Below are 144,179 nucleotides of genomic sequence, written 5' to 3' on the forward strand. Positions count from 1 at the left end.
CCTGATGGTTGATTTTGAAGGGCTATTACAACGGAGAGCATTTTCCCCCTTTCTGAAATGAAGGAGCTGTCATCTGAGGACACTCAGATACACAGAGCTGGGAGGAAGCAGCTGTTGTCTGTCAGAGCCCAGTGCAGTCTCTGCACAATGGTTTAGCCAGACTCCAAGACACAGCTGCAGGTAAATGTCATCTGCTCCCCTCACCTTCACGTGTACAAGTGCTGCTACTCCTAGCCCTGAGCTTCATTTCACTAGTAACTTCAAAATACAAGTTAGTCCAAGAGAATAACTTTCATGATGACCCAAATACAAAATCAGAGTGATTTCCATAAATTACAGCACAGCATGATACTGCACAGCAAAGTCATTCTTCTGCAGAGATGCTGCATCTATGCATTCCCTCAGTTTACAGCCAAGGTTGAAGGCACCCAGCCCTCACACCCCCCTACTCCAAGAAGACAAGCAAGGCCAAATTCCTCATCTTATGATCACGCAACAGTGATCAAGTGACTAGGTGATCAGGCTGATCATAACCACTAACCTCCCCCCAAAAGTAAAGATCAAAATATCAAAGCTTCAGTCCTGGCTTCTGACTGAGGAAAAAGTTTCTCCTTTTTCCTGAGTGACATCTCCACCAAGAGATGTCTTTTCTAAGCAAGTGAATTATAGTAATTTGTTCTCAAGCTGCAGGTGTTTTTATAGCCTCCAAGTGCAAATATTAGCTTTATCTTAACCTGACTTTATCACTAAAGTTGAACAAGACATTTGATGTACTGTGCTATTTCCGTAACAGAATACCATGTGTGCATCTGTTTGAAAAGTTTATTTCTATCTTCATAAATACAGAATTTTCTAAACACTGTGCAAGGCACCAAAGATTAAGTAAAATCTTTTATTTTAGACTATTTTAATCTCTTTTGACTCAATGAAGTAAATAAGAATCTGAAACCACCTATTTGCCAATTACAAGCCAGCAGTTAAGGCAGGTACCATTGATACAGTGCATGAATTTTCTATTGCAGTTATTTAAACAAGCAGCGTTTTACTATAGAAGTGCATATACAAACTGAATTCCAAACACCAGCAACCCAAGATAGGCACCTAGTTATGAAATTTCCTTGTACGTGTAGTAGGATGCCAAAAGTTCTGCCATAAAGTGCAAAGACTATGGACAATAACACTTTCTTTTGAGCATTTTGATACCAGTAACATAATACAACGGCTAAACATTTATAAATGTGGTTTCCATTACAAAAACATGTTCCACATAAAAGCTCCATAATACAATCCAGAAACAGAACTTGTGCGTATACAGATTTAAGAAGTTGAAGCTGTACTGGCATACTTAGGTACCAGGTATACATTTGCTGACCTCTCCAGACACGCACCAAGTTTAGAACCAATTTACACGCACAGTCCAAATCATTCTGCTTTGAGCACCGTGATATCCAATGAGTTTTCCATCTGAGTGACGATGTGTGACATCTGCCCTGGTAATCTGCAACTGAGCATTGCCTGTAAAATGATCTGGTTCACAGCTCTCACCCAGCCCTCCCCAATAAACAGAACCTAAAATTAGTGTCTTCCCAACACAAGCACATGTCAGATGTGGACAAATACATTCATGGTCCCAAACTTAAAACAACTGGTAAGAATTTCACAGTGATCTGGTTACGGAAGCACAAAGACAAATGATTCCATTTAAGATGAAAATTACCTTAAAACTCAAATGAAGCTAATCTTTTATATGATGAGAAGCTAAAGGAACAAAGTATTAACCAATTAGAAAAGTGGCTCTTTCCCAACTAATAACAAAAACCCTACAGCAATAAACTTAGGGTCCTACTGCTGCTGCAGCCTTTGAGGTAGGTGGCGATGGCTTAAACCGAGGTAGGTAAAGTCCAAACTTGTTTTCAATCCCTGCAAAAGTGGCAACTGCCAATTTATAACCACCAACATGGTCAGGGTTAGGAGCAGGGAGCGTGATCCTAGATTTAGGAACTGTCTCTGATCCAGCTGGTTTTCTGCAAAATAATAAAAACAATACATTAATTTCCATAGAGTAAAATCAATATTCACAAAAATCTCCTCCATAAAGTAAATTTAATGAGACATCTGAGTGTACTTCCCTGTAAGTAACTAAATTAAATGCTGCAATGTAAGAAGAAATACCCGGTTTTAAAACCTTGCAGAACAGTTAGGAGCCTTCATGTTGATTGACAGTCAAATCCAGATAAAATTTGCAGTGCATTAATCAAAACTAGTGTGAGGTAGCAGGGGCTCATAAGTCTTTGCTACAGCACACAGCCAATCCAGGAACACAGCAGAGTTTAAGTAATTTTTGTGGTGGCTTTCAAACTGCTGTCCCCAAAGATCCATAGAGTCTGCAGCTGCTCTGGGATCAAGTTAAACAGCTACATGCACATCTACCTGTATTGTCAACAAAGGCAGGAGGCACAGCTGAAGATCCAAAAAATTGGTTTTGACCTTGGGGACAACTGGATACTTTTTTGAATGTCAAATGCCCTGTCTAATCAGGAACACCACCAAATAATGAAGACTAATGTAAAGTGTATCCTTACCTGGCAAGCATCACATTTCTCCTGCATTTACATCCCCAGCCCATTATTTAGCCTCCCACTGTCTCTGTTTACACTAACATAGGTCCCCTGCTTGAAACTGTGATATAAAATGTGGTAATATCTTGCTACAAAACAGGTACTGGAATAGCATCCCAACCTCCATCAGTGAAGTGAGTTTGAAATAATATTTACAAAGCCTTTACAAAATGTCCTAGCAAGCTCCTGGCTCTGATGTTGTGAGGAGAACCAAGACCCAACAGAAACAAGGGTAACTTCAGGATCCCTGGTATATTCAGACATCAAATACTTACACTCCTCCAAAGTCCACATAAAACCATCTCTGCAGTAGCTCGTAAGTCACCAGAGTTACACCAAACTGAGGAGAAGACCGAAATACACGAGCTTGAAAGAAAAGAAGAGAGTTCCTAAGTGACAAATGCCACAATTAGAAATCACTTGGCAATCAAAGCTCTTTTACACACCTCCTGCTCCTTTCCAGAGAGCCTTTGGACCTTCTTCCCGCAGGATCTTGACAAAACAGTCCACAACGCCACTGTAGGTGGTCTGTCCTGCTCGGGCTGCCACCTGTAGTCTTGTTTTGATCACATCTGCAGGGGTGACCAGAGAGGCTGCAGGCATACCTGCACAACACAAAAGTCATCAGGTGGGTACCACTGACTTGGCACATATACTACACACCTTGTTTATCCAGAAGGAAGGAGGTCTTTCCTCCTTACATCAGGAGAATCCAGCCACATTTGATTTAAGCAGAACAGCAACAAGAGGTTGCAGTTGTGGATGTAGCTTAACCCAGAGAGTGCTTCTCCCAGTGGAACAACTGTAACGTGCTTTCTGCCAAGGTGGAAGGCACAGATTAGAGTTTCCAGTGCTAATCAGAAACTTGCATAGTTAATAAGCACAAAGCTTTTGGAGGGAAGGTTGATATTTCCCTTTCCATTCCTCTCTGTGGTTCCTGGCATCCTGGTGTACACTGTGCTAGAATAGGCTGTACACAGACACAAACACAGACACACAAACACCCCTCACGCAGCAATGTCACTGAGAACCAGATAATGCCGTGCATGCTCAGCATTGCTTGAGAGCTGAGGCTTACAAAAAGGGTCATTCTTCTCATTAGGAATGGCAGACTGCTCAGCTGCAAAGCCACAGCTGACATCCTCAGAAGCACATGTGGAGGAAGATTTAAATTTACCCTGGCAGATAATCAACTGAAAGTAAAAAATACCAAATTACCAATGGGTGGTATTTCTAAAATCATTCCTATCCAAACTTGGGGCATGTTTAGAATTGGGGGAAAAAAAGCCAAAAAAAAGGCAAAGAAAAGCACCAAGACTGTATCCAGAAGACACTGTCTCTTATGGTTTTATTACTTTTCCATTCTGCATCTGTTCCAAACCAACTTGGTTAGATGTAGATGCATAAATCTCCTTTCCTTTTTTCTCCCAGCTTAATAATTCTGTAACAAATTTTGTCCAAACCAGCACTGTCTAGCCTCAAGCTCCAGAGTACTGTTCCTGCAGACTGCTCCAAGAGATCAAATCATGCGCATATCACCAAAAGATTTCCTCCTCTCCTTGAACCCCCAAAAAAACTCATGCACTGAGCGTGTACTCAGTGCAAGCATGGGCTGTCTGACAGGCAAGCACTAAAACCTGGCCAAGGTTTCTGAACTACAGAAACACTCTTTGCTTAGCCTTACCCACACCAGGGTATTGCTTGAGTCTTCAATTTGAAGCCAGACTTTTGCCCTTCAAAAGCCAACCAGTGTTTTCGAGAAAACCAAATAACCTACTTAGAAACAATTCTGCTTACTACACATTGACTTCCATCTCCTTATCACTCACTCCAAATTATTGAGCATATTTTGCACTTGAGATACTTAAAATCCTTTCTTTAGGAACTATGTGTATAGGACAAAAGCATTTACAGACAAATCGAAGTTACAGATTGCTGCCAAGAGAAGCTTACAATCAGAATGTGACAAATAGCCCAGCAGGAGCTGACACGAATAAAAAGGAGCTAGGGGAGGAGAAGGAACTTCATGAAGGCAATAAGCAAACAGAGCAAATTAAGGAGAGATCCTGCAGATGGTATTAGAATCATCTCAGAATATGCTATGGCACACAGGCTGAGATATCTGAAAACCAGAAGCAGATCAAGCTAGCTGACACATGTGCTGCCCATGACCCCAGCCACAGTGGAAATGAAGACAATGTAAGCAGTACAAGCAACACCCACTGGCAAAGGACACAGGTGCACATCTGAGTATGACTAGCTTGAGTATCCCAGCACCATGGGCTGTGTGTGGAAAGGGGGAGTTCCCCACATGCAGCCAGAGCTCATGCACACATCTGAAGTCTGACAACCAGGCGAGATCCCTGGCTGGAGAAGAGACATCAGCCCAGAGACCGAAGCCAGCTTTTCAGAAGTGGTGGGTGCTTTGTTCAGTGCTCCTCTTGACTTTCTTTTGGCAAAACAGTGGACACTCACCCCCATCATGCTTTACATGTACCCAATCAAGAAAATGTCTTGTTTTTGTAAACAGTATGATGAGTGTTGTATCTCTAACACTGCAGCTTGCTCATGAGAGTTAACCCAGGATGGGATTCACAGGAAGCACTGGATAAAATTCACATTATAGCTAGATTGGTGAGCCATATCAGCAACAATAAAGACTGCTTCTGTGCCTGAACTTCAAAGGGACGGTTATCTCAGTCTGCAATCACCTGACAATGGCTAGAAAGAGAAAAATAGGAAAATCTAAGAAATTACTTGGCTTAAAAATGCCATCTTATGTTTCAAGTCTGTAAATATGATCTAAAGTTCAAGAATTGTTTTGTTCCATTAGAATGGGTAAGAAATAAGCTGGCTGTAAAAGCTCCAGCTGGAGGGTTTGGAGCCTGGCTTTGGAATGGGGTGGGCGAGGGGAGAGGACAAGGGGATTTTAAGCAGCAGTCACTGGAACACAGCTGGCTTTGCTAGTGGCAGCTCAATTCATTTGGACTATGAGCTACTGAATGGAGATCAATATGCTTCAACATGACAAACCAACCAATTTTAGCTGCTCTCTAAGACCAGATACTGGCTATAAAAAAGCCTTGCTTTCAAAGAGACACAGCCCTGTGTATAATTTTGACCAAGAAGATTTCTCAGGAAGGAAAAAGCTTGCAATTAAATGAGAAATATTGCTAAACCACCATTCTGTACTGGATTCATGCCATTCCACCATTTTTCTCACCTGGCAGGTCACAGCAGTCTGCCAGAGGCCATGCTGGAGGAGGAACTTGGCTGCAGCTTGAAGACACCAAGCAGCCCCTGATAAGCATGGTGGAAATACCACCTGATTTGAGCCCTCCTGCTTGCTACACACTCCCCTAAAGGTCCTGTTTCCTAGAGGGGAAACTATGGACACTGCAGGAGCAGGACTCTCAAGCTGCCCCCTCCAGCAGACAGCTACCAAGTGGTGATCCCCTTTGGGTGCAGAAGCTGGGTGCTTGTGGAGGGACCAGCCATGCAGCAGATGCAAGGGTAAGTTGAGGCTTACAAAGCCTCTGTCTTCTCCCTTAGTCTCTGGCACACTCAAGCTAAACGCATCTGTGAGAAGTGAAGCATTTTTGGACTCTTCTGTCTGCTATGCAGCAGATTAAACCAACCAAGTGCTCAAGATCACCCTCTGAACCTCTGTCATATCTGGATATGTGAGGAATTATCAATCTGTGGCACTGCAGCAATGTTTTCAAGATCTTCTGCTTTGTTTAATATTTAAAAAATGATAAAGGTAAAATCATCAAGAAGCCAAGTAACTTCAATGGGATACTGAGGGTAGCAAATACTGTCATCATTTTGTCACCTGTTATAATCACTGTGTTTGGAGAGCTGTACCTCTAGTGTGGCTTCTGGACTACATATACCAAAATTCAGGATTCAATTGATCATAAAGAATTTTATTAATGCCATTGTTTTGTTTATAAATAATTTCAAAAAACCACTGTCAGTGAGACACAGCCAAAACCAGCACAGTAACTTCACAAGGAATGATGATGTATTATTTAAAAAAAAATCAGCAAAATACTTTCTTTTCCCTTTCTTTTGTTTCCTGAACATTGTGATTACACCAGGAACTTACAGTACCTTCAGCTCACTCTACAGCACAGTAACTTTGCTGTTTCCGCATCAGGCTGCAAAATACAGTATTGTTGCACACAGTCCTTTTGAGAATTTTTTTTTGTTGTTGTCACTGCCATAACTATTGTGCTGCCAGAGCAGTATAGAGCCATGAAAGAAGAAATCTAGGCACTTACCAGCTATTGATCCAGCCAAGAGCAGATTTCCAGGGCTAACCCTCCCATCTTCATTTGTAAATGAAGCTTTCAAATGAGCGTAACAGGGGAAGTAAATGGCAGAGAAGGGGATGTCACGCAAAAAACATGCCTTAGCACCCTGTTCGAGAAAGAGAACAAGTTTTGAGAATGAACAAATTTACCATTATGAGCCATATCAGAGAATATCAGAGAACAGAGCAACATTGTATTTTTTTATTTTGCTGCAAAGGGCTTATAGAAAAAGTAACTTCTCCCTTCAAAAATTTGAGAAATTAATGTATTTCACCCTGCTGAGCAGCATCTCTGTGTTGTTTCTTGGTTCAGTAATTTCTGTCATTGTATGTATCTTGTCTACTTGTTCTCCCTTACTCTGAGGTACTGTAGTTATGTGCTGGTAATGGAGAAAATGCCACGTTTGAGCAAACTTTGAAAACAACTTTGGAGAACTTGAAATAGTTGACCCTGTAGCCATGAACCTGTAGTGGGAGTTTAAGAAGTGTTTGAAACAGAGCCACAGGTCTGTCACCTCTCACTCCCACTTCAAATTAATACTCCAGGGAAAACAGTGCCCAGTCCATACCTCTATACAGGCACTATAATTGATAATGTGACATCATATTGAAGGAGTAGGGGCACAACAGCAAGTCTTTTGCAGAACAGTAACAGCATGATTTACTTGTGAATTTTAAAGTACATGTTATCTGGGATACAGTTTGTTTCAGTAACTTTCATCTCTTACTGTTAAATTTGCCTTGTTATAAATTTGTGGAAGTAGCCCAATCAGCCAATGAAGTTACCAGCAATACAGCTGGTTTCAAATTGAAGAGGGAAACAAACAGGAAAGGAATTTTTGGGATAGTTACAAGCAATCAAACGTTTTTCAAGCAGGGGGAAAAGCAAAAAGGCCACTAGGGAAGGTCAACCAAAATAAAATATCAATTAGTATCCATGCTCCAACAGCAAAAGGGATTGCAGTTTGCCTTTCCCGAGAAGGGAGATCCAGAAGACACCAGAGCCTGCCAGGACTAAGACCAGGAGAAAAGCACAAACGAGGTGGCCTGGGAAAATGGGTAAAATCTTTAAAACTTGAGAAAGAAATGGTTCATGGATGAGCCTAAGCCTCTTCTCTTTGAAGGAAGGGTGGAGACCTGGTGAAACTGCTTGAGGTTCATCCACAAACCCTCGAGGGGGTGCCCTTGTTACTGTACTTCTCTTGTTCACAGGTCTACCAGCACATGGCTCAATGCCAGACATTTCACAGGGGACATGTTAATATCCATATAATTTAATTAAATCTAATGATATGCCCGGACACATCTGTAAGCTTAGCTTTCACTATAATACCAGGTAAAATATAGTGCTTATCCGAGTTGGATGCTGGTTATCAAAGACAAAAGAGCTCCAAGGTGTCAGAAAAACCCTGAAGTTGCCTTCCCACCAGGCAAGGCAGGGGAGGGCAGCAGGATGTGTCACGAGATAACCAGGTCCTGCAAGTCTCTCAGGAGACTCTAATAAGTGCAGTTTGCAGTCAGAGAATGCCTCTGAGAAAATAAAGATTTATTTAAAAGAGCCATTAGATCTTGTAGTTAAGACTTTCTGTGTGTCACACACTCAGCTACTGAACACAGGAAGCACAGTAGGCTCTGCTCCAGCCCCCAGTGCTTCCCACCACTTTCTCAGCTTATTTCTTGACGTTTTTAGGCTGAGTACTGACTGCTTCCCCTGACATCCCCTTTGGAGGCTAATGACTTCTGCTGTTCAGACCCTCTGGCTTCTCACTCGGATGGATGTCTCATTTATGCTGCCCATCACTGATTTTTGTTATGCCTTTCTAGAGACATTAAGCAAAATGCTACATGGAACTCAAAAAGCGCTGGTGCTGCTCTGCCCCTCACGCTCTACCTTGAGGACACAGAGAAGGTGAATTTTTTGTATTCAACAGAGACAAGGATTCTGGACTCTCATGAGCAACAGAAGCCTGTTTAACAATTTACCCTTAATCTTCACATAGACAAGACTAGGGTTTTACCAACTTCTGCACGAAAAAACCCAACATTTTAAGGATCTGCACTGTATTTACTTCATAGAAAAATTATGAAACTCACTACTGAAACATTCTCAGACTGACATGGTTTCTTCAAAGATTTATTTTTAGAGCATGCTTTTCCTCAGAGCAAATCTCTTCGATGCCTTTGCCCTCAGGGCACATTACTTTTATTTTCTTTGCAGTGTTGTCATTAAACACTGCACACATTTTTTCCTCTGCATTTTTTGCATACCCTGAAATATCCTGATATAGTTAAAATAACTTACAGAAATCAATAAAGTCCAAATGCAAGCAACTCTCAGTTCAACCTGAGCTGCTAATATTCCTCCCCCTTCATTAAAAAGGCTCTTTTTCATGGGGCAGAAGTGGCATATTGTTAATATCATTAATAAATATACATTCAGCTATGCAGAGAGGGAGGGATGTCCATCAACTTAGTTGGCTCAGTGTAAATAAAACCTGGATCAAAACTTGGATCCACTTTAATAATGACCAAGCTTGGCTCTGGGCCAGCATTGCAACAGTCTAAAGTTTCCCCCCATCATTCCGTTGAAAGTCTGGGAAAGCATGTTTAAAAACAGGCCCCATTTAACTTCAAGTTAATCATCCGCAACCAGCCTAGGCCAATTAGGAGGCTTAGGGAGATTGGCCACAATATCTTGAAAAGCAAAAGAAACATCTATTTTACTTCTCGCACCTTTTTGATGTGGACAACGTGCTGAAAGCCAAAGGCAGTTTTAATCAATCCCCAGAAAGCACTAAGGAGCATCCACCCGAGTTTATTCTGGCAGCCAAGGTGCAGACCTGCCAGGCATGAAATTGCTGGGAGATCCTACACACCAGGACATGTGCCTTCCTGGCATAACAGCCAGTTGGCTCCCATCTTCAATCTCTTTAATAACCTTAAAGCTCTTAATCTCGGATAGTATCTCACTGAATAAACCAATGGAGGCAAAAAAACCCTGATTGTCAAAGATTTGGATAAATAAACCCAAGTCAGTGCTGGGGCAGGTTCTTTAGCATGCTAATTCCTGCTTATACCAGCTCTACCTGCAAATAAGGCTCTAAACAAACTATTTCTACTACAAGGGGAAGGTAATTATACTGACAAAGGCACCTCTGTGTTGGGTTGGGCAGAAGGAGCCGGCAGGTCTGGGAGACGCAGGCTTAGCCTAGTCTCCTGCAGTGAATGCACATTGTCTAGTGCAGGGGGAAAAATGCCAGACTGGGGGAACCTAGCAGCATTCAAGACAACAGTGGTGCACCTTGTCTGCGAGAGTTATTTAATGCTTCTGGCACCTGTACTTACAGCCACCCCCTCTTTTTCTCTTTTACAGGTTTAGAATTTATTTGGCATGTATAATTGTTATTTTGATCCTATAGCTACAAACAATAGGCAGCATGTCATTTCTTGATCATTTTGCATTCTTCTTGGGTTTTACTACAGAGTTAACCCTTTGGAATCGGAGCCCTAACAGCACCCAACAGGTTTTGTAACAGCCAGTCAAATATTACTGGTATTTGCTTTCAAGGGCTGCATTTTTCCCCCCCACTGTCAAATGGCATTGCCTTAAAAGGTACTATAGGTTTTTATTCACATATATTCACACCAACCAAAATATGAACTCATTTAAAACATCATGTAAGAGGAATAAAATGTTAATTTCAAATACTCTATCAGCAATTTCAATTCAGCTTGCAGGAAAAAAAATAGCTGTTTTAGATGGAAGGACATTTTTTTTGTTAATTTCAAAGGAAATTTCTGAAAAGCAGGTTCTCACATATGATTACAGTCACAAATAGGCATGGTGGATGCAAAATGTAACTCAAAACTTTTACTACTGTCTTTCATATGTTTATCATCCTGCTGTAAACCCTCAGCCTCATGTCACGAAATAGCTCAGCTGTTATCAAAGGAACCAGGTGAGAGCTTGGTACACATCCTGTCACTTGAGATTACACTTTCCAGGTCAACACACCAGAAACCTGTTTATGAAGCATCTGGGGGGAAGGGAGAGGAGGGGGAAAAGGAGACTTGGAAGTTTTCTGACTAGTTTTGGAAATGAAGACTGTGTTGAGCTAAATACCTTGTAGTGATCATAAAAATAAACATTACCACAACCAATATACCCTTTCCTTGAAGAATCATTTACCATTCTATTATTTACTGTCTTCCTGGGATACAGAATAATTGTTGTGCAAAATTATGAAGTGGTACTGTCTGTTATGCTGTAAAGCACTATGCAGAATGATTATATATAAAAGGAGTAACATTTTATTAAACATTTTGTGGCAGATATTATATGGATATGAGTTTCTGTGATATACAAAATAAGTAGGTATACTTACAGTGTTTATTTACATGGACACTTTAAAGATGTCTTTCAAAACCAATAGAATATAAATTCAACTGATTTTAACGGAATTTTATTCATATTAAGGTGAAAGACAGGCAGAAGACAGAAAATGTATAATCTAATCTTGGATGATTACTTCAATATTCAGTTGTGAGTAGGAATTAAATAAAATCTATTAAAAATATTGAAAAACAGAAAAGTATCCTTTCCGATTTCTGCCAACACAAATGACATTAGTTTAAGTGGTATTTTCCCTGACTGCAATATGTTGTCTCTCTATTTTTAAGCATAGCTGTCATCTACAGAGTATCTGAAGCTAAAGAATTTACTAGTCACAAGTTTCCATGCCCTAGTGCTTTCAATGTAACTATTACTGGGGGAAAGAACACAAATAGAGGAAATAAATTCCCTCTGCAAAAGTGCTGTTATGTGCCTCCCCAAAGCAGCATCTGGATTTTGAGAAGTACAATGTTTTAAAATACTTGTTTAAACAAGTAGTACAGAATTTTAGACAAAGACAGAAAAGAATATTTGCTTTCTAGATTTAAGATTTACTACAGGGGTTTAACCCAGCAGTCAGCTTAACAAGCTGTATGTGTCAAATCTTTTTATTGCTGGAATTAGCATGCATTTTATTTCTAAGCTGCATATCATTACAGAATGGCTAATATCTGACCACCCAGTGAAGGCACAGGGAGTCTAGGAGGAAGCACTGACTGTAAATTGATGCATTTATTATGATCCCAGACCTACTGTTCTTTAGTGAGGAAGGAAGAGAAGGGATATCAATTATCTGACCTGGACCTCTATGTGCTGTGATAGGAATTCTCCCCCAAATAAAAACTTTTAGAGTTACAAAGGTCCACCAAGGACAGTCTCCTCAAAGAACTGGGAAGGTTTATTCCCAATATTCCAACTGTGCAGAAGGTTGAGCAACCAAGTCAGATGACCAGCACAGATGAACTCATGTTGAGCTCAAATGCAGAAAATGAAAGGGAAGCAGAGGTGAGTATGGGCTACCCAGGATATACAGAACTACTGCTTGGGTGTGCAGAAATTGAGACTGAAAAGCCAAGGATCAGCTGGAGATGGACCTAGTAAGGGATGTGAAGGAGGAGTAAAAAGGGTTTCTGTAAGCACATCAGCAGCAAAAGGGCAAGTAAATAAATTGTGGGGCTGTTGCACAATGGAGGCAGGAAACCTACTGACAAAGTACATGGAAAAAGCAGAGAAATTACCCTTGTCTTGCTTTTTACCAGTAAAATCTGTCCCCAGGCCTCTCAGCTCCACAAGCTTACCAGAAAATCTGCATTACCTGCAGATAGGGCACTTGGAGCCATCTGCACATACACAATCCTGAGACCAGAACAGATACCTCCAGATAGCTGGCTGATGATGTGAGGTTGTTATCACCTTCAAAAGGTCAAGTCAGACAGGGGGTTCTGGTAAGTAGAACAGACAAATATCACACCCATCTTGAAGAGTAAGAAGGAAGATCTGGGAAACTACAAGATGTCTGGGCATACCTCTGTTCCTGGGAGATTTATGGAGCAAATGCCCCTGGAAGCCATTTCCAAGCAAATGAAGACCAAAAGAGATATTTGGAACAACTAATTTGAATTTACCAAATCACAGCTGACCAACCAGTTTGCCAGACCTGTGGGTAAGGGGACAGCAATGGATGTTGTATACCTTGACTAAAAGCCTGGCTTTTAAGATGGTCTGTCATCATATCCCATAGCTAAACCAGCGGAACATGAGCTGCACTCTCAGCGGATGATGCTGAATTGGGGAAATAGTGTGTTATAATGAGAGGGTGCTGTTCAGACATACCTTCATAGGATGGGGATACAGGCTGAAAGCATCTTTGGATAAAAAGTCTGGAGGATACTGTACCCAAGTTGTGTATGGGTCAGCAATACCTCTTTGCAGTGAAGTCAGACAGCCATACCCTAGGCTATAGTAGCAAGAGTGCAAGGGAAGTGATGATTGCCCTCCATTCAGCACTGCTGAGACCACATCCAGAGCCCTGTGTCCAGTTCTGGTCTCTCCCATACAAGAAAGATGTTTTCATGCTGGATTGAGTCCAGTGGAGGGCCATCAAGCCAGTTGTATAGTCCATGGCATATAAAAGAAGAACTTGGTGTGCTCAACTCCAAGAAGAGCAGGCTAGGGAGAGACCTTATTGCTCACTTAAAGCAGAGTGCAGGGAAAGAAAACTATTCTTGGAGGTGCACAGCTGAAGGATCAGAAGCTTGAACATGGCCAATTCAATTAGGCATAAGAAAAGAGGTGTGGGACTTTTTCTTTCCTATGTTTGCTTTTAAACCATGAAAGTGGTCAAATACCTGGTCAGGTTGCCCAGGTGACCTCCAGGACTGGCTCTCAACAAAAATTATTCTAACATAAAGTCTGCAAGTAGAGAAAGCACAGAGCAGAGATCTCAGCACAGTACTACTGTGAACTGTTTCTGTCGGTAGCACAATAAAGTGGCACATCAACATGCCAATGAATGGCCCAAAAGAATATTACTCTCACTTATACAGAAGGGCACCAAAACTATGCAATCCAGCTTCTTCTCAGTGATCCTCAAAGGATATTCATTTGGACTAGAATGCAGGGATAATTATGATCATAATCAATACAAGATTCACTCAGCTGGATGCAAAAAGCATTTACATAGCATTTCCTTTGTTAATTTGTTGACATGAGACATAAGGTTTATCTGTCTGTGCCTTGGTTTTCTCTGTTAATGCAAGGCAGGAGCATTGAAATTACCTATATCAGGGAGGTGTGGGCATTTTATTTTAAAATCCACGTGAAGTGCTTCATAGGTAGAAAATAATACAAAATATAAAAATTCAAATAACAAGCAGTACATCTTGTTAAGACATGCAGGAATTTGCCCCACGAAGCTAAGACTAACTCTTCACATCTTCCGGCTGCACTTATAATTAATACATTCTTCCTTGCTGACTACTATATGGGACTCTTACACATTTTCACCTGAATTTCAGCATAAACAACTCATGGGAACTAAGCAGAACATGCATATGTAGTGGTAAGAACAGCTTTCAGGGATGACTTTTCTCTGAATTAGGAAAGGAGAATTTTCACTGCAATCCTTGCCATGTGGTAAATAAAACTTAATATCAAAAAAGACATTCATTTATTTCAAATTAAAATTCCTGAAATTAAAAGTCTAAAATTCTGCTTTCAACACTTGCAGAAGACAGTCAATCAGTTAAAGTCATGGCTAAGATAGACAAGCGTTGAAACAGCTGGAATACTTACATGAAGGCCCATTAACCCTACAAAGAAACTTCAAGATTGCCAAATAAAACTAGATAGTTTTCTAGACTAGTTGTTTTCTAGAACAACTATCTATTCTTGTTCTTCCTCAGCAGTATCTATGGAGTCATAACAAGATCTACTAAAATAAGTACATTAAGGGCTTGACATACAAGTCTTGTGTCTTGAGACAGGAAAGATAAAGCTAAAGCAAAGACTTCAGATGCAAATTAAAGAGTTGTTAGAATAATCAACATGAGAAGTACTGAGACAGTCATAAAATCCTCATTCCTGTTTCATAGTTTAAAGCTAATTTGACTTGTTAAGAGTATGAACATTCCAAACATACCAAGATATTTCAGTTCTCATTAGTAGATTAATTATTATTTGATGTTCACTTGGTCATTATACTTAGTAAATTAATTTAGAAGCACCACCAAAGAAGACAGCACCTACCAAATCTAGTCTCATCTGAAATTCATTTAAAACCATTGATGACTCTGGGCAACATTTGCTGGGACTGGTGACTGATGCAATGAGTTATTAATATCTGCCAGGCCTCACAAACACTGCCTGCTCCAGCACAAGCATTCAGGAGAGGGCTGCTTTTGCCTCTAACACTGCAGTTCTACAAGCACCTCAAGGCAGTTTAAAACTATTCTGAGACAGACTGGCTCCCCATGCCACAGCCAAGCCTCCCTTCGACTGGGTACAACCATCCTGAGAAGCTACAGAGTGAGCTGGTCTGGGTTTAAAACAAACTAAGCCCTAAGGAGGAGGAAGCATTAATAACTTTCTTGTTCCAGATTATTATGTGAGTGTACCAATGCTCTGACTGGCACACAGAAAGAGGACAGACAGGACTGCCATTTTCTTTTGGTGCCAAATGTTTGGTAGAAAACAGTACAAACCTGCCCAATTACAGAGCTAGGTGTGACTGAGGGTGCCCTTGGACACAAGCCTTGTGACATGGTCTGTGCTTAGTGGCTGCCTGTCATTGCCAGGCTAAATTCTCTGGTTTTGTCAAATCAGGTGAGTTTTTGTAGGCAATGAATCCTAACGACATTCAAAAGGACATGAACACAGGAAGTGGGGTGGAGGGGTTGAGAGAGACAGAAACAGAGACAACAGGTGAGTAAAACAAGCCCAAACTTTCTGGGGCCTTTTTTTTTTTTTTTTTAATTTTTGGAGGTAAATGGACTCAGTAAATGAAGCACTGAAGCACTGAAACTGTGTCATGTGATTAATTTATTGTCTGTTTCAAAGCAACATAGTGCTGTAACTAGCTCCTGTTCAAGTGTAGTCCTGACCAATATCCAGTATTTACTCTAGCAGATAAAAATAATTAACGATACAACCCTAGACATTAAAGCCATTAAAAATGGAAAAATGTAGCAAATTCTGCTCAACCACTAAGAGCAGGTTATTCAGGGAGAAAAAAAATATCAAAAACTGCTATTTTAGTAAACTAGTTCATCACTGTTTTTCATTTTGTGTTTTCTTTTTGCTAGTCCAAGTAAAAGTCAGTAGCTGACCTCCATTCCTGCACAGCCTCAGGGAAGCAGACTCTTTACAAAATTCCTGTTTGCAATTGTAAATGTTAATCTGATCAACACGTAATGCCATTTACAATACAATACAATAGTTTATACAATAGCCTCAGCTTCAGTAAAACACCTAAAAAATTAGCAAGTCAATTTAAAGGGAAAAACAACTCCCCATTAAATCCTATTCAGAACTGCAACTTCTCTCCAGGCCAAAACATACAGACACGTTCTCGTGGGCAGGCTCCCTCTTTGTGATGTTAACAGAACAATTTAAAAAGACCAGATGATTTAAAAAGCAGATGGAATTTAAATACTGGGGAGAAGGGGGATGGGGATCATTTGGTGTCTTTTGAAGCATCTTCAATTTATGGCTGCACTGCTGTAAATAAGAAACAGAGGAATACTGCTTGCTTCACTGGAAATCCTGGGACATACTGGAAGATGGCAAGTTTTCTCCCGAGTTCTAGGCTGCAGAGTCTAAAGAAACACCACACGGTGCTCTAAAGTATACGGTATTCATTACAGCTTTTGTTTCAATACTTGAGTGTACTGGCTATCTCAAAGTACTTCGAAACCTTTCATATTCCCCCTCCCATCTAATATCTTTCATCTAAAAGTAGAAGACATCCTAAAAGTATGTTAATCCTTTAAATTATTTGTAGCATGTATCCTATTAGATCCAACATTCACAAGATGTTTTTATTCCTGCTGCCATCGTTAAATCTAACTTGACTTCTAGGTATTTATGTATCTATGTGAAGACAGTAATATAGCAAGCAGAACTGTAGTCTGTAGCATACGCTTACAAAGGCAGCTTTTCATGGTATTATTTGGGGAAATATTCTTCTCAAGAAGCAAAGGGAAGCTTGCTTTAGGAGTTTATTTTTATGCTGGGCTCCCACTGTCTATTTCTTCACTACTATTGTGCAGCAATTTATTCTCATCACCAAATGAATGATGACATCTGGGAAAGTTACTGAATCACACACAGAAGAGCAAAAGCAAAGTTCCAAAACTGTAAGCTCTATATCATGTAGCAGACGAAAATAAGCTTATTTTTACAGCAGGCAGAATATCAGGAATCACAAATTAATATTCAACGAACCTTAAATCTGCTGAAGTGAGAAAAGAAATCTCAGTAAGATTTACAAAAACTATACGCTCATTAAGATGAGACAGTTTCTTCCCTTGATCAAAAAATGAAAAATTAAGATATAATATCACACAATAATTTTTCTTTTAAAATTGTATCCACCTATGAAAGTTTGTGAGAACAATGAAATTATATGTTGATTTGAAAGATTTATAATAGGCTTATTTTTAACACTTTTTAAAAACATACCTTGTAGAGACCAAAGAAACCTAAGTCTCTTAATACACTGAGGGCACTAACTCGTGGGCCAGTAGTAATTTCTCCAGCCACCTGCAATCGAATCTTGACAATTTCCAGTGGATTGGTAAAGATTACTTGAGAACCTCCAGCCTGAAATTAAAAGCAGAAATCAATATATTAACCGGCTGCATTATTTGCAGTGTGGATCCTGTTACGTTCAAGATAAGACATTCTCAGTCTTGCTGCACTTGGTTAAGCCACTAGCAGTCAAGAGTTTTATATTAGTGCACCTCACAAGGTAAGAAACCTACTCCCCCACGAGATGAGTTGTCAGGAAAAACACAGGAAGCAGGTCAGCCACTGCAGTACATCAGCCACTGCAGTACATCAGACAGATGCTAGCTCAATTCTTTTTGCAGGAACACGTTCACAAACACCAAGTTATGCAATACTGACAAACCAAGAACACTATAACACAAGTAATAAAGTAAAAGGAAAAATTAGTAACTAGTAAAGCAGCTGTGATGTGCCGTATATAGAAAGTGAAAACATACTGTCAAAGAGTAGAAATCTGGCAGAAACTTTTTCCAATTTTGGCATGAGTTCATATAACAAAGAACACATGGATTCCAATAAACAGGATTGCAAGTATATTGTGCTTTTTAAAAAAAAAAACAACTCTGAACTACCAGTTTCAGTGCCGTGAAATGCTGTTTGATTCAAGAGTCTGAGCTCTACATCATTATTTAGGTACCAGGTATTAAAAAACAGAAGGTCTACAGACTGAAGGATTCTATTAATCAAGAACCACTAAATGTTTTCAATGTGTCAGTCTCCATTTGTTGGGAAGACACCACTCAATGGATTCTGAAAGTCTGCTTTAAAACACAACGATAAAGTTCATCTCATTCATTATATGTAACTTAGGGCATAGCCTTTCTGCTACACTGACAGATCCTGAGCTAAAAGTCTGCAACCAGAAATAAAGGTAATGTGAAGGTTACCTAAGTATATTAAAAAAATATTCACTCAAACTCCTTCTGGCTCTAATTCATCAGAATGTCATTCTAACTTCTGTTAAGTATGTAATTCTGTGGCGTGACAGCTACGCTCTTCTCTAGGTTCTGAAATCACATGAACTATGCAAAGGGCAACCCTCACCCTCCCTGCAACAAAACAACTATTTTATTCTAGAAGGTAATGACTAAAATAAAAGAAGCATTTAAAGCACTTGCATGTAGAGATGTCTAGTATGTAAACACCACGTGCACATATTTTTAAAATTATCCAAGTGTAAAAAGAATTAATTGTATCTCAGATTAACTATCATTCAAAATAAAAAATACACGCAGTAGAATGGTTCATATAATATGCCGAAGAAATGGCAAATCACACGAACAACTATTCTTGTCTACCACTTGGAGTGAGCATACACAATGTGGTTACAAATTAAAGTCTTTACATAACCCCCAAAATATCCCAAGTGTTTCCTATTTTGACCAGGAAAAGCCTACTCTTGTGTAACTCAACTGGTTTTGACTTTCAAATTGGCATAATTTAATTTAACTGCTTTTACCAAACCAGAATCCTGGTATATATAAAACTGCTATTCTTGTTGCCATCAAAAATTAGACTGATACATTATTTGGCACATATGCTGATTTAAGTATTGCACTTAAACTGAAACATGTTAAATAAGTAAGCATTCAAAACAAAAAATTCTTTATTTGTCTACGCATCTTGCAAAGTCTCAAAATAAATAAAAAGAATCCTGGAAAGGTTCTTTGAAGAATTGCATATTCCTATATAATAAAAATTTTGATGTAGGTATTACAACTATTAGGCATTTCCAACATCAACATATACATTTTCTTCTTAAAAATGGTAAAATCTGAATTGCAAGTGATAATGTTAATTTGCATGTTTGTTATACAACAGCCATTCTCTAAAACACATTATTTAAAAACTTGTATCAATTGATCTATTAGCAGAATTAAATTACATTCCCTCAGTATGATATTACTCCACTTCATTGTGCCATGACTCCATGAGAAATGTTCCTTTAATTTTCACTACAGGAAAACTGTATTAAATTTTAAAAGATTACAACAAAATTAAGTATTAGTACAAAATTAGTATTATTATTACTATTAGTGCACCAAAACATGGAACAATTTAAAAATCTATAAAAATGTTTATAAGTGAATGCAGTTATAAAGAAAGGAAGTAGAAAGATAGCTCCGATTTTAAAGGAGAATAAAGGCAAATTATTTCAATACAAACACGGGAAGTACTTCAGGTGCTAGCACATAGAAATGCCTGTGTCTGCATGTCCAACCTGGCTGTGTTGATACTTCCAGCATTAGACGTTGGCTGCTCTGGCTAAATCACACAGGACTTCCTCTGCTTCAGCTTGCTATTTAAAAACATGGATACTGTTATTTATCCACTTCATACAACAAAGCTTGCTACATTCAAAGTTTTAAAAACATTGAGACTTGCATGCACCAGATAGCATTAAAAGGACTATCAATTTAGCTGCCCATACAGCAGGTTTGAAGAGAGACATTGGTCATTTCCAGTGAAGTGTTTCCAGATGGTCCAGATACTAGCCCAGAGTTCCCTGAACAACCTCTGTCATGCTCTGAATTTGATCAAAGATATACTCCAAAAATCAAACGGTGAATAACTGAAAGCAATGAGCCAGACAGTACCTGACAGTGGTCTCAGTAAGAGGGCTTCTACCACCTGCCTGCCTTGTGATGCAGAGGAAGGCTGGTTTATCAGCCTGTGCAGAGGCAGTTCCAGTGGTAACAAGTACAGTCACCTGGTGGGGAGCTTTGATCATTCTGTTATTTGAGCATCTGTGCTGCTAACTGCAGCTCCTTGCTCTCAAAAAGGGGGGGAAGCAAACCAGAGATGGCTACTGTACTCTCTAATGAAATGATTTCTTGCTTATCTACTGCTGGTAACTCCTATTGTGTTATTCATCATCACAGTAATGCAAGCGTCTCATAAATATTGATTTATTTCCTCCCAGTGCTTCCGTGAGGAAAGTATAATGAATCTGGTTTTACAAGAAGGGGTTTTGAGGCAGGCAGTTTAATTGTATGACCAGTGTGTGCATTCCCCCCTCCTCCAAACATTCACAACTTGTAAGAGTCCCCAGATATCCTCATCTCCAAATAAGTAGCTTGAATCACAATAGCATGGCTTCTGTCTTCTTTCTCAATTTTTGCATAGTGAATGCAATGAAAGAAATCTCATCAATCTGATTTTTTTTTTCTATTCTTTTCAAGGTACTGGTATAAACTGGTATGGGGGAAGAAAAACCAAACAAACCAGACAAAACATCCTCAGCACATTGTGTCACCCTGTTCATTCATTTTGTTTGGCCAAAAATTGAAGAATACTGCCTTCTGGTTTGCTAGCTTTTGCAGTCAAAAATGTATTTAATTATAAAATTTTGAAATAAGCTCCCAAAGGGAAGAATTTGAAAACTACTTTTTATTTTTTGTCCCGAATAAACACCATTTAAGCTCAGGTTGCTCAAGCTTAATGATTTCTCCACTAAGTGTCAGAAAAATCAAATACATCAACTGTTTAATACAGATGGTTCCCAGTAACACTAATTTTTCTGTACTGAAGTTACAAACTTGAATACCCTCAACTCTGAATTCCTTATCACATCTTCCAATCGTTTTTTAAACAAATTATCTGACTGTATAAGTAAATCGATTCCTTTTCAGTTATTATCATCTGATTAAAGTAAAAACTACAATTTTGAGTTATTTATAGGCACAGATAACCAGAGGTACTGCATAGATAATTATCTCAAAGGGCCCACAAAAGGCCCATATTATTCTGAAAGAATTTAACATTTGACCTAATCACCAGCACTTATGGTCTTGTTTGATTTAGAGCAAGAAAATAAAAGGGAAATATCACTGTCACCCAAGAACTATTCATACATGCCTAACTAGAAATCTGCCTGCCTTTAAATGTGCTTTAGCTAAGTCAGCTAGCTATGCACCCATACACGTGAATTTTTTAAAATAAGCTGTGTTTTTTTCCCATTTTTTGCAATTCTTCAACTCTGCAATTGGTATTATATCACCCAACACCTCTCGATGGCAGTATAGTCTTGCACAGTAATACAGCACTGTCTATCATATCTCCTGCTACATTCCTACTTTACTGAACAGAAGGAAGAAGTAATAGTTGAGGATTGGTTTGGTTTTTTGTCCATGAAAAAATAAAGCCCACACTGTAACTAAAACAAATCGGTTTAGTAACAACCACTTAACAATACTTCAGTTTAAGAAGTCAAAATGTTTTCTATTTCTTCATGTTCAAATCACTCTGCAATAAACTCACTGGAAAATAAACAGATTTTCACCCCCCTCATTACATTGAGAGAAGAAATTCCTGTTCTTTTAGATATAACTGCTTTTTGTGCCCTTATGAGATTAACTAAGAAATGAGCACACCAGACACAACTGTCCTCGGGCTTTCACATCTCCATTTGAAAGCTTTGGTGTGTGTTCTGAAGAGAATACAGCCTGCAATTAAAGAAGGAAATTCTCTGTTTCCCATTCCAGAATAAGTACTAGATTCTTTTCCTTTCAGTACTACTGACCACCAAATGTTCTTGTTCCTCTAATTAACCTTATTACCTATTTCAAACTGTAACCTCTTTCCCGTTCTCAGTAACAGCTTTTAGGGTCAGCCTAGATATTTCTTCTGCATCCCATCCACCTTATCAGATATTCCCTTTTATGGTTTCATGGATGAAGAAAGGATTAGTACTGCTATTAGTGTGTTAATGTTTTTCAACAATATCACCCAGGGATAGCAATTATAGCAATTAATGGCAATCATAAAAATACATCAGCAATATATTATACAATTACTAAAAATCAAGCTCTGCAAAAGAAATTGTCTACAATATCTTGGTTACTTGTTTAATCTACAAAAGACAAGCAGATGAAAATTCCAAGATTTTTAGTCAACTGTTTATCATGTTCAGTCCTACTGCATATCATACTTTGTCCCAATCCCTTACTCCTTGTCAGCTGCCAGATGCAGCTTGTTTCCCTGTACATTTCCTAGCATCCATTAATCCTAATTAGAGTCAAGGTTCCTAAAGTACAGACACTAAATAAAGATTGCTCTTTGTCATAAAAAAATTAAATTAAAAATGTACCAACTATTTCAAGAATGGTAGAATTACCATCCTCATTGTATAACAAAGGGCAACTAAGGCACAGAACTGTCCAATGATTTACCACAAAACCACATGCCAACTCACAACAGAACAAGGCTTAGAAGCCAGATTTAGAGTGCCACTGCAGTGCTTGGAAACACCTCTAAAAGGTATGGCAGGTATGTTTGGATGGCAGTGGGTCCCAAGAGCATTAGATGAATTATGCCAAACTGCTGCAGAGTGGATTTGCACTCCCCCTGTTACCAGAAAAGCTCCAAGGTAATTAACAGACAGCAGTCCAAAATGACTGTTTTTCTTACAGATCTCAAAGGTGACAACCTTAATTTCGTGGTACTGTATTCAAGAGCAATGTATACTGGGTTCTCAAAAGCTTGGTTCTATGCTACCTTTTCATTCCATAAAGCCAGGCCTCAAAAATCTAGACAAGCTATCTCATTCTATTTTGTGTTCTCTCCTCTGTGGTCCTATCTACACAGCATTCTGATAATGCTCTTTAGCAAAATGGGAGTTCATACAGTAAATGCCTTTCCTTCAGATCACGAGATTTTCTGAGCCCTCAATCATCTGCTTTTCACTACCTGATCAGCCTATCACAGAAACAGCTTTCATGCTGCTCAGGCAGAATTCTGTTTTTCTCTAGCTAATCTTTCTTGTCCTCTGAGGACAGCCTTCCCTTGTTCTGGCTAAGGTTTTACTTTGTGCAGCTCAAACAGTGAACGCTGCTAGAATCACAGTCTTGTTAATGTCCACATGTACATAAAATGTAAAGCAAGCACTGTCAAATCCTCACATAAAAGTGCTCATAAATAGAATTGCAATTAGTCTGAACAGAAGTACATTCCTGCTACTGCATTGGATTTCCAAGACTTAGATACAAGTTGTGAGGACCGTCCAACAACAGAATATTAAAGACCTGTCTAAACAGAAACAAACAGGAATACGGTTTGTTTATAAGCACTGACCAAGCCTGCAATGGGAAAAAATTAAAATTGTGGATATTTTTCACGTTATAGGTAATTCACTTCTCAGAAGCCTAGCCAAAAAATCAAAGTGGAGCCTACTTGATTGGCATTATAAAAGCAATTAACTTACAGACTTGTCAAATCTGTTAATGTTTGGCTCTGTCTGCTCTACTTGTCTATTTTGACTAGCTGTAGAATCATTTAATGATTTACAGACCTTTCAAGTCCTAAGGCATGGTAGCTGTATTAAAACTGTGACCCATTATTTCTTGGTCACATCATAAATATCTTCGTTTTTCTCGCAGAAAGCTAGATTTTAATTCCTGATTTCAGTTCGAGCCTTTGTTTTTGGATTTGGGTTTTTTTTTGAACCTTCAGTGGTAAACACTGTAATATTTTATTGCTAGTAAAAGAAGAAGTAAAAGGAGAAAGGGATGTTTAATAAAATATAATTGTCAAAACAAATGCATGTTTTAAATTGCAATGTGCATTCATGTAAAACTTTGCAGTCATTATTTTTAATATAACAAGAAAAAACAATAAGATTCAAATTGAATTAATATTAAGCAAGTTTGTTGGAAAAAATGGACATTTTTAGCATTCAGAATTGTTTGGTTGTGGAATCAGAAAACTATCAACTTAAATCTAGGCATCCCTCCTTGTTTTACAGTTTGAAAAATTTTCTCTCCTTCTTTTCTTTTCAGGGGGAAAGGAAATGAAAAGAAAGAGGAGAGGGAAAGCAAAATGGGAAAGTATCTCTAATTTGTTATGGAAAAATACTTTTTGGAAAAAAATTTAAATTAGATTAACTAATACAAAAGGAAAATTCAAAATGAAGTGAAATCAAGTTCTGCAAAATTAATTACTGATTTGGGAAAAGACCAGTTCAAGCAGGTATGACTGGGTGAAAATTTCAGCAAACCGTTATTTTCAAAACAGCCAAACCTGCAAGGAAATCTGGGGTGAGGTCAAAGAGAAGTAGGACCTTTACACCAGTAACTTTCCCACCCTTTGGTACAACCTCTTGGAAAAGGCTATCATGTTACTGTATGTTGCCTTCCCAAACCTCATCATAAAGCTTAAATCTAAAATTAGATTAAAATTTATCAGAGACAATTAAAATAAAGCAGTGTTGAAATACAGTGAGTTTGCAAATGTAAAGTAAAATTTAGGTCCAGATCTAGTTGGGGTTTTTTTACCAAAAATTTACAACTAGTTTAAATGATTTTCAGCATGCTTAAAATAACTACAATTACAGTGGTTCAGAGAACAATACTACACTTTAAAAATACCTGATTAATTACAGTATATTCAGTTACATTATATTCATTATGTTAAACAGAATTTAAATCTAATTAATTTATTGAACAACATCAATTTTATGCACAAAAAAAAAAGCTTTAAATTTAATCAAGGGAAAAAAAGCACATACTAGGAGATTCTGAAGTTTTCCTTAAAGCAGATGTGAAAGTTGGGCACACACAAGCAGGTAGCACACCCCTTGAAAGTAATGGAAACCCAACCACAGGGAGAACAGATTTCTGAGAATAAATCTGCTAAGTGTTCAAGAAACATATGCCATTTGCTGTCAAAGGTCATAAGAGTAATCATCAAGATGACCATCTTCATCTAACTATGTCAGTAAACTAGCCCAAAATTTTTCTATGTGACAGTAGTTGTTTGCTTTCTTTTTTTTTTCCCCAGATACACATGCAGGTATTTTCTTCCCCTGGCATATATACAGTGCTGTTTAATTTTACCCATAGCTCAGCTTCCCTTGTGTTAACATATTTAGGTTTCCTATTAATGAAAGCAAAAATGGCACCTTCAGTCTCCTTTACTCCACAATTTCCAAATGTCTGAATTTTTGCAAGCAAGAAATATAAATGTACGAAATGCAGTTTATACACTCTCTGTCTCTACTGCAATGCCACAAAGAAAATGTAGCTCAGATGTGGACTTATCTTTATTACTTTCTGAAACATAAAATAAATGTTTTAAGTAGGTTAATAGAACTATTTGCACTGGATCTGTTATTTGGCACAATTCACGTGGATTTCATATCACATTCCTTATAAAAATTAATTCTGGTCAGGATTTTGTACTCCATCTTAACCGTATCTAATTTTTATGTTCCACAGCAGAGTTGAGGCTGCCCAAGCAGGTCCAATACATTTTAACTTCATTATGATTCCTATAAATTTTCTCAAAATATGTCTAAAATTGCCTTGATAATTTAAACAAAAGCAGATCTGTATGGGATCTGTAATTCTACTGTGTTCGATTATTTAAGCTGGCTAATAGTGAGCACACACTGAGCAGCTGGGAAGGAAAAGACTGTGCTCAGAAGGAGGAGAGCAGAAGGAAAGGTTAATAAAGCAAAACGTAGTTCTCTTTTCTTGCTGAAAATTATGCCTCCTACTTACCAATATCATTGTATTAATATATGCAGACAAGGCAACATATATTATATAGCGATTTCTTTCCAGGCTGTAATCCTTTTTCTGTTTTTCTTAATATTCTTTTATGTTTTATATCGCTCTTTATTTTGCATATTTGTATCTCCTTCCCAGTTACACAAACTTCATTGAATGTTGAATTGCTTTATTTAAGGTATTAAGCAAAATGACTGTCACCTAAAAAGCTAGTATTAAAGGTAAAGTCTCAAAACCCCAAATACAGTATTTATGACACTTTTACAAAGAGAGTTTTCCATGTGTTAATATAACTCTAAAAAATAAGAATAATATATAATGCTATGTAAAAAATAAAATCAGTTTACTTTCAAGCGATGCTTGTAAGTGAATTAGGATTTTAAAAAGCAAGCAGCTAAACTTGAAATGACTTAAAATTATTTTTCATTTGAAATATAAAATCAAGTAAAAGACCACGAAATAAAGCTTCCAGAAATGTCAAGATTATTGCCACTGTAAAAAAATATTTCAAGTTGTACTTACAGCTTACACATCCTTTTATTAAGGAACACCGAAGGTAAGTTATAGCATTAGCAGAAATCAAACCTAGCATATCTGTGCCAATTTTAATTCAATAAGGTTAAGTCAGCTTTGTGGTTCAGATGCTCAGCAGATCTTAGCTCTACAGCATCATTACACCGTGCCTTGAAACTGAAGCTTTTTCCTGGCCCCATAATGAAAAGGGCTATATAGGATTTGCATGAGTGATGTGAGTCCGAAATGCACAGCAGAGATCAGAGTTCATGGTGGGTGTCAGGCATTGTGCAAATCTGAAAGCTACATGCATTTTTATGGGTAACAAATACTACAGTAATTAGGAAAATTTCTTACTAACAAAGGAGATGGAAATCTTGTGTTAGTAATTTACATAACAGCCTTCCATAAGTATAAAGGTTGTACTTTTAATTCTATTCTTCGGGGTCTCAAAAAAAAAATCTCAACCAACCTATCGCTTTCATCTTCACGTAATAAAAAGCTATGAAACAGGCTGTTAACTGAATTAAGTGTCACAAGGTCATGAAATAAAAGATCTATTTTCTTCTTTTCTTCTTTCTTTTTTTTTTTGAGAGAAAACAGTTTACAAAACAGAAAAAGACTTGTTCAATGAAACAATCAGCTTTAGTTACAAGTGCAAAAGTCAGCCATGTGTACTAATTCACAGTAATTATGATGCAAAGTGAACTCCTTGGAGACTTAAAAGTCAACGCCTGGCAATGGTTGGGCAAACAGCAGAGTGGAGCTACTCAGGTGATACTGACCCCTTCAAAGCCCTTTGTGTTACTGAACAACCCAAACTATCCAAGTATCTGCTTGTCCTCCCTTTCTGAGGTATTATTACTATACCATATTCACAGGGCTGCTATTTAAAACATTACAAACTAGCATGCATCCCAGCACTCAGCTCTTGCATAAGCAATGAATAAACTCAAAAGGAACAGAAGCACTGAAGAAGAAAAATTTAAATCTGTGTTTGTAAAACAATCCCAGCTGAGAATTATATGTGGAAAGCGGAAAGGTGATAGGGCAGGTGTCTTAGAAAATTCATCTTCGTTGACTTCCCCTTTTTAGACTTTCACACATCATGCCCTCCTGCCTTCTTGCCTCCCACATAAGTGACTACTGCATTGTGAAATGAGGTAAAAATCCAAGACTGACAATTTCTGAGCGTTCAACATTGGCCGTGCTGCTTCCACAGTGAAATCACAGGTTTCACGATGACTTAAACAGGGACAAAAAGTCTGCCCAATACAATGCTGAAAGCTAGAGGAAAAAGCATGTCTTTGACATCTCATATTTAACACTTATATTTACACCATGAGAGAAAAATTCACCCCAAAAAAACCTAGGCACCGCTGATAATGAGAGTCTCTGTTGCTAGTCTGAATTGGGTTTAAAATTACAAAAGAACCCAAAGACCACCTGCAGAAGAGACAAGTTGCAACCTATCTACCTGGCACCAAACTATGCCCTTAAGTGGAGCACTATAGTTAAAAGAAAACTCAGGGCATTCTGCCACTGCACGTCTACTGCTACAACTTCATGCAGCATCTCACTGTTAATATAAATTTAGGACAAGCCAACATTTACAGCACATTTAAAATATCAGAAACCACCTATCTCTTAAAGCAGATCCTTAGTTTACAATGAACTGCTGGCAAAAAGCTTGCAGCAGCATTCTCATGAATGACAGGTCTCTGTAAAGAGTGCTTTTTGTAATGCATTAAAAAATTCACAGCAGTCTGTAAAATAAAAACTCTAGATCAAATGACATTTTAAATGAAAATTTTGCTGAATTCTCTATGGCTGCTATGTTCATGAGATTTTTTATTAGTGTAAGGGGCAAATACTTTTTACTCTGCAAGCACTTTATTGCATTTTTCCTTCATTTACAGCATGCTTTTTATTTAGGGCTTTAGAGACCCACATTCTTCTCTCCCTCCCCTTCTTTTTTTCTTCCCTGAATGCTCCTAAAGTTACAGAACAAGGGGATCCTACCTGGCAGTCTACAACAGGTCAGTGATCAAACAGAAGGAGCAGTGAGACAGCAGCCAAATCCTGCCCCATCTCCTGAGAATTACAGAAAGCCAGGGCTTCTCAGCCTGCAATGCAACCGAGCCACTGCACCCTGAGGCTCAGATAATCGTGGTTCACTTTCTGCAAGCACACACAGCACAAATCTCCGCACCTACTGAGGTTAAGACGCAAGCATTTTTTTTAAGTTGTGCTCACTATAGTTTTCAACACAGGTAGAAGCTGCTTGAAAATGTGACCTCATCTGTCTTATGACAGCAGAAACAAAGATAGATTAAAAATACACCAACATTGCTCAGCCCCAGTGATCAAAGCTGTTTTAAATAAACAGTGCTCTTTATCTGTAAAACGCACAGGTCTTTGAACAACTATTCATTTTACCTAAAGTATTTACATTTGCTTGAACAAATCAATACACGAGATACAGTAAGCTGTAATATGAACAGACAGAACTAGACCAAATAGTGAAGTATTATCATTTACCCAGTAATATGCCAGTTGTTCATTAAGATACTACTTTGTGCAAGGAAAACACTCCTAAAATCTTAGTGGGTTTTAAATACAGCCTACATTCAGGAATGCATTATGCACTGAGTTAACATTACACAGCCTACGTCTCCTATGAACTCAGAGAAGCATGAGCAGTCTTTGCCATTTCAAAAAGCCAGTATCACTGCAAAAAGTGAAAATTAGTGGGTGCAATAGCACATCAGGAAAGAAGTGACGTGATAGAGTGGGTGCCACAAAGTAGTAACTAATTATTAACTTCTGGAAAGGTTAGCATGAATCCTCTTTAGGCCATAAGTTACAGCCAACATGAATAAAGACACATTCTTTATTAAGGAAACAAACTCTAAGCTGTGAGAATTACAGAGCACAGTTAAAAGGCACGATGCACAGAAACATTTACCCTTTCATCAAGAACGGCTGGCCTATCTAGGAAAGAACTGAGATGCTCTAGGAGAGTCTGCTCTTGAACCGGATCTGTGGTTAAACAGAAGCCTTAGTCCACACAAATTACTCTTATATGCACTTTCATGAATATCATATGAAGGAAATTAAGGATACTTACACAGCCACCAGCAAGAATTTCTGCAGCCAGTGGGACAGATCCATCTTTAGTCCTAAACTTATCTCTCACAAAATCATTAACCTTAAAAGACAAACATTTATGAAAGCTGATAAATTAAAAGGTCAGAGAAAACACTCATCAGCTGCAAATTCTGTGCAAATGAAAATGCAAATACATCCACTAAGCTACCAAACTACAGGATATCAAAGAAATCAGTCTTAGATTTTGTATTAAATATTCTAAAGCTATGTTCTTCATTCTAAGAAGAATTTTCTGCATAATTCAAATACACACTACTCAAAAAATAAATCATCACTAATAAGGTAATTTTAAAAATCAGAAAATTATAAAATACATTCGTATTTTAGAAGTGCTTACTATATTAAAAATTTAAATAAAGTGTCAAATTAATATCAGAATGTTCAGTACTAAGATTTAACACAATGACAATTCAATTAGTACATTACGTGCCTTTTTTTTTAATGCATACTACTAGCTTTGATGAATACTACCTTATCAGTGAATAAACAATATATCATGATTGGATTATAATAAGAAATTCTTAAGTGCCTTACAAACACTAAAGAAATAACAAAATTACAGAAGTAAAACATTTAGAAAAAAAATCACACAAACAAGTTCCTTTCTTATCAACAATTCACTACATACTCATATTATCTATCTCCTGCTTTACTAGAATCATGCATACAGGAACAATGGGGAGATACAAAAACAAAAGCCCTTCAATAAGTAAATATTCTGAATTGCTAAGAAGTGAAACCAAAGGTCTATACTACTTACAAACAAGCAGATGAGCTGAACAAGCTTGTTATAATTTTGGAGTGAGTCCAAAAATAAGTTTTCAGTAAGATTCTTAAAATGTACATGTACACCTCTGGATGAGACTCGTATGCCTCTTGTACTGTTCACAAGTCAGATATTAACAGTTGCTAATTGTAATTTGATGCATTTTACAATGTGCACATATGTGCAAAAAGTCCATTTGCAAACTTACAGTAAGTTTTATGGCCTTCTCTGGTGCTACTCCTAATAGCTGTGGCAACAGACCTGTAACATGGAAATAGAGAATTCAAGGCATTGAGTAACTTGGTATTAAACAAACAAATCAACAAATGTATGTAGAGACCAGCACCTAGAAACAGGCGATTTTTACAGCAATTTTGTGTTATTATATATAATGGGAGTACTTAAACATTCAATTTTGAGAACAAACTTTGTGCTACCACTTCAAGTGCTACCACTGTCTATACATATTTGTTTCTTTTTCTTTTTAATTCATACTAGCTTATTTTATGTTTAAACACTAATACAGATTTGCCAAATGTATCAGTATTGTACTAAACTGACTTTCATTTTCTGCATCTTCACACAGAAATCAAGACTTTCTAATTAATTTTGTGAAATACACAATGCATTCACTTCAAAAGTCAAAACTCCAGTACCTTTTTCTAGGAAAAACTATGGCATTAGATGGCAGGACCAAAGGGGATAGGAATCAAAATAATGGAAAACATTCAAACATGTATGACTGCATTTTTGAGCTCTTTGCCCAACTAAATCATCAGTTCTTAAAACAAAGGAAGTTATATTACTTTCTACCCAGGTATGGAATTTTCTATTTTATTTTGTTATAAGTGATGTGCTACAGAACTGGAAGTGTGAATTTCTGACTGTCACTTCACTTGTTTGAAGTGAATGGTCGATATTTTGTAAACATTTGAATGACACAGCCTAAAAATAGGCAAAGCTTACCAAAAAAGCCTGAAGCTAGAATGGTGTTGCAAGCATTCATCAGCATAATGAAATTAGGACAACATTCAAAAATGTTAGAAAATCACCCTAGCTAGAGCTCCTGGTGCAGAGCCCTTTGCTTTAGCAGTTCAGGCAGCACGTTTGGGTACTTTCTACAAAGCCTAACATTTTCACCTCTCCTTGGTTTTATTTTGTTGGAAAAAAAAAAACCAACCAAAAAACAATTACGTTTTACAAGTTAGCCTGCTGAAAAGCATTTTCTTAAAGAACTACATATCAGAATAATACAGAGAAAAATGCACATGCTCTGGTTTAGTATATTCTTTGAACCTGCTACCATCCATCAGCTTTGCTGGTTCCTACTGATGCTTTTAATAAGGAATTGACATTGAAGAAAAGTAGCATTTGGTTTGTGGTAGCAGGAGAAGCATATTTATATACTGATGTCTTTGTACAGCTGATGTACACATACATGTAACATTTACTCATGATAACTATGCTGCATCATGATCATATGCCTGAATATTCAAATTAAAAAATACAGTAGGACTAAGTTCATATTCTCAGTAGCTCAAAACCAAAGGAGATTCTGCAGAGTAAGTTAAATTTCAGAATCTGAGTTTCTTAAAAATGTTTTACTTGTACCAGTGACTTGAAACCAGACCTCAATGAAAAACCATTAAGCCATTCAGAATTATGGAATTAAATTTTACATTATCTGCAGCACTATGAGGGAAACACAATAATATAAAATGAACAGGATTTCTTTCATTACAAAATTATCTTTGCAATTGCTATAATATTTACAACATGCTATAGGACATGTGTGGCTTTATATAAACATTATAGCAAATGACTTTATATCTTCAGAGATTAAAAAGATGTTCCATATACTTTAAAAGCACATTACCTAATCTTAAGCCAAATCCAGTAGAATTAAGGTCTGATATAACAGATATAATTCCAAACACAAAGGTCATTAATTTTAAAATCACATAAGCATCTATTATTACATCCAAGCTACATATACCATGACTTTCAAGCTATATTTTATCAAATAAATCACAGAAAAGACACTCTAAAATATCAAGATATGAAAATTATAAAAGTACTCCAGTTGATAGCTGCATAAGCCTCCAGTCTTAGAAACAACATTAGCAGGACAAATCAGATCCATTTTCACTGAACTGATCTGAAGATGCCCTTTTAACTATTTTTCAGCTCCCAAAACTTTGTATTTGTAAAAACACTTGTGAAGTCATAAGAAAAAGAGGTTTATCTTGGCACAAGTTATTTTCCATCTGGTTCATTTCTTTTGTACTCAAATCTGAATGGGACTGTTACAACTCAAAGCTTTCCATAAAACTTCGAGGTCGAGAAGTAAGATTAAATAGAATAGGTAGCCATTAAAAAAAAAAAAAACAACAGCAGAAAAACCCAACTGAACAACCAAAACCTAGAACATATTTCTCTTTCCCTGCCTCTACTTCACACAATTTTATAGTATAAAGGTGCTTTGTAAGTTTAATTACAGATAATGCTGGATATATCTACTGCAAGATTGTAGACAGTATTCTGCAACAGGTAGCATGAATTTTAAGACTCAGTTTTATAGCCTTACAAGGTACCAGCAAGGCCTACTGTTTCCAGCATCTTAGGAAGGCAGAAGGACCCTTCATTTGATCTCATACCTATCTCTTAAGTGGTACCTGTGCATTCTATATGCTATGACCATCAAAATTAAATTTTACTTTCTTTATTGTTTTGATGGGAGCCCTGAAACACTGTCAAAAAATTTCTAAACATGATAAAGATGCTAAGTTTTGAAAGAAAGAAAGCACATCAAAGGCCCCATATGAAAATGTCATGTTTCTATTGGGGTTATCTTGACACAGGGGGAATTTCTCAGTGTTACTATGCATTAGCAGATCAGCAATATGACATACACAGACAGAGAACAGGCTTAGAAATGTCTGACAGTGCCTTAAAAATGCATGCCTTTTATAACATCAGAGCATAATATCTTTCACATAGGCAGCCTGCTAGTATAGTACATAGTAAACACATTATTCAATGCCTTTTTTATATCCAAGGCTCTTTAGCAGCAATTACAATGTACCACTTCATATTTGACACACTGTCATAGTGGGGCTCTCAGGGAAGGGAAGGTATGTGCAAGAGAGAGCATTAAAAGCTGCATTTGGTTTGTGACACCCTACAAGTTATTTTCTGAAAGCAATCTAAATACATTGTGAATACACACACAACAGCTCGTCCAGCCCAGCTGTACTGATGGCACTGAGAAACAAAAATCTTACTTGGCCAAAGTTTTTTAGATGTCTAACAGGGAAGCTTCAGTTTCATACTGTGCAACAGATGTGATTTTCCCTTCATATTAGGAAAAAACAGTGACTGAAAGTTTTGTTGCTCGGTCTACATAAAATACTTGAAACCATTAAGGCATCTTAAAGGAAGGCAGTGATGAAATACTGCCACATTTTTCCATTACAGGATTCATACAATAAACTAGACAATTAATCACCAGTTGCCACTCAAATATAGCTCCCTCAGACTGGAAATGGGGTATTTCCTGAAAATTTTGTGCTTTGACAGAACTTAGGGTACAATAGGCTTGTAGTTCCAGTCTATATAAATGGTATTCCATGCATAATTTGGAAGGAAAGCTTCTGCCACAGTCTAAATCATTAAAATCTAAATTAGATGGCATTTGGAGTCACTGCAGGGCTAGAAGCACCATCAACAGAAATAAAACTAACAAACAAGCTCCTGAACAGTTAACGATCACAGATGACAGTGTCTTCAGTAGCATTCCCTGTCTTTTCTGTCCTCTAGGCAAAGTGGCATTAACAGCATGGCTACCAAACATTTTCCTAAACTACATTTTATCTCTGGTACTTAAAACTCCCATGAAACTTCTATCAAGTATGGGTGAAATAATCTCTACTGGAGGCACTGCTTAAGTCTGTGAAGCATTCTGTGACTCATCAGGTGGACTTCTGATTAAAATTCTATTATGACATATAGGTGACCTCACCAGTTGGAAAAGACCTTGACAAATCACAGCTTTCAAAATTTTCTTAAATTTGCATGTATAAAAATACCTGTGAGTTTCTAAATATGCATTTCAGATATAAACGTAGACACAACAATAAATCACAGGTATATGAGATGAGCATTCTTTTCAGCCATGCTGAGAGACAGATGAAAAATTTATCTCAAATATAAAGTCTTTAAAAAATGCTAACAACACTGCATTCATACAGTGCATATTATAGAGACTCTACAGAGGTTTATATCATGTTTGTTTTTGTTTTTGGGTTTTTTTTAATCCAAGTGTCTTCTCAGTGGAAACATTGATTATACTTAGAACCAAACTGACATCAAACCAAATTTAGTGCTCTCTATATATCCACAAGATGGTGTAATTTATCCTTATCTGAGATAGTGGTTTAAAACATGGTTTCCAAGTTTTTCCAAGTGATACAAAAAAGAAAAATCAGTTTGCTTTGTTGGATGGAAATATGAGCCTTTTATTAAAAATATCATCTGAAATGGCTAAGTTCAGAGTGGGGCTTATAATTTCTGCTTTCTTTCTTGAAGTGCATCATGACAAAGAGACCACTGCTCTAAATGTTTCTAGCACAATTTTTGAAAAGCTTTTCCATCTATTCAGCTAAGGAGAAGTCTCCCAATGATTACTCCCTCTTTCAGTGGGGACAAAACCATCCACATTGACTTAACCCTGAACAAATCAGCTGAGGAAAGAATTGCAGTGACCAATAGGTAGCAAAAAGTAATGTACTCTATAGTGTGTCCTACCTAGTGTAGGATTCAGGACTAGAATAAGATGACTCTTGCTAAATGTTTACTGCATTACATTAGGTAATTACACTAATCTATAAAATGCTCCTTTCAAATCTTGTTCTCCAAAGCTTAACCAGAAACTTCCTTCTACTCTCAACCCCTTAACTTTCTTCAACATCTCCTTAGAAAGTAAGCAACAGTCCGAATTTACAGAACTGCACAGAGGGAGCTCCAGATTTTTAAGCAGTTTTCTCTATTTGCCTCTTAAAAAAGAGCTAAGTCAGGGTGCTCTTTAAGGAGAGAATTTGTAGAAGCATAGGTCTCAATTTGCCTCTAAAATGATGGTGTTCTACCATATAATCCAGAAATTAGATTATTGGCCTGGTCTTAGAAGTTCAGCTCCACCAAACTATCTGAGATTTCACTATTCAGTATTCCTTGGAAAACTGAAAAGTAGTAAAGATGATGGGGAACGGAAGGGCAAGATATACTGATGAAGTTTCCTAAGGTTCCCTAAACCTGACAATGAAAAAAATCATTCAAAATTCAGGACAAGCAAACAGAGTTAAGAACATGCATTTATGACATTTCTGAGTTTTTATCTCTTTTTTTTCTTCCCAGGTGAAAAAAATCACTGAAAAAAAATCAGAATTTCAATAAGACAGAAGGAGGTAATAGTAGAATTATGCATATTTGTTCTTTCAGAATGCTGGAATAAGTAGACAAAAATTTACAAGGAATACATTTGGTTCAGGTAATAACTGGGACTTTGGAAAGACTCTGCTATAAATCCTTACAAAATAGAGACCATGTCAGTACTCTTTATTAGATTATTATGTCTACTCCAAAAATGGCCTCAAACTCAGTCAGTAAATAAGAGAGCCTTCCCATCTCCAATTATGCTGAAATAATTACAGAGCCTGTATTTTGCAGAGGAACTACTTAGCCAACCCCCAGAAACCCAGGTCATATGCTATAGTGTGCACACCTATCACACCACCTAGTTTTGTTTCCCACATTGTTTTATGAACTGTTACTTTTTTTAAGGTGCACATAGCTTTGCCAGTTCATAACAATATGTTACTAAAATCCCCTGTTCTTCATTCCTTACTCAACTGCTTTTAACAATTAATTTCTTTCATTAAAATATTATCCTTTTTACAAGTGAAAAGAAGTTTCTAAGCAAGCTGGCTAAAAATGAAATTGGTAATGCAAGTTTCCAATTCACTCCTATGAATATGGCAGAAGGGGATAAAAGATGCCAGTAACTGTGATATCAGAAATATAATTTACTTTAACTTTGCAACAGAGAAGAACTGGAATCTTATGCTGAGGTTCCTGATTCTTTACGACTCCTTCTGAGTTACCTGAACTGAAACCAGTGATGCCACAACTGGGACAAGGATAGAACGAAAAAAAAACCACCATTTAACTTCAGGCACTTATTTAAGATACCTAAAGTGAGGATGATTTACATCCTGAACAGGGTCAAGAGATTTTGGGGTTTTCTCCGTTGCCTACAAAGGCAGGTTACAATGGGTAACTTTGTAACTTGGGTATTGGTTATATATATAAAGCTAAGTGGGCTGAAACCCAGTGAATCACTCCGGCTGACTCCACAGTGATAGCCTACGAAAAGGTATACATAAAACTTGATAAAGATGACTATTTCCAATGATCACTGAAGCAAATGCAACTGGTTCACAAGAGACCTTTTATTCTCAAAAGAAACACAACAAAAAGTACTCCAAATAACAAAAAAATACAGATGATCTAACCTCTTACCAAACAGGGCAAAATACTCTTGGCACTAAGCACTGCTAAGGAAGTAAGAACTTCACTAACAACGTATTTTTGCTGTAGGGAATTGCTAATATTCCCCTATGGCAGATGAGGAGGGAAAGGACAGAGAGGTCCTACAGAAATGTTCTCATTACAGTGAAGTTTTGATTATTGAGAAATTCGCAAATCCTTCCCCTGTAACAGTGAAGAAGTAAACCTGAAGTCTGAACTAAAAAGACTTAAAAATCCAGTCATACAAAACTCTTACTAGTATCTTATCATTAGTATATAACACCTTTCAAACTTACCTCGATAAAGCCCAAAGAAACCTTCATAACGTAACACTTTCTTGAAGCAATCAAAGCTGTTTTTATACATAAGTTCTCCCACAAAAGAACCTGTAGAACGCTGGTTTTGCATGCGAGTTTTCACTAAATCAATTGGGTAGACTGCAGTGGCTCCAACAGCTGCAAATAAAATTCAAGATATAAGAAAACATGATTTTGCATTTGCACTGACTGCAAATGTGATCTTTCACATTTACATCTAACATATGAGTTATATCTTTTTTCTTCATGATATATTCTGGATACATTAAACTACCTCCCACAGTTTTAACCAAATGCACTTTCCAGTCCTACCTCATTATTAATTTCATTTTCCTGAAATTTGTTTGGGGACAAATCAGATAGCAATAACACCTGGAAACTCCAACAGCTCAAAAATTCCCAAATCCTGGTAGACCAGATGATCCTTTCCCCTTCAATCTTACAGTCATTCCATCCCCCAGACACAGCTCCAAGGGAAAGAGTGAAAAGCCTCCCATACTTAAATGAGAGGCAGGAGGAGAAGGGCAAAAGAAAAGAAGAAAAAACCCAAACAGTGAAGATGAATATTCTTCTGCTCAGCCATGACTAACCTCCAGCAACCGAACCAAGGGCAAACCTATACGCTGATTCTGCAATCTGGATGAGAACAGGTCGAGACACATCGCCTGAAGCTTTCTGTCAAGGCAGGATTTAAAACAAAAGGAAAGACAAGAAAAATAATCAAAACATCTCATTTCCCAAGAGAACATTTCATGATCAGACAGATATAAGTATACGGATACCTGGAAAAAATTCCACAATACACTAGAGATTTTGTTCTCAATTATTCCTTCTTTTCCACTGATTTCTAAGTGTCATATAAGGCAGCCTATTCAGATTGGAATATCAAAGAAAATAGATACCATAACAAAATTATAGAACTCTAAAATCAATGGTCTAAATGTGGTCTAAATGAAGGCCTACATATTGCTTCTTAAGTCGTTCATTATCTACAGCTAAAAGCAACTCCAGCTTGGAATTTATTCCTACTGTTGCCAAAACCAGGTACATCTATTACTTCTCAGGCTACCAAAACAAGCATGCAAGCATTCACACAGATTAGCTAAAGAAAAATAAGGTTTCATAAAGCATTCTCACAATTTCATTTTGCTCACAGTCTATGAGTGCTAGATTCAACTAAATGAAAAATAAATTTCAGAAGTGTTCTGTATTTAAAATTGCTACCTAATGAAAGAAAATAATAAAGAAAACAAAAGTTCTACAGGGGTATTAAGTCTTTCACACTTACTAGCACTTTTTGCAATATGTTCTTTTTAGGATACTACAAGTAAAGCAACAAAATAAAAATATGGATAGATTTTCCTTTGTTTACTTTTTAGTTAATTTCAATATAGGTGGAGTTGACCAGAAAGTAATTGAAGGTATCAATGTAGGTGAAAATCTTTTCAGTCTCAGCATCAAGCAGCTGACATTAAAAAGGAATTGGGTGGGAAAAAAATGGAAAAGTGGGACACATAGACAGAAGAAATGGTAAGATTTAAGCAGGTTCATTTTCCTCGCCTCAGAAGTCCGTGAAGCATGGTAGCAGAGACAACGGCTCCAAAGCAAAAAGTGAGGAAGTTGCTATTTTCATCACTCATTTTGTCTACCTTTTACTGCCACCTATTGTAACTTACATTACTTGATACTCAGCCCAATGCAAATGCTTTTAACTCCTTTAGGAATCTTCTAGGAATAGATGGTGAGTTTTTGGGAGCCAACTCATTTGAATTCATCCCAGCATCATCACCATTTACTCATTGCTCAAACAAACAGAAAACCACCATCCCAGATACTGTCTTAGAGCGGTGGTGGGGGTGTTCACAAGTAGGGGAGGCAGGAGAAGAAAGAAGAGAAGGAAAAGAGACGCGTGTGTACACACACACACACACACAGAGGCCTGGCTTATGGCCTGGTAGTCCTAAAAATGTAGCCTGGATCAACTCATTGTGGTCAAACTGGCGTCTCTGCACAGACCCAGAGCAGGAAAAAAGAAAACCAACAAAAAACCCTTAGTCTCACAAGACACAAAGTTAAGACTGCCTTAAAATAGAGACAGAGAAAGAAAGAGAAGGGTTAGTTTCAAATTTATCTGTATTGAAACTTGTGTCAACGAAAATACAAAATATTATAAGATAATACGAAAACTAAAAGATCAACAAGTTTGATTTAAAGAACACTCCTATTTCCTTTGGCCTCAAAACCAAAAAAAAGTCTGTTTGTGGTTATACCACTGAAAGTAAATATCCTTTAGGTTTTGGACATGCCGAGAATATTATTACTTTTACTGAAACTGTGATGTTCGTCTATACATAAGTTCTCCTAATTTGATATTCAGCAGAGCATAAAGCAAAGCAGAGAACACTGTGAAGCCAGGAACATGCATATATGTTCAGAACAAGGGCTGCAATTTCATAGGCTAGATGCTGAATTTTATCATCCATATTTGAAGTAGGAAGTCTCTTTTCCTCAATAGAAAGAACACAGACCAATGGAATCACCAAACATAAACACCTTAATTAGGCATGCATCTAATATTTACTGAATGGCTGGGTGACACTCCTATACATTTTATCTTTCCAAAGTAAATTACGTTTGGCCTGCCAAAATGAAGCCCAAGAGAAAGGGGCACAAAGAAGAGATGGAGAGAACATGACACAGGTTAAAAAAAAATTCTAACAAGATGTTACTCCTCAGAGTTATTACAGAGCACAAGAGAAATGCAACTTAGATGACAACAAGAGGAAGAGGTTGGCTGTCTATTTACCTGGCACTGGAAACAAATAATAGCATCGTGTTGGCTTCTGTTCTTACCTGCCTCTGAGCCTCAGCCAGGTTGTAGGGCAAGGTCCCTTCCTCCAGAGGAGCAATTCTTTCAATATCAGCTAACGTCATGCGCCTGAGGAAAGCAATTCACATTAGTGTTTGCTCAGAGGTTGGTTTTCAGATCACTAAAAGTTACCTGCATGTGGCCACTACACTACACTCTCCTGTTCCCCAACACCACCTCCCACTCCTTCCAAGAAGAGAAAAGAGAGAGAAGAGAAGAGAAGAGAAGAGAAGAGAAGAGAAGAGAAGAGAAGAGAAGAGAAGAGAAGAGAAGAGAAGAGAAGAGAAGAGAAGAGAAGAGAAGAGAAGAGAAGAGAAGGATAGATAATGCTCTACTTACCCCCGTGGCTCATAAAGATCTGCTAACTGAAACAAGATGTCAACTTCCATGGGTGTAACCTGACCAAATTTCTGGGCTGCCAGAACAAACTCCTCTACAACAGAATAAAAACACAGAAAATTAAATGAAATCAAACGAGAAGAAATAATCCAGAGCATCCCAAAGTTGCATTATGTTTTAGAATAAAGTAGAAGACGCTGGCTGGGGAGGGTGAAGGGGAGTAAGTTACCCAACATAGAAATGTTCCTGTCACTATATAAATGTGTGCTTTAAACAGTCTGTCCTTCATGTAACTCTCTGGTATTAAAGCTTAGTGCTACCAGCAGGATTTAGGATATTTGACATACGGTATCAATCAGCTGCAGGTCAGAGGGAAAAATATAAAATAAAAAGCAAACAAAGAAAAACCCCCAAAACAGGAGTCATGAGATGTGGAACTTTTCATGCATAGTCCCAGGAGGCCACATTAATGAAACTCTGGTGTTGCACAGGGAATTCTCTATAAAAGTGGTTAGATATAGCAGATAACATCTTGTTCCAAGCTTGTAGATCAGCTTACTGTGCCGCCAATACAAGTTTATGGAATTCTTCAACTACCCTTGAAGGTCACTTTAATAGGCTGCCAATTTGGCAGGAGTCCTAGGAAGTTTTTTAAACTTTTAAATATCTTTACATACTTTCCTCACCCTGCCCCCACCGCCAGTTTACTAGGACCTTTTTCTGATTGAAACAAAATGAAAAAGCTGGAGGGTGGACTCCAACAGGACTGTACAAAACTGAGGGGCAAACCAAGGAATGGTAATGAGGCAGGCTTCCCCCACCCCAGCTCACTGATTTAAAAACATACAGATGAGATCCTTCCCTCCATCCAAATACCCAAGGAAACTTCCAGACTGCAAATATTTCTACCAACCCTTAGTGACTTCCACATCTTTTCTATTTCCAGCCAGAGTACTGTAGATCTTTCTAATGAGCTCCATGTTGTTAAGGAGAGAATTAAATCCATTAAAATAGGAAAAGCTGACCTGATGGGAAGTGGTACCTCCAGCAGCCTAGAGTACAGACAGTAAAAGAGGAAAAGAGAAAGGAGATTGTTACAAGACTAAAAAACCTTGAAATAAAAGTTTTCAAACAATATTCTTTTACAAGAGTGACAGCAGCACAGGATTGCTTTTTTAAAAAACCTGCAAAATAAAGAACTTTAAACTATGAAAGATTCTTATGTTACTGAAACTAATCATGACCAGAATGTAGAACTCTCCCCACCCTACAAACCTAAACAAATACATATGCAGGATTATAACAACATAACCAGTAGTAATTTTAAAAGTTCAAGTTTCAGTACTGCTTCAGTTGGAAATGTTTCATAAGTTGGCTTATTTCTAGTAATGAGGAAATCTACTTCTACATGTAAAGCATATTACTATATAGAACATTTCAACAAAACCAAAACATATTCTGAAAAAGGTCAACTGAAACCTTTAAATTCACAGGCATTTCAAGTCATGGAAAACCAGCAGTAAGCTCTCAGGCTTATATCAGCAGTCAAACATAATGGGAACAATAAGGTTCAAACAGTTACTCATTTTCAAATGAGAACTGTGCCTAAACCTTTGTTTTAAAGTGGTGTTGGGTCTGCACACAGAAAAAATTATAATTTAAATAGTGAATTGATCCAATAAGATCAATGATCAAGCAAATTTCTGAAAAAAATATGCATAAGCTTGCCAAAATTTAACTGACTTTGAGGGATAATCAAAAATCCTATCTGATGTTTTATGACAGAGCATATGACCCAGGAAGGCTGGTAACAAGATTGTGAGGGAACCATGGAAGAGAGTGCCAGGTCTCACTGTCAGTCCCTAAATCTTCTGGCTATGCTTTTTGCTGCATGCATCTTCTAATATTCTGGACAGAGTTTGCACTCCTCATAACTTCACACATCCCTCTGAAACTTTCCCTTGCAAGTCAAAGAAGAATAGACCTTTAAGCACATCTTCAAACCCGAATATGGCCAAGGTTTGGATTACTTGGAATATGCTGCTACAAGTTCCCAAAATTATAAACTGTGGTCTTTCTCCAGTGAAATTGCAGAATTGCAGTATTTAATTCAGTTTATGCACTCCAAACTGAGACAAAATATACAGTCAAATGTAACAACTATCAGTCAAGATACAGTGAATGTCCTTGGTTGATGTCCCAGTTCATACATTTTCCCATTGTTCATACACTGTACTTGGAAATTACACTCAGGAGCTTAGAATTTACGTTACAAAGCAAGTTCTTTGAGGATGATGTCTTAAGTTGGGTGTAATGGTGTTCAAAAATATTTCACACACTTTACCATGATGGAATGGCTGGAAAAAAGACAAACTCTACATTTGTAGGCCATTACTAAGGTCCATCTACATGCTTTGTCTTTTGTCTCTGGAAACCAAGAACATTGAGGATGTATATTCAGCAATCAGGGTTAATTTTCATATGTGTAGATAATAACTGCTGGACTTCAAAACATGCATCCTCAAGCTGGACTACACATCCTGTAGTGGTCAAGGTACACAAGAAAAGGAATCCCACATCTGTATCCTAGGTCTGCCAGCTGGGATACCAGAACTACTCACAGCTACTAGACATTCTTCTACAAATGGTGTCAGCATGTGTGGCCGGATAGTGACCATAATGTCCCTGAAGTCCATAGCTGTGACTCTTCCAGACTGAGCATTGTCTCTCTGTACAAAGGCTTGTTTTGCATGTTCTAATTGTATCTCCTGAAAACATATGGGGAAAAAAACCAGCAGTTAGGTTCAAAATAATCACCTTAACAGTTACATTTAATATAAGGAATGCAATCCTACAAGACTCTGATACCTAACAAAACACGACTACATGTAATCTAATTTTAACTGGCTGCTGTATGTACATTTTATGTAAATTTCAGCCTTTTCTATTGAGCCTTTCCTATGGCCTCTGTCACTGACCTCAGCACCCAGGACAACATCATGGTTTCTTTGCTGTCTGGAAATTATGTCATTCAACTCATTGAAATGAGAAATGGAGAACACATATCAACATACCAGTGCAAGTACTCTTCCACTCATGAACATTAAAGTTTTCCATGATGTGCATTATCCAGTTTATTGCATGTGTCACAGCAGGTCAAAATACTTTCTGTAAAAGCACTCACTATTCCCCAAACAAGGACACAATGAAATCAACAGAAATTTCCATGTAGACATCTACTAATCTGGAAAGGATTCCCTCAAAGAGTAGCCTCATTTAAAACAAAGTTATTTGTCTACAAAAGACAACAGCAGTTTAATTTAGAACTCCTTGTATCATGACTGATTAAAGATCAGTTCTCAGTATTTCAGTAGTAGTAACAGACATAAACATTATCTGATACAACTACCTGATAATCTCAATTTGTGATCTCAATGTACTACTGAGAGATAAGAGAAGTAAAAAGGTATATAATCTCTCAAGTTGTATCTTTTCCTACTGTGACCTTCACCATTTCTTCTTAAATTACTGTTAGGCTACTTTCTTTTTTTTTTCTTCATTTAAAAGGAACAATCGTGCACAGATTATAACTTGATATTGCATATGAATTTTTGTTCAGTTCTACAGGTTTGTAAAAGAAAGAAACACCTTTGGTGATGTAGTTAAAGTTCCCAACTATATTTTATAACTGAATAAAGGAACACAAATCATTGCCATACATTAACTTTCAAGGATTATAAAAACTTCTTCACTGGAAAAACAGTGCTTATTCTGAATACATATTCATAGTGAGTTATTAAGAAAATGGAGTCAGAGCAAAACTATGTCAGAAATACTGAGCAAGTCTTGCAGTAGATTGTGATACTATCCAACTATTTCCTTTTTATATTTGCAAATATGTGCCTTAAAATACATACTAATCTAAGACTTGAGCTAGTCAAGAATCACCATCATGAAGTATTCACAGTAAATATGATCTCCTGTAAGTTGATATTTGTGTCACAGCAGCATTTAAGGAAATAAAGAGTGAAGGGTGAAAGGCAAATTCAGAGTAGGATCAGACCTACTTCCAGAGGCCTGCAGATGCCATTCCTCCCTCCTTCTATTCACTAGTTCATGCTGCCACTCAAACGATGCTTGTCTTTTTATTTCAGCCTTCTGACTTCACTAATTTTAGTCCTAATTTCTAATTACAGCACTGTACCCTGTGTGATGAAAGCTTCCTAATACATTAGGCAGAGGGAGGAAAGGGGTAGGGGGAAAAGACTGATCAATGTTTCACTCCAGAATTAATCTGAAATTTCTTCTTTTGATGGGAAATGCTGGTGGGGGTTATAATTCGAAGTGGTACAATTTCAGTTCAGCCACATTTTCTTTACATTACAGACCCCTAAGCTGAAGAGTTACAATTCAGCAATAATACTCACTCTGGCTGGATGCAGCCATGCAAGTTCTTACTTCACTCCAATTGAGACTATAATTTCAACAGAAATTTGGAAGGAAGCAATTTTGGAACGTTTATGGTAAGATGAGCACAAAAACACAAAAAGACTTCGTCAGCTTGAGACAGGCAACTACCTGGGAGGCAGAGAGCTCTGCAGAGGTGTTAAGTATAATAAAGCTTGTATCCTAAATACATATCACCTAGCAGGTAGCAATGTATGAACAAATGAACAAAAATGTTTGTCATTAAATGGAAGTACCACCAGAAAAAAACCTGTATTTAGCAAAAGGATTACGTGGGAAACAGTGAATGTTGCTTTATTCTCCTTCTCTCATTCAATTTTTTTAACCATTGAAACTGCTGGCAGTGTTTAGTTGACAGAATCTAGCACTAAAATGCAGTAAAAAAAGGACACCACTTGTTCCTGTCTGTGTACACCCATCAGTGACCATTGGTGTGACCTTGGCTGACAGTGATGTCTTAGCCACAGAATAAAGCAGGGCTCGTGCTCCAAAGAGGTGCACCAAGGGCAGGTTTCTTGTCATCACCCAGGTAACTGCAAAAAGGCTGCTAATACTACAGCTGAGAACAAGCCAAAACACCCCATCCTCTCCTTGCTAACGTGATTCTTTCCAATTTCCTTGGTAAACTGGAGCCCACTGGAGATAATTATCCCACATGGTTAAACACAATGTCAAGGTCTTGGTGCTGCCATTTACCCATCTTCTTGTCAGCCAGAAAAGATCCATTTAACTGTAGACAGACAGCAAGACAAAACTGAATGGGATGATGTCAGTCTTCTGAAACTCCCTATTCACACCTCCTCCTTAGTTCAGAAACTAAGTTCCAGTTCAAATTCAAAATGGTTTACACGTACTGCACAGATATAAAGAAGACTGACCTCAGAAAGGTAGAGACTTTTTAGGCTATGGTTATTTTGAGCAGTGCTAAACATTTTCTAGTTACACCAAGAAGAAAGAAGCACAGGGATCTTCAGCCGCATGACATTTCCAAACCATGGCCATGGACGGCAGCAGTATGGCACACAACAACACAGAGACAATCACACGGTAAAAAACTCAGAACTAAACTCCAGACAGAACTATAAAGTCTGTCACAAACAAACCAGATATATGCCACTTTTCTAATCACTGCACAGTGCATGTTAATGCAATAAACTCCTTAGTGTTTACTTCAAAATAAAAGGCTATCCATTCCCTCAGCCTCCATGCCTGAAAGCTGACACAACTCACAGCATAACCATGTTTCTGACAACTCAAAGCATAACTATGTTTCAAAATGAGTTCAGTAGCTACTGGCAATTTAGCATGAAATTCTTTATGTTTGCAACATGTTGTGTATATGCAGCTAATATTAAAAAAACCCTTAAAAATAAACTGAAAAACTGAAATAAAGCAAAGCTGCAGTCTTCAGAGATGCTGTCTGACTTGCAATAATTTTGTTATTTTATTTGTATTAATAAATTTTATTTCAGTCCCATATTATTTTACCTAGACAGACTGAGGTTTAAAAAAATACAATACTCATTACTTTGCAATACAAATTACACATCCTTACATTCTCCAACTAGACTTTCTGTAAACTTAGATATACATAGAAAATATGCATCTTCCTTGATGCTGGAAGTCCAGAATTCCCTCAGGTAGCTTAAGACTTTTTGAAAAATTAATTCATAGATCATAGCACCAGAATTCTAATGAAATTATTTCCTATTTAGAGATTTTACCTCAGCTTTCACTTACAGTTCATTAAAAGCTTCTTTACCTTCCACTTAGATAGAAATTTATGTTTGCATTCCATCCCAATGGATCTACAAGTCATCAGATATAACACAGTCTTTGCCACTGGAGTAGATCCCAAGGTTCAATTATAAGAGAGTACTACTTCATCAACTAATATTCTGGGCACAAATAAATTCCCAGACAATGCAGAAATGGTTTTACCAGGCCTACATATAAGCATATGTTAAAATTTATTGTGTGGAATAGATTTTACATGCTGAGAAAGGGGCTGATGTTGCTCTTCATAAGGCAGACTTGCCACTTAAGTGATGATGGAACATGACCAAATCCAAACACATACATGGATATATACATAGATAGATGAGCTAATTTTAAGCGAGCAAATGAGGAGGGTAAAACAACACACCTTGAGCTCTAGGCTGATGCAAATACATTGTTAACTGTATTAGAGCCAAAGAGTTTGGAGGCTATACTTCCAGGCATCTCTGTTTTTGCAGACAGAAAAAGTGCTGGCAGGATATAAATATTCAGAATCTCATATAAACACTTCATATTTAAAGCCACAAGAGATCTATCTTGTGCATGGATAAAATATACTAATGTTATTTTCCAAGAACCTTGAGCTTTGCCAGAAGTGATGATTAGTCCAAATGCTGCAACAGATAATGATCATGGAACAAGTTTATGTGATATAATAGGACCCAATGTAAAGGAATTTGAATCTAGCTAGATTATTCCATTAAAAGTTGCAAATTGCATTGTACTTACAAAGCAGTACCTGAAGCACCTTAGACAACCATATGGTCCACGTTAAGTGCAATGTAAAGTGCATTCACACATCAGGAATGCAGAAAGGTAATTTGGTATCCACTGTGGTCTCCTGCTGTCTAAGGTCCAAGGTCTAGACATCAGACCAAAAAGACTGACTCATGCACAGGCAGAATGTCAGAAGGGAAGGCTGAGTACCAAAGGTTACAGAGCTTAAAGGAAGATTTCCATGCCTGTGAACAGTAACTCTCCACTTTGTGCTGAGAGCCATTTCTGTGCTCAAACTTCAGCATCTGTAATACAATGCTGCAAGGCAAGAATCAGCAGGGAAACTTATGTGATGCAAGGATTTACAGTTCTAGAAAGTGGGTAAACAGATGTACCCAATTACTGTGACTGACTGTGACTGACTGAGCATCCTAATAGATTGTACTGATAATAGGCAGTTTCAGCAGTCTTAGGACAATTAATTTATTTGAAAATCCTTGCTGCCTGCACCAATGCTGAAAGCATCTTTATTAGCAGCATTAGAACTTTTCCTGAGTGCATCTCACCTCTCCAGAGACAACTAGAACTGTCATCCTTATTCTCCTGGCTTATGCTCTTCCTCCCATGTTTCTGGCCTATATAGATCATCACCAAAAGGGATGGCTGGTTCATTAGGACCACTGACATTTTCCATCACAATCAATTATCCCCACAGTATCATCCCAACCGAGAAAAGTCCTCTGTCAGATAAGAGGAATATCTCTCCACAAGATGAGAAAGCCTAACAGTGAGGACTAATCTCCAAAGTTAGAAAACTCCCATCTCAGTGCTTGCTTTTCCTAATTCAAGTAAAAAACACAAAAGAACCCAAAGAAAGAACTCAAATATTCCAAATACCCAGTCTTAACACTACAAGCTTTTTTAGGTACATGACTCTAACCTCTCTTAGCCTCTCTCAACAACCCTCACACACATACACACCCTTTTTTTTCCTTTTTTTCTTTTTTTTTTTAACTGTGAGAAAGTATTTTTACTCTGAGTTTTTCTACAGGTTTTCCTCAGATCTCTAAGCAAATAGAGAGATGAGGCAAACAAGACTGGTACTTTGTTAAAACTGTGACTTTAAACCACCAATATCAGGATACATTTACTAGGCTTATTCTGTAGTTGGAAGGAGATACCAGAACACATTGCTAGAGGCATTTTTTCCTAATCAAGTAGCACATTTGCTTTTTCATTCAAAAGAGATTCTGATTCCTATTTCTGTCACAAAACTGGTTTATATCTTAGCTACTTTGGAGTTACAATAGTCAATAAAAAGCCTAAGGGAATATGATTTAATCATGTGATACCTGACGTCCTCTTCATACAAAGTTAATTAGCCTCTGTTCTACAAAGTCAATTTGAAACATTTGTCTCAATAGCATTATCTTAATTATTCCTCATCAAAATGATACCACCTCCTACTGTGAACTAACATACTTGTGTAAACAAGAAAAAAAGAAACCTTGCAGTCTTGAAGCAGGTTCCCATTTTAAAACTCTCTAGTGTAAATACTAATACAGGCATTAAGTATTCAGGAGGAATACAAATAAGAAACTCACGTGCTTCACCTTTTTTCCTACTGAAGACTATTTTTAACAGTACTGCTGAAATACAGCAGTATTTCATTTTATTATTTTATTAGCGTAATAGTTTACTTCCTGTAACAAAGTACCCAGAAGCATGAATAGCCAAGAACTCCTTGCAAAGAGTAGTATTTTATTCTTTATATGATACAAGCAAATTTTCCCTCTCTAAGACAAGCTTAATTCAAAAAAGATCAAAAGTGTGTGGAAATAGCTTGTAACAAATATTACTGGATATGAACTCTGAATTAAATATATGTTTGGTAAACATGCTGTTTACAGACAGAACTACTTCTTAATACAAGTCTGGCAAGTGGAGTCCAAAATGCTCAATACTGTAATTTAACATTCTTTGACTTGTATATTTAAAAATACAGGAGATTTTTCCGACATCGAAGTCTAGGTTTTTAATTTCACATCTAAGTCTACACAACCCTGTAGAAAAAAGTCACCTTCTGCAAACAGATGCAAAAGCAAAGGAAAAAAAAAAACAGCTAGCCTGAATCAGCAGTTTTGCCAATAGCACATCCTATTTATCAACATATTATACAACTCCAGCACTCTGAATGTAAAAGCCTACACTTGGTGTATATTTCAACTTTGCTACCAGCATGGTATATGGCAAGTTTGCAAATACTTTGATTCTTGCATCCTTCTTATTACTCTTGAGAAATCATACTGTATTAGACCCACCAGTAAAAACTGAGTGAACTCGGGGTATGTTAGGTGTCTTTTTCTATCCTTTCCAAAATGCAGCTGTACAAACTCTGAATTCCAGTTGAAAGGAATGTGCTGATGAATCGTGGTCTGGCCAAAAACTTGTTTAGCATCCTCTGGGAAGAAAAGAAAAATGTTCATTTAGTAATAAAATAAAATAACAATAGAGACAAACATATAAACAAATAGGATATTTTGTAACAGGAAAGCAATCCTGCTCATATAAATTAGTAACATATTGTACAGCAAACCTAATGTTTTTTGTTCACGCAAATCATCACCCTCACAAATAGTTTCTGAAAAATATTTTTGTGAAGTTTTATACCCACAGCATTTAATTAAAAGAAACTCAGATATTTCAAGTTTCAAATTCAAACAAGGAAAAATTAAAATTAAAAGACAATTTATAAAAAGATGACTAAAGCTAACTGATTTTCAGCATAATCTTTTCAAGCTGCTAACAATGAAAGTTTTGTGTCATTATAAGTCAGGCTTTTGAATTCTTCCCAGAGTTCTCCACATTCAAACAAATCAACTACAAAAACACCGTTATTTCAAGATCCTCTCTTCTGGAGTTACTTATAGAGCAGTGACAAGCAGGACAGGGGATGGGGGGAGACACGGCAGGCAGGAATAAAAACTTATCACCAGCACTATGCAGACTTTAAGCCTAAATCTCTTCGACAAGGAGGGGAGCAGCATGACAAGTAGGATCCCACCTAAATACAAGCTTCATATTTAGTAGTCGCAACTGGGCAACTATTTGCTACACACTTGGCAGACTGGTAATACACAGCAGTTTCCATGAAGAAGCAAATATTTGCTACACAATCAGCAGTAAGGACCACGTTTCTGCAACTAGACAGCATATACTGTAAGTAATGAAAACAGCAATGAGATCTGAGCAAGTACTTGTCTCAAAGGACAGAGCCCACTTCAATATGATAGTTTTGTCTCAGCCAAAAAAACAGGACAAAGATATCCTCTGAAGACAAGCTCAAGGCTAGAGGTTCCCAGCTGCTAGGTGCCTTCCTAATTGCTGTATGACTCTTCCAACAACTCAAGCCAAGAGCCAGCTCTTGTCTCCTGTGAGCTCCTGTGAGCATAAAGAGATGGTTCCCAGGAGTCACTCCCTACCCACAGGCTGGGCCAAGAGCTGGTCTGCTCCCTTCACGCCTTGTGGAAGAAAGACCAGGAGTCCAAACCACGAGCTCCTGTCTGTCTCTGTGAGCAGCAGAGCTGTTAGCCAGTTCCCAAGCACGGCTGGTGCCTGGGGTTGAGGAAATCAGCACAGCTTAGTGCTTGCCTGTGTTCAGAACAAGCTGGGAGTCACCCCACTGGAGCCAGCTTCTGCCTGCCAGGACTGGGAGCCGCCTTCCAGCTCATTCTAGTGCTTGTGGCAAAGGTGGGAGCTGACTCCTTGGGGTGATGAGGTCTTGTCTCTTCTGCATGTTGAGTTCCAGCTTCTGGTTCAGTCCATGCCAGGCAGGAACAGCAGCTCTGTTGATTCGGGGAAATCAAACCAGAGTGGAATTCCCTCTTTTAGGCAAGGAAGCAAGAAAAAATAAGAGGAAAGTGGCACAGCTGGTAGGAAGATGTCAGGAAGAGACAAAGTAAATGAAGAATAAAAACATAGAAAAAAACAGTCACAAAGAGATGAAAGTGGCAGGTGTTATGCTGCACCGATCCAAAAGCCCTGCAGATGGTATCACCCACAAGAATAGGTTGGTCTAAAGCAAGAAGGCTTCACAGAGAGAGCAAAAATGAAACTGGAGACCTCTTCCCATCTCACAACCCAGTCTGTAGTTTCAGCTTTAAAAACACAGCACCCACTGATCCCAGGAAATCAGTGGTGAAAGAGCAAGTTGGATTTAACTTGCAAACAGAAAGACTAACCCCAGTTAACCTCAAATTCATAAAATTCATTACTCCAAGTCCTAATGTCCTATGAGAATTTTCTCCAAGCAAAGTCAATGCCCCCAGGACAGCCCCATTGTTCATTCATGTCTTAAGCTTCATCACAGCCAGCTTGGATCTTGTCTGCCAGCATTCTCCAGGAGCAAAATACTGCTCTCAAGGCAGTGGGAGAGAAAGTCTGTTGGTTCAGGGTGAGGTTCTATCCCTCTACTTGAAGTCTTTCATTTAGGGTGCTTCCTACTGACACAGCTCAAGGCACCTTGCCACATGTCACTGGAGATCACATTTATAAAGCTCCTGCTTTCTGCCAGACTTTCTTCAAAGAAGGCAACCAGCATGAAAAAGACAGCCTGTCTTGCCTGCATACAAGAGGAAATAAAGGTTGTCTCTTTTTGGCAGTGACCACTGCTTTTCCAGAGAAATAAAGACATTCACAGAGAAATCAGATGTTCATCTGCCTCCTCTTTCCCTCTCACGCCACCTCCAGAATTTCCCCAGAGCAAGCCACTGATACTGTGTGGATGAAATTAGGAACTAATCATCATTTACTAAAAGCTATGTTTGTCTGGACTCCAGACTTGCCTTTGTCAGAGAAAAAAGGTGCATTCTTACCTGATGCAAGGTAAGAGATAGCAGAAACTTAGCTAGTATAAAATGGGTCTCAAATTTGTTTTGATGGGGCAAGGGTCCACACAATTCTTACTTTAAATTGTTAACATATGAAAGCTGCAGAGTTTCCTTTGAATATGTCCCTGTAAATTTATTTTAATTTATTATTATACATTAGCCATCTTGAAGGAACAACGTATCTTGCTCCCCCAGTTCTGTGTCCTGTAAACTCTCCTTGGCTGGAGCCCAAAATCAAAATTCCATCTCAAGAAAATGAAACATACAATCATAGAATGGTTTGGGTTGAAAGAGACCTTAAAGATCATCTAGCTTCAGCCGCCCTGCCATGGGCTGGGACACCCTTCACTAGGCCACGTTTCTCAAAGCCCCATCCAACCTGGCCCTTAACAATTCCAGGGATGGGGCATCCACAACTTCTCTAGGCAGCCTGTTACAATGTCTCACCACCCTCACAGTAAAGAATTTCTTCCATATATCTAACATAAAACCCACTCTCTTTCAGTTTATAACCATTCCCCCTTGTCCTATCTTGTAGGATCCATTTAGGTACTAGAAGGCTACAATTAGGTCACCCCAAAGTCTTCTCTTCTTCAGGCTGAACAGTCCCAATTCTCTCCAATTTTCATCAGAGGACAGGTGTCCTATCCCTTTAATCATGGATTTCCTCCTCTGGACTTGCTCCAACAGGTCCATGTCCTTCCTGTGCTAGAGACCCCAGGGCTGGATGCAGTGTTCCAGGTGAGGTCTCACCAGAACACAACAGAGGGGCAGAATCCCCTCCCTCACTCTGGTGGCCATGCTGCTTTTGATGCAGACCAGGACACATTTGGCTTTCTGGGCTGCAAGGGCACATTACCAAGACATGTCCAAATGTCAAGAAGTGAAAAGAATGGTAACTTCAGACTAAATACAATGTTTAATTATTGGCATTACAGAAGGCAAAGGAACGCATAGCAATGAAAGTGAAAACATCATCAAGTCAATCAGGAATATAATAAGGTCTCTATCCAGACCATTTGCATTCCCTTGTCTGTTTCAGAGATTAAAGGCCACAAGCATGTTTCAGAAGTTCATGTAAGTACAAGTATCGCTCTAAACAGCCCAAGTTAAAGATGTGCACTTAATTTTTCCTACGACCTGGAAAACACAGACTACCACATTAGTGTAGATACAGTAAGAGAATCCACACAACTTGAACTTTTCATAATCATACTGTGTATTGATGTCAATATGACTTGGCAGCTACTACCAGATGCTTTTCTGACAGAATGCATGTTGGATTATACAGTGCAGACAGCTGACTGGAAGATTGCCTACTATGCTTCTACTGATTCTTTGATGGCATGAGACTCTTTGCCACTGCCTTTTTACATATACCCCATATTTCCTTTTTTCAACCATTTATGGTGCACAAACTCCTATGCCCAGTGAAGAGTCTTCTTCCTCCTCCCTCGCTAGGTCTCATTACCCATCCATCTACCACGTCACTGACTCAAGTCTCATCTGTAGGCAGACTGCCCAGTTCAGACATTAAAAACCATTATACCATGAAAAATCTGAAGTTATTTAACCATAAAAAGGTATCCAATTATGTACCAGAACTCACCCAAGTTATTGTTCAGTTCTAAGAGTGTCATCTCCTAATCCTCTAAGTCCAATATTTAAAAAAAAAATGGACAATGAAAAAAAAGTAGTTTTGTATTAAATCTGTAGTTGGAAGTTCCACAGCTATCCACAAGTCACTTAACTAAACACAGCAAAACAGAGAAGCTGAGATGTGCTTCCATAGCCAGGAGTTATGATGTCTGTTTAGACTTTTTTTTTTAAGGAACCTGCTTCAGAGTTACAGAATAATTTGTAATGGAAAGGACATCTGGATTTCATGGAGTCCAGCTACCAGTCAAAGCAAGTCCAACCAGAAGAAGTTGCTCAGGGCCATGACCAGATGAGCTTTAAATACCCCTCCATGAATTTTTGACTCAGGACATCAGGATAAGGGAACATTGAAATCCCAGAGGGTCACAGGGTCAGTGGCACAGGGTCTAGCTGAAGGCCTGTCACTAGTGGTGCTCCCCAAAGTTCAATACTGGGCCCAGTATTGTTTAATCAGGAAGTTCCACCAGAACACGAGGAAGAACTTTACTGTGTGTGTGTCTGAGCATTGAAGCAGATTGCCCAGAGAGGATGTGGAGTCTCCCTCACAGGAGATACTCAAAAACCATCTGGACACAATCCTGTGCCGTGTGCTCTGGGATGACTCTGCTTGAGCAGGGAGGTTGGACCAGATGACCCACTATGGTCCTGCCCAACCTGACCCAATCTGTGAATCTGCCAATACATCCAACAACAGAGACTGCACAGCTTCTCTGGGCAATTGTGCTTTGATCCTAAATGTATTTAATCAAAATATCCGATAAATGGAAGCTTTAAAATCCAGTTCAGAACACTGTTTAATTACTTAAGTTTTAAAAAAGCAAAATGTTAATGATTCAATGTCAAGAGTCGTTGTGCTGTTACACAAAACCAATCTAAAGCTAGCAAAAGATACAACCATTTGTGTGTTTGCATTGTTTGAACCAAAGCTGTTAGAAAACAAAACAAACAACAGGCTGAAGATTTCAAACACTCATTTTCAGAAATCCATGCTGTCACTTTTATCAATCTTTTAAAAAATTCAACTTTGAAATTCAATTTTAAATAAATTGCAAGGTTCTAAAACAAATAATTGTTTGTCCCTCCATGGTCTCTAACTAAAAAATAGCTACCTTGCCATTCGTTTCTGATCACTGCATGAAAGAATTGTTTAATTTTCCCTCCAGGTGATCTGCCTGCTGATTTACAGTGGGGGTTTTTGTCCTTTAAGTCCTGGGGACCTTCTTCTCTGCAGTGTATCGATGTTTAAATGCTTATTGCACAAACAAGCATGCTGCATTCATATTTTCATTCCTGTGATTCCATTCCATTTTCATTCCTGTGACATTCCATTTCCTGAGATTAAGAAGTAAAACAGAAATAAAGCATGCTTTGGAATAACTACAGACACTCTTGACACAACAAGGACCACCAATATCCTCCAAATATAAGTCAATATTCTCTCAATGTAAGTCCAAAGTGAAATTTGGACTGATAAATTTTAGATTTTAAAAGGAAAACTCTGAAAGTCATTATTCCACTGTATTTTGTATCTAAGGAAAGTCACTTAACAAAACAAGCTACTAAAATCTTTACTGGGTATAGTTCCTAAGTACCTAACATATTAAATCTGAAATTCTTTTAAACTATTTATTTTGCAAGTATATTTTTCAAATGTATTTTGCAAATACATTTTTCAAACACTGTCATCATTAAGCCAGTAAAGTTAACGCAGTCTCAACAGAATCTCAAAAATTTCATGATCATCTGCAAAAATCCGCTGATCTTATAAAATAGTCACAACATTTTTGCAGAAAACCTGTCATCCTCAGCTCTATTTTATATAAAATCTATACATTTTGTATATCTTATTCCTGTACACAAATTATTTGACACAGTATAGAAAATGTGTACCAAAGCCCTGGGCTCTATTACTCTGATAATATTTGCAATAGCAACTGCTGTAAAGAACATGAACTACCTACCTCCTGCAAAGAAAAAAACAATTGTTTTGATAAGAGTAATTTCAATATAATGACTAGGAAACCACAGCAGCTTACCAACCACCTGACCTCAAGTTCAGAGGAGATGAGGACAGAATGATTTCCACAGGCTTTGGTTCTCACCGACCACTTGAAACAATTCCACATTTTCCATAAGCTTCATGATCCCGAGTATACCACCAGGTTCTGCAATTTCTTTCCCATGACAACTTCTTCCTCATGCACAAGCATGAAGGATATGGGTCCAGGCACAACACTGAAGGAGTAAGAGCTGGAAGAAGCCTCATCTCAGGTCTTAATCTCTCTTGATGAGTTTTGCTGTAGGGATGCCCATATCTCAGTGACCCCAACCCCTTGATTTAACTTCCCAGCCTTATCTTGGACCTGTCTCATCCCTATGGACATGTCTGGCTGACCTTGGTCACTGTCACCAGATCTGCTTTTCTATCCATGCTCAGGTAGCAGGGACTGCACCCCTTGTCAGTGAGAGCTGTGTCCAGGAACCAGCCTCCTGGCACCCTCATTCATAGCAGGGTTGTCAGTCTGGTGGAGCAGCCAGCTCCTGCTGCTCCTGGACATAGAAAAATCACAGAATAGTAGAATATCCTGAGTTGGATGGGACTCACAACAATCGCTGAAGTCCACCTCCCAGCCCTGCACAGAGCAACCCCAAGAGTCACACCATAAACCTGAGAGCATTGTTCAAATGCTTCTTGAACTCTGTCAGGCTTGGTGCTGTGACCACTTCCCTGGGGAGGCTGATCCAGTGCCCAATCACCCTCTGGGTGAGAATCTTTTTCTATTATCTAACTTAAATCTCTCTTTACACAGTTTCATGCCATTCTCTCAGGTCCTATGGTTCTCCAGCTCAGGGCACTGTGACTCCCTTAGCCCATCATCCATGTTGAAGAAAACAGCAACGAAAGTGTTAAACACCTCTGCCTTCTCTATTTCCTTGCTTGTGAGGTGATCATTCCCATCATGTAATGAGACAATGTTATTTCTGGAGTGTGTTTTGCTATTAGCATATTTTAAAAATATTTTTTTGTCATCCACATTTTTGGCGAGCTTCAACTCCAATTGAGATTGCACCACATGAATTTTCTCTGTAGAACAGACTGGACATACACCTTCTTTTTTTGCTTTAGCTCCAAAGTAGATCCTTGTTCTGCCAAGCCAGCCTTCTGCCAGGCTTGCTTTACTTACGACATTTTGGAAGAAAAATAAGCTTGTGTAAAAAGTGTATGCGTACAGAGACAAGTGCATACATATATATTTATATATATGTGGATGTATGTCAGAAATAATCAAGAAATACTTCTATATATTACCTTGTTTTACTGGAGTTATTGGGATTTATCCAAGATGTGGGTTGGCTTTTTTTTTGTTTGGTGGTTTGTTTTTGTTTCTTTTGGTGTTGGTTTCTATTTTGTTTTGTTTTGGTTTTGTTTGTTTTGTTTTCTTTTCTTAATTTTTTAATTTACTGTTGTGAACTTCAAATTCACAGTTTGAATTTATTTCCATCCTTGATAATGATGACTTTTATTCTGGAAAAAGTATGTCAACATCACATCAGTTCAGATAAGACATGGAATGACAGGTAGTCCAAGTACTTGGCTGGGTTTTCCATTTATCCCCATTTATGTAGAAGAGGAACAACACTCTGGAAGTACAAGCATTACAATCACCTTCTTCATCTCCCTGCTGCTTTGTTAAGGAAATAGTTGAAATACCTTTATGGTGGCCATGCACTAAACTGAGTAACACGTTGGAATAGTTTCATTACTAAGGACAGCAAAGGAAAGGTACTCACCCCTCCAACTTCCCTCAATAAAGCATTAAGAGCAGGAAGGGCTGTCACAGCCACCTTTTTCCACAGGTTAGAAGCCCTGAAATAATAAACTAATGCTGTATTTTCAATTCCTGTTAATTCCTCACAAAACATGGACACCCTTTTTTGCAATTGCAAATTAAAAAAAAAATTAAATTAGGTTACTTCTTTAAAATATTACGAAGAAAGTAGTGGAACACTCAATGTGAAGCTGGCAGAGTAGAAATGGAGCACATCAAATGAAGATAATGGGAGGGTATTACACAACTCAGAAGTGGGGGGGTGGTTTGAAAAAAGCAGCTCAGGTCAGTGCAATTCATCTGTGCTCTATCACGTGGTATCACTACCATTCTATGAAAGATTCATTCAAAAGAGTGCAAAACCCTGTCTTAGTGCACCTGATCCATTTAGACTAAGATCAGTTTCACCTGCACCTGAAAAATGTGGCTGCACATATATATTTGTATATAAACACCTGAAAACCTCCAGAATTCACTTATTTTGATAACTCTGTAAGTGGTAGTTTATTTTTTCATAGGACTAGTTCCTCCAAATCCAGAGAAAATTCCCAAAGACAAAATTTAACTCAAAAAATAAAAACGCAATTTCAACTAAATTAATTATGTTGAGGTAGTCCAACTGTGGACTAGTGCTGAATTTTGCTGCTTAACATAAGTCAGTGTTGCTTGTGTTTAACCAAAGCTGAATAACTAATTCAATACCCCATGTGGATAAATGAAATCATCATTTGGACTCATTTCTGTTATCACTATCATGGAGATGTAAAAACACAAGACTTTCAGAACCACAGAATCAACACTTTTTTTTTTACACTGGCAGAGGCTAATTTCACTGTAGTTGTCCAGCAATAAAAAATTTACTTCAGAATTCACATCTTTGTTTCCTACAGCAATTTAATATACCAACCAAAGTGATAAAAGCAAACTCGTGACTCAAAGAAATAACCCTGAACTTTACACTTTACTTTCCAGCATAGACTTGAGAGCTGTGTCTTTAACAGCTATTTTGCTTAGATAGATGATATACAAAAAAAAAAATCACTTTCTTGCAAAGCATTAACATACATTTTCCCTCACTTATATACTTCAATTTCAAATACACCACAAAATGTACTCCCACAACAGTACTGTATAAAACTATTTTAGTTCAATTAAAATGTCTAACTATCTACCCTCAAACCTATCTAAACTGTAATTTTCACTTTGAGCACTTCCAACATATTCTCGGTTTTGTTTTCTTTTATCAGCTTCTCAAATCAGGTCCTGAATTCCAAATGTTAGGAAAAAATAGTCATTAACTGCTAGGTAACAGCAGATTTTCCAATTTAGAAAACTAAATTACACACACCACAAAAATATGTGTATTTTGCTATCTGAAATTTCATATTAAAATCTGTAATAACAAAACATTTTTCTGCCTCTTAGAACCGGCTGAAGTTGCTACTTTCTAATCTGCAATTCCAGGCCAGTTTGAAAATGGCACGGGAAAAAACCTTAAGAAAAAACAAGTTTAAAGTGCCTGTTTTATATACTGCTCCTGACACAGTTTAAAATATATTCTGGTGTGGGAGCTTTTGGTGCCTCCCCAGGTGCTGCCTAGTAATCATGTTGGGCTTTTTTTTCCAACAGGATATACAGATGGTTGACCCTCAGCTTACCAGAGAGTTACTCCGTTAACCAAAGAGTGATCTCATACAGCTGAAACTGACTCTCAAATTGGTGTGTTCCCACCTTTTCCACAACTAATTTTTTTCTTTTTAAGTAGCATGAAGTAGCAGCAGAAAGTACAATATTTTAGCCATCTGAGCATGAAGTATTCTTGAACTATCCCACCAATTGGAAGTGCTCTCTGTTACCTCAATCTTTTAAAATTGGAGCCATTATAGTAAATTGTGCAAATCTACAGTTGGTCTTCGATAAAAAGAAGATTTTTAACCCACTGAACTGGAACATCTTCCAAGTAGTTCTTCAGATCTCTGACAAGATACCCTACAACATACATATGCCAATCTGATATTCCCATGTACCTACATTCAGCTGTTCAGAAAACACTCTTGTATCACTTAAGAAGCTCCAAAAATCAGGGTAGTTCTTTTTGTAATAAAAGCTGAGCATTAAAGAAGTGCAATAAAGGTCTACATATTATTAAAAAATGGATGCCCTCACAATGTTTTTTCACCTCCAGATAACATATCAACATCTGGACCCCATCAGTGAGAAGCAAAAGTTTATGATACTTGTTGAGCTGCTCTTAGAAAAGGCATTTGTTAACTCGGCACACCCTCAAGCATTAAAAAAGACAAAAAGACTGTACTGTGACAGTCCCAATGGAGTGCCAGCATCCTTAGAGGCAGCCAAAGCAGGGTAGAGAAGCAGGAGGCTGGAGTCTCCCACTAAAACTGGTCATTTCTGTTCAGATGTGAACCACAACCATTTTGTGGCTGAAAGAAGCAACACAGGTTATACAGCACCTGCTGTACACAGAGGTGAGATGAAGACCAGTATTGGTAAATACATGTCTATCAAATGTTCTAAGTAGACTTTAAAGAAGACAACAACCAAACAGAGCCCCCAAAATGCCTACAGCAAACCATAAAGTCCAGTACCAATCTTAAAAAATGTTCAGCATGCATTCTCTTTCAGGAGAGAGACACTAGCTACTGAGCATAATTCATTGCCCTAGCCAAACTTTTCAACAAGGACAGAGCAGTCTTATAGATTGATTTAACATTAATGAAAACATTATCACACAGAACATGCCTGTGCCTTCATGATTTTTCCCAATCAAGAAGATCCATGGTAAGCTTCAACTTCATAAACCTGCTGAAATTGTCTTTTTTATATTCTTACCTTCCCCCTTCTGGTTGGTTGTGCTCTTGTCACTTCTGAAAACTACTAATTCATTTTCTCATGATGTATCCATAGAGCATCCTGTTCATCTTGGCCCTAACTTTTGACTGAGATACTCGTGTACTTCTGTTACCTGTGCTACACACTGCAAATACCACACACAAAAAAAAAAAAAAAGCAAACAGGCTCTTTCCAAAAGTGCCATCGCCCTCAGCAAGTAAGACTCTGGATCTAAGCTTGTCTGCTTCTTCTGTCTCCACTGTATGTAAGGGGGAATAACATGAATTTACACACGGAATATTACATAATTTGCTTACTTAAAACGTTTTCAGAAATTTTCCAGAATGCAATGCCTTAAAAATATTTCCACTTGATCTGTGGCTATCCATAATTTCAGTTCACTGGCAACAGCCTTACATTTTTTTAATTACCTTTCCTGGCCTCATTAGAAGTTAGCAACAAACTGCCAGCACTCTAAGAACTCAAGTTAAAAAAGCACTAGGACCCCTGTGGGAATAAAAAATAAATTTATTCCTCTTGCCCTGAGTAATAACAATAATTAAAAAAAAACCCAAAAAACCTGATCACTTCCACCAAGGTATACAGCACAATCTGCTAAAAAAAAACAGAATATAATTTCTATTTTCTCCATACAAGGCAGCTGGGGGATGATGCATGTGACATGCATAGAGAGGCTGATGGAATGGAGTTTTCTTAGCCTGAAGATGGGAGATCTAAAGGAAGAGCTCATTGCTGTCTACAGCTACCCAACAGGTGAAGGGAAGACAGAGATGCACAGTGGAAGGACAAGAGGCAATGGATGCAAGCTGGAACATTGGCAATCCCAACCAGACCTCAGGAATTTAGTTCTCCACTATAATAATGATCAAACACTGGGAGATGCTTGCTCATAGAGGCTGCAGAGTCTTCAGCCTCAGAGATAATTTACAACATTGATTAGATACTTCTCCTCAAGCAACTGGTCTTGATGGTGGTGCTGCAAGGGTTTGAACCGTATGGCTGCCACATTCCAACCTGAATTGTTTGATGATTCTCTTACCATCCACCACAAAACAACAGAACAAAATCAACAACAAAGAATGAACTGAAACACTGAATTTCAGTTCTGGATGATTTAGAAAACCCAATTGCATTTTCTAGACCAAATGAAACCAAACAGTGTAATAGGACAAAGCTTCTCCTAATATTTAGAATGACAGATTCACTTTGTATCCAAACAGGCTATCTTTTACTTAAGATGCTTGCATCCAAGTCTGCCTGGTTACATAACATTTTAGTTAAAAGAAAAAACAAAACAAAAACTTGCCAAGCTGTATGTCCAGAAATGAAATTCTCAAAAAAAAAAAATCTGAGAAGATTTCAAAAAAGGTTTTGAAGAAAACAAATATACAAGTCTACTTTACATCCTCTTGTAATTAAAAATGGCAATTATTTGTGCAAAATCCAATATTGTACAAATAACAAAAAACATCAGAGACTAAACAGATTTTGCATCTGTAATGCTGCCACTGGATCCATCATATCTAGGCAGCTGTCATTTATAAATCAGCAAATGTTTCATTGTATAGGTGAAGCTGTCACACGTAAGCTAACACATCACTAGCTACAACTCATTTCAAAGCAATTTGTACCAGCAATGGAAATATCACTGAAAAATACTAAATACTGCAGTTTATCAAGAGATCAAATCTTACAGCTACAGCAATTTATTTTTTTGGTTCAGATTTAGCTTGTCATTGCTTTACATGGGATTCAGAGTACCAGGCTGGGCATCACCAAGCTAAGTGTTGTGCAAGAGATAAAAAGTTATAGATTCCATAAGAATCCTAAGTCATACCAGCAATTGCAGTTCAAAGCATAAAACAAGTAATCCTCTGTAACAAAAGCCAGAGCTATGTCACACAATCAGAAGCCAATTCTTTGGTCATGAAAGCAATTATGAAACTTCTGCAATCGTTTTTTGTGTATTAAAAAAATATCAGAGCATTATCACAGAGGAAAAAAATCTGAAGTTCATCACAATAGCTGTGGAGTTATTTAAATCTCTCTTAAGAGCAATGTCCTTTTAGAAAGTTTACAAACAAGTATTCAGGCAATTCAAGTATCAGGTATTAGCAAACAGGAGCACTTAGTAAGATGTATCCTTAATTAATATGTGTATCTAAGAAATGCACTGATATAATTAATAGCAAAAGCAGAGACCCACAACAGCTGCTGTCTGCATGCCAATAAGGTCTTATTTAGAGACAAAAGTAAACTACAATGCTTGAGTCTGCAGCTGCTTCACTTAACAAACAAAAATTTGGGGGTTGGGTTCCCAATTTCCTTCATGTTTTTGCTGGCTTTGTGGGGAGGTTGTTGTTTGTTTGCTTGTTTAAATTAAAGGGCTGATATTTTATAGCATACTCATATTTCTCAAAGCAGCACAACACAGCATCCATTTTGAAACAGCTTCAGATTGAATTAGAGAATTTCTAAAAAAGAAAACCAAAACCATAAAACCACACACTGTACCACAGCTCCATTTCATTCAGTACAAGAGGAGGAATTTCTGTCTGGTGGGTAATTCTACTTTAATATAAATCAGAATTAAAATCTTTAAAGCAGGTTCAATAATGGTTGGCAGCACAGACTCAGGCAACCACAGCTCTTACTGTGCCTTTCCTTACTGTCTTAGCAAAACCAACTTGGACAACACTTATTTTGCCCTTTTACTAGGGCTTGTGAGAAATGGTATCAGAAAAGGAAAGTTTCAGTTCCTGGGTATCACTGCTGTGTTATTCACAGCTCAAAACTGTTAGGCACCATAATTTATTTTACCCATCCAAAATTAAAGATGAAAGTTACAATGATTTCGTTTTTAAACACTTTTTTACCCAACCATCTCACCTTTTTTTAAATGCCATCTAGTAAAGAATTTCAAAGGGCTCTGCTTCTTTAATGAGGCATTAAAATACAGTCATACGACAAAAAAGCAACTCTACTAAGTCTCTTAAACCCCTGGACTTACATTATCAGCTTTTATGTGCCTGTCAACACTCAACAGTAAGAAGCAATGGTTTGCTCTTTGCCTCGAATTTAAAAGCCAGCTAAACTTCCTCTCACTTTCCTGCTGAGAGCTTTAACTCCTTACAAACTGTCAAAGCTTTGACACTTCAGCAGAAAGTAAATCTACAACATGATGCAATGGCCAGGTGTAGTCTCAATCAGCCACTAGCCACTAATTTACTAGTGGTCATTTAATTCACCTCAAAAAGCAATAAACTAGAAATACTTCCCACTCTCCCATGTACCCACACTGCTTGCACATCAGCCCTTTTAAATAGGTAATAGTTCTGTCAAAGAATCAGATACAGTTAACTTGCAAGTTGAAAGAAATGAAACATTTAATATTGTAGAGATGTCAACATACAGCTAAAATGCAAATACATTTCCAACCCAGAAGCTAAAGTAAGAGTGGAGCATTTTTCAAGAAAAGTAAATGCAAAGTGTTGAATCGGAACTTCTTTACCCAGAACATTTCTCTGTATATCCACAGTCTGGCTCTCAAATTCAGGTGTAAAAGTTAATTGGCATAAAGCTCATTATTAATTCATTTAACAAAGATCCCAAGTCAAGTGCACTTGTGAAAGAGTAAGATTTGGACAGATTTGCATGGTAGAAAACGTGAAATTTACTGCTAGGAACTATTCTACTTGGTATAAACTAAAATATTTAGATCATTATTTTAGTGTACAGAAAAACAATGACTGCACAGATAGGCCATGCAGTTTCTTTACAACAATAAAATGAGATACAGACTTAAAATGAGAGCCTTGAGATACTACATCTAACAGCAGTATACTGAAAAATGATCCTTTCCCTATTCTTCTGTTCCTTTCACACTGTGATTCCACAGTATACAAAACCTCTATTTAAATCTCCTAACCTTGATAAGGACTTGTTACCATTTTCATTCAAGTCAATGGAAAAAGATCTCATAATTAGCCTCAAAGCTGCATGACTGAGACACTGAGTGGCAAAGTTACAGGATAATACTTGAATAATGTATTTATGAAAAATATTAGGGTTTTTTTCATAATAGCAGGAAAATAAAACTCTTTTTTTCTCCTCATGATAGAAAATAAGGAACTAGCCTTGTCTAAAAGTGAACCATTTCTGCTGACAATGCACAACACTAAAGACAGCTCCTTCCATCCTCCCTAGTCCAGGCATTTGCTGGGATGGTAACCACAAGGTACTACACAGAAGTTGCAAATACATCTACAGTTTCAAAAGGGGAGATGAAGAAATTTTTAAAAAAGCTATCTGAGGTTCTGCCAATGTCGGCATGTCTCCTCTTTCAAATAACTTAAATACAGTCTGGCATGGGATTTTCTCTCATCACTAGAAGGACTTCAATGGACTTCAAATGCCAAACAAATCCTTTGACTCACTGTATCAAGCCCCAAGGGAAGCATTTGACAGCAGGAAAAATAGGAACAAGAATGCCAAGAGTTAAAAAGTTAAGTTGGACTGATTCAGCATTCAGATCAAACAAATACAGTTCTTCCTAGATTATTAACGAGTGCTCCAAGCAACCACGGGCTCTGACACAGACAAGAAACTGCACATCACAGGCATTCCAGGAACTCTGGTCTGCCTTCACTGGAACAAAACCCTAGTAAAATATGCGTTCCCTCCTGTTTTAAAAGCATAGCATCTCTCACTGCTTCTCTGTCTACATACATATAGAAAAATGTTAGGCACAAAATACTTCATTCATCAAGGTTATGATCTGCAGAATTTTTTCCTGAAAATCCTTTAGCATCTCTAGTAACTTATTGTAACTTATGTCTAGTAGGACACAAAAAGCACATCTTTCACTCCCTCAACACACTACCAAAATAATAAAAAAACAAAACAGACATAAAAACAGACAAGAAGTCTTCTCATGAACCGCAGCTTCAAATACAGATTTTTGGAGATGGTTGAAGGAATACAGTGATGCTTCAAACAATGGTTACAGAATCTTGTTAGTTTAAATGGAAAGAGAAGGGCTTTTTTAACTGAACATTAAGACATGCAGGAAAAACTAGTAAAACACAATGGATGTGTGAACCATATATATTATATATTACAGGAAGACAGAGTCAATGTCATCAAATTTTCCATTTACCTAGAATTGTTTAACAACCAAACAATAAAACTTGATATATAGGAATAACCGTGTTCAAATGTAGCAGATTAGAAACAGCAATTTTATCCAGTGTAGGTACTCAGCAAAAAAATTCACCATACTTTTTCAAGTGCAAGCTCAATATCAGAAATTACTCCAAACTGCTAAATCCTGAATCCTTCTCTCATACTGAACAGCCCTTATCATTAGGCAGGTGGGAGATAGTCCTGCAGGTATCAAAAGCTATCCCTAGGATACCTATAAATAAACAGTTCTCTTAATCAAGTATTAAACTGGCCTGAGTATATCACATTATCAGTGCAAACATCACACTTCCAAGGCACAGCTGAATTTTCAAGGGGAAGGGAATGGCAGAGGGCACGTAATAATGAATTCTTTATGTAAGATCTCACAGAATACAATTTTAAGCCTTAAAAGTCAGCCAGCTTGAAATATAGCCAATTTAAACAAAAAATAATTCCGGGTAATGATTTCAAACCCAATATTCACCCAGGTCTTCTGGCAACTTCCTGGCAGTTTTACAATAATTTCCTATAGTCACCTATCACTGCTGGTTTGGACCAGCACAACCACGTTGCGGAAGATAAAAAGAGAAGTGACCAGTCCTCCAGGAAAAACTATGATGATGATGATGACTTTGCCTTCATACTGTGCACACATAAAATATTTTAAAAGTGCAGAGATAAAGTTGCTTGGCATTAGTGTAGTTCCGCTACCAATCACTGTCTCCTACAATAACAGAAGGCAAAACAGAGTTTGGCATAGGTAGGGATTTTTATTAAGAATGCGCAAAGAATGTCTTACCAAAAGTAACTTCTCCTTTGCCAGTCTTGTCAAATAGCTGAAAGGCTACTATGAACAATGCATCTGGAGCACACAGGACTGATTCAAATGCCACAAACTCTTGAAAGGATATCAACCTAAGGGATGAAGGAAAAAACAACAGCTATGAAACCAACTTGCTTGCAGAAAACTGAAATACAATATAATATTGATTATACAAAAGAAATAAGACCATAACCAAATTCAAAATGTATTCAGTAGGGATCAAAATTTATCCTAAAATGCCCTATCCCAAATGCTGTCAGGAAGCCTTTATATCACTAAACAGAAATGTCTGTTGAACAAGGCATTATTCCTCTCGGCAAGTCACAACAGAACATAAAATAAGCAAACACACTCAGTATGGCTACTCACCTCAGCTTTAATGTCTAACTGAACTGCCCTCTGGGGGAGCCTACCTTCCTCCACTGGCAAGACAGAGCCAATAAAGACATTAGTAACTTCCCTCAAGACTCAGTACTTAGCACTTTTGGAAAGCAAATCCATTCAGGACCTACATGCTGCCACTCACTTCAGAAGGAACCGATCAGAATGTGTTATCCGTTTGCTAGCAACTTATTAGTCATCCATCACAGCCCTCCAGTCCTGCATGTTGAGTCACAAATTTCAATCAGTAGTCTGCATGTTCTTCCTCAGCCCAAGAGCAGTTTATTCAAATTCATCATTACAGCCAGATTCCTAATGTGCTAGCACAGTAGTAGGGCATAGATAAAAGCAGAATTGTCCTTCCAGGAGTTAGTTCATATGCAGAAATATATAATTAGATAATTTGGCATTGTTTCCAGCAGTAGGTTTGATACAGGAAAGACCTTGAACATTCTAATTTCTCTGCATCACACACAAGAGTTCAAAAGGAGATCAAACTCTTATTCCTAAAGAGGTGAAGGCTAACTGTTCTCCTGTTTGCTGCCTCTTTAACGTCTAGGCTGTAGAGTTTAAAATCATCTTCAAATATGTGGTGGTAGGGCCTGCTAGCAGTGGGATAGTTAAGATTGCTGTCTCTCAGGCTGTTTTATGGCAGTGTAGCAGGCACGTAGCTTTAATGGGTTCATGTGGCAGCAGCTGGAGAACAAGGATTATTTCTGAAAAGCACAAAATTCAGTGTATCCAATGTCAAGAAACACATATAAACCTAGGGGATTTTTAACAGAAACTAACTATATCCTTAAGACTTTGATCCAAAGTGACACTGCAGCCAGTTCAGTGAAAACTTCTACTCAATATGCAATAACAGTGAAGAATTAAGAGTTTGAGTAACCTGGAAAAGATAAATTTTCCATCAAGTAGTATAGTACTTGTATACTAGTATAGCATAGCATAGCATAGCATAGCATAGCATAGCATAGCATAGCATAGCATAGTACAGTATAGTATAGTATAATATCATACAGTAGTATGATGACCCATGACTATACAGCAATTTCCAGCCACCTGTTTTATGGGAATTCAGAGAATATGCTGAGTTGGAAGGGCCCATCAGGATCATGGAGTCCAACTTCTGACCCTGCACAGGACCATCCCCAAGAGTCACACCATGTATCTGAGAGGATTGTCCTTCCTGAACTAAGACAGGCTTGGTGCTGTGACCACTTTCTTGGGAAGCTTGTTCCAGCACCAAAACACTCTGAGTGAAAAACCTTTTCTTAATATCTAACCTAAACCTCCCTGAACTCAGTTTCATGCTGTTTGCTTGGATTCTGACACTGGTCACAAGAGTGAAGGGTTTAGTACTTAGCCCTCCTCTTCCCTCTGTGAGGAAGTTGAAACCACAGTGAGGTGTCTCTTGAGTCTCCTCTTCTCCAGGCTAAGCAGACCAAGTGACCTCAGCCACAGCTTCCCCTCAAGGCCTTTCACCATCTTTTGTTGCCCTCCTTTGGATGCTCTCTAACAGCTCAATGTCTTTTTTATATTGTGGCACTCCAAACTGCCACCAGCACTCAAGGTGAGAGCAGAGCAGAGCAGGACAATCCCCTCCCTTGCCCGGCTGGTGATGCTGTGCCTGATGCCCCCCAGGACACAGCTGGCCCTCCTGGCTGCCAGAGCACTGCTGACTCAAATTTAACTTTCTGTCAACCAGGACTCCCAGGTCCCTTTCCACAGTGCTGCTTTCCAGCCTCTCATTCCCCAGTCTGTCTGTACATCCAGGGTTGCCCCATCCCAGGTGCAGAGTCTGGCACTCTCCCTTGTTAATCTTCATACAGCTGGTGATTGCTCATCTCCCTAGTTTATTGAGGTGTCTCTGCTGACATCCTCTCTGCCCTTGAGGATGTCAGCAGTGAGCAAACTTACTTAGTATCCCTATGAGTCCTACATCAAGGTTGCTTATGAAGATGTTGAAGAGCACAAGGCCAAGGATGGAGCCCTGCAGAACCCCCCTAGTGACAGGCTGCCAGCCTGATGTCACCCCATTCACTGTAACACTTTGTTCCTGACCTGGAAGCCAGTCACTCACCCATCATGTAACAGGGCTATTCAGCTGCATACTGGACATTGTGTCCAGAAGGACACTATGAGAGACAGCATCATAAGCTTTGCTGAAGTCTAAAAAGATTAAATCTATTGGCTTTCCTAGATCAACACTTGAAGTGTACTTGCTGCACATCAGCAGCCAAACATCCACAGGGTAACAAGCCGACTTCCATGAGAAACATGCAAACATGAGAAGACGAATAAAAGAGGACTTTTTTTAAAAAAAGCACAGCACAGAGAAGGCCTAAAAGCTGTTCTACACTACCTCCCTCAAAATACGTGCAATAAATAATATTAAAAGAAATGTAGACTATGAAATGGTCTAACAAATAATTAACTCTGGGATCTTGCCACCATAAATTATAACATAGTGCAAGAAGTCAATAAAAAGAAACTTCCTCAGGTATTCTTGAGATTAAACTCACAATTAATGATGTCAGCAAACATATAAGAATGCCTTAAGCTTTACTGGCAAAGAAGTCTGTGCCTTGTTACATATGCACATGTTAGCACACGAGCAATCCATCAATCCTTTAAACTCCTTGGGAGCTCTCGGTACTCCCATTGTTACACAAACTACACAGATACTCAGTCTTTCAAAGGAAGAAAACTTCCATCCCTGCTAAGTCAAAAGAATTTTTTTCAAAAGTAACATTTCCTTCAATTTCAAACTAATATATTACAACCTACTTAGTTTTGTATTTACACATACTTACTGTTACAATGTGACTGTTACAATGTGACTTACTAGCTATAAAAGGCTATTGTTATTTATTATTATCAACTAGTACGTGACAGAACAGTAAACAGATCCAAAGCACTGAGTTCTGTCCCAAAGATGATAATACACACACAAAAAAGACAAGCAGGTGACTCTAGAATAGGATTGCTTTGAATTATAAATGTAAAATCTCTGCCAACACCATTTTGGTAAAGCTGCTTTTTATGTGAAACAACCTGCACATGTCCTTACCAACAGACCATAATACAGTGATGACAGCACAAAAAAAGAAATACATCACCTATCCCAGCAGAATCCCAGCACCATGTTAAGAACATATTCTATGTTACTAGGCCTGGGTTTGATTAAAACTACATATATCTTGTAAAACTGTTACAAGATTTTATACTGGTAGAAGCATTTTTTTCAGTACTTAGAAGCAGCAACCCCCTAGTAAGTCACAGATAAATGCTTAAAATAACCCTATATCCATTTTTAAAAACAATTATTCATAGAACTAGAAAGATTAAAAGTGTATGAATTGTGTGGTTCTAGCCAGACTGTTAAAGAAGAGACATTAATATCTGCTGTGCCAGCTGAATTCAAATTAACCCAATTTTTACATGTTAATTAAACCAGCTATTTTCTTCTTATTGTATTTTTGCTCCCTAAGTAGACTAGCCTGCTAGTGATTCCCAACAGATCTATTCTAACAACGACGTATTCATTTACTTCTATTATGACCATACAATACAGTAACTGAGCAGTAATTTTTCAGTCAATTACACGTGTGATTCTTAATGCTTAAAGAAGCTGAAAAAATGTGTACTACATAGCCATATGCTCACTTCTCTATACTGCACAAGGGTAGTTGCCTGGGTAACACGTTTTCTCTCCGGTTTAGCATCACCCTTTTGGGTTTAGCATAACCCTTCAGTGAATATCATTAGGTATCATTAAACAGCACATGTTAACATGGACTTCAATATACTACTTAAGAGTTATTTCATACACCTAAACAAGTAGTCATTTATGTTACAAAAGCAGAGAAAAACCTAGTGATTTTAACAGCACAAGGAGAGAAATCTGAAATGTTTACAAAATTTTATTTCAGTTTTGAAGATATTTCACCCAAATAAGTCAAAGTCTTCCTTCAGCTTCACATCCCCAGCTACCAGTGCCAATACCACACAATTTATTCAGGAAGGCTTAAATTTTGATATTTAAAAAGCATCCACATAAAAGAGCACTAGTCTAAACAGAACAACTGGGTATGGTGCAGCAAAAGCACTATTCAATACTCTCTCCTTTCTTCCACGCTCACACCCATGGTATCTGGACACCCCATTGACACGACACATTCCCACCAGGGAAAGTCTGCATGTAGCCACATAGAGAAAAAAAGCCATCACCTGCTGTAATAATACATACAAATGCAATGATGAAGAGGTTTTCTTCAGAAATCAATGCAGATGTTTTTACTGTATCAGCAATTTAAACATGGTAACATAATGGGACACAAATTGAAGCTACATCTATTATTTTACACTGCAAGCTAGGTAAACTAAGTATAGTGTAAATTGGTGCATTAGAGGATAAATTTATATTCAATAATAATGGAAAATGCTGGCATTTCCACGTGTTATTTTTGAATAATTTGTCCTTCCTAAAAATAAAGCATGAGGTATTTCTCAGTAAAGTGTTAGTTATTACAGTCCAAACAGAGACGTGCAGTAAATACGTATTTGTTAGGCAGATGTTTAAAACTACAACAAAAAATCTGAAATTACAGTAAGCAGGACAGAAAATGCCTGGCCTGTTGCTGATAGGCCTTTAGAAAGCTACTGTATTTTGGGGAAATTTCTGATCCAGCTGAGGCCAAATGAAACCTTTTCTTTTTCTGTTTTTTTTGTTTTTTAACTAATTTAGGAGTGAGAGGCTTAAGGCCAGGAATCAGGTTCTTCAATCTGTTTCATATGAACAACAACCATGCAATATAACACTTATTAAAATTATTATTATTTTTATTAAAATACTTCCTTTTCTTAGAGGAAACCTTAAAAACATGCCTCCATAAGAGAACAGCATGAAAGCCTCCTGTCAAATAAACCTCTGTCCTGGCTTAAGATGGAGGCAAAACTTGCTCCCATGGCAACGGAAATTCATTGAACAACAGAGTATGCCTTAAGAGGTCTCGTACCTTTGTCACAACAGTAGCTCATGTAGACCCTCAAATCCTTAATCTCTGGCAATGCAGGAATCGGGCTAGACTTACATGAGATTTTGTCTACAGTAACCTCTGTGAGATCATATGTAAGAGCTACGATTCTTTTCATGTCACACTGAGAACTTCTTCAGCTCTTGGGTAAGAAACTCTTTGCCTATCTATATGACCTGGTCATGAGTCAGAGGTTCTTGTGCTGCCTGCCTTTCACCTGTGTACTTACCCAGTTAAGTATTTCACACTGATTACACTTGGTACATATACCTAAGTTGTCACCAAAATCAGGAAGAATTAAAAAGCATTCTAAAGAGTGCTAGAACAATCCTGATGGAGGCTCAGACCCTTTTAGTGACAAGTGGTCATTCTCAACAGTCATGAACAGCAGCTGCTTCTTCCCTAAAGAGGGATCCAAGACAGTGAGTGGACAAATGCTTCTGGAAATAGCCTAGCAGCATTTTCAGAACTGCACTACTTTAAGTCACTAACACTGACAAAATTAACTGCTCTTGGAAGATACCTTCTATTTTATAACAGAAATAATGCTATATTACTAAACAGACTCTCATGACCTTAACTGTGTGTCTCTAATCACTGACAAGCCTATTAAAAATGAACACCAACAAAAGCTGGTTTGTGCTTCAAAACTGGGAGCACTGGACTGCCAAGTTGGCAGTATTCAATAGGAGAAGACCAATAGTCCTGTTGCTGTCTTTTGGAGATTTAATGACAGGAACCAAAATCCAGATGACCCCTGCCTCAGATGATTACTCTGCAAATTACTTTAAACACCACGAGAATAAGGTACAAACACTGAGCCACATGGCAAAAAATGCTACAATGCAATGTTAGAGAGATGGATGACAATCACTTTCCAAATTTTCTCCATTCTGTCACATATTAGCTAAACAGGAAGACAGCCTGAATACCAGAAGAGACTCTCCAAAGACACGTTACGAACTGTCAGTGCACAGTGTGCATTACAGAAACAATCCTTACCCACGGCAGAAAGCAGCAATTAGAAGCCTCGATACTACGCCGCAAAACTCTTACAAGATCACGCCAAGTTACGAAATCCCAACTTGTCAACAAGTTCACATAGGCTACAGTTTTATATTTTGTTCTTCCTGACACCAGCTTCTGTTTGTGAGGGAGATCCAAATCACAAGGTATGGATTATGTTCTCAATCTTCTTATTACAAAACGGATTTGAAGCCATGTAATTTGGAAAATGCTGTTTTTGCAGGCATCAAACCAAGGGAAGAAATCTGAGAAATGTTTAATGTTTTCAGACAAAAACTATCTGAAGCCATGGCTTTCTTGATGCCATCAATGTTACCAACATAACCTTTTGCAGAATTCTTTTACTGGGGCAGCAATCATCACATTAACTCACCTGCAAGGTTAAAGGTGCCCAGCTGCCCAAATACATGAGACTAGCTGAGCAGAAAAGAGAGCACAGAAAGGACTGCAAAATTTCTCAGTTATGCCTGCATCTGTTCCCTAGGAAGACTGCATTCTCTAGTCATGCTTTGTTTATCTCATATTTTACTCTCTGCAACCACTGATATGAGTCATGCCTGAAGTTTTCTGGTTTCCAAAAATGCCACAACTACACACTTTAAATCCATAGCTAATTATTCTCAAGTTTCGCTAAAGAAACTTTAAAGGGAGGGTTCAACAATTCGTATGGGTGAAGAGACAGCTTGCCTGGGCAAGTACCAAAAGCAAATGCTAGGATTTCATTAAAGCAGGGGGAAGGAAGATGGAAGGGTAGCTAATCTTGCCTATTGGCAAAGTCAGCCTTTCAAATGCAAACCATGTGCAACCAACTCCACTGCTGTCTTCCCAAGACTGCAGAGTGGCTCCCTAAATACCTTAGGTGCTCCTCCTCCCTCTTGAAGGAAAAACACAGCAGCAAAAACCTTTAACAGTGCCATGCCAAAACTAAGCAGGGGCACTTTTTTCTAGGATCTCTTCCTACACCATCTAAACTTATTTTGGATTTCTATTTGAATGTGTTTGTGACAGATACATAAAGTAAACAGAGACAGAAAGACTCAGAGAAGGAAAGAAAAGCAGGAGTTAGGGGAGCCAGCCAACAAACATGAAAGGTTCCATGAATTAAAAATACATAGTAGACAGAAAATTGTTTGCACCGCTAAATGGTAGGTGCAGTTGAAAACAATGTTTCTACTCTTTTCACTTAAAAGATACTGTATTCCTTTATGGATCTGCAGGGGAAAACAAAACAAAACAAAACAACCCCCCCACACTCCTCAAGGATCAGACTGTTTGAAAAAACGGTTTTATATCTTTTAAAGGAACAACAGGGAAAAAAAAAAATCAACTACAAATTCCCCCCACCCCCCAAACCAAAACCAAAACCACAAAAAAACACTTACCCGTCTTTTGTCTGATCCACCACACCTGCAAGGAGCTGTACAGTGTTTGCATTAGGCAAATCATCTCCAATTATCTTCAGGTACCGTGTGACAAAGTCATTAGGAGACATGAAGAATTCTCCATTCTTCTCCACACTTGCATACTGTTAAATGAACACAATATTTAGTGCCTCAACACATCCTTTTCCAGGCATCTATTACCACCACCCATAGCTTCCAATAACGAGCAGGCCTCTGTTACAGGGGATGACAGCTCTGCTCCAGTGAACCTACAGCCTAGACCCAAACAGGAAAGAGTAAGAAGGGAATACTCGAGCAGCTGAAGGCTCGGCTTCCCAGACAACCAATGGCAGACATATGATTTTTGGATTATAACGTCAACAACTTCTCCATAGTAGCCTAGAAATGCTCCATACCAAGTACGTTTCTGAAGTAGAAAAAGAAGCACAAGTACATTTGCAAGCATGTGGCATCTCAGGCCCACTGAAATTCTGACAGCAGTAGGGTACTGCAGTATATCTTATTTTTGTGAAACAAAATAGCTGTTCTACTTCGGGGTGAGAAGGCAGGGTTGGTGACACCCACAAAATGCCAGTGGAGCAAATGATGCCCCAGGAATGTCCACCTGGGGGTGCTGTTCTGAAGAACTCCACTGCATCGCCTCCAGCCACAGCTGGTCCTGAAGGAAGAGAGAACCTACAGATATTTCTCCTTGGCTGAAGTGCTGAAAGGAGGCAAAAGAACATCATTTGCAGAAAAAATGTAGCAGCAAAACACGAACTTTGACAGTTCAGCACACTGCAGAAATAAGAAAAGAGTTCTGACCCCTGCCATACATTATCCCTGCTTTGCATATAGTTACTAGCATACTACTCCAGAAAACAGCTATTGACAGACCCAACCATATTTGCTCCCAGGGGAAGCCTCCAGTAATATGTTATAAATAGAAGTAATATTAACGTTTTTGAAGATAATATCTAAATAAATAAAATTTGCTTTGTTAATACCTCTACCCTCATTGCTAGGCCATTCCTCAAATTTTAAAGTCCTCGTTTTCTGAAGAAGGTCAAATCTGAAATTCACCCTAAAGAATGTGTTTCAAGAAAAGTAAAAAGATAAGGACAATGATTAAGAGGAAAAGAAATCTCAGGCAAGATTTTCAGAACTATGTCAGCTTTAAGAGAATCCTGGTCTATCCTGGGATAACAAATGTGCACTGAGAACAGGAAAGAAATTGCTAGTTACTCTTCTAAAATTTTTTTAAGGCAAGGTAGGATGATAAACTATCACTGCAGCTCCCCAAAGAGCATTATCCATACTAAAGTAATAAATAAATTAGATGCCTATCGCTATTTTGTAGTGTACTTCAAACACACGTTTTCTTTCACATTACTATGGCTCTGCTAAGGGACAAAACCTGCCAGTTTTCATTTCATACTGGTGCCTGCAGCGTACTGTTATACCTGCTGTAGGCATATAACTCTCAGAGGGATGCCAAAGTGTTACAGTAAGTAGATTATTTTCTTCTAGTGCTATATAAATACCATTTTCAGGTACAACAGTATCTTCAAGAAACAAGGCTTCAGAGAAGCAAGCCCAACAAAACATAACTCGCTTTGGCATCTATATATTGGTTAGTGCTGTAAGATTCCTGTTTCAATAGACACTGCAACACACGCTTTCTACTTGCTACACTGCAAGGAATTTTGAATTGTATACTTTTATAAGAACTAACAGATCAATTGATTTCAATGTAATCATTTGCAGAAAGACAGAATCCTTCTGAATCCCAGTCTCAGAAACTTTTAACACAGCTGCTATTGAGAAACAAATCAAATAAGTCAGACAGCCTATGCTTCTATATTTCTTTTTTTTTCATCCAGGCTAACCCCCTGCTAGGGCACTCAATAACAGAAAACAGCACAAGGTTTCAGTGTCCCCCTGTTTCTTGTCATTGTGATTTAGTCAAGTGTATTTGAAATCCAATCACGTACTCTATACTACATATAGAAAATGACCTTGAAAAATGTCAGCCTGATCACTTTGACTAAAATCTAATCTCTTAGGGGTTATGTTAGAAGACTTAGAAGAAGTACTCTTGGAAATTATCATAACAAAAAGAAAAAAACATCAATTCTATTCGTTTTAGAGGAGTAACATTTAAAAATTGGTTCTTTACAATTTTATTTCCCCCACTTTGACAATTATACCCACAGAGAATTTGACATTATACAATAGTACTTAATGGCTTTTTGGTAACTTATTTACATACATTTTAGATAGTCAAGTAATAACAAGTTTAACCCCATTTTAAGTAAGATTTGCAAACATTCTATTGGGGATTTGACATACTAAATATGCTAAAAGTTGACTGCAATCCACTGCATTTAAACTGATAATTTCACATTTATTTCTACACCGTGGGTACCATTCCTAAATGGCAATCATATTCTTTAATTCTTAATTGAAGTAGGAAAGAATGGTTGTCAAATTATTTTGTAAGTGAACATTCCACAATCTGCAGAAGCAACTGTATTTGCTTCACCACTTAAAATAGTCTGGAGAAGCTTAATTAACACTCTGGGTATCACTCATCTGTAGACCACGAAACAACATAACACATTTACTCATCATTTTTCCTTCTTGGGAGTAAGCCACATGACAATTCAGCATTACACTGAACAAAACATTTAGCTCATATTTCATTACTTCACTTTACTGGGATCTCTTCTTTTTAATGGAAAGGAAAGCAAAAGAGGAAGAAGAAGAAATCAGAGGTGGCATTTAGTGTGCTAAACTACAACTCATTGAATCCACCAAATCAGAAGGTTGAGGGAGCTACAAGAGAGATGAATACCCACAGGCTGGTAGGAAAGAATTTTCACACTATTCTTAGCAAACCAACTAACCAACCTCCCCACTCTCCAACTGAGGATCACCTCATAGTTCAGAAGGAACCAGCCTTTTCTCTAGTGTGCTGATTTCCTTCCTCAATGCTACTACCTTCTCAGGTCAGTGGTCTACTCCCTGTCTGCCTTTTCTGCTGCTGTGCTCCTGCTCTCCAAGTATGCTCCTCTGTAAACCATATAACACCTTCTTTTGCAAGAGTCTTTTTGCTCTCCTGACAGATACAAGTTCCAGGACTTAAGAAGTTAAATCCTGATTTTCTCAACTGAAAATCTGATTTCAGAGCTATAAATACTGACATATAATAAAACTATAAATACAGGCAATATACATTGTGACACCTACACGTATTGTTAATAATAGCTCACAAGGGACAATGGAAAAAATACCAAGAACTACATGGAGAGTAGGGCATGATGCTGGAGAGCAAAGATGGAGGGAAGAAACTGGAAAGAAAGGTATGAGCTTTCTCTGCCCTTCAACACTTCCATGAAAAAAAATTCATATACAACAAGTCTCTAATAACACCATGGCATTTACCTCATACTTACTCTTCGGAATCATGTATTTTTTAACTTTGTTTTTGAATACAAAACTTATCCAGATATTGGACTAATAAATCTTAGCAAGGCTAGAAGTAGCTATTTAAATTTAGGAAGTGGGTCAAAGAAAGCCAATTTCACAAAGTCACAGAATAGTTTTGGGTTGGAAAGGACTTTAAAGATCATTTAGTTCCAACCTCTCTACCATAGGCACATACGTGTTTCCTTAGACCAAGTTACTCAAAGCCTCATCCAATTTGGCCTTGAACACTTCCAGGGATGGGGCATTCACAACTTCTCTGGGCAAGCGATTCTGGCATATACCAACCTCACAGTAAGAGTTTCTTCCTTACTTCCTTAACCTAAACCTACTCTCTTTCAGTTTAAAGTCATCCCCTCTTGTCCTATCACTACATGTTCTTGTAAAATGCCCTTGTACTTGTAAAATGTCCCTCTCCAGATTACTTTTAGGCTCCCTTGAGGTACTGAAAGGCTGCAGTAAAATTTCCCTGGAGCCATCTCTTCTCCAGGCTGAACAATCCCAATTCACAGTCTGTCTTCATAGCTAAGGTGCTCCAGCACTTTGATCATCTTTGTGACCCTCCTCTGGACTGGCTCCAACAAGTTCACATCCTTCTAATGTTGGGAGTCCCAGAGCTGGATGCAGCACTGCAGGTGGGGTCTTACAAGAATAGAGTAAGGCTGGAGTTTTCAGCAAAACACTAAAGCACACTTCTCTCAAGTATATAAGCAAGTATGAGAGCCATTTCTTTGCTTGCATGCTTTCCACAGCAGGCCAACAGAGAAGGAATTCCAGTTAAATAATAAATATGGCCAGCACTTCACAAGGTGATCTTCCCAACACTTCTACAAATAACAGAAGCAGAGATAACCTAAGGAAGGAAGGATGGCAAGGATGGAAGAAGAAAGTTTACCAAATCATCTAACAGCAAGATGTCTACACGAACATTTTACCACATGTAGGAACAATAGTGAAACTCCTACCACATTCTCTGAACAATGTGGGCTTTTTCTAAGATAGCAATTCTTCTTCTGAGTCAATACAATAATCACTCAGGAATACATCTGACTTTTTGGTGAGCATTGTTCAATTCTGATAATGGTATTTAAGTCTAACATGGTAATAATACGGTGAATGATTAGTGGTTGGAAAAAAACTATCAAGAGTTGTATGCTGTAATAATGGAGCAAAAGATATGAAAAATTTAAGCAGAGAGAGTAAAATATTTACTTTACACATACCTTCAAAAATATTGTTTTCAACTCAGCTGGATCAGCTCTTTTGGTTAGAGCCACCTACAAGTAAATACAATTACATTAATATGCATAACTTACACAAAAGGTGTCAAAGTGTCATTTAAAAACAAGAACATAAACAACAGAATGAGTGATGAAAATAAATGTTCACCTTAGATAAATTAGGTACTGCTTCAGTTGGCCATGCTCATTTTATCCATTTCACACTTACATGAGGTTATTTAACATTTTTGTTCCACTTCCCTTATGCAACTCTTAAACAAGCATAAATTAACAAGTCATAAAGACATTCAAGAATCAAATCTCTATAGCATACCTCTGCTGGGATTCAGCATTATGCCATTTCTACCATAGATTTTTACACTTCCAGCACCCTTCACATAAAGATTTCAGAGTACCATATGCAGTCCATAAGTGATAAATGGCAAGAATGAAATACTCAGACTCACAAACTTGTTCAAGAAAGCAGCCCTCTAAAAAACTGAATTTCAATTTAACTATTTGGTTTATTACTTACACCATTTTAAACTTACAGTGTAGATCTTTTTAATGAGATTAATTCAGAAAGCAGAGTATCTAGATTTTTCTGCAGATCAAATTAACAAGCTCAAACTAAAATTTTAGTTACTTTTATCATCACAAGCCCAAAGTAATTAATTTTTTTTCAAAACACTGAATTAAAAAAATATTCAACCCACTATGGAGTAAGTCCATCAATATTATCCTCGTTAATATACCATACAATCCCTTTGCTGTTTTTGGCAGTAAGTGGATGGGTCTCCTCAGTCTGTGCCTATTATAATTTCCCTATCCTTCTTCAGGATACTTTGATAAAATCTTGCTTGCTAACATAATAACCCTCATCTGACAAGTCAATTCAGAATATCAATCTATTCCAAATTGAAAACGCAAACCTCGATTTAAAAAAAAAAAGTAATGGGGAATAAACAGTCAAAGGACAAGACATATAATCTTACCTTCATTTAAGAATTAAACATCAGAAATGTTATCAATAAAACACTACTATACTTTCCTAACTCTTTATAACAATGGTAGAATGTAAAGGCAAATGTGACCCCAAGTGCATTTCTAGAAGTATACTGGCCTACTGCAGAAAATTGAAGGAGTCTGTGTAAATCTGTACAACAGCATTATATCCTCACATGTACACTTAACATGAATCTTCAGTAAGTTTGTCCTCACCCTAAATGGGTCATTTAAAAATTAAAAAAAAACAACAAAAAATTCCACAAAAACATGCAAAAACCAACCAACCAACAACAACAAAAAAAACCAACAAAAAAAACCCCAAACAAACAACAACCAAAAAAAACCCCAAAAAACCAAACCAAAACCCACTGTTTTAAGAAAAGTGTATGATTAAGATTTCTTATAAAATTCTCCACGTTTTTTTAAAAGGGAAAAACCACACCTAAGCTCAACTGACATGTCCACACCTGGAGTTCTGTGTCTGCACAGAAATCTGTGTGAAAGTAGTTGCAAAGAATCAAAGTGTAGTTATGAAGCTGAGAATATAAAAATGTGTTTTGTAAAATGCAAGCTGTCCTTAATATAATCACTGTGAGCAGAGATTTAATTTAACCTAATTTGTAAAAATCTGATAGTCTAGAGCAATTGGGAATTCCAGGAAAAAAAAACCAAAACAGTATTTCTATGCCACTTCAATCCAGAACATGCCAATACAGGCAAAGGAAAAACACTTCAAACACCTTTAGCCAGCAAACATAAATCAGTATCATACTTTATCTGTTTTAAAGTTTAAATTTTATACTGTCACAGAAAGCTATGCCTAAAGAAACCAAAGGAGAGGAAAAAAAAGGAAAAGATACATAAACTCACTTTCCTTTAGTTTCACTGATATCAATACTTTTGAGAAACAGAGAATGTGCTTGCAGGCCAGCTGCCATTTTTCAGCCTCCTTTTGATTATGAGGGAATTTGAGTGGTGGTTTTTTACTGTCAATTTCTTAAAACCATATACGGAAAGACAGAATGAATGCACAGAAGAACTGCAGACTGGCAGCCCAAGCAGTGCTGCATACCACAGCTTTTCTCCGTTTCCCAGTCTACTACCACATTCTTCCATTTTCCAGCAAATGGGAGAGGAAAGGCATGGTTAACACCATGTTAATTGGTGCATCCATGTGACATCTATTAGTGTGCATTCTGAAAGGTGTATCTGACCCCAATTGAAGAAAAGGGCCTCTATTACATTACATGAGAACTTTAGGAAGACTGGTGCTAATGCAGCCATACCAGCACCTAAAATAAGTATTTGATTCAGCTTTTCATCCACACCCAGCTCTGGGCAAGGCTGAAGCTGCAAACACAGCCATAAAAACTGATCTTGATGACAGGTATTACTAGAAGATTCCCACTCTAGAAAAGGTCAAAATATCACTTTCCAAAGCATTCTGTAAATTGTTATGTCAACAGTTGAAGGGCTAAGTAATCTGATGCCAACAAGACTACAAGCTGACAGGTAGCACGCTCGATGAAAAGTGACCCACAGACGAAAGCTGCTTCTCCTCCAGTCATCTCAGGTGATATTCACTGACTCTCACGTAACTGGGTTTAGGTGATGTGTTTTGTTACTAGAAAGACTTCTCCATTTTACTTCCATCTTTTCTCCATAAAGATAAAACCAGCTATGAGCTGGCAGGCCTAACTCATCTCTAGTGGCATGAGAAGGCACCGGATTAAGGCGATCTGAGGGAAATAATGTTGCTATTGCTCTTTACAAAGAAAAACTATGTAACAGACACACTTAAAATAAAACAAGTACTTCTATTAAGTAAGGTTCAGTGAAGAAAGCCCTCCAACAAACAACATTTACTATTAAAAAAACCCAGGAGACAACAGAGTACATCAACTGAAGTGCAGGACTATAATCAAGTTAGAACGCTCTACAGGAAAGACTGGGATAATGTATAGAAAATATCATCAGGGATTTTCATTCCTAAGGTAGACACCTGAAAGTCTGTAGCAACATACTACGTGTACATGAGTGGTATAATATATACGAAGAATGAGACAGAATCAGCATTATAAGAATTGCACTTAAAAATGCTGAGTCCTTCCCATTACCAATAATGTTCAACAAAGGGTGCACAGAGAAAGGGAAAGCTCTGTAACACAGACTGATCAGCATGCTGGAGCTCATCATATCTGTAGACTCCCTCGCACCTTAATTTCAGCCCATTTTCTCCAGCAGATCTCTTTTCTCCTCATTGACTTACACTCAATTTACAGAGACATGCATTTTCAGTCTCACTTCCATATTCAAAATTAAATGCAGTCTTTCAATTAAAATATAACTATACAACACAAGAAAACAGAATCCATTGAGAGTCAAAGAAGATTATATAACATTTCTAACCAAATCTATTAATATATTGGTCATATACAAGGTAGAAGAACAAGGTTGTGAAAGATTGCATGGTATCAAAAGACATAAAAAGACTAATAACAAAATGAGTGTGCTCTATCCAGTAAAGAACAACACGGGTGGGCAAGAAAGAAAAAGGAAAATCATAATTAATGTCAATATAGCATTAATCTAATGGCAAAAATATAGTATCTGATCTTCTCACCTTTACGGCAAAGATCACTTTAGTAGCCACAGTCTAAATAGAGTAGAAAGGTGATTATGATCCAGGAATACTTGGGGATTGCTACAATATTCCTGAAAGTTTATTGCAACAGCAGCAAGTCCTAACCAAAGATAAAGAGATAAACAGCTCATATTCTTTCTTTCACTTTGTTTAATCTCAATACACCTAAGATATGAAGAAAAAAGTTGACAGAGGTAAGGTTGCCCCCTACACCTCAATATCTTCAAAAACCTCGTGACACTGAGCAGGAAAGATGTTGGACAGCAGTCCTTCTCCAAGCAGGGAGCCAGAGCTGTGGCAGGGCTGACAGCAGTGAGCTCAGTCTGTTTAGTTCTAGAGAACATCATCTACAGACAAATACAGAGAAAAGATGTTTGATGAAAGGCTCAACAAGTGATCACAAGCTCTTGTAACTTGTGTTGAAATTAAGATTATTTTTCAGAAGTTCATCCATTCTTAAACACAACTAAAGAATGCAATGTATTTCATACCACTAGAAGACCTCAAATTAAAATTGAAACCTTATGTCTTGTAGGGATATTCTTTAGTTTCATCACAAGTTATTGAGTCCACCTGTAAGACTCAAACACATGTGGCCCAGTTTATGTAAGAGGTCAGATTAGATCATCGTAATGTTTCCTTCTGGCTAAAAGTATACATATACACTTCAAATGTGCAACTCCAAAGGAGATCAAACTGGGGTTTGACCTTACATTCTTGTTTAAATGATTGACTGGAATATCAGAAACCAGTTAAAGCACAGTTTCTGGCTAAATTTGAATTCAGACCCAAAACCCATTAATACTGTTAATGTTAGTAAGAATTATGCTAAAACAACACTCGAGTTTTTATTTTAATACAAATAACCTGTTCATGTAGATGAGAATCATTTTTCTTCCACATTTAGACTAATACTACCATAAACATATATAATCATTCTTCTAATCTAGCAACTCTCCTTGGTTGCTTTCCATCATCATACCCATATCATCAGCTACAAGTGTTCTGCATCAGCATCTGTGCAAGGCACTGTCTCCTCTTTCAGCTGCCCCAATAAGCATTTTCTGTTAGTCCAACATGCATATTTTTACCTCAGCAAAAGAACTGCCATTCTTTCTGCAGTAAAACAACTTGATTGTGATCTACAATGGAAAGTGAACTATGCAGTACTTGACATGACAAGGAAGATTTCAAGCAAGATGTGGACCAGCTCACCAAGCATAGAATCAGATAACTGCAAGGAGAGCTGGCACTGAATGCAGACCAAAAACCTTCTCAACAGATCTCTTTAACAGTAAACTAAGTACTTCTCCTAGGAAAATACAGTTCAGATGGCATTTGGCATATCTGTCCAAAGGCTTAGGGTAAGAAGAACTGCAAGAGAAGTTGATAACTACCAAGCAGGCAGGTACAGCCAGTCTGAGCACAGTAAGCCTTGAGACAAGAACCTTTCTTTCCTAAAAACAGTTCTGATCCTCACAGTCAAACATTTCAACTACACTTTGCAAAATTCTAACCCTACACTAAGCAGCAGTTACTGCATTCCTTTGTCTAATAACATCTAGTGAAGCTAAGATAAATGAATGTTATTAACAATACACAACAATCTTCTGTAGGATCTTTTCAGATGGTTCAGCATGAAGAGATACAGAATAAACACTATTGAAACTAGACAGCTGTGCTGAGTCTGCCCCACACAGCGGTGAAACAAAAGGAATTTGTTAGCTAACAAAGACAGCATATCTCAGGCAAAACTATTCACATCTATCTTCACTCCATCATAATTATAAATTTCTGGGCAATTCCCAGTCTTCTGCACTATGGAAGGTGGAAGCCTCACTTCCCCCAAGTGCATCAAAGCTAACAAACCTACTTTATTGTGCAATTACCTTCTAGCTTTGATCCTACTTTCAAAGTCATAGAACAAATGCAGATGGCTTGCTCATAAGATGGTTCTCACACAAGGAGATTCCCAATGAGCCACAGTATTTTTGCACACAAACTGATTGAGGACCAACACACAGTTACTAATGATATACATTAAGGAAAATCCTTGTCCAGTTCATCCAATACTTCCAAGTAGGTACAGAAACCAAGGCGATAACCAATATCTTAAGAAAAACTGCTACAAGAATTTCTAAGATTAGCTGATCGATGCTATGTAAAAATACATTTAGACTGTATACTTCTACAATTTTTATATTTAAATACCTAGAAAATAGTAGGACAATAGAACGACCCCAATACAAAGTAAAAATAGCTAGGCGTTGCCACTGCTCAGCAAAATCATTTAACTAAAGGAAAAAGCACCATACTGTGGCCAACACAAACCACTCTAAGCACTTATCAGAAAATCGAGTTAGGGACAAACTGTACTATTTGTAGTCAGTCTCCAGACTAGGACAAGGATACAATTGCTGTCATTCCTGCAACAAAAATCGATGTACTACACCACAGTAAGAAACTGAACCTGGAAACCAAAACTTTGATAAAAACAGAAATTTCTTTCACTTTTCATGTTACTATCAGAAAAAGCCCAGTTCTCCAACCACTCCACCTATCCATCATAAAGTACTACTGTACTGTGACTGTAACTTCTTCCTCAAAGTAACAAAGTAATATTCCCTATTGTCTCATAGCTCTTCTACAACATCTTTTTACTCAGATGATCTTCAGGACAGTGATCCAAAGATGCACAAGTGAGCTATGTTGTGATGGCCACTATGCAACGTTAACATGGTCCTGTGTATCTCAGCAAACCAAAGCTCAACACTCACTTGAAGAATGTAATAATTCTACATAAAATATACAATGGGTCCTTCAACAAAAAAGTTTATTTTCAAAGGACCTGCTGAGAATGGTCAAGTGACATTTTCATCTAGTCATGGGTATTTTTCAAAAATACCCACTCCCGTTCACCCTAGATGGAAGAGATTACAGACGTTAATGCTGCTACTTTGCCCTCTGCTTTGCTTCCTTACACCTTTCAGAAACAGAGGCATATCTAAGAATCATGAACCTGCTAAAACATATTTGGTGGCTCCCTCACCCCAGATTAGAGACTTTCACTTTTGATTTTCCCAGGGCATGTTTTATTACAACAACAATGCTACTTGTACAACCAAGTGCATTGACCATAAACTCAAGACATCCACTGCCTCATGTTCATTCTTCAAAAGCAGTCACCCCAGTTCCAGCAATTTGTCTTCTGGAGGCTTACATCTAGCAAAAAACATTAATCTCACCCAAAGAAGCAAAGGATAGGAAAATTCTCCAGTGTAACAACAGCAGGATTGAAAACAGTTTCTGAAGAAAGCAGACGTGAAGATACTGAATGATACTGTTATCATTCAAAAATTATAAGGGAGAATTGGCAGACTATTAGGGCAGAATGAATCTTACCTGGCACTTAATGTTATTAGCATAAAATATGTATTTTAACCAGGATAAAGCAACGGGTGGGTGACAAGACAAAAGGCCGTTTAACACCATGGTTCTCAGGAGGTGGCACCTTAAGCAAGCATCATCTCACAACCGTGCAGAGCAACAGTGACTTCGGAGATCCATCTCTGAATGCAACCTGCAAGTTAGTAACAAGCCTCTCCAAGGTACCCATGCTCATGGTGCTCAAGGATCCCAACAGGTCATAGCTTTAATGGAGACAATCACTCCTGCTTTCACCTGGCTTCAAGCTTCAGACACCAACCTTCCACCAAAAAAAGTCACAACCCTAAGATTCAAAACAATGGTATGATGCAGCACTTCCAGGGAAGCTCTTCAGAGTTTTCAACTGCTCCTGACATCATACAGTACACACAGAGACCTAAAAAAAGGCATTCCATGCTGTACCTGACATCTTAATGAATTACACAACCAACAATGGCAAGAACAGACACCCTGAATAATGTTAAAAAAGGTTGCTGCGTAATTTTCTCTCCCAGATGTCAACATGAGGTCTCAGTGAGTGAGCAAAATTGTTTGCACAATAAACAAAACCTGCTGCTTTTTGAAGAAAACAGACCTGGAGCAGTGCCACAGAGAGGTATCATAACCAGAATGACCTGCTCTTAAATAACTACTAATTCTATAATAACAAAAAAAAAATTGTATAATTTAGTTATGTGCAATCAGTCCCCACGAACTTCTGGAAAGTTTATAGGCAGCATGTTAAGTTGTTACTAGAGTAATCTGTAATTTGTGACTTCATGCTTGTGAATGGGTAAGTAAAGGAAATGTGCTGGAGAAAAGTTCCTATACATTACATGTCTTGACTAATAATTGCATGACAGGAATTATTTAGGAATAACTGACAGGTAAATGTGTTTTGTTTCAGTGTGGTGTTTTCTTCTTTGAAGACAGAAGTTCACTTTTCAAGATCCTATTTATAATCAATTCCATCTATTCAGCTCTATTCAAAATGCTACATCTCAGCAGCTCAGCAAACTGGGAAGGGTGTGGGAGTGGGCATGAATCCTTATGTGTGTATGGATCCAATCTGCAACCTTAAAAAGAAAAATGGCACCTTCACAATGGAAACAACATCACACACACCAAGTAAAATTATTAAAAGGCTATAAATATGAGACTCAAAGAAAAGCTGAAGTCCTGCAGTCAGGAACGCTTCCCCATACAAAAATAACAGGAGCATTCCAGCATATACTTGGGCAAATGATAACATTTTGCTACTTGAAACAAAATAAGTATGTTATTTATTTTTCTTTTTTCTATCCCTACAACACTCAATACAGGGGCATATTGGGTCATGGGAAGCATGGCCATGGTCTGTGAAAGCTGAGTAACAGTAACTATCAACCTTTCCCACACAAACATGATAATAAGCCTCTGCCTACAGAAAACCCAGACTTCCACATTAACAAAGTATCTCTCTCCCTTAAAAATTTTTACCTGTCATCTCAAAATAAATATGCCAAAATACATGTTTGCAAACAGACTCTCTTTTGCCTGGAAGCAAGGGTATCACTGTTTGTTCAACTAGCACCATATGGGCTTTAGTTTAAAACTATTACATAATCTCCCTGAAGACAGGGAGTACAAAGTAAAGGCAGTTTAACATTTTATTTCACAATTCTTACCTTCAATATTAACAACAAACAACTGCTTGATGTTTAAATATTAGCAGATTACACAGTTGCCACAGGACACTGTGGTTGCGTGACCTTCATTCTTGCTAAAGATCAGAACTGAAAGGTGAAGCTATCAAAGAAGGTACTTGGAAATAATTTACAGTTTCATATGGGAATATAAAATAATCCAGTGAAGACCTATATTGCTTATGCAATGCTGTCACTGTAATCCTAGGGGTATATCTGCCATTGACTTGCCACACCTCAGTCAAAATTGTTAAGAGTTCACAATAACTCTCCATAATTAACCTAAGTGGTAAGATACCGGACAACAATAATTAAAATCTTCTCATCTCCTTAAGAAACTGCGGAACATTTTCAGCCTTTGATTACAAACTATACGGATTTTAGCTTGAATGATTTTGGCTTCTCATCTGTGAGTCTATTTTATCACAGATATTTGCATAAAGCAATAACTGTTTCATTAAAACATTAAATTTACTTCTGCTGCATTGCCCTCCGAATGTTTTTGTGAGATCACCTGGCTGCAGTGGAAATAATGATGATGATGTCAAACTGAACATTTTGATTTAAAGATGGGAAATTAAAGGTAAAATCCTTAAAATTACTTTCAGGAAAACATTTTTAGCAGAGGGGAAAACAGCATCAAACCATTTTTTTTCCAAGAAAGGTATTTCCATTGCTTTGAGGGCATTGCAGATTGCCTCTAAAAATGCCAGATTAACAAACACAGAGCAATGTTTAAGACACTAGAGAAAACTTAGCACTTTTCTTTTAACGTCTCAGTAACCAGGAGCTTGTCCATTTCATTCTTTGGACACTTGGGTTGATGTCAGCACCCTGATATCACCAAATGAATTCCGAACAGCATGTCTGTCGTCCCATAGTACCCTACTTCTCAGCCCCAGCTGTCAAAACTGTAGCAGAATTCCAAAAAACTCTTTCTGACCAGTTGATCCAGCACTTTGAAACACAAAAAATTAATGCTTTACCTCAAAAAAAAAAAGCTGAGTGATCAATCAGTGATTACACCTCACAGCTTTCACAACCTGCACTACCCCAGAAAGTCTGCAGTGAATAGAAAAGCCAGAAGATCACACACTGGTTTTCACTATATACACCTCTGTTTGATCAAATTGTGGGTCATACATAACACAAAGCCTCAGGTTTTCAAAGCTGCAGAAGAATTGTAGGCACACATTCTGTATAAAACTTCCTAAAAACACTGGAGGAAAACAAGTGTATTTGGCAGTGTTTCTGTGCATATTTTGCTAAGGAGTTTCCATCATTTTCAAGAGTTCAGTGCTCTCTTTACTTCTTTCTCTCCACACATCCATAGGAAAAGGGAAAAAGCTTATTATTTATTATCTTTAACTTGTCAAAGGCACACAGAATAAGGAACTACTAAGTGCTATTTCAATTATACAGGATTTGAATGTTTGCACACTTGAGAATTAAGTATTCTGGTTTGGGCTATTCTCATACCTGAGATACTGAATCTATAGCTTACATGTAATGGAAAACCAAAAGCAAATTGCAAGGGTTTTACAGTCATTAGGAGTTTTACATCACTGTTTTCTTTATGGAGACAAAAGAGGCTCAAAACTTCTGTAGTATAATCTTCACAATGCAGAAAAGACTGAAACTGCTGCTTCACACCAGTTAGTCTTAACAGAAAAGATTCAGACCAAGTGACTGATCTAGGTCTGTGAACAGACTAAAAGCAAATGTATAAAGTTTGTTGTTGCCATGTTTTTCTTCGTTTTGAACAGCATCAACATGGGACTAATTCATGATCTTTAGAAAGTAGTTTCCAGTTAGACTGACACACAATGGCAAGCAGTCTTAGACAGGTGAAGTGACAGGAAGGAGGAAGGCTGACTTGATGTCAGTGACAAAAACTATTTTAATGGAAATGTGAAATTATTCAAAAATTTCTTCTCCTAAACACGTGAAGATTTCTCTAGTCAGATTCAGACTGCACAATGGGCTGAGAGAAGGAAACAGGCAGACGCAGTATTTTTACATACCATGTTTTTCTAATGGCTTTTTATACTCAGTGCCTCACTTAAAGGTTTCTTCTGTCAAAGATCTGTTAAATCAGTGATGTTTCATCAAATAGTAATTGTCAAACATGATAAAGAACTACAATAATAATAAAATACGTGACCAAGAGGTTTTAGTAGACAAGGATCCAGGAAAGACTGGAAACAGGTTGCATTTCCAAGGCACAGAAAAACGACAACATTAATGAAGTCTGCTGTTTGTAATCAGTAATACTAATTTTCAGACCTCCTCTATCCTAAAATAAGGCCTACATATCAGGTCATGCAATGGACAGATATGACATGGAAGTCACACAACAAAGGACAGATGATAATGCATGACTGCTACTGCAGAACACTATCTTTCAATTAAGTCTTTTAAATAGGGAGACTCCTGCCCTGCTACTGATACAAGGCAACATCCCAGTCTCTCTCCCACACTAAGCACACCAGACCCCAGATCACACTAAACAGATGTAGAGGACACCAGATATAAAAGAACTGGGGGAAAAAAAAAAAAAAAAAAAAAAAGAAAAAACAAAGCTACACCATAAACACACACTACTAAGAGGCACTAAGACAGGAGGTTTTATTTCTGAGTATAGGAAACCATGTGTCTACACATTTGAACATAGACCTTTAAACCAGAGTTGCATGCACAGACACAGAATCTCTGTGTCATGATCCTGCCGATCAAAAACATGTTTTCATGTTTTTTCATGTTTTGGATATGTTACCTGCATTTTGATTAAAACCCATCAACCTTTGATGAAAGATGTAGTCAGATGCTGCTCAAGCTACTCCAACACTGAATAATTTGCTCTAATTTATTCCTTTAAAACTACTCTAATTTTCTGCTTTACTTTGATGAAGTGGGCACTTTTGATAACTTCTCAGAATTAAATATCCATTGGCTGAGGCAAAAACCCAAAACTCCCCAAAAATGATGATTCTGCTGGCTGAGAGTTCAGGGAAGTTGGGATAAGAAACAGCAACAGCAAGAAAAATATAAAGACAATTAGAATTTCTTCCTCCTACTAGCTGGATGATTGGCATTTGGTTTAGGATCATTCTTGTGAAAGCATCCTCCCTTGTTGACTAACTGCATTTCTAAGCAGTGGACAACTATCATCAGGAGGAAGGTAGAAAAATGTGTGCCCTTCCATATTCCGAAATCTACAGGCCTTTTTCCCTGAACACAATGTCAGAATGAAAAACAAAGCACAGGGAGTGCTAGTCATTTTTTCTCCTCCTCTCCTTGCAAAGCCAGCTTAAAGAAAGACTCAACCTTCCTTGAATCTTCCATTTCCTGTTAAGTTTACACTTATCTTCTCAGACAGAAATGAAGCTTGGCTCCAGGAAAGAACATTTTTAAATCCTCAGTGAATAAAGATCAGGTAGTATTCACCTACAGAAACTGAAAAATGTGAAAAGGTAAATACAAAACAATGCATGGAGCTGGAAAAATCTCTGGTCAATGGCATTTTACGTAAGAATCTGAATTCCAGTAAATCAATTTCAATTATGAAGGAAGTACCAACAAGATCACAGTGTCACAAACAGAGAAAGAATACACTCTGTTGGGGAAACAAGAGTAATTCAAATATATCAAATCTCTGTTCTCATCTTTTCTTAAAGTTTTCAGTCTAAGTCCAACTATAAGTTGGACTTTAAGTCTTTTGTCCAACTGTATTGGAAATAGACTGATTCCCCACACTTCCCTCCCTGTGCAGCTCCCCAGCTGTTTAGGAATTACATCTTTTAGATTTGCTCTACAGCTGTTTAGCTCAATAGCCATGGTTTTGATACTGCAGAATAATAATCATACAAAAACATCTGAATCACAGAATATGCTGAATTGGAAGGCACCCACAAGGATCATCAAGTCCAATCCCTGTCCCTGCACAAGACCATCCCCAAGAGTCATATCAAGTGCCTGAGGGCATTTCCAAACACTTCTTGAACTCTGTCAGGCTTGGTGCTTCCCTGGACAGTCTGTTTCAGTGCCCAATCACTCTCTGGGTGAAGAACCTTTCCCGAATATTCAACCTAAACCACCCCTGACACAACTTCAGTCCTTTCCTCGGGTCACAAGAGTAGAGAGATCAGTGTCTGCCCCTCCTCTTGCTCTCACAAGGAAGTTCTAGACTGTGATGAGTTCTCCCCTCAGTCTCCTCTTCACAAGGAGGAAGGAAAACAAAGTGCTTCTGAGTATTTATATGGTTGGCTAATAACTATGGCCATCTACCTACACAACATCTATATTCTACCTTTGAAATTAAATTTACTCTTTGCAATCCTTCAATTACCCTCATCATCAAGGCCATAACAATCATAGTTGTAAAAAGCACACGTATTACACTTCTCATAGGTTCCCATAATTGCAAAAATAACCTTTAAAAGCCTTGAAATTTTTAAACTGATGGAATTAAAAAAAAAAAAAAACCCTAGACATTAAGAGTTACAGGGTACATTATCTTCACATGGGATTGATTCGCAGTGGGATCTGAAGACTGGAAAATAATTTAAAGACTGCACCCTTTAAGTGTAATGCTAATACCCTTCAAGTAAAACTATTCTTTGATATTTCTGCTTTGAAAAGAAGACACAATCAAGTTCCAGCTATATAATTTGTGGATAATCTCAATATAATCTAACAACAGTTCTGCAGATAACTACAACTTTAGGACTATTATTGCCAGCTCACCAAAACTTGGACCTTAGCAGGTGAATTTAATTCTGTATTCTGGCAGCTTCTATCAGATAATATCTGCTGGTCAAAAAGCATTTAATGAGCTTTAAAATGCTCCATTTGTGAAGGATTCTTCTTTGAATTATAACATATCATTAACTATCTGCCTCCCTGATCAGTCTGTTTTGCTGCCAGACAATCCTGTCCCAGATACTCAAACGAGGTGCTGGAATACATTCATTATCAGCTTTCTGCAAAGCCCTGCACTTCACAAAAAGGTAATCTTACAGATCTAAATAAATATACGACTGTGTTTCTCTGCACATCACATTAAATTTAATTAATCCAGTTGTATGCGATAAGATGCGCTGTTAACATCATTTTCCATTATTTGCACCCGGTATTTATCAAACAGAACTAGTAATAATGCAAACAGCATTAATAGGGCTGGGAAGTGTTCACCTGTCCTAAGGAAAGTTTGTGGAGCAAGAATTAACTATCTCAAGAGTGATTACCTGTTCTGTTCATTGCAATCACAGCCACCTAAAATATTAACAGTAGGACTGCTAAAAACATGAAAAGACCATGGAGATGTGCAGAGTACATGAAATTTGCCACTTAAGAATGGAAACATATTTTAGACTAACTAAAATAATCACAAGTTGCAGTAGTACTATTTATTGTAACAAACTTAGATTGCCTAAGTTTTCCAAATACAATATCTGGGTTAAAAAAACCAAACCAAACCAAACAAAAAAACGTACCAGAAAAAAACCCAAAAACAAAAACAAAAACAAAACCACAAAGACAAATCCCCAAAAAGGTCTCAGGTGTCTGTTCTCAGAGTAACCTCCCTCCTTCCAGCTCTGGTCCAGAGCCTTCGAGATCAGGTCTTCTGCTGAAGGGATAAACCAATATTATTGATGCTAACGTGGACTGGCTAATAGGGAGCAAGACAAAGGGCATATAGAAGTCATGAGTCATAAAGGCAGCAGTAACCTAAACCACAAATACATGAAACTTCTCTGTAGCTTCGTTTTCCATTTTGACCTTTATATATTTTAATACAGATAATTCATAAAATGACAGAGTGCTTAACAATTCACATGTGTATCAATCATTCAAAAACTACCAATCAAAGGAAAATAAAACACTGATTATTGCACAGCACTCAAGATTCCTTCATCTTTGGCATCTGTCACCAAAGTAATTCTCCTTTAATTTCCCAAATTTATGGAGAGTTAGGACTTCATTTCTCAGAGTTAGAATTTCACCAGCTGCCTGACTCCTACAGACTAAGGCTGCAGTCATCTTCTATGTGTGCGGTTGAGCTAAGGCTCATCACCACTGCTAGAAAAACATGTAGAGACCAGCTAGGCTAATCAAGGCAAAACCAAACACAAACTTGCCTTAAGCAAGTGGCAGCTACTTCTTCTACAGTAAAGTCAGGTCACTTTTAAATACATAAATAAGCCAATCAGAGACGTATCTTTAAAAAAAAAAAAAGCAATACAAGAGTAGAAATCATTTGCAAGGGAAGTCTGATTTTTTACTTCTGCTTTCTCAGAAAACTCCTTTTAAAAACATTCCTATCAGTCCAGGTATTAGGCTATGCAGAGAAAATAGGACGAAATACTTTTAAAGAATTCAGTATAAATATTTAAAAGAAAAATTACGACAAAGCTTTCTTGTTGTTTCAGTTCGTTTTTTTACTTTCCTTCTTTCAATTTAAATTTTTGCCCACTGGCACGTAAATAACTAGTGGGTAATTAGTTGACCAATTAGTTCTATGACAATCTCACAATTTTGCCTATGCAATATTAAAGTTACATCCGCATGGCTACATTCTTGCACCATGCCTTCTACCTTCAGGGAAAAATCCCTACAACCTCTATGCCTAACCCAGCATGAACCATGGCTGACAACAGACAAACCACTTACCAAAAGTCAAAAACCCTGCCTTCTCATTTCTCTGCTGAGCAGTGGAAAATGCAAAAGTATCTATAAATGCACGGCACTAAATAGTCCTATAGTGGTCACACACTAAACAACCCTTCACAGGTTTCCAGCTTAAGGTATTTCTGTGCTCAGTGCCATCCACATAACTCTTTAAGCTGCTTTGCTGTGAACCGTATTAGGGAACTGATCTGATCTGATGCAAACAAAACCAATTTATATATACTGAACAAGAAAAAAAAATGGTGTCACTTTTTGCCCAGTCAGTTATCCACTCCAATTCACCCCTGTACCATTACACTACCCTCGTATTGCCACTGAATCATTATTCAGTGAAATCACAACTTCATGGGTACCAGCAGCTTTTAAAAACTGCAGTGACCTAGCAGTTCAGGAAATAAAGAGGTACCTCTCCACACCAACCCAACCAACAGAACGACTATAGCAAGTTCAGCCTTGGTATCAGAGCAGAGAAATAATCAGCCCAGTATCAAGAAGGCAAAGAACCAGTCCCAGAGATCTGGTCTAGCATAGCCCTGGCTTTCAAAAAAGAACCAGTAAGATCCTAAAGGTATGGAAGTGGTGATGATACTAAGATTTTAGAAGTATTTTTAAAAGGTCTGGCTGCGTGGGCACAAGTCTGCCCATCTCAGTGCACTCTCTACAAATAACACGGGTGTTTGTGTGTTTGCAAATTCCACTTTGCTCAGCCTCTGAGGGTCTGATCCATTAGCACGCTCCACTACCTCTAGTCACAGCATGATGCAAAAACCATTCCATTTCTGCAAGCAGAAAGTCACATGCAATTTAAGGTTTTAGGATTCCAGAAGTTTCACCAAGGTGCACATCCAGAACTGCTGCAGCCCTGATTTGAGCATGTATAGACATTTCAGACACGCTGACCAGGCACCCAGCAACCACACATGCAACACGTCTAATGCACATTGGCAGCAATCCACCGAAACTGTGGCAGCTGGAGGCATCATTCATGCAGAATGCATCAACACTGCCAGCAAGAGAGAATCTAAATCTTTCCCCCTCCCAGCTGGGTACCCTAATTGCTAGAAACTGAACTAGGTTCTGGCCCCCAGTCCTTGTGTTGCATTATAACACAACACAACGGCCCGGCCTGAAACAGAGGTGCAAACCTTGTGGTTTAAAGATCCTCCAGGGACTTTCCTTTTCTTCATCCCTGTTCTTTCATTTCCCACTGGCTGCCTTAGATGCTCCCTAGTCAGCACACTGGCAGTTTTGGTATTGATTTCTGACACCTCCGGTAGATTTCTTAATTCCAAAGTCAATTGGGTAAAAAAGTTAGGCATGGCGATGTCAATCTAAAGAACATCAAAAAATCATCTTTTTCTAAATTGGTTTTCACATGGCCAGAGTGTAAGGCAGATCTCCAAGGAGACTCAAAGAGTGACCACACTGGTCAGCATAAAAACACTTCTTGAAGGCTGCCTAGGCATACAAGACATCATAAATATATGAATCCAGCATGATGTTTAGGGATCTCACATGCATCCAACAAGAGGAATGTGATTAGTCCTGCAACGAGCTGTATTTCTTCTGTTTCTTCTCTAAATGCACATAGTTTGGTGTACATGCAAACACTTTGCTACTCTCTGTCTCCAATGTTTCTTCTTCTCCTCTTCAGAGGAAAAGCAAAATGCCAACAACCCATTCTTTGTGAGCAATTTCATCCTTTAACACACTGGATTTTGTTCAGGTCAAGCAACATTTTTACTAAAGAATATAATTGCAATTGCTTGTTTCTAAGATCTTACAAATAGCATGACATTATTTTAAAAACTTAGGAAAAATGCATTTACAGTCTTCCTTTAAGTGTTTTAACACAGCTTCAGCTGAAATTGCTTTATTCCAAAGCAATTGAATACAGAGTATTTTTGTAAGGACCTCTTTGTCTCTCTGCAAACGATTGCGATACAGATACTTTCCAGAAAGAGAATGCACCAGAAAATATGCAACCTTAGCCATAGTTATCTAGCAGCATAAAACATCATCTGCTCTGTTCCTGAAGATTATGTTGTAGCTAAAGCAAAACAGCATGATTAGCAGAGTCAAGTAGTGACTCATGCAAGTTTAAGTTTGGTACCATACAAACACACAGGCTCTATTCACTATGGTAAAGCCATTCTACAGCCAAAGCAGAGGCAATTCCACAGATTGAAAGCAAAAATGAAGCTAGAATTCAGCAGCACATTCATGCCATCTTCCAGGAAATACAATATCACATACCTCCTTGTCATACTCCTTGGACAACATAGACAAATAAAATAGATATTGGCCTAAACAAGCTGGTCAGAAGATACATTGTTATCACTCAGGGCTGTAAACTTGTCTACATTACAGCTCCAGGAGGAGTGCCTTTAACATGTGGTTTGAGGCACACTTGGAAGAGCTTCTCTAACCTCCTGGGACACAAAGCTGCATAGAAAGAGCAAATTATTTCCCGATGTGATAAAATCCAGGTAACTTTAAATACTTTTCAGTGGCTACCACAAAAGACATGGTATACACATAACTGCTGGGTCCAGTAGCACTCTCCTAGGCATGAAGTAAAGTCACCCTTCAATTCCTCTTACAGTGATACCATAATGGAAAGGAGTAAGTTTCAAAAATTTGCCAAAACCACTGGCAGTTGCAACATGTGATGCCATCAGTACCTAACATACTGAAGACATAAAGCAACCTCTTGCACCACCTCCTCTTGCCCCCACCTTGCTCTGATAAGGAAAGGTGGGGCCAGAGAGGAAACAGTAGTAAAAAGACACAGGTAAACTCAATGGAGATAAAAACCCCACTGTAATAAAGCTGCTTTTCAGGGTAATTCAGCATCCGCTGTGGAAGAGAGCTGTGTGGACTTTTTCCACAGCAGAGCTGCTCCATGAGTGTCTTTTCTGGGATAATTCTTGCCAGTGAGCCCTGTAGCATGCTGTGAGTCTTCTGAGACTAGGACTCAACCTATCTCCTGAGGGTATGCATCCTAAGCAAAGATTTATGCAGGAAAAAAAAAAATTAAACCAAACACATAAACTATGACAGGCAGGACAGTGGAGCAAATGACTTGGTTTCTCCTCTGTTTCAGCTGCAGTCATCAGTCATGCTACTTCGTACTTAGAAAAGGTCTGAAGTTATCAGCACTCATACAAATTCAATGTCCCTCTATCAGGCAAATTCTGGTCTCTTAGGAAATCAAGAGGCAGTAATAAGTCATAAGTAGCATAAATACATGGTTTTTTTCTGAGGTGAAAGTGGAAAGAAGAGTCTTATGATACATACAGTGTTTAAGAATTTACATATTTCTGCACAGATCCAAAATATAACTATGCATGAGCAAGCACTGCTGGACCTGTACAAACTAGCAACAGGACTTTCCATGTGGCTATTACATAGTGCTATCACATCCAAAAAATTACCATGGTACCATTAAGTGCCATAACACTATTAAGTCTATAGTACATAAACTCAGAGGTGCTTCAGGGAAACAGATTATTCTCTCCTTACTCACCAACCACTTTCCTCTCCAAAACTGATCTCACTGAGTGGCTGGAGCCTGTCCACAATGGACTCCATTCCTTTCATGGACACAGGAGCCCATCATGATGCCAGAATCCCTCATCTCTTCTTTTCTGAGGGCCCAACAAATCCATGTCCAATGCAATGCAATTCTTCTCTTCCATTTTGCTGGAAGAAGGGAAGAATGGCACGATTGAGGGCAAGAAGAGTGAATTTAATCTGTTCCCAGGCACACTCCATGCTACTGCTAGCACAGGAGAGACGAGCACAGGAGAAGGAGCTGAACAAAGAGGCAAAATGGAGCTGTATGATGCACAAAGGGACACACTGGGTGTGCATGGCAGCAAAATAATCAAAGTGGCATGGCTGTGTCAGCATCTAATAGATTTGGTATTGTTTGCAATCATGTTTATTTAGAATTGCATTGCCATTGTGCCTGCATTTCAACCACTGTTTACTCAAACCTCACTAATTTACATCATCCAGGGCAGGTACTGGATTACTTCTGCAGACAAAGAGGTTTGTAGAGGCAGGGCCAGTGGTATCAATCCCTCCAGAACTCCAGTTAATACAGCTGAGGTGAAGCATCTTGCAGGACTGGGGTGTTCAGTATGAGATGTCTGACTATAGTAACACCAAGACATACAAGGAGCCTGTGCCTGGGGACTAACTATTTTTGATGTGACAAGTTTTTAGGATTTTAAATGTAGATGTGGCAGTAACCAGAAACAACATTTAATTCCACTGATACAGCTTCCATAATAAACAGTTTCCAAAAAACACAAGAGAAAAGAGAATTTAAAAAAAAAGTTAAATACATGAAAATTGCATAACCAATTTTATTTACCTTGCACTAGAACTATCTCAAATATTGTCACATAAGTTAGCAACAAATCTCTTTTTGTTACATTATTGATGTGGTTCTGACAGTCAGGCATTTGTTCATCGAAAGACTTACACATGCACTTAAATTAAGCATGCAAGCAGTCCCATTGGGTACTGATGTAAGGTTCATGCCTTCATTTGAACAGTCATTTTACAACTAGCTTTTTTTAGCATGCGATGTTTGTGTTCACTTTGTTAACAAGACAGTAATTTTAAAATTACTTATACATTCTGGGTAGCACGGGCAACCAGTTCATGCCCAATGGATAAAAGTTCACACATGACACACAAAAAATTTACATTAGAAACAGATATTCCACAGTGCTTCAAAATCAACCTCTGTATTGTTATTACACAGTTCATATAGTTAGTGAACTTTATTCACATGCTATCCATAGCAGAGATAAAGTTTAATGGTGTTCAAGTGCTTCCATGCTAAGCCACTGTTTTTATAGTTTTCTAGGCTTTGATTTACCTACCAAAATTATTTGAGTTTGGAATTTTCATTAATGCAATTTCAACTGTTTTGATTGTAGCTTAATGGTTATGAAATAAAAAGTTTAAAAACATTATATATACTAGCTCCCATTATAAATAATAATTTCTGACCTTACGTTGAACAGACAAAGTAGCATAGTAGCAAAGGCAAAATCAACTACAGAAAGAAGTCTCATTGAGACATACCTTAGAACCTTCCCACTGAAAATACATTTATTTTTTACCAAGCAGTAGAACTTTAAAAAGACAGCAAATCACACTTTGCACATGCATGAGACAACAGCTATGCCCAGAACTTGTAGCAGAATAGGGATCAAGGGTAACTGACATTCACTCAACACAAACATTTAATTTTGCTGTAAAACACACACCAGGTGAATAGCAAGGGGCATTAGCTAGACTACGTAAATTCTTTTTAGAACTATCTGGCTAAAGGGCAGAAAAACAACATTGTGATTGCATCGTTAAACACTCAAAATGAAGAAATAAGCAGGACACACTATCTAAAACGTTAGTGCTTTGTACCTGCATTACCATAAAGATGTGCCACATAGACTCCATTTTTGCACAATGCAGAAAAAGAAGCCAATGAAGAAAAAGAAGGATGATAATTTAGTTGCCAATGGGGTAAAAATCAACTGGAAAATCTCACCCCTGGTTTTTACTGGAAATTTGTGTGAATATAATTTACAGTGGAGTTTTCCCAAAACAGTTTCACAAAATGTTTTTGAAGTTTAAGAAAAGCCACTGATGTGTAACACACATCGTTTAAAATGTACGAGTTGCAAACATTGAGCTATATACAATGAAGGAAATTAAATAGGGCTGTAGTACGCATTTCTTGATACCTGAGTGCTTAACTATGCAGCCTTAACAGTATCCCATTTGGGTTTTCTTTTAGAGACTGAATTCCTAGAGTCTGCTTAAAATGTCAACATTTGAAATCTTGCAAGCAAAGACCAATTACATTCAATCCCAAAGACTCATATGCCTAAAAGGGTATAATTAAAAAATTAAAGGAAGCGGTCATGCAGGATACTGGCAAGGAAAAAATACTGAAGAAATTTTAGAAAAAGCATTTAACTCACCAGTCCATTGTTTGGCTGAGGTGAAAAAGGCAAACATTACTGAGATGCATCAGTGAGGAAGTTAGAACACAAATCAAGGCCCGTGCCTGCAAGCACATGTGAATAACTTCAGGCCCAGAAGCTCTTTCCGTGGCAAAGTTATTCATATGTGTGTTTGCAGAACCTAAGCTCAGATGTTACCTTTAAAGTACAAACTGCTACTTACATTTTGCTACTGACCTCATTATAAACAGAAATTCACCTGTGTTTAACTGTTTCAACTGAAAAAGACAAAAACCCCCTTGAAGTCTCACAAGGTAACATAATTAATCCATTCTAGCTGCTCACAGTTTTTGTTTGTTTGTTTGTTTGTTTGTTGTTAACATAAGTCTCTCAGAATGTGTTTAGGCTTACAAACCAGAAGCCTTCCTTGGTAGCTATGTGAGGACTGTACACCCTGGGGTACAAAGAGCCGTATCTCTGCCTTGCAATACACCAAGAATGCTTATGACATGACAATTAAGCCATTATTCTTTTTATTGGGTATCTCTCTGCCAAGCCTGATGTAACCTGACATATACAATATTCAATTAAGTCTCTTAAAGTGTTGAGTCTTTCCAACATATGCTTGTGTAGATTTTGGGGTTCTGAACTGCGTAAGAAATCTAGCTTAAAGAAAAAGGACACCACACAAATGTGTAGCATGGAGCACACGTGTCTATCCAAACAGAGAAACACTAACTACACATACAGTATTTTTAAATAATATGTTACTAGCATAGGTTTAAATGGATTGCAGATTACAAACCACTGCATGGAGAAGAGAAAGTAAGTAAAAGGTTCAAAAAGCCAGAGAATAGAAGACTTTTAAGTCTTTACACACCAATAGTTTGATAAGACTGATATGTATGTACGGACCAGTGGGCAATCAAAAAATTTTAAAAAGGCTAGATAGCTGAGATTCACAAATAGTTAACACAAGATTTGGGGATGCCTGAGGGCAGTAGCAATTGAGGGATCAAATATTGCTCAATCCACTAAAACGGCATGCAGTTCAGATAACCTAAGTTCTTATTGAGAAAGGTGCTGACCAAAGCAGCCCTGCCATATACTAGCTGAAAAAAGGAACACACAACTCCGGCCACACTGAGCCATGTGCTGCCTTGAGTTGTTCGGGGTAACTTTGTTTCCTGATGTTTCCTCTATGTAAGTTTCATCAATGACTTCAATGAAAGAAGGACATGGAGTAAGTTCTTCTTGAAGTGTCAGTATTCAAATATGAAACCTAATGGAAGTAGTAAGTTTTGAAATACCAACACTATATCTAATTTTATCTCCCTTTCCATATGGCCTTGATCCAGCTAATGGCTAATTTTTTTTCAAGAATGGGAGTATATTATTAGGCGATTAAATAAAGTATTTCGATTTGTTTATCCTTCTGATCAGCAAAAAAGCCTAAAAGGCAGTATCCACCTGACAGGAGAGCACTGAGAAGTAAAAATAGTTGGAAATGATAACCAGATGTGACAACAGAAGGTAAAAGAAGGTACATGGAAAAAATGGGAGAAAAATCAAAAAGGGATTATCGCGCTAAGGCCTGCAAGCAGGACAGAGCCAACATCTGTGCCCGCTCCGCCGTCCCTAGAACCCATTGCATCCTCTCGTCCAAACAGGTGTGTGTGTCCGCATGTACAACACGTGTGTGCGTGTATCTTTATGCATCTGTACATGCGTAGGAAGGGGCACGGCGGGGCTCCCACTGAGCCACTACTGGGCCCAAATGCGCTTGGCGGAGCTGCGGCCGGGCTAGGGCACGGGTGCCATGCGGGGCAGTGCGGGGCCTCGCCGGGGAGAGCAGCACCGGTACCGACACCGGCACCGACACCGACACTGCACCGGCACCGACACCGGCACCGGTACGGCCCGGCGGCACCGGCACGGCCCGGCGGCACCAGCCGCGGGAGGCGCCGTGCAGTGTCATTCACGCCGATGATGCATCGCAAGGGGAGCGCAGGCCCGCTGCTCCCAGGGCGGGCGGCTGCGGATCCTCGCCGCGCTGGCACCCATCCCCACGGGCCGGGGGCCGCCGGCTGCCCACCCACCCCCCGCTCCCTCGGGGCCGGCGGCCGCCGAGCCGCGAGGAGGAGGAGGCGCCACCGCCGGGTTCCGTCAAGGACAGGCCCGAGGTCAAACCCGGCAACCTCCCCGCCGCGGCCCCTTCCCCGCCGCCTGCCCGCCCGCCCGCCGGCGGCGGTGCCTTACCTTGGCAGCCATGCTGTGCCCGGCGCGGCCACCCCTTCCCGTCCCTTCCCTTCCTCCGCTCCCCTCCCTTCCGACCGCGGCGCGCAGCTTCCCCGCCTGCGCACCAGCCCGCCAGCGCCGGCCGTCACCGCTCGCTCTCACAGGCAAGGACGGGGCGCCGCCCCCGCCCGGCCCCGCCGCGGCCCCGTGATCGCCCGGCACGGTCCGGACCGGCCCCGCGGGCTCCGCGCTGCGCGCCGGGAGAGGCGGCGGGAGATGCGGCCCCGGACACCCGCGGGACGACGGCGTTGCGGGGCGAGCAGCGCCGCATCCCAGTGAAGGGCCCAACTGCCCTCCTGGTTCCTCCACGCTTACGGCTGGTGGCCCAGCGGGCACACGGGGACTCCGAGCTGCTGGGGGGCCCTGCAGGCTCTCCGCCCGCTGCAGACGGTCACCATGTCACCAGCTGGTGACTCGCGCTGCTGACCCCGGTGTGTTCGGGGGACACCGGGGCGAGCAGCGGCAGGACTCCAACACATCAAACCCTGCTGTTTTCTTCCCCTCAGGACAGGCTGTTCGAGCGATGTTTCATCCAGTTGCAGCATCCCCAGCCATCATTCTGGGATGTGCCAAGGACAAGCTGTGCAATTTTGTCAGTGCTGTGCTGGTTTCTAAGTCAGACACGAGCAGCCCCGCTGCAGTGCAGGGCTTGTACCCAAGGTGACCACGAGTGTGGCACGCTCAGCCCCACGGGCGGGTCGCACACCGCCTGGGACAGCGTGCCCGGGCATGTGTGGCCGTGCTCCACTGGGAATGCCGGCCTGGGGCGATTGCCAGGTTGCCACTGCCCGCTCTGGCTCGTCCCGGGGCTTCTGGGGGGATTTTAGGATAGATTAGGACTGGTAGTGGAGGCAGGGAGCTTGCCACGTGCGTGTGACTAAAAGGTTACTTTCAAGAACAGCTCCAGGGCAAGTTTTCGAGTTAATAATGTGTATCAAGTTAGTCATAGCTTTGAGGTAGATATTTCATCACTTCCCCTTAAACTGAGTTTTGTAAAGATGCTAAAAAGGCAGAGGAGCTCAGAGACGTCTACATTATAAACCAAAACCAATTAACTCTTTAATTGCTATTAGTTAGAGAGAGACAGCAGAGGAATGATAAGGATTCCTAAATACATCCTCTCTGTAGAAAAATTGTAAGGATTCATAAGCATATCTGTACTTGCCAACTATAACTCTGTGAAGAATATCTCTTTTTATGTTTTTAATCCAATGAGTTAACTACTTTTGGTGCTTGAGCAAATTGTAGTCTCCCCTGTACCCCTTGAGGGTTTATTAATCACCTGTGAGGCCCGGCACTAGATATATTCCCTTCTCAGCAGTGTCCCAGTCTCAGCTTCTTGCAAAAAACCTCCCATTTGCTGGATTTTCTTCCTTTTCTTCTTGCCCCACATATGTGTGCCCATTGCATGTGCTCAGCTGTTCTGTGAGACAGCACAACCTTTCTCTTCTTGCTGCATCTCACTGACCTAGAAAATAGCAGACCTAGATCAAAGCAGACTTGAAGCCTTCCTCCAACTCCACTTTTTCAAATAAACACATAAAAACCAGACTATGTAGTGCTTATCTGCAAACTAGATAAGTAAATAATGTCACCTTGTCATAAATGAATAGATAATAGTAGTCCATTTATAAACAATAGAAAACAATCTTAGATTATTTTAATGATACCACCAAGAAGAGAAAAATTACATAGAGAAAATAGCACAACAATTGTCTTAGAATACAAATACTACATTCTGTGTATATTCATAAGTCAGGATATTTAGATATGAGCCTGAAAGTCAGTCCTATTGAGCTTTATTTTTGTGAAAACAGGCTTCAATGGGATTTTTTTTCAATTTAAGACTGCTAAGAAAACTATGAGAATTCTTATATTATACTGACACAATATCTTGAGCTAATTGCCAAGGAAAAACACAAGTCAAAAAACTGTCTATGTTTCAAGTAGACTGGTGGTGAAATTCAGTGAGGTGAGGGGAAAAGGATGATTCTGGAAAGCCTTATTCAACTGCTCCCAACAGCACCTGAGCTCTTTTAACACTTAGAATCATAGAATCATGGAATGATTTGCTTTGGAAGGAATCTCTGAATATCATCTAGTCCCAGCCCTCTGCAATGAATAGGGATATCTTCAACCAGACCAGTTTACTCAGTTTGTTCAAGATCAGGTTGGATGAGTAGATTCCCCATCCAACCTGATCTTGAGTATTTCCAAGGATGGGATATCTACTACCTCTCTGGGCAACCTGTTTCAGTGTTTCAAAAAATTTCCTTTATGTAGTCTAAATCTGCTTCATTTCCCATCCTTCAAGAGCTCCAGGTACATCAAGACCTGAGCATGCCTTCAGCACTGCCTTCAACAAGACTGGAAGGTCACTGCCTCACTTGCAGAGAAACCTGAGCTTGGCCTCAGGTCATGACCAACATGCACATACAGGCCCAAGTTCCTTATCTTCATAGAAAAGGCAGTGAAGGCTAATACTGTTCACGTTTTAGATGACAAGCAATATGACGTGGACTACAGCACTCTCCTTGGCCACATAATCAACTTGTTTTCAAAGTCCACTGTTGACTGAGGTTAGGTTCAAGCCCATATGTCATACTCATTTCAGTATGTTTTAACCACAAAGCTTTAGACTGCTCTGGGGAAGAGAGGAGGAACATTTTTTATTCTTTCTAGTGAAGACTAGATGATATGTCTTCAAGATATTGAAGAGGATAATCCAAGATCAGCTGGACTGGAGAGAAACACAACTCTTTTATAGAGTAGAGTGCAAGAAGATGAGGGTGAAGTTTTGAGTCGGTTTTCATTACAAAGCATACAAATATTATTTAGAGAAATCAAGACATTTCAAGGCTCCCATCTACAATAAGAAACAGCCTAGAGTTAGCTCCTTCTTATGCTCTCTTCTAATAGGACATCTTGAATTTGTTTGTACACATGGAGATGGGTTTTGCAGGAAGAGCTGTAGCTTGTTTCCAAAATAAGTCACAACCAAGTATCTGAACACTGTCCTTAAGGTGAAAAATTAGGCTTTGATAGTTTTCATGTAGAAGACAGAATGAGAGCTGATTCACTACTTGATGTTTTAATGAGGGTATTGTATAGCAGGGCAATGCATCTCAATAGACACACACAGTCTTTGCTTAGGTTATTATAATTATCCTGGAGAGACCAACAGCCTGGGGCTCATGACTTTTAGACTTGCCTAACGACTGATAAAAAATTAACATTTACCTCTTGACAGTGTAAGGCAGAGCTCAATGTGCTGGCTATTTTGGATCTAATTCATTACTCTTTTTATTACTACTTTGATTACTGTTTCTATGATTTCTCTTACAGTGTTCAGATTTTGTATGGCCAGACAGATACCTAAAATATAGGCATTGCAGTATGTAGCTTAAAGGCAAATAAATATGTTCTTGGTTCTAGAAAGATCTGAGAGCATCAGGGGAGGTCTGGAGAGGACTGGATCTGGACAAATCAGACTGTACAGATCTGGATTACTAACTATCATGGTGAAAGGCTGAGATAAAGCAAAGACTGACCCAAGGCCCTCAAGATCTGTACTGCTATCCAAATTACTGAGCTCTTTGCCTCAACATTCCTTCTCTTTGCCTCACAACTAGAAACTATCTTCCAGATGGCTCCTTCTTTATTATATTCTATGTTCATCAACATGGATATTTTCCTGTGTGCTAACTTACCACAAAACTGGCACCAAGTACATCTTCCTACAAGTAGAGCTGATAGTCAAAAAAAACAAGGGGCCTCAATCCTTGGGAAAGAGCTGGATGTTAAAAATAAATGAGCACAAGGTTTTCCTGAGCAGATCTTGTTTCTTAAAACTCTTTATTGACCTCTCTCCTTCAGTGTAGTCTTAAGGAAAGGCACAAAGCAGCATCCTCTTCCTTAGGTCAAGGTTTTGGTGTGGGTTTTTTATTCTTTTTGTGGTTTTTTGGGTTTTTTTTGTTTGGTTTTTATATTGTTTGTTGGGGGGGTTGGGGTTTTGGGGTGTTTTTGGGGGGTTTTGGGGGATTTTTGTTTTGTTTGTTTTTGTTTTGGTTTTGGTTTTTTGTTTGTTGTTGTTGTGTTTTGGGGTTTTTTTTTTTGTTCTTAATAAAGGATGTTTGGCTGATGTGAGTTAGTACATCAGTTTTGGTGACTCTTTGCCAAGAATTTGTGTTTGCACAGTAGGCCTAACCCTGAGAATTTCTCAAATAAAATATGACTCACTCTGAATGAATCATTCACAATTCTTCTGTTTGAAGGATATTTACTGCAGATCACGATTTCTTCAAATATATTTGCTGTTTTTCTGGTTATTTTATAACATTGTCTAATGATTGTCAATATTTCTTTTTTTGCTGTTGTACTTTTTAAAATCACACATATTCTTAATTTTGTTGTTTATTTGTAATTTTTGAGAAGATCAGTCAAACATTATCTTATTCCCTTTCTCAAAACAAGATTTTCAAGTACTTTTACATGCATGTCTAGAATTCATTGTCTATCAGTGTTTCTGCCAATGAAAAAACAAACTGGTCATTTAAATAGTTCAAGGAAAAGTGAATATAAAAGCAGCATGTGGAAGTATGAATAATTCATTAAAAAATCCATACAAATGGTAGTATATATTCACAGTTTTCCCATCTCAAAATGCACCACTATCTCCCAATGTGTGTATTACGTCTACCAGGAGAGTGGAATTCACAAAGTTGGAAGGAGACAACTATAATTCAGTCTTACAGCTGATAATGGCATTTACACAGGCATTGCTGTAAAAATGAAACAGCTGAAAATGCTTTACCAAAGCTATGGTTTAGAAACGCATCTGAAATAGCCAAAGAAACATTGCTGCTGATGATGAGTCGGGGGTTAATTCTTCTGTTGGTGTAAATCAGCATAGGTGGTAGATTTGTGCTGATTTACATTGATAAAGCCCCAAAGATAGAGGGGATACAGGACAAACGAAAGATGCTATATTTATTTCATAAGTGAAAAATACTTCGTAAGTCAGGCACATCATTGGCATGAATAAGTTATGAAAAATCTTCACAGCCAAAAGAACATAATCATCCTTCATGTATAACAGATTTGTTTATTCTGTAAAGATTCATTTCAGTTGATTAATTATCAGTATCTGCTGATGGTGGAGGTAACAAGCCATCTCTGATGAGAGAATCATTTTAGGACATGCTCAGAATATTTTATCACCTAGCTCAAGTTGTGTATGCTTAGAATATTTATCATACTGTGTACTAATAGTATCACATTTTATAAGCTAAGTACTGAATGCAAATTATATTACAGATATAGGACATCTATATTTTTCTTAATTTTTTTAAAAAGAGGTATATAAAAAATTAAAGCCCAGTAACAGTTGTGTTTGCATGTCAAGTGCTGAACTGTTCTGCTGCATTAAATCATTGTTATTCTGGACCAGTAAAAATTTGCATAAGTGCAGATGGCAGCTTCTAACAATTCCATCAGAATTGTTTCACCATACACCAAATTCAACCAGTACCAGGCACATTGCACACTCACTAGCCATTATTCACAGATGGAAGGTTTATCAAGAGGTAAATTACCTTCTTTTTTCTGCAGTTTAATTTATTACCTAAACTAAATTGCAACTCCAAGTTAAAATACCAAAAGAGGGATTAGATCATCTCAATACTGAAGCATTTATGAAGAGCAAAAAATTAGAATAAATCTGTCAATCACTGCAAAATAAAAAGCAAAAGTAGACCAGATTTTTAATACATTATATTAATTTGTTATTTACGAAGTTAACCTTAGTCACCAAAATACCTAGAATATGAAGTATTATCCCTAGCAAGATAAACAGAAATCTGTTGCTAAATCCATTGAATTGACACAGTATTTCAATCAGACTTTACTCACAGAATAGACTAGGCATCATTTAACAGCATTTGTAGGTCTTTAAAGTGTACGTACAAGTGCTGAAGTTACACTGTGTGCAAGAGGACAGCTAGATTTGGATTAGCCAAGACTTTGCAGAATGTAAAAGAACCTCTGCCAAGTTATGTATGAAACGTTGAGTTTATCTTAGCTTCAACAAACATACATGTTTGAAAATATAAAAATTGGTCATCTTGAAACTCAATGTTTACTTTCATTCTCCAGCCAAAACCCATAGTTTTTTATTTTCCATGGAGATAAAGCATGTATTAAGTATTAATACACATCTCCAAAGGACCCAATGTAAGCTAGTCTTTTTCCACAAGCTGAAGAAAATTGGTCTGGCTCAAAGTCCTTTAAAGCCAAGTAGAGATTTTTTATTAGTTTCAGTGCTTTGCTTAAAGCTGAAGACTATCTCCTACCTTGGTATTTACGGTATTTACAGCTCTGTTATCAGCGTATGCCAGCTTTTGGTATTTGTTTTGTTAAAACGAGATGGATTGAGGCAAAAGTTCAAAAGGTTTTTAATTACTTACAAGATTGGAACCACTGATAGCAAGTGTGTTTACCTAGGGAAGATGGTAACTTCTAATTATTTGGAGTACTTGTTTTTAATTTCATTACCAAGAAATGCAGGTCACACTGCTTTTGTATGCATCTGGTCAAAAGTCAGCTAGCATCCAGTTTCAAACACAACAGAGAAAAAGTAGCACTCTCAGAGGAATTATATTCCTCCACATTTTGTAAAAAAACAGCAGCCTGATAAAGAATAAAGAATTCTTGTTGCTTCCACTGAAGAACTGACTGCACTGTAGATTTATCTCTTGATTTCAAAGAATCCCTATCTAAAGAGGCACTAGGAAAGCCTAACTACAGAGGAAGACATCAGCCCAACTACTTATCTCTTTGAGCTCCAGAAGAATCCATAGGAGATCAGGCTTTCTAGGTTGCTCTACTCACATAGTTGCTTGCCTGGTAGATTGTTTCCCTCCTCTTTTTTCATTTTGGTTCCTGTTGTTTTCAGTTTGGTTGGAACCAGCCTTGGTGAGGTGTGAAGAAGCCATCTGGATCTGTGGTTTCATGAAGCAGGCAAGATACTTCTCAGGATGAGTTCTATGATCAGTGCTGACTCAGTAAAAATGAATTGTGCAGCTTTTGTGGTTTTGTGTCTCAGATCTTTTCTAGCCAGATATCCACACTTTACTTATCAGGAGATTTTCAGGGCGTTTGAATGAGTTCCTAAAAGTTTAACTGAGACCAATGTTTTACTTGTTTAGTTCACTATTTCTGTAGTTAGCAAATTTAAACAACAGAAACAGAAAATTCCCTGCTATGCTTGCTGAAATCGGTAGGAAAATTCCCATCTGGAATTATGATTTATCCTCTATTAGATTTTGTGGGAGGATAGAGGAGTATGAGGCAGAAAAGAATTCATCTTTTTTCTCCTTTTCCACTGCTTTTACTACAACAACAGAGCTAATCACATGTGAGTCAGCGAAGTGTCCTTTTCCAGGGAGAGAAAGGAAAACTTGCAAAGGGGGAAAAAAATGTTCATCTCTTCTGTGGTGAGGAAAACCACTTTGTCATGTGTTGCTTTCTTGTTTCTATTAATATAGAGTGACTTCAAGTGCACACCATTGAAATGTTCATCTCCTGGTAAGGGAATCCATTAGTTTAGCCTTCTGCATCAGAGAAATAGTAAAAAAATGTACTCAAGGTCTGTGTACTTTCCTCTTTTTCTAGAATGTCCCTGTCAGTGCAGAGCATATGCAATCACTGTGAGACTCATTACTAGATTCAGCCAGATAACTCAAATAAGTTGGGTGTATTTATTGAGAGAATACATGCACCTTTGGCTCCCAAGATTTGATTACCCTTGAATCCTCAGCCACAAATCCAATGCTAAGGTGATAACCAGCACTGAACATGTACAGGTTGGTTGTTCTTCCAGTAGGGACTGGCACATTTTTTCTTGTGAGAATCCACTCAGTTTCCTTTTGCCTGTTTGAAACTGGGCTTTATGAGATCCACACAGAAGTTGAATCTAAAAAGCATTTGGAACTTCAGAAGGGTATTGGTGACTACTTAATATTATGGCTTATTGAGGGAATTGTATCTTTAAGAGATGCCTAAAGGAGCCAATTAGTATTGTTATATTCTTTGGAAATTGATATAGAATAGCATTTTGCAGCAGCAACTCTTATAGTTGCAAGTCTTATAGTGGATGAGACACAACTGTAAGACTTCTTGACGGTGGGCAATTGCAAAATGAAATACTTAACTCCCACACTGTCAGTCCTGTATTACTTCCCAAATATTTCCCTAGCTATATAGTGGAGATTTTGGTCTTGGTTTATATGCTCTTAAAAGCTAAGAAAAGTAACAGCCTTGTCTGTATTTCTTGATATCAAGTAGGAGATCCATATCCTGCAAAACTTGAGCATCAGTAGAAATTACTTTCAGCTCCAGAGCATGCTTATTCTTAGCTCTGGAAGGCCTGAGTTTGCTGAACTGAAGTGTCTGTTTCAGAGCCTGCTGTTAAGGACATTCAGAGCTGAGGAGATCAGTTCTGATCAGTTTCTGTGGAAGTGTCTACCTAACTTTGCTTTGACACATTCTAAGTGAAACTTAGTGAATCATACCTTTTGAAAGTCTTCTTAGTCCCAATCAGAGCTTTTTCTCTGGAGGAAAGAAAATATTCCACGAGTGATTATGTAGAAACAAGCTCAGCCTAAGCATCTAAGATACCATTTTTTGTTTCAGGGAGGAACTTTACATGCTTAGGTCAAGTATCACAATAGCTGAGCTTTCAGATTCCTTTCAGGGAGATCTTATATATTCTTGTTACTAAAATCAAAGATACTCACTTTGGTGCCAGGGAGTTTGAAATGCTTGTGTAAATCATTAACATGAACCATTTATTCTGACCACAGCTACATGGTCTAAAGTTGATATATGGAATCTGTTAATCATTACTCATAAACTACTTGCTGCATGTCAGAATGTGAGTCCAAAAGCTCCTGCCAACTTTTCAGAGGTCAGTACCTCAGGTTCTCTTTGCTTAACTAACCTGCATCCAGCTTTTGTAAGTGATCCTGAAATGCCTAGTCAGGTGTTTTTTGTAACCTGTGACACCCGAAGAGAAATTCTAACTTCTCTGTGGCAGATACATGAAAAGATGGTGAAACAGTTGAGAATGTTATTCCAAATCTGTTTTTTTCTTTCCCTCAATAGAATCAGGAGGTACCACTATGTGCCTCTGCAAGTCTCAGGGCCAGAAATTGGCATTCCTTAGAAGACTCGATCCAGCAGGGATTTTGGACACGGAACAAATTTTCACACAGTTTGGCTTGCAGTTGGGTACACGACAGACAGTGAAAGCATCAGAAATATCTGCAGAAATGCTTGTGCCTCTCAATTGCTTGGTGTCTGCTGATTTTATTTACTCCTAACTCATTATGCTGTGGTGCAGAAAACACCCTGGTCTTTCCCCAACAGCTACTCCTCATGAACCCATTTATCTGGCCAATTGCCTTTCCCTTTCATTCTCTTTTTCTCATTCATTTTCTTTTTCCCCTTTTCATTCTTTCTGCCACTGAGCAGTCTTGCTCAGTCTGAGTTTTTTCTCATCTGGTTCCTTGAAACCTCATCCTTCTTCAGTTCACCAGTTTTCCTTTCCTAGCCCAGTGTTTGAAGTCCTTAGCCATTCTGTCTAAGACTTTTCCACGGCTCCTCTTCCTCTGCCTCAGTTTTCTTACCTCGAACTCTGCTTCTGTAACCTAGCACATCAGTTCTGACTTGTTTCTCTTGTACCTTAACTGAGCCATTTTATCCTCTCTTGTGCAGTGAAGCAGAAAAGAAATTCCCTAATTGTAGTTTGGGTCTAAAGTGCTGCATTATTCAACAACATCAAAGAGTAGCCTTTCTATGGAAATGTGGGGAGCCAACATCTTTCTGCTACTGACTCAATGTAAAACAAATATTTAAAGAATTTCGGTACCAGCCCTGAGCAAACCGTTACTGAGAATCTACAGACTTCCAAATTTTCCAAACTTTTCATCTTGTCCAAATTAGATCATTTTACTGGCATGCAGTAATAAAAAGGCACATCCCTAATACAAGTAGTAGCCCTCTATTAGCTTTCATACATCTGAAAATAGAATAGGTTCCAGAATAGGGTGAATGCCACAGACGTTTAGCATTGAAAATACATTTTTTGCATCTCGTTCTTCAGAATGACTGCATCAATTTCACTCAGACTTTCAAAAAAAGTTACTGTGAACCAGTCAGCTCCATGGAATATTATGGCCTAGTGTGATGGGTTAATCTGTAGGCAATTGAAAAATCTTACAATATGAAATGCTGAAAATACGTTATATTTTTTTTCTCTGATTGTATGATGAATAAGTTATTTGTGTAATCTCATTTTTTCTTTATTGCTTTCTTTTCTTTTTAGAGACAGAATGTAAGTAGGTACAATTAGAAATAGTAGAACAGCAGAAAAATAACTGTGATTGCTTGTTGTGTTGAAGTATTAGATGAGAGATTCCACTTGCTTTGAAGAAAAGGGTAGGTTATAAAAAATAACTCAGATTAAATGCACTATTTTTGTCAGAATTAAAATGCTTTGTATGTTCAGTCTTCTAGAAAGGTAAATGACTGCACAGAATATATATAGAAATTCTTGACATTCCTTGAAACAATCATTGATCAGACACTGTAAAGCCTCAAACAGAGGTACATTGGTCCTTAGAGAATGACAGAAAATTACAACAGATTAAGAATATTTACTTTGGCAAGACAGAACTAAAGTTTCTGGAGGAAAATGCTTTTTGACACTGTTGTAGAAATAATCGTGAAACAGTAGAAAGCATTCCAACTAGAAATGGGATTTACACAAACCATTGATTTCTTTGTAGTCTTTTGCTTTAGCTAGTACCCAATTTATTTCTGTAACTATTCTTTACTTTGGGGCTAATTGCAGATGTAGGGTGAAAATGGTTTACAAATTTATGTTTGCAAATGCAAAAGAAATATCAACTCTACTCTACTGAAGAAAATAAAGACATTTAGTTGAATACAACTTTTGATGTAAAAGTTAGGATTCCCAACTTTAAAAAGAAAACCTTACAAATTACAGATATTTTTGCAACGCTCATGTTTTGGCAGTGTTCTGTAGAAATACATTGTTTCTTAATTTTCTCAGGGATTTCATGCCTCATGATGATAAGTACCATTAAACATAATGTTTTATGGAAGAGTGTGGTGCACTCCCAAATTTGGAAGTTAGTGACAATAAAAATCACAGATGCCACCTTTAGGTTTCCACAGTTCTTTTGCTGAATAAGTGAAAAATAATAGATTACATTGACTATATTAATTTTTAATGGAAACTGGAGTTTTAATATGCTGCAGTGTATTCTTACAGTTCTTCAGAGTGGAAGTTACATACCCATGATTGCTTTCATCTAATGCCTGGAAGAAATTCTGATTTTAGGTTGCAGCAGTTATGCTGGGTTTCCTGGAAGTTGAGGGGAAAAGGTTTATAATAGATGCACAATAAAAAACTGGTTAAAGGCTACTGCTGTCGAAGACCAAAGTTAGGCTAAGAATAAACCAAAGGCTGAACTGAATGTTTTTATTTTTTAATTATATATTAATTAATTCTAAATTCTTAACGTTCACTACTTCTCAAGAAACAAACTAAAACAATGTTCTAGTTTTATTCTAAAGTCATCATTAACTATAAATCCTATTTCTTATTGAAGCAAAGCAAATGCAAAAAATAATCTTCCTTTACAGAGATGCATTGGTGGTTATGAGAAATTGAGTTTCTCTTCAGTGTATCCTATTTTGTAAAGCACCACTTTTCAAGTTGAAGAATATTCTTAAAAACTTGTCATTTTCTTATTAATGTTTTTTGCAATTCTCTCTGCGCTGCTATGACATTTTTAAGCTGCAGCTCTCCAATGTTTTCCAAAGGGAAGTTATTTCCATTGCCTGAGCAAGTGAACTGTGCAAAACAGGCCACAAAGCAGGAAAATGAGAACGAGCGTCTGAAGGAAAACAACTACAACTATGAGCAACAATTGCAATGAATGAACCAGGGGAGTCTGAGGTTTTGCAGCTCTCTCAAACTAGCCTTTAGAAAGCAAAAGTAGATTCAGGTCACAAACATGTTTACTCATTGGGTCAGTTTTGTGATGTGTATTTTCCTTAAGGCTCCAGGCAGGCAATTTCTGCCAAGGGGTGTATGGCAACATAAGCTATGGCTTAGAATTCAGATTTCAACTAAGGAAACCAAGAGCAAGACTTAGTTAAAGAAACTAATCACATTCTCTAGAGTAGGTCTAATAGCCTCGAATCACATGAGTGAAAATCCTTCTGAGGCCAACAGCATTATTTGCTGGAGTGGAGAAGACTCTTAAGGAAAAATGATCCATTGATCCAAACTCTGTATGTAGCCTATAGCTTTAGGTAAAGCTGATATTTTCCCACATTGTATATTCTGACAGTTAGAGTAGTTGACCACTGAATACAGAATGCAGTCACAGAGGTGTCCTGTTCTTAATTTACGTTTGCAGTCATTCCTCCATAGTCATAGCTGATTTAGGAAGCAATTTACAGAAGTTGTCTCCTCAATTGAATAACATGAACTCTAACATCTCTTTGATTATTTGCTGTGAGTTTTGCTTAGACAAATCCACATTCATATGTAGGATCATGTCTGCTTGTCTAAAAACTCATCAGTAAATCCTAGAATGTGAACATAGCAAAGGGTATTTAAGTCATTTTCACCCTGCTCAATTTCTCACTGTTTCCTCTAGACCAGTTAGAATGGATTCAGGTGATACAAATGTCAACATTTTGCCTTGGAAACTGATAATAATTAGTGCATACAGGGAATGGTGAGGAAACCCCTTCAGAAGTTTTTGTACTTAAGTCTTAGTGTCTGCAGGACAAAGTAGAGAGCATAAGCAGGAGGAATGTATTTCAAAGTGCTGGTACTTCCACTCTCTCTCTACAGGCTCACACACTTTGTCAGCTTAAAACAAAAGTACAAAATTGTTGTGAAAGGGTACCTGCTCCTTTTAGCCCATACCACTCACACAGTCTTTAGACTGCTTTCAGTATCCTACAATGCATATCAGTCACCAGGGAGAAAACAGAAAACAGGAGCAAATAGCATTGTATGTTATTAAGAAAAAAAGTGGCTAATACTCTTTATTATGTAATGAAATTATAGCAGTAAACAACGATGGCATTTCTGAGACAGTTGCATTTAGTGGGTATCTGACAGAAGATATCGTATTTGATTTCCATCAAGTTAATCTCAAAACATTGATCAAGCAAAAGCAAGCAGAAGTTAAAGGGATAAAGGGCAGAAAGCAGAAGAGTCTGAGGGGGCACTGAAAACAACTGAAGCTATTTGCTTCATGAAGAAGATGGTATTTATGTTGTAAGAAAAGGATTTCTCTAGAAAAAAAATGAGCTTAGTAGTCTTAGCTTTCTCAAAAATTCAAGAGCAGACTGACTGAATTTCAAAGAAATCAAAAGGTAATAAGTCTAAAACTACAAAAAGATATGCCCTTTTCCACTGCAAATAATTACATTTTTGAAGACACCACTAGAAAATGCTGCTGCATTAAGGTACTCAAGACCAAACAGATTATTATTTTTTGTTATGAATACTAAGAATCCCATTCTATTACATTTACTAGAATAAAACTATATTGAGTCCACAAATTGTGTTTGAATTTTAGAAAATGCTGCTGGATCCAAGAAAAGATAACTTTGCTGATTTTTTATTTCGAAGTTTTGGGGGTTTTGTAACTTTGAATTGTGTTCTGAGGGTAATTTTTATTATGCTTTGAAAGAATGGCTACTTTTGAGTAATAAGAATGCTATATAGTCTGAGATGGAAAGACTCTATTGCTGTGCATGCAGCCTGAAATAAGAAGCTCCCTTTTTATACCACTTCATCATTTCCCCCTTCTTTTGAACGCTTTGTTCATTAGCTGTTTACCTCTTTAGTTTTGAGTTTGATTACAAACATTTGTATTTCTTCAAAAGAGCTTTTAGCTCTCTGTTCTCTTTGGTTCCACTTTTTCCTAAAGCCCATGGGTTTCTAGCATTTGGGTGCTCCAGTCTAGGCCTTCAGCCATTCTTTGTTATTGGTGTTACCATTTGTTCATTTTCTGTTAGAATAAGTGACTCCAGCAGAGATTGGCTGTGTTAAATGTGTTATAATCCATCAGTAGGATATAAAAAAAAGTATTTATTTGTTTCTGCAGAAGACAAAATTATAAATTTAATTTATAAATTAAAATTTTGACCTTGCAAAAAGTACCAGAGATCTGCTTGTTGTTTTCTTTCTCTTTGAAAATCACTCCAAAATTATTCCTGTGGAGTGTCTGGCCCTTTGGTTACAGTTTTTTTTCAATCCATGTTGGGTTTGACCATGCTGATGAGACAGGGATGTTGAACTGCTACAGCCTCAGCATTGGAAAATATGGTTGTATTTCTTCTGATGTCGGAGCTGGCTTGTTCAAAACAAGCAGGGAACTCTCTGCTATTTAAGAATAACCTTTATAGTGATATAAAAGAGACTTAATTCCATTAAATTATAAATAGGTGGCTAATGGCTGTGTCCAGTAATGAGGAGCTGTTGTGATATGCCCTTTTCAGGCACACTTTGGCCCTTCTATCATCACACCAGATGATGGCCTGTAAGCCACACGTCTGTGCAGCCCCAGTTTGGCTCATTGCCTCCCTGGCCTCAGGAGGCCTCAGCTTCTGCTTTTTGCTATTTATAAGGAGCACTCCATTTTCAAAGGTGCTCAGCTCTGTGAAATGTCAGATTGCTTTTAACTGCCTGGTCCAGCTAGCCAGACTCAAAAAATTATTTTCTTACAACTTCAAATCTTGAAGGCAATGGCAAAATGGTCTCCACTGTGGCCAGAAGAGCCCATGTATGTAGTGCACTGAGGTTGCAGAGGTCATTCAGGATCAGATCTCTATATAGAAATGACAGAGCTTTTTATAAACTTCAAAAGAAAGAATGAAGGTTTCCACAAAAGTGCAGAAGCCACTTCCACTGGAAACTAACAAAAGGTATATTATATAGTTGTCATCTTAATGGGTTTACTATTTTGGACATGAGGATGAAAATTATGCAGTTCTTCCATTTTCCCTTTTTCTAGACTTGCATTGGTTACACTGTGGTAACCAGTAGACCAGAGCCTTTTTTGTGTAAAGTGGTGAACATTCAAAGACCTACCACATGAAGTCCCAGTCCTGCAATCAGACACAGAGGGAGCTTCCCATGCATCCAGAGCCTCACTACCAGCCAACAGAAACATCAAAGATTACTTTTAAAGGTGTAAGCTCAGAAAATGAGACAGATTTACTTTGATATTTTCGTCCCATTAATATGCAGACATATTTTATATTTCTTTTTTCATTAATACCTTTAATTGCTAATATTGTAAATTATCTAACATGTGCAAATGTTCCTAAAGGGTAACATAAGAAAAGTGATATGAAAATGCATTTTAATTCCCAATACAGAGAATTATAATTGTGTGATTCTGTGATATTTTTTTTCCTTCCCTGATGTTTTCCAGAATGTACTATAAAAATAAAAACTTACCACTGTCTCCTGGCATGTGGTAACATGGTACTGGCTTTCTTTATTTTTCTTTTCCGGCCAATTCAAAGTCACTATTTTGAAAAATCAAAGTCTTTTTATTTATCTTCCTCTGGATCACTTTGTCCAGAGTAAGTGTCCAATATCAACAAAGAAGAAACATAGTAACTTAGCATGTCTCTTTGTTTCCTCTGTGAAAAACAGCAGTGCTATACATCTTTGCTCCCACTGGCTGCATGGCTGTCAGACATCAGCAGTTCGGGAGTAACTTTCTCAAACGCGGTTTGTATTTATACAGACTAATTTATGTGTAACAGAGGATTCTTCTGGTAAAGCAAGTAGAACTCCTGAAGAAACCAGCATCTCCTTTCCTATAGAAAGTTGGAAACAGGAGCTGGTGGAGACCTTTTTTATCAGAGTTAGCTTATAGGAAGCAACATAAAACTTAATCCAGATGCTTGTTTTTAGTGATATCTTCCTGCTGGCAAGGTGTGGAAAATCGTGTCGTTTCAGAACTAGGTCATTTCAAACAGTTAGAAAATACTCATGATAAATAACTTCAAAAACTATAAGTTATGCTATGACCAATGAAGGAAAGAGGATGCAGTATAAATGTCATATCTTGCCATATATGTTACAGAAAGATGTTACATACCATGTGACTCCTTATAAGATGAGACATTTAATTTTTCTTCATCTCAAGTGCTTGAGAAGTCTAATCCTGGTCCTAATGGCTGTTCACACTACTGAGATACCCTCAGACCAGAATTTTGGGAGGGCTAGTGTGATGTGGTACGCATGCCCTTTCTCAGATATAGATGCCTGCCCCAAAGAACTTCCAGTTTCAAAAGGTCTTAATTTGCTGTCATGGAGAGGACTTGTAATTTAAACACTTGATTAGGTCATTAGCAATTATACAGTAAGAGGTTAGTAGCAATCGTAACATACAAATAAGCCTTTAGGCTTAAGCATATGTTGTTTTTATTATACTGTAACTAGTTTACCATTATGTTTCCTTGTGACAGATTGTTTTCTTCCCTGTGGAACACAGCCATTGCTAATATTTCCATTATGCTAATATTCTGAGGGCCAATTATTGATATTGACATCACAACCTTTTCGAAAAAAATGTACCATTCATGAGTCCATGCCATTCATTTTCCTAGAATGAGTTAATTTTTTTTTACCATTAGCATGCCAATTACTTGAGTCTCCATAGACTACCCAGTTCCTGTGGATACTGCTGTCTGTCATTGCTGCTGAACACTGATTGCTATTCAAGAGCCTGTCATACCAGAGAATATTTTTGTAAAACCAAACTGGTTTGCTCCAGACACACAAGACCTAGGAATTCAGATGGCCAACCCCAGTCTCCAAGAGCTAAACAAACCACACAGCTGAGCTCAGATATGGAAAACCCTGCAAACCAAACATCCAACTCAGTTTACACAGCAAGCCAAAAAGTCTCCCAGATACAGAGCCAGGACTGCCAGCTGAGAGTGGCTATTGCTAAACAGAACATGCAGGCAGGACTTGCTTAAGTGAGCAAAAATTAGGCAAGAATATTTAAGCTGAAGCAGGGTTAACACAGCAGTGATGTAATCTGAATGACTCTGCAAAGGATTACATATTGTCAAGACAATGCTTTTTTTCCCTCATGGAGCAGGAGCTCTGCAGAGGGTGTGCAACGAAGTTGGGGTGAGGGCAGCAAGAAGTCTCAGGTGGAGGCATCCCCAGGCATATGGTAGTGCTCTCACAAGGAGCTTCTCTTGGTTGCAGCACTCCCAGGGACCAGTTAAGTTTACCAGTGTCCTCTCCTGCCTAGCCTGAAGCTGAGCTCCAGGATCATCTCGCAGTGTTTTCTGGTATTGATGGTCACCTGGGGCTGGAAACTCTGGGGAGAAAATGAAGAATAAGATGTGTGAGTGGCTGCAGAGGGAGGAGGGGAGAGAGCTGCTTTAATCACTGCCTTGAAAAGCCTTTGAAGGGAGTGGTTGGAAGGATTAAAAGCTAATGTGATTATTTTAGCAAATTATGTTTTTGAAAAGAATAACAGGAGTAAGTTTCAAGCAGAAATATCTATGAGACTGTGGAACAATTTCCAAAGAAAAATGGTTCCCAAAACTTCCTTTTTAAGAGTTATTTTAAACTAATTTGGACAAATAAACAAGGAGGAATTTATGCATAAAATAATGAAAGTAGTTTTCTTCCTTATTAATAAAGTTACCTAGAAAACAAAACAAACCCAAATTTAAGTATGCAGGAGTAGAAATATTCCAGTTTTAAGAACTTGTTTGTATCAGAGGTCAGTGTCTCTTTACCCAAGGAGGATACGTGCAACATTTAGATTCCTATTCTTTCTGCAAATTCTGCAGACCAGCAATGAGACATTTTGCAAATTATAGTAATTTCTTAAAAACTACAGTATGCATCATTCCTTGTGACCAGCACACAACTTTGCACAAATAACTGTCACATAACACAAAAAACTGCACTATCTTGTCAGATGTTTGAAGACTCTTGAGGAGCCTTTTTTTGACACATAGCATGTTTGCTCTACTTTTTTGACAAATTTGTTTTATAGCTTAAGAAAAAAGGCAATAATAATGTCCAAATTCCTTTAGAATTTCAAAGAAGGACCAGAATATTAAGGTATGTATTTTATGGCAATTCCAGCACTGCCCGTTGTGTAATTTTAATTCCTAGCGTATCCTGGGGCTGTTCTGCATTTAAAATTATTTCTAATGTAACATAATATTAACTGAATACAATTCAACCAAAACTAATCTAGTATAGATTTCCATTAGCACCATTAGGAGCTACATGTTTTGAAATACACTCACCTAGCATATCAGCTTGGTTAGCAGGGAAGCACCTCTGAGCCCCTTTCACCGATGAAAAACTGAGATCCAGAGATGCCACAAGTCACATCAAAATGTAAGTCACATCTTCAGAAGCAGGTTATGTATCCAAAGAACAAACCTCAGAATTTTATGGGCTGTCAGCTCCTACTAAAATAATCAGAAATTAGTCCTGGGAATATCTGAATACCATAGCCTTGTTAATTGAACATCACTAATATTATCACTTACAAACCCAGAGGGAGAAGGAAACAGGTACCCCCTTCCTGTAGTCAAACCACTGGGCCTTTCAGTAGTATTTATTTTCCATATACGTTGCTAAAGGACAATTTTGTGCATTAGAATGGCTTCCTATGTTTTGCAGTACCTTATGCCTCTAAAGCATTTTAACAAAAATAAAAATTCAGGCCCATATGTTTCTTCAGTGCCTCTGAGGTTAAGCTGTAGTTGAGCAGGAATTGGCAGGATTTCAGTCTTGGTCACAGGTACTTAAAAACCTCCCTAAGTTCCATTTTAATCACATAAGCCCTTTTCTAGATCAAGACTTAATGTACAAATCCGTCTCAGAAATTTTATCCTAAGAGAGTGTCCTGGGGTCATGTAGAAAGCCTATAAGAGAAGAAATTGAAATTAGGTGATATACACAGATAATGTTCTCTGAATACTCTCCCCCAAAATTTGTTCTTTGTTGTAATAAGCTAATGGTGATTTTTGCTTCTCTAAAATATATCAGAAAATCATTAGGAAGCTACTTATTTTCAGAGCAAATGAAAAATGCCATTCAAAAAAAGGTAGATATTTACATCCAAAGGCTTTTTTTTTTTTTTCTGTAGGTGAGGCAGGAAAATGCATAATTCCTGATTATATAGACCATATTTTATTCTCATGAAAATCATGGTTGGAAGGTCAGAGGGCATCAGGAGTGGAATTACTGTGGCAACTGCGAATGAAAGGGGAGGTGAGAGGACAATCTGGAGCTGACAGCAGTTTTAAAATAGGTGACACATAGCAAAGGGAGCGTAGAGCATCATAGCTCCAAATTAGGAGGCATGGCTGAACACAGGGAATGAGCAAAGTCACTTGCCATAATTACAAAATATATAAAATGGGGTTTATGTCTCCTTTCAACTAAACTAATACAGCATTCTTAATGTGTATGTTACAAATACATTGATTATGTAGTTCTTCCTTCACTGTGGAAAGAGATGACAATTTATGATTTTGTGGGTAAGCAAGTTGAAAAGAAAACCCTGTGACTCTGCTGATGTAAATTGTTCTTACCTTAGTTAGACCAATGAAAGATGACAGCTACAATGCTTGAAGATTTCCCTTTTCTTTCTTAAAAACCTGTGTTTATGAAAATAGCCACACCATCAGTGTGGTTAGTCATTCCATTTAACACCAGAAAATTAGAATCAGTTGATTGCAATGTTCTATGCATAAAGCTGGTTCATCTTCCAGCTGAAATTGTTTCTAAAACTTATCATTTGATGCTGTATGTTCAGTTAATGCAGAATACATTGTTACTCTATTTAGGCTTGGCCAAACCTTCATTAGGTTCAGATAAAAGCTGATACCAAGTAGTAAAATTATCTAAGTGCAAAAATAGAAGGAAAAAAGGAGGTTGCAATGGTTTGGTTTAAATAGACAGGGGAAATAATTTATTTTCATACACAACATTAAATAAAGCTTCTCAGAGTTACTTTTAAATGTAGCCTGTGGATTTTATACCTTTAATCTTTGTTAGTCACATCCTTTTCTTTCCAGTCCTGTGTATGAAGTCATAAACACTCTTTTATTAGAGGGGAAAAAAGTTAAAAATTGTGCAGTTAAAGGGGTCTTTGCATACTTGTTTACTCTCAGATCTCTGGAAAGCAGCTTTTAAAATAAAGCAGAAAAGATGGCTGTCTGACATGCAATGAAGATTTATCTTCTTTCAAATACGTTTTAATGAATGTGGAGGATTTTAAACTCTGTCTCTGACTGTACAGCTTGCTATTCCCTTTGATAGCAGTTTAATTTCTGTTAGCATGCAGATGCTGCTGAGATTCTGAGACTGCTAAAACAAACAAACAAACAAAAAAGCCTGATTTTATAAGAAAATCTGTTCCAGTATCTTAATTTTGCTTTTATAAGTTGCTTATTGCTTGAGATCACAGGTCAATAGACTCAGGGACCAAAGCAAAGGCGCTTTGCTCCACGCTTCGCCTGCTATACTATTTGAAACTTCAAAAAATTGCATGCTGAACACATCAAAGATTGGTTGGGGTTTTTTAATACAGTAAAGGTATATAATAGAGCTTTTGTCTTTTCTCCCAAAAGTTAATAAGCATCCTGAACTTTTAACATTAAATCCTGACATTAATTCGATGGGGCAAATTGAGTAAATCCCATGTTTTGACATGAAACAGTCTCTTGTTCTCATCAGATGGAAGTGAATATCCTGGTATTTTAGGTCTAGGACTCTGAAAATGTCAGAGCAGTTTATGCCTGTGGAAGGATATCCAGTGAAGAAATATCATTAGTAAAGAAAAACAGTGGATTAATTTTGTGATAGTACTTGGTTTTATCATCCCACCTCTCTTTCAGGTGTCAGGTAGTTCATGCAATGTGCATCACAAGCAGCGCGCATTTCTACCTGCAACATCAGACAGGGCAGGTAGGAATGACAGTGCCCTGATGCCCTGTCTCAGGTTTGGTGGTGGCACTTTATTATCCAGCTGACATGACATGCTGCCACGATACAGCAGGTACGTGGTGTCACTGAGCAAATGTGAAGAGCCTGTCCTGAGGGACTGAGGAAACGCCACAGCTCTGCATCTGCTGCTCCTCCCTTCCTCCTCCCAGTCACTGCAGGCTGGGGAGTTGAGAGCTTGAAAGGTGGTGAAACCTGGGGCTCATGTGGACAGGTTGCAGTGGAAAGGGGGCAGAGGAAATAATCAGAACCAGCAATGTAAGAACTAGCAATGTAGGAGAGGTGCCTTTGCTTCAGCTTTGGCAAGCCTTTTAGTTTGAGGGGGGAAAATTAACAAATTCTTCATGCCAAAGTTCACAGATACTCTGCGCCCGACCTTCCTATACTTCCTTGGCAGTGCTAGAGGGCAGTGCTAGAGTTGCAAGAAACTCAAAATTGCTGACCTTTTATGTGCCATCCTTAACAAGCCAAAATGAGAGGGAAACTACCTTAGATACCAACTATGCTGTCAAAGCTTATTGCAAGGATTTGTGCATCTTCCTTCCAGCTAGTGCTGGTCGCTGCTGCAGAGCAAACCAGCTGATCCCATGTGGCCATCCTGCAATGACCAGCTACTGTATATATTGGAACTGCAAATGTTATACGACATGTGCCCGTGTGCTCGAAATTTTCCATGTGTACATTCAAATATTCACGTCTCCACGACTGTCAGGATTAAGTATGTCTAAAAGCAAATATTAGGAGACACTGAACTGGAAATTTGGCAAGAAAAGCAGCTGTCAAAATTGAGATTGTCCTTTTTCTCCCTGTAAACAGAAATGTAGTCCTCCACAAATGCCTTGTCAACTCACCTCCCAGTTACATCCCAAAATCTCATTTGTGTTCTCACCTTCATTAATTTTGAGCTTTAGCAGACTTCTCTTGCAGCAGGTAGAAATGTCTTTTTATGATCCCAAGAAGAACTCCGTGGGACGCACACAGACCTTCAGAGAGAATTTGACTGACATCGTTGGCAGATTTTAGAGAAATTTCATGATACTGCTACTACAAATATTCACTGCTTCCTTGTGGCCTCCACATGTAAATTTTCCTCTGAGCTATTTCATTAAAATAGCTATCAAAAGGTGGGGAGGGTAAGGATGCAAAAGGGGGGAAAAAGAAGCAAAAAACCCCAAAAATATGTGGTATAGTGATAAAAGACAAATGAAGCACGGGCTTGGGCATTGAAACGGTTAATTAGGAAAGAGTTACAAAAAAATTATCTCTGAGGTTATTGTGAGCTCAAGAATGACTTCTTTCTGAAGGATAAAATTAAGTTGTGTTAGACCATCACTTTGATTTTACCGATCTAACTAAGGTAGATGTATTATTATTTTCATAGTAGGGGTCGATCTACTGAATTACACATTGCGGATCTGTCACTCAAAATGACAACACAGACAAGGGATCTTCTTTGATCTCGAGACAGTTGAGGTTTCAGAGAGGAAGATAAAGTTAATTTTTCAGGCCTTGAACCTCAGAACATCCATGACTAAGGGAGGAGGGTATTACAGAGTATATTTTTAAGTCATCAGTGAAGACCATTGATTTGCCTTCTAACAGCTATTATGATAAGAATCTGGTAAAGCTTAGAAGCCAATTGCCAACTGCATTATTACCACTACATCTCAGTTTAACTTAATTTACCAACAGTTTAAAAATAAAGCAGTTAATTCTTTGTATAGGCCAGGCTGGCCAGATCTTCAGCTCATTTATACCAAGCTCTCTCCTTTAAGTTCACTATAGTTATTCTGCTTTGCAACATTTGAGGACGAAGTCCTCTAAGCACACAATATTGCAGAAGATATTTAAAAATATAGGGCCTTAGTCAAAATTAGAAGTAAACAATTTTTTCACAAATATCTGGATGATAAAGAATAAATGAGATTGTCTGGAAATGAGGCAGCAGATTTACCAAAGCAGGCTATATAAAACAGTTGGCCAATTTAGTCTTAGGTCCTCATTCAAAGCATCAGGACTCACTATGTAGTTTTCTGTTCTGGTGGCATTTGCAAGCAAATATTTATATGGGAGCCTCTTGAAGTGTGAATGTACTACTGACAGCATGTTAGAAAAAAAAAAATAGAAATTACCTGAACTCTTGACAGTTGGGTTTTCTCAGCTCAGTTTGTAGAATATTTTTAACCTCTGGCATCTTAACTGTCAATTAAATTTTCATAATGTAAATAGCAAACAATGGAAGAAGGGTGCAGATTCAGGTTTCCACACAGGATGTGTAAACCTGTTTGTTCCCTGACCATGGACATCTCTGTTTACCTACTAGGACAAATTAGTGAGTGTGTATAATCACTCAAATTTTCATGTAAGTCTTTACAATTGCAATATGCAAAGAGGTTTTCCTTAGACCAGTACTTACTCATGTAAGTTCTCCACCTCCAACCGCAATCTGACTCCCAAACCTGAGCAGCTGGGGCTAAGTCAACAAAAAAATCAGTGTTTCTATTCACCTCATGTAAATGATAGGACTTCAATGTTTGGAGAAAAGGGACATCTCCAAAACAAAAAGAGCAGCATCTGTAGCTGGTGCAATGGAGGTGTGGAAGAGGAAAGGGCAGTGGAGGTTGTCACACCAGCTGGGGCTCTTAGTAGCATCCCTGCCCAGTCCAGCTTTTCTCGCAGCACTAATGGCTGCTGTGAAGCAAAGGGGACTCTACCCAAAGGTCCCTTTTCAGAAACAAGGAAGAGAGGAAACGTGTGCAGAAAATCCATGCAAGAAAATCTGAAAAATATTAAAATGAGATTTAAAAGCAAATAGTAGAATGATGATGCATATTTCTATGCCCTTATTGTTTCCTGTCACACTTCTACCCCAAGAAAAAAAGAATATTATAATTTGAACCAGAGTTACCAGCTTGTGTTTGAGCAAATTAACAAATATATTCTTTTAATTCCAACATATACTTTGTTAAGGCATGACTGCTGAAATTCAGTAAAAAAAGCTCTGCAAGAGACCAGAAGTAGCTTTTTCATGTCAACCATGCCTTGGCTATCCCTAAGTGTGGAGACCTTTCAAACAGACAAATGTAAAGTTCCTTAAGTTCCCACTCATTTTCTGTTATATTTTTATATTTGTTTAGTAACTTTTGTCTTGAAATGAGCATCAATCTGAGCCCTACACTTTGCAGTGCTGATCTCATACCTGGTCAGCCCAAACTTCTCCTGCCCAGCCCCCTGGTCCCTCAATGGACATAATTGTCCTTTCTGTCTTCTCTCATCTGTTCTACTTCCAACAGCTGAACCCAAATCCTTTACCTGAATTCTCACTCATCCCATTAAAAGTGATTTAAATATAGTGCAGATGCAGAAATTTCCATTCTTGTAGAGAGTACCAAACAACACTCCTGCTGCTCTGAGCCAGCCAGAGGGTATGAGCACTTCCACATCTGTAGGGCTATGGACCACAGACCTTTTCCTTTTCGTATTTCTGCAAAATAAAGAGCCCTTCACACACATTGGAGAAAACTCCTAATAAATGGAGGCAAAACATGTTTTGTTTTTCTCTCAAAGGAGTTCAGTCTTGAATGTACTAAGACAACATTTCCATTTCATCTGAGTTTTAAGAGGGATAAAAGGCAGTATTTACAGCTTTTGCCATGGGGCCAGTACAAGATGTGAAATAAATAAACAGTTTCTGGTGGGTGATGATGCCTGGATGGATTCAGTCCATGGAGGGGGTCAAGCAACCAAAGAGCTTCTTTACCACTGCCCTGTTTGCTGGAAGCCAAAAGCCACCATCCAGGTGGGAGGTCATGTCCCACAGTGAGCAAGGGCAGACAGGCAGAGTGTGAGGACGAGGTGTAGAATCCCTGCAAAGGTGTCCTGGCTGCACGCCCCCCACAGCATCCCCTGCCAGCTCACTCACAGAGCAGCCTTGGCAGCAGACTCACAGCGGTCATTTAGGTGCGTTTCTGTCTGGGGTAAAGATGTTATGGTGACAAAATAAACAAACTTTGCTTTGGTAATGATGTAAAGAGGAATTAGGAAAAAGCAGAACAAAATAGTAAATGTAGCTTTAGCAGAGGGACAAAATAGAGCGCAGAGCACTCCACCTTGCATGGCAAGCATCCTTCATCATCTCAAAAAGTAAATAATCTCCCCTTTTTAGCTTCTTGTCCCACACTCTAAGTGAAGAAAGATATTTTTGACTATTATATTACATGACAATGCACAACTCATCAATAAAATTGAGTCTAATTGGAAAATACTATTACCGGGATTTTCAAAACTACTCAGTTTTTGCCAATGGTATTCTCTTTTGATGCCAATGACAATTGCACTTGTAATGAGAAGGACTCCCCATTACTTCTGCAGAAGAATCATTAAACCAAGAGTGAATACATTGGCAGATCCCAGCTGCTGATACTCCATCCCCATTAAATCTTTATTTAGCAGGGAAAACACATAAATCCCTCTGCTGAAACCACTTAATCATTTTTCCTTGATCATTTGGCTGATTTCTTTTGGAAGACTACCCAGATTTATGTTGGGGGTTAAGGGAGACTATTGTGTTATTTGCATTCAAGCAGAGACAAGGCTTAGAGCCCATGAAATTACTTCCATTACTACATTAAAGAAGGAAAAATATTGCAATAAATGGGATCTAAAACATTACAATAAATGGGATCTAAAACATTGCAATAAATGGGATCTAAAACTCTCTACATCTTAATTCATCTAAAGAATGAATTATGATGTTTGGCCTCTGTATTTACACCTGATGTCTTTCATAACAAAAGCAGCTTTGTGCATAGTTGCAATATCCTGTTTTAACTCACTATGGTCAAGAAGAATTGATTGAGTTAAATCCTCAAGCAACATAAGATTTTTATTTTCTATGCTGTTTAGCTTCATTTTTAAAGATGAATTTTGAAGAGCTATGTTATCATTATAAATTTTTTAAGTGCTTGAAATCCATGATAAAATTGCAAAAATTAGCAGCATTATTAGCCCTCTTTTAATATGAAGACTTCAGTGCTAATGTATTGAAAATTTATGCTACTACAAAGAATCCGAGCTTTTAGTTCTCCCACTGTCCAATTCTGCATTTCTGAACTCTTTAAAGTTTGATCTTAAATTTACTACTTTTTACAGTTCTATTCCTAATAGTTTACACCAAGCTTGAGTTAAATTACTTTTGGTCTTTATATACCTTTTGGATACATGCTGGGATATATTGGTGGGATTTGCAAAAAGAGATGTAACAAATGATGTGATGCAACAGTCCCATCTTCTTGCTTCACCCGCCATGCCTTCTCAGGACTTGTAATGAAATCTGATGTGATGCTTCCTTTGATTCAACACAGCTGTGCAGTGTTGATCACCTATTTGTTGACTGTCCTACAATATCACCTTTTTTCTAGGCACTGGTCCCAGCCCTAAGGTTCTCCTGTTACTTTTCCATCTCCTCCTGAGTACTCCTGAAGTTCAGAGTATGTTACAAGCCTATGGGGTTTGTTCAACAGTTATTTGAGTTTGTAGCTTGTCGATTAACAAGATTTTCTATCAGTTGTAGCAGTGTAAAAAGATCTCATACAGACAGAGAGACTAATTCTTCTTTTCTTCCTTACCTTTTCCTAATTTCAAGTGCAGGAAGACTCAGCAGTATAAGCCTGCTAGCCCCTCAAAGGCCTGCTGAGAAAACCAGAGACAGAACAATAACAGTGCACAGGCAGAACTGGTGGAGAGGCTGAGAGGAACAGATGAAAGAAAGAGACCAGGAGAGATTCTGCATTCTGGTGGGCAATGTAGTTCTCCAACAAGGACCCTGCTCAGGATAACAGGGAGCTGTGGTCATCCTCCGGCAAGAAGCCTCTAACACTGGCAGGGCTCCTGAAGGGAAGAGAGATGAGAACAGGGGCAGAGCTGAGTGAGTCTGTGTGCACCAGGTTACCATGGCTGATTCAGGCAATTGGCAGAACAGGAGGAGGCTGCACTTTTCAAGGACTTCAAGGCAAGTCAGACATCATCACACTAAGTTTGTAAAACTACTCAGCTCACAGGAAGTGATGCCATGATGGGCCACTTCCCCACAGGAATGTTCCTTCTAAATGACACTGGCATGTGGCCCCAGCTGTGACAGGGTGTGTGTTCCCAAGCCAAGCACCATTTCCCCCATGCAAATCCCCTGGTACATAACCTCTGCAGTCACACACAGTGAGATGTCATCCTCTGAGGGCCCCCTGGGAGGCTGCTTAGTGAGTCCAGAAATTTGGAGTGGGGTTTGAGCCAGTGCTATTCACTTATTCCAGGAGGAGCCTCTAGACTTTTGAATAACACATTTGTTGCTTCCTACAATGGCTGGCAGTGGGGTAGAACTGAATACATGAATAGAATTATATTTGATGAAATATGATATGACTTCTCATCTTTGAATTGATATACTGTCCCTCTGAGTGGGTCTCTGCATTTTTATATTCCCAGAACAGTGTTTAGATATTACATTGACACACACTTTTGAAATATTTCTTGCTAAATCACAGTTGGGAGTCATGGCAGTGTGGGTCTGCTTAATGAAGTGGGTGTTTTTATTCATGAAAGCCTATTGTTGAGATTAGCAAATTTTTAAAATCTTTTCTGCCACAAGATCTACTGACCAAAAATTTTGTTCTGAAAAATCTCATGGCCCTCAGACATCATCTTAAGAAGATCCTACTTACTCTGGAAAATCTCGTACTTTCTATTTGCATGCTCAGTTGATGGCATAGGAAGTGCCAATAGGAGTTGAAAAAGTCCTTTCTCAGAGATACCTCCTATGGTCCTACAAGGGAGTGGCACGGCCCTGCTCTAAGAGGTGGCAGTTGGAAAATCAAGGCTATTCTGGAAATTATCTGATTTAGGATGCTACAGCCAAGCTTTTTAATCCATTAACAGGCTGGAGAGGATAAGTAACACCAAGATCCTTTGGATGTCATGCCAGAAGCTTGCTTGAGGAGCAATGTCTGCATTCACTTTGAAATGAAGCTTTTCGGCTGCATTTCTGGCTAATAATAACAGGAATAAACAGCGTGTGCTTTCATCTGGAGCAATCCTGAAAAGATTTGTTCAAACATTGGTGAAATATAACCATGCATACTACTTAAATATAGCTGACAGTTTTTCTCCAGCAGCACTATATGAGATTCAGTAGGGAAGGAAAAGAGATGACCTCCCATTTTGGAAGCAAAGGGTGAATCATTTGAGGTAGGAAGGGTGTTATTAACAGTCTGGAACATGTCCAGGGCTGTATGCAGCAAGTCACCACACCGAGGCAAACAGTGGCAACCTAGGAGGAGGAGGAAGAAAGAGGAAGAAAAAAGAAACTGCTAGCTGAAATATGGACTCAAATTATTGTTTTCAAAATAAACAACTGGTGATCAATTCAGCACACTGGAGATTAAATTATTTGGCACAGAGAAGATAACAAATACTGATTTGTGGACATAAAGCCAACCCCCAGCTTGCATTCTGAGACAAATCTTATGTGAGCTGAGCTCAGCACCTACAGGACTTCAAGCTATTCCGGGGAAAACCAATCTCTCCATGCACATACAAACCCTTTCTTTACTCAAACACCCAAAAATGCAGTCATCATGCTCTTGTCAGGAAAATGTGGTGCTGCTACTGTGGTATCTAGCAAAACCTTTATCCCCAATGACACATCAGCTGCATATTCACTGTCTTCATATTCTCATACATCTGAGTCAAATTCCTTAAATCATGCAGTCATTGAGACTGTGTGTGAGCTACTCCTGTTTAACAAATCCCACAGTCAGGCAGTTGTGCGCATGGGCAATGGCAGAATGCCACTGCATTCCCACAAAGGGAAAAGCAGCTATTTTTAAAATGTGTGAGATTAAAAACTCTGAATTGTAATTTTTTTGGTAGCATTTTTATTTATAAGCTTTTTAATTAGAATGAGTGTAACTGTAAAATAAGAATCCATATTTAAAAAAAAATTATTAAATAATTTGAAACCCTTCTAAAATAAATATCTTCATATATGTATACACAGACATGCTCACATATATAATATAAATGTATAAATAAAAGCATAGCTTTTTTTTTATGCATCTCATATTAAAGGCATCTGTGGCAAAGTCTTTGGCTTCCTTTGAAGTCCTTAGTCAGCTGGCAAAGTATTTTTCAGGTACCTAGAGTGTAATGAAGGTGTTTTCTAAATAGAAGGAATATCTTTACAAAGCCCATAAGGGCACAGCAAATAGGCAACTCACCCAAGTATATTAAATAGTCAAAGAGTAATATCTCTGCACTAAGAAGTTCAGTTCACAATCTGGAAATCCCCTCACTGAGTTAGAGAGGCAGAATGTTTTTTAAGGCCACCATTTCTCTTTCAGAGTCAATACAGCTGCGGTGAAGCGTGTAACTCAAATGTGTTCCTGAAATATCCCGGAATGCAAAAACAGGAGGCTGGATGAGTGGCTGCAGTGTTTACTCAGGGCAGTGCTGAACCAGCACTAGCCCAAGTCGTGAGTGTACCAGTGTGTGCTGTTTGCAGCTGAGTGTGCAGGCACCTTCAGCCCTGAACGGGGCAGCATCAGGCAAAGGTCTCTCTGTTAATGAGAAGCTCATACAATTGTGTTCTGTAGAAGATAACTAGCAAGAGAAATCTTAATATGCCTTGAAATAGAGGCTCTGGCTGACCATGAGTAGAAATACTGAGTTTTTCCATTTTGGTGTGCCTACAAGCTACAGCTGGCCATGCAATATCAATGAGCTTTTGTTTTCATGTGCTGAATACAGGCTTAGGCAATGCTGCAGGGCCATGTCCAAGGTAGGGCACCCACTGGACACAAGTGCTCTGCCTCTCTCTTTGTCCTACTACTGCCATCTAGGGCAGGATTCAGGTGCCTAAACCTGGTACTGGAGAAATGCCTGGAGGTAGACAAGAGATTTGCCTAAGGAAGTCTGCAGCAGGTTTCTTGTGGTAATGGTTGTCTATACTGGGCCAAAGCAGCTCTTAGCCAAAGTTAAGTGCAGTGGCTGTTCCCAGAGCAATGAGAACTGAAATGCTAGCAGGTATCTGCCAAGAACAAATTCAGAATAATAGTGAGTAGAGAGAATACTCATCAGAGGAATATCTTCGAGATGCAGATGAAATATGGTCTTTATGTAACATTTCTGCAAAAGAAAATCTTTTGGAAAATCAAAATTTATAATTGGGAGAATACTACACCATTCCTGCAAAATATGGGAATAAAGTTATTCTCTTGGCATACTAGTGGATACATATATATATATTTCTATAAGGGCGTATCTTAATTTGAAATAGCAACCTCCAAGTCCACTGGCTACAACAATGCTGTGATCTATGTGTGGTGCACTTGATGACACAAAACACCTCTTCTGTGCGTGGGAAGGACTAGTTAAAACACTCTGCTACATATTTCCCCAGAGCTGTGACTGAGATATCCGTGTTGACATGCAGAAACGGCTTTCCCAGGCAAGTGTGCTCCTGTGTGCTTTCTATCAGCAGCCAAAAAATGGAGCACCGAAGCAGCATCAGATTATCAGCATGAAATTCAGTAAGCAATCCCAAGAGCATGGAGTGAGTCAGTATGTCTGTGAAATGTGGTTATCTCTGATTCTGCCTCTACTCCACTGCCTCTGATGCTGACTCTAACCCAGAACTGCCTCATTCCCAAAACTGCAACTCAGGAAGCTCACATTTGGAGATTGTGAGCAGAGAACAGAAGGATTGCTATGAACTGAAAATAGAAAAGGAGGACTGATGCTCCATGCTGCCTTTCAGCTTCAACAGGTGCTCCAGCCAATGCTGGAGGGAAGTATGGTCAGAAGGTACTGTGATGCAGGAGACTGTACTTTTGGTAGGGCACTCTTTTGAAAGAGGTCAGCATGAGTTAGCTTATTTGGATAGAAGTCTTGTTTCTGAATGAAGCTTTGAACAGCCTTTTTGGTCTGGAGTAATCGTAAAGAAATTCCAGAAAAGATTTTTCACTAGAAGCAAAATTTCATCTCATTCAAAGCCAGAGATCCACAAGAAGAAAGATGTGCCCCAGAAGATGGTATAAGCCATGCCAGATCATAGAGTTGTTCTGAATTACTTAACACTAAAGGGGCCACCAGGTTCAAGCCCAGTATGAAAGTGCAATAAATAATGTAACCAGTCTCAAAGACATTACTGTTGCTCGTGTGGTGCCTTAACATGTGCACAGTAGTTACCCGGACAAATAAAACTGATTTGGTTTCAGCCTGGAGGAGTTGTTTCTACTAGACAGAGCACACAGCATTAAAACATAAGTCAGTAGGGGGCTGGAAAGAAAGCCCCTTCTCTTCAAAAGACAGACTTTGATAGACTCAGGGAGTAGTGGTAGCATTATTCCCCCTATCTAACACAATCAGCTGTGCCCTCCAAAGTAATAATCCAGGAAATTTGTCAGGCTACAGGACATCTAAGGCTCTCTGCATAACTTCTATTTCAGAGAAAATAAAATAGCCAGGCGTCCTTATGGCTGCAAAGCTGGTAGGTTCAAACTGATGGAGTAAAGCAAACAGAGGATTTTAAAATGAAGATGAGCTAACACCTTGGGGGGGGGGGGAAATAAAAATGTAAGCAATTTATTTTCTTTTATTCCTATTAAGAAAAATCTCATTGAAACACAATTTCCCAATATATAAAACAGTCTCCAATACGTTTTCCTAAAAAACACACTCCTCAATGTTTTTTTTTTGCCTAAACTCATAGAAACCTATACAAGTCTTAAGGGCACTTTATTGTCCAAAGGAAGGCTGAAGAAAAAAGTTATTTTATTTTAAAAGAAAAGCAAAAACTCACAAATTGATTTAACATTCTGGACATGAAAGGGTATCTGAATAGATGCGGCTCTTGTTTGGGGGGAAAAAAGTCTGAATATAAAACCAAAAGGAAAGAGGGAGGTTTTGTAAGAAAGTGATTCGTGAAAAGTATGTGTCAAGCAAGTATTCTTAAAAACATACTTAGATGCTCTCTTTCTTATCAGAATCTAGTTTCAGTACTGTGGTTTTTCCTGCACAATGTTTCACACAAAGCTGTCATCTATGCATCTTGCTAGCTATACCAAAATACAAATATATTGAAATGGCTGCAAGGGTAAAAAATATACCAGGAACCAAGGGGTAAATAAAGAAATCGCAGCCATATCAACATTATCTGAAGCTCAGATATTGTGCACGCAGAAATTTGCTAAACAAGATCACACTTAAAAAATATTTGAGCAACTCAAGGTTAAAAAAAGCAGCTCAGGTAAACGTCTGAATAACCTAAATTGTCCTTACAGACATTCCATGCAATCAGCATACTATTAAAACATTTTAGTACCAATCACTCCTGCTTCAGTGACTTTGTTTTTTAAAGATATTGTCCTTTAATAAAATGATTCACCTTCCTGGTGCACTTACTGTGACATAAATGTTATTTTCTCTTCATGTTTAGCAATATAGAATTGTAAACAAGTAATAAATCCATCTTTCTTTATTCCTCAAAAATAACCTGCCCAGGAATTTGGTTTATGAAGCCCTTCACAACAAAAATGACAAATAAATTTTACTACAAAATAACCTCTCTGAAATCTAATGGTGTCTTAATAGTTCGGGAAGGGAAGTAACAGAAGCTCAATTGTTTTAGGAGAAAAACCCACCCACAATGTCTTATTTTTAGTGAACCTATTTTTAGCATTCTAAAATTAGCATTAGAATAACAAAGTAGTAAACCAAGGTCCTAGACTACTTCATTATCTTAGTTATTAGCCTGACAGCCTAAGTGACTCGATTAAACATCAATGACAGAAGAGATGAAGAGTTTAAAGGTCAATAAATATGGTGATAGGAATCCTTCAAAGTAACCTTTTGCTACAGACTTCTGGGGTTTAAATGTTGACAAGCTAATTATTCCTCTTCCCTAATTTAGCAAGCAGCTCTTGATCAGCTGGCCAGTGAACAGCTGATCGCAATTGCTCATTTTTAAGTTCGCAGAGGTCGAACCCAACCTAAATTAAACTTGTAAACAGCAGAAATGAAAGCCAGATCCCAAGTAGTTGTTGTTCTTAATTATACTGTTTTTGAAGAAAAATCTATTACCAAGTTTTAAAAACTAATTATGCCACTGAGCCAAATTCTCGTTTGCAGTCACATGGAATGAGCCACCTCACTCATGTCCATCCAGGTGGATGAGTCTTGAGAGTACAAAGCTTTAACAGAATAAGTGTCTAAAGAAACAGACCATAATATTTTTGGTCGCCTTCTCAACCTCTTAATCTCTCATAACCTCTTTGTTTTCCCCATTGAGTGAGGATCTCAACAATTACCCTGAAAGATATAAATCCTCTATGAATTCAGAGGACTGCAGGTAGAAGAGGGCAGATAAAGGCAGCTCCACTGCCACCATGGTCAATGTATCACAAGTTCATCGGCCAGGTAGGAAACACTTATCTTCACGGCATCCTGCTTTGGCTGTGGTGAACCAAAGGGATGGCCAGGGTGGGAGAAATCTCCCAGTCCTCTCGTTCCTTTCCTGTCAGGGAAGGATTTGAAGAAAATCCTAAAAGCTTTCATAGGAAGCATGAAGCTCCTTCAGTTCCTCACTAGCCTGTTATTAACACTGTTTGTCTCCTATTCCTGCCATTAATGACCTTGCAACTACCGGTATCAAAAAGCAGTGTATTCTTTCATACAGATGTATGTCCTGTGGTGGCTTTTCAATAGCTCTGCTGGCCATTTGTGCTAGCTGCCCCTCTTTTATATAGAGGGAATTTGAGATTATGTTTACATACAAATACAGATAAGAAGTAGAAAATGTGGCAGTGATAAAAAGAAAATGAGCCACATGCAACAAAAAAGAATTTTACATCAATTTCTCTAAAGCTTTAAGGCTGCATGAGGGTTGGTAAGCACAAGAGAAAATAGAAAAGCAAAAAATATACTGTGCAGAGCAGGAAAGGACATTGAAGCATTGACAGAAGTAAAGGGATCCCAGGGATGCAAGGATAAAGCGGTGCAGGGAATAACATAAAAAATAGAGTAAACACTGGACAAAAAGGCTCCAGAAGGAAAGAGGTAGTAAAACTTTCACCCCAGTTTCATCCAGTAATATTCTTTTCCTCTTTGCAGTTTCTTTTCAAATGCTTCAGTGTTTTGTCTGATCCTGGCTGCTTTGTGGCCCACTTCCAGCATGCCTCTAGGTAGTGGCTTAGGTAGAAGAGCTTCCAGCTGAGTACTACAGGGGAGAATCAAGCTAGAAAATGGCATATGTGCATGATAAGAAGACTATAAGGAACAGACCAGCCCAAGTAAAAGAAAAAAATTGGGTGTTAGTTTCACTGAAAAGGCTGGAGGGCTTCACTGGGACTGATGAAAAATTACATCTGAGTGGAGAAAGCACTATATTAGGTTTTGATAGCTTTGTGATAAAAAACTGTTGATAAACTGTACTGTACCGTCATGAATTATTCCTTCTATTAGTTAAAATAACTATCAGACAGATTTGCATGCGGTAAAATTAATATATGGCTGGAGATTTGAGAGTTTTCCACATTTTTCAAGCTACTTTGTTACTGAAAGGAAAAATCTGACTCTCTGATATCACAAGTCTTTGTTCTAAAATCTATACAGCAGTAATCTAGTGCTTGGAGGTATGTTTGTGTCTAAGCATTTTCTTAGATAATATAGACTCAACCCCTATCCGATGGAAGGAACACAAAGAGGCCTGAGTGCTCACAGGTGGCAATATTTTCCACTCACAACCAGCGAGTCCCAAAGGACAAGAAAGCAAAATTTGCCTGTATGGGGGTATAGGGGACATCAAACACAGAAAAACAGAAATGTGGTAGTAAATTGGAGCAATACTTCTGATCTCCCCACCCTTGCCTCCTGGCTATGGACAGCTGATGATGCTCCTTCTACACAGCTGGACTGCAGCTCCTTGTCTGGACTTGGTTGTTAGTTCACATTGACTCTGTCCATACTAATAAATTAAATAGCCCTGAAGAATGTTTCCAGGCACTAGAAATCAATCATTCAGCCCTTTAAATTGTCTGGGGGGTACTGACAGTTTAATAGCACGGACACAAGCCATCCCATGCCAGCCAGCCTCAGAACCAGAAGAGCCCTGGGCACATTGACACTGCCCCTTGCCCCCTGTTGTCAGGCTGAAGCCAAACTTGTCATAGTCCTGGTGTGGAGTCTGAGGACAGAGGTTGTCCCAGCCCTTCATGTTGAACTGCGCCTTTGCAGATTAAGCCCATGCTGTCTGGAGTTATTTGAGCCGTTACAGTGATGTCCTGTTTACCCAAATTGGGACATTAAGGGTCAAACCTAATGCCAGGAGATCACAGAAAACCCCGGCTTCTCAGTAACAGGTACCAGCTCCCCAGCCTCTTAATCTCTCACAGCACTTGCAGCCCCATTCACACGTGTATTTACTACCACATTAGCATGAAGAGACTGCGCTGCACATGGAATGTCTCAGTGAGATGTTTTTGGCATTCAACCAGCCAGGAATGAGGAGCCACGGCTGGAATAGCTGCACTCCACCACCTGCAGCTGCTCCCTGTGTCCTGCTTCATCTCTAAGCCTCAGACCCAACTTTTTAGGAAACTGAAATGATTCTGTAGTAGAGTAAGAGAATTATAATGTCTCATGCAAAATATAAGAAAAAGGGCATACACTGGTGGAATTACCAGTTTAGTAAGGAATATTTGATAGGGATCCTCTTTGGTTCTCACATAAGGAAAATTCTGCTTTGTTGACTGTCCCAAACCCCAGTGAAACTCTGGTCAACAAACCTACCTAAGCAGATGAAAACATATTAATAAGAAGCCCCCCGAACATAAAGGTCATTCTACTCGTCTTTTGCAGTGTTCAGACACAGAGATGTGCAAATCTACTTTATCAGAAAGACTTTTTGTCCACATTTAGCTGCCCCAAGGAGAGGGAAGTAAGACAGTGACCCTTGCTATCAGAACTGCCTCTTCTTTCCATGCAACCTGGTGCACTTGTGCTCTGATCAGAGGCCAGCTCACTCTCACATAGGTTTGCATTGCTGCTTCTTAGGTACAGGATATGAATCAGAAAGCTGTAGCAGCATCATTTTAGTGCTGTTTATTTGTTTGGCTCAAAGGTCAACACCTTTTTTATTTCTTTCCTCTCCTTGGCCATTCAATCACTGCTGTGATTCCTGTAAGTGCATTATCATAACTTTTACAGCACAGCAGGAGCAACAGCTTTACTCCAACTGATGTCTCCTTTCACCTGGATGTATGCATGTAATACATGGCCAGAGGGGACTACCCCCAGCAAAAAGGTATTTCTGATCTCCATTTCTAATCTCAGATGCTTAAATCTCGTCCCCAGATACTTTATAAAGTGATTTGGTTTAACTGAAAATTGAGATGGGAGAAGCAGCATTGGCAGAAGCTTAGCTCCTGTTGATACTATAATTACTTTTACTGATCATTTCATTCACACGTGGTCTGCCCTCAAGGACAGAAGTGCTATTCACCTGGCAAAAATGGGGAAAATGGAGCTGATAGCAGCATCATTTTCAGAAAGAAGCTGTATGAGAAAAATCCCAACTGATTCAACTAAACCTAGCAAGCCAGATAAACATGGTGAGTAAAACTTCTCACTGGTAGTAACTTCCATCAGCTTTGCAAGAGAAAAGCATACTTTTTGCTGACATAACCACTCAGTACCATAAATCACAAGTCTTTAGGAGTTAAAAAAAAAGAATTTAAAAGAGACCTCTCCATAGACATATTTTTTCAGAAATAATATCACTTGTGGAATCACAGCCCATCCATTGCAAAAGAGTAGAGCACTATTTTTTTCTTCTATGGTGTTTTTGGAAGTTGGTATTTTGTAGGCAACAAATTCCATTTTTGTTTTGACAACATATGGACATTTAAAGCGTAGACATTCTTGCATTATTTTAAATACTAAATTGACGCTTACTTTTCGGTTTGAAGGGGAATTGCCAGCCAAATTCTTGTTGAAGTCTCACTGAGAATCAGTTAATCACACTCTGTATTTTCCCTGCTGGAAGGGCATGGAAACTTTCAAGCAAAATATTGCCTCATTCTCAAGCCTGGATGTAAAAAAAATATTCAATTTAACTGTCTTTAATAAAACAAAAACTGTCCGTTTTCTTCAAGAGGAGCATATGCAGCTGTACTAAGAGTGACTAAAATTTCATTTGACAACCAATAGGGTAATTAGTAAATTAAAGCTTGTTTGTTTTGATGTCTGATTTATTTGAGTGACATCAAGATTTTCACTCTAACTCTTTTTTTTTTTGTAAATTTGTCACCCACTGGATTTTATTCTTTTACATTTATTCCTCTGGAACACAGCTCTGCTTCCTCCCTCTGCAGAAGACCAGCAGATATTAATTAGATCTCGGTGGTTTTTTTAAATTTCTTAAAGAAATCTTGTATTGTCAGTTTGCTTAACACTAAAGACTTAAATGCAAACCCTGACTACAATATGTCAAGGGAAAGTCTACTTATGGAGGAAGTAAAGTTACATAATCTCATTTTCAATTACGTTTCATTTAGGGCATATTCTCATCATCACCCACTATTAAATACAAAGGTTCTTGACAAGGAACTCCTTGAGGAAAACATGTCATGTTTAAGGATATATAGCACACATGCTTTGTAAAGAGCCAGAAACCCTGTTTAAAAAATCCTAACTGCTCAGTGCTTTAATTATTCTGGGAGGAGCCTCTGCAAATCCGACCCGTATAGCTCCCATTAGGAAAAGTCTGGTGATTACAGCTGGGGTACAATCCCCTTGTCAGTGCTCCATGCTTTCATGTCATGTGGCCTCTTTAGGATAGGCATTCACAAGACAAATTTCCTGCTAAGAGATGGACATGTTATATTCAAGATTAAAGGAAGGTAAAGGACACTTCAGAAAATCCATGGTTTTGATGTTTAAATATTATAGGCTAATTTAGTCCCTGGTGCAGGGCAGGGAGCTGTAGCTAGGATGAACTTTATACAATTTATTTTTGCTTTACAGAAATGCACCCTTACACGTGAAGCAATGCAAAACTGTGCTAAATTGACCTATGAAAGAGCTGTCACCTTGTTATTAAAAACAAATTTAGCTTCCTTGAAGGAAGTGTGATCTCAGAAAATGCCTGCCCAAAACTGGGGACGCACGTGAGTGCTGGATGGGTCACATTGTTATCATAGACAGGTTGGTGTCACACTTTCTGCAGAGCAGGAGCCTTGAGGAAGGACGTCCGGGAAAGGAAATAGTTTTCAGACATCTCCCTCTTGCTCTGCTGAGGGAGCCAGCACATGGGCACCTGGTCCTGGGGAAAGGTGGTGGAAACTGATGGCTTTAAAGCCAAACTGAAACATGTATAAATTAAGCAAGATTTTAAAGCACTTTGGACTAAATTATTCTCTAGCAGAAGTTTGTTGGTGTTTGTGGAGTTACGCCCTGGGTTCTCTGGCATGAGCAATGAATACTGCCTGACTTTAAATAGAGCACGAGCTGTTTGCAGTTGAGCCAGGCTTATTTCCTCATGGAAAAAAAATTCCTCACAACCTTTGTACCCCATGATTTTGTATCCTTATAAATGGGCTGACTGAATAAAACAAAAAGTAGCAGGGTACCATGCTGTGTGTACATGTCAGGCAGACTTATAAATAAGTCCTAACTTATGAGCTGGTTTTTTCCAAGGCCATAGATTTTCATTAGCTATTTGCTGTGTTAATAAGAGACAACCACAGCAACAAGTGGTACAAATGTTAGCTTTGAAGCACAGAGCACCTCTTAAACCAACAGAACTGGCAATAAATGGTGTGTATATTCGCTCATTTGGCAAAGGTAGAAGTTCAATTTATGTCTTATGGCCAGTTGACATATACCTGACCAAATTCATCCCTAGGGCAACTCCACCAGCTTCAGAGGGGCTACTCAGGGAATGAATTTGCACTTTTTCTCTTAACACCACTTCATTCCAAGCATTTTTATTTTTTCAGGGGCTATTCAATATGGTCCAGCTGATATGGCAGAGAAACAGGACTGCAAAGACCTGTGTATTGTTTCTGATTCTTCCTTTTTGCCTCTGTCACAATTACTAATTCTAATGTGTGGCTGTTAGCTCTACACAGTTTTTGTGGAGCAGGAACTGTTTCTTATCTTTATACTCCACCAAAAAACCAGGCTTTTGCTTCCTTAAAAACTTCTAAAAAGGCCATATAAAAATGCAAGACATTAACATTGAAAGAATAATAAGTTAGCCTGAGGAATGGTCAGCAAAATTAATCCAATCTGCTCTCTGTTGGATTTTGCTCAGATTGAGATAGCTGGCCCTTCTCCTCATCTACATGATATCAGAGGATACAGACGGAAACCCCAATGCTTTTCTGGTTCTACCTTCTTTCTTCAGAAAGTTGGACACATCTCAGCAAGCATGGCAAAGTCCCATCTGGCTAAATCCTCCCTCATCCATTTTTTCATGTTGGCTCAGACAGAAAATGCACACATATAAACTTTAATACACAAATATAACCTTGCTGTGAAGTCCCAGGAGGACATTTACTCCTGTGCTACCATTTTCTTTGCCCATGTTTTGCTGGGAGTCAGTACATAATACAGCTGATTACAAGCAATGAGCAATTTGGTGAGCTGAGGCTGCTAGGACCTGGCTGCTGAGAGCCCAGACATGGGAGGAGAGGCCTCTCTACACCTCTGTAGATGTGATGAGATCAGTGGATCTCCCCATCAACCAGAGTGGTAAAGGGTAGCAGGAGTTGGATGTTTTCTCTTGTCCACCATGCCAAGGAGATATGCTGGTGACCCAGCCAGAAGTATAGACCTGTCAGTGAAACCATTGCCACCAGCTGCAGATCTCACCTGAAACTGGAAAATCTGGTGCCTAGGGATGTATTTAACACAAACACAGAGACAATAAAATTTTGACCAAGAAACACCCTCCTTTTCTGGGAAGAGCAGCAGCACTGTCCTTTATCTGTAGGTGCTTTATCTATTGGGATATTAAAAGGCTTTGTCTGTTGGAATATATACATTTGGGCTGCTCTTGCATGGAGACAGGTCATTTCTTTGTGCCACACACCCTGTAGCTATAGCGAGTGTCACAGCTCTATATCTTGCTGGGACAGTATTTCTTAAATTCAGCCCTTAGAGTGTGATTGGTGAAGACAAAACCACTAAATTCAATGAAATCAGTCTGAAAATTCTTGAAGTAATTTGGTATATTTTAAAATTAAACATTTAAAAATAAAGTTTTAAAATTTGCTATCAAAAGTATATCGTTTATCCAATTTCTAGTACAATTAAATTAATAAAAGCACAAAGAAAAATTAAATTCTCATTCTGTTATATATTCGATATTACATGTCAATATATGTGATCTGCATTGTCCTTCTTTCATCCTGGTGTCATGCTGCTCAGTCCAGCATGCTGTGAATCCACTTGTATTTTTTTTCCTGGGATTTTCTGGTTTTGTATCTTCAGAACAGATTTAGTCTTGCTGAATTTCTGCCATCCCATCCTTGTGGGGCTGCAGAGTTCAGGCCCTCCCATCCCTCCCTGTTCTGCAGTTCCTGGGGAACACCCCAGCCATGTCAAAGCTTATTTGCCCCTGCTGAACTGCCTGAGAGGCGAGGGACTGGGGCAGCACGCCTGTTCAGGCTGATACACTTGTGCTTTAAAATCCAGGGTAATAAGGAGAGGAAATGTATGGCTTGAAGCTGTCTGCTGGCCATATCCTATGTGAGTTCTCCTTTCAAAAATTGTTATGCTCCTTTTTAACATTAATTCCAAATAAAACA

At 38.4% G+C, this 144,179-nt stretch overlaps 1 protein-coding gene across 4 annotated transcripts; it reads right to left on the bottom strand.

The window, feature by feature from the left end:
* Positions 1–878: 878 nt before the first annotated feature.
* On the bottom strand, positions 879–103,276 carry SLC25A13 (solute carrier family 25 member 13). 4 transcript variants are annotated; one of them, XM_088161890.1, is made up of 19 exons: positions 103,146–103,273; positions 100,905–100,919; positions 79,447–79,500; positions 74,735–74,877; positions 66,880–66,995; positions 49,969–50,108; positions 43,306–43,452; positions 41,598–41,736; positions 40,685–40,778; positions 40,330–40,414; positions 38,067–38,151; positions 37,456–37,614; positions 30,783–30,835; positions 29,768–29,848; positions 17,510–17,650; positions 6,905–7,043; positions 3,065–3,223; positions 2,894–2,984; positions 879–2,024 (listed from the first exon to the last, which is right to left on the bottom strand). In XM_088161890.1, exons 1-19 carry the CDS (start codon positions 103,155–103,157, stop codon positions 1,835–1,837), a joined length of 2,043 nt encoding a protein of 680 aa, XP_088018016.1. In that variant the 5' UTR covers positions 103,158–103,273; the 3' UTR covers positions 879–1,834. The 4 variants fall into 4 exon arrangements, with proteins under 4 accessions (XP_088018016.1, XP_088018029.1, XP_014733972.1 ...); XM_088161903.1 differs by lacking the exon at positions 103,146–103,273 and adding an exon at positions 98,539–98,601 and having other exon boundaries at positions 79,447–79,502; positions 100,905–102,567; XM_014878486.2 differs by lacking the exon at positions 100,905–100,919 and having other exon boundaries at positions 103,146–103,276.
* Between the last annotated feature and the right edge of the window lie 40,903 nt (positions 103,277–144,179).

Source organism: Sturnus vulgaris, chromosome 1, assembly GCF_052056855.1.
Source record: "Sturnus vulgaris isolate bStuVul1 chromosome 1, bStuVul1.hap1, whole genome shotgun sequence".
NCBI lineage: Eukaryota > Metazoa > Chordata > Aves > Passeriformes > Sturnidae > Sturnus > Sturnus vulgaris.

What these genes read in the sequence shown, in the direction of transcription:
- SLC25A13 (XM_088161903.1), bottom strand. Translation starts at nt 100,941, where the DNA reads ATGTTTGCCTTTTTCACCTCAGCCAAACAATGGACTG. An exon ending in TGAAAACAATATTTTTGAAG is followed by an intron (nt 74,878 to 79,446) that starts GTATGTGTAAAG and finishes TTCATTTAACAG; the next exon opens with TATGCAAGTGTGGAGAAGAA. An exon ending in AGAAGGCCATAAAACTTACT is followed by an intron (nt 29,849 to 30,782) that starts GTAAGTTTGCAA and finishes TTGTCTTTTAAG; the next exon opens with GTTAATGATTTTGTGAGAGA.